Genomic DNA, 124,645 nt, shown 5'->3' on the forward strand with positions numbered 1-124,645 from the left:
CTTAGAAAAGCTTCGTCCTTCCTCCACAAAAGACGCGGAAAACGCTCAAATATCGTACCTATTATGGGAATATCTTTTGTTAGGCCAACCAACATATTCTGGCTTTGCTTGCAAGCTTGTGAGTTCCGCAGAGCTCTTCATCAAGTCAGGAGGTAAACGACACAGACAGTGCTTGAACTACATCTGCAGACGAAAGGCCCTGCCATAATAGTTTTCCTTCCACAGTGAGTCCACAATACTTATGACTGAATTGGCCCTTCCCTAACCCCTTTCTTCCATCGGTTTGATTAAAATTAAAATAAATGGTGGGGATCCTACTACTGACACCAGTCACTGCTGGGTGGAGAATTGTTTTAGAGCCTACAGAAACCTCTGGGATTCTGCACCGAGCCATGGTCAAGAGAAAAGGGTTGTGCGTGCAAGGCTAGATTGTTAAAGGTCTCTGCATCCATAGAACTTACAGTTTAAATGTTAGGACATAACAAAGGGGCGAGGAGAGGGCATGGGACCCTGGGGGTCATGTCCCCAAAATTTGTTTATAAACTGTTAGCAGTGCATAATATTTAGACTTCCAGATTAATAGAAGCACAGAACTGTAGAGTTAGAAGGGACCCAAAGGTTTGTGTAGTCCAGCCCACGGCAATAATAATAATAATAATAATAATAATAATAATAATTTATTTATACCCCTCCCATCTGGCTGGGCTTCCCCAGCCACTCTGGGCAGCTTCCAACAAAATATTAAAATACCGTAATACATCAAACATTAAAAGCTTCTCTAAACAGGGCTGCCTTCAGATGTCTTCTAAAAGTCTAGTAGTTGTTCTTCTCTTTGACATCTGGTGGGAGGGCGTTCCTCAGGGCGGGGGCCACTACCGAGAAGGCCCTCTGCCTGGTTCCCTGTAACTTGGCTTCTTGCAGGGAGGGAACTGCTAGAAGGCCCTCGGCGCTGGACCTCAGTGTCCAGGCAGAAAGATAGGGGTGGAGACGCTCCTTCAGGTATACTGGATCGAGGCCGTTTAGGGCTTTAAAGGTCAGCACCAACACTTTGAATTGTGCTCAGAAACGTACTGGGAGCCAATGCAGATCTTTCAAGAAGGTTTAGCTTCTATGCCAAAACCTCTACCTGCAAAAAATGTAAGGATTACAATTTCAATTCAGTACAAGAAAGTACTTGTTGAAGGAGCCCATAGTTAAACTAAGGCCATTTAGGGCTTTCAAGGTCAGCACCAACACTTTGCACTTTGCACAACAATGCACTGACACGCTGTGTTTTTAAAGTCCTGCACCACAAGTGTGCACAGCAACACAATCCATCAGCTGCTAAAGCGCTTAGCTTGAAATAAAAGTAGAGAGTTCAGAGCATCAAAGATCACAGGCATGATCTACTAAGCCCCTCTGAAATCACCGGAAGGGTGGGGGTATATATAATAGAGTTGGGAGGGACCCTCCAAAGGTCCTCTACTCCAACCCCCTGGAATGTAGAAATCTCAGCTTTTAAAGCATCCATGACGGATGGCCACCCATCTGCCTTTAAAAGCAATGCACACCTACCCATAAAGCAGGTGTGGCGATTTAGGATGAACAATTGTGGCTTGAATAAATTTACATGGCTGGTCTGAGGCTTAGGCAGGATTCAAATCACAATTGTTTATTTGGTGCTTGCAGCCGGAGTCATGGAATTGCAGTGGGTTGCATCCATCTCTTAAAACGAGGAAAGATGTCACAAGGTATGGGGACCAATGAGCACGGACGCTTAAGCAAGCAAGGCAGTTGTCATTTTATGCTGTGTCGCACCTGCTCATGTTGCTAGCCCTCAATTTACTCACCTAGATCATAGGCACCATGATCTCAAGAAAGCTGGAATGAAGAATCAGCATACCTGTTGCATCCATCCACCCACCCAGCTATCTATCTTTTATTTTATTTATTTCATAAAGTTATTTCATATTTCATTATTTCATACACCACTTGATTGTAAACACACCCACCCACTCCTCAGAGCAGTTTACAAAAATATAAAGCAATAGAATTGAGGAAACAAAAACCACAGTTATCCTTTGAAACATACAGAAGTTAAAATACTAAAACAGATTAAAATTTCCTCAACTTTCTAAGCATCTGGTTAAGCTTGTTAAGCATCTGGTTAAACAGGAATGTTTTTTAGCAGGCACCTGTACGCAGGAGGGAGGAAATCAGATAAATGTTGCGCAGGGGGTGGATATTTCCCCCCCCCAGGATCAAATTAGCAGAATTCAGTAGGGAAAGATTCCCCTCCCAACCTAAATAACCAGCCCTCTTCATAAAAGTTAGAGAGGGGTTGTTCCTGTTGCGTTTGAAACCTGATGCGATTATTTCTTAAAGCACCTAGGTCGACATCATCCCTTAAAAATAAATAAATCTCATTATTGTTTTGGTATAATTTGTTTCAGTCTTTTATTGTATTAAGCTGCCCCGAGAATATTTATCCTAAAGGGGGCATTGCTTTAATAAAATAAAGGATCTCAGGACAGCTCATTGGTCGAATTCACATGTGATGCAGCCCTGAAGATACTTCTCTCTCTGTGTGTGTAATGATAGAATCACAGAATCCTAGAATTGGAAGGGGTCCTAGGGGTCATCTAGTCCAACCCCCTGCTTTGCAGGATCCTCAACTAGATCATTCATGGCAGATGTTCCTCCAACCTCTGCTTAAAAACCTCCAAGGAAGGAGAGTCCAACCCCCAGCCCCCAAGAATGCTGCTAATATACACGGGGGGGGGGGGGTTAGTAATGAAATAGCTAAGAAATCTAAAAACTGGTGGACTGTATACGATGTCAAGGTCCATTGAAATCAATCAACACAACTAACTTAGACCCAGTCATTTCAGTGGGCTGAAACTGAGTTTCCTCCTTGCCTGGCGTTGGTGGTCTCCTCTCTCGGCAGAGGTGAGGCATCAGCAAAACATTCTGTAAGCGATCAAAATTGCATGTCCTAAACAAGTTGTGTTTAGGGAAGCTTTTAATGTTTGGTGCATTACTGTATTTTAATGTTTTGTTGGAAGCTGCCCAGAGTGGCTGGGGAAGCCCAGCCAGATGGGCGGGGTATAAATAAATTATTATTATTATTATTATTATTATTATTATTATTATTATTAATTTCCCAATTCCCAAAGCAGTCAGAGGGGACACTGTGAGGATGTCCAATCTGACCCCGATGCAGACTTGGACAACCCACATACCAACCCCTTACAGTTGGAAGCCATGCACCCCCACACTATGGGGTGCCCCATAGCAGAGCGGAAGGGCTCGTGGAGGGAATCTATCGCCCTCGACTATCACAGAGGGTAGATCTCCTGTATACAGGAGTACTCAGCCTCCAAGTAGCCATTGCTAAGGACAAAGCAACAGAGGGGAAGACTGAAACTTTTGTGGCCTGGACTTGCTGCCATTTCAGAAGCACCTGACCGAATCAGATGGACCTTTAGTCTGGTCCAGCAAAGGCGTTCTCAAATCTAGGCCATGACATAGCTCCCCTTGGTTTTAATATACCGTTTTAATATAAGACGCACCTAGTTTTTAATATAAGACGCACCTAGTTTTTGGAGGAGGAAAACATGAAAAAAAAAATTTTGAATCTCAGAAGCCAGAACAGCAAGAGGGATCGCTGCGCAGCGAAAGCAGTGATCCCTCTTGCTGTTCTGGCTTCTGGGATAGCTGCACAGCCTGCATTCGCTCCATAAGATGCACAGACATTTCCCCTTTCTTTTTAGGAGGGAAAAAGTGAGTCTTATAGAGCAAAAAAGACGGTATTTTTTTTAGTTGCAGACGCCATGCCATTGATCCTGGAAAAACAAATGAGCCGTACAAAAATTGCAAGACGTTTTGAGCGATGTTAAGACATTGTTTGTGCAAACCCGTTTTGAATGAAGAGTGATTCCTGCAGTGGGCACACCCCCTAACCCCACAGCTGTCAACTTTTCCCTTTTCTTGCGAGGAATCCTATTCGGAATAAGGGAATTTCCCTCAAAAAAAAAGGGAAACGTTGAAAGCTATGCCTAACCCACATATTTCAGCCCTGAGATTAAGAAAAAGCCTCTTGAGCAGAAGCTTCTGATCCTACCCATCTAGAGTTCTGTGTCATCAGAAAGCTTGCACACTGCTCCCTCCCATGGAAAGGTAGAGGTTTTTAAAATGGAGTTGTTTTTTTTTTATTATTATTATTATTATTATTATTATTATTATTATTAGAAAGCTGGTCTCAAATTTTAGCTGTTTGAGCAGAGGACATCTTCTGCTTTAAGCAGGAGGTTCCCACTGGACTAGATTATGGCTCTAGTGGATCTGTTCCCAGAATCGTAGCATTGAAAGGGACCCCGAGGGTCATCTAGTCCAACCCGCTTCAGTGTAGGAATCTTAGCTCGAGCATCCCTGACCGATGGCCATCCAACCTCTGTATAAAGACCTCCATGGAAGGAGAGTCCAGCACCTCTCACGGGAATCTTTTCCGCTGGCAAACAGCTCTTACTGCCCGAAAGTTCTTCCTAATGTTTAGTCGGACTCTCTTGTAATTTGAATCCATTGGTTCAGGATTCGGCCTGTTGGGATCGGCTCTTGAAAGTGTTGCTGCTCCTCTGGCGTGTGTGTCTTCTAAATCACCCTGAGGATGTTTTTGGAGGGCAGAGGCTTTGAGATATATATATATATATATATATATATATATATATATATATATGAGGGTATGTACATTTAAAAGCCGCCAAGATGAGCCACAGCTTTGCATGTTTATAAGAGTGCACTGGGCACATCTTCCTGTTTGGTAATTCGCCCAACCCAGGCTTCCAAAATGTGGGGATGTGGTCTTGTTCACCGCTACTTTATGGCTTATTATATATTTTTTTAAAAGCCTGGGTTTTGAATCTCCTTTTTTATATTTAAAAAAAAAAAAATCACAATTGCAGAATGAACAGAAGATTAACTCCCTAAGCTTACCTGCTTTGTGGAGAAGGTAGCAGAGATGTTTCAAAAATAGTACCATTTTTAAAAAGGTTTCCCCCCCCCCCACTGCCCACACCCAGCCTAGGGGTCTGACCTCCTAGCACTGGAGAAAGGCTGCAGGTTTGATTGCTGCTGAGGAAACAGCAGGGTTTTGTTTGTTTTTTTGTAAACAGATGCAGGCCCGCCTATGATTCGGCTTAGTCTAGTGACTCGCCTAGGAGGAGCAGAATCCTGCCCTCGGAGAATAGCCCCGTGTGTCATTGCAGAACTGTTTATTTCTTTAAACGGCACCTTAATATGTGCTAACCCGCAATTAAATCTGCATAAAGAAACAGGAAGGTGGAAAAATATCAAGTAACCCCTAGGATGCTTTGAATATTGCACCGACTGTATCGATATTATCAGTCCATTTTTAAATATAGGATGCACAGATTAATAGAGCTACTGTTCTGTTTGATGACAGATTTGGATGGAGAGCAAGTTGCATATATGCGTACATTCATTCATTTTTTAAAAATGGAAATCACATGTGTACCCAGTTTTAAAATGTGGCTATTAACAAAATGCGCTCGGGAACCATGCTTATAAAAGTCATCTGTAAATTTGGGATTAGCTGTAGCCTTTAACTGACGTGAGATGTTATCCACAGCCAGGATTTCCCAGATCTTAGGCGGAGGATTTTAATCCCCGGTGCCCCACATTTTGTTACAGTTTGAGCCCTCTATTAAAAAAAGAGAGTCAATCAACCCTTTCTAATTAGTAATATTCCTTCCTTGTGCATTAAAACCACCAAGACCATCATGGAATTTAAGACCAATAAAGACTCTGCCTCCCACTTAGTCCTACACAGAGTAGACCCACCAGAATTAATTGATGTAAATCAGTCGTGCACATGAATTTCAACGAGTCGACTCTGGGGACCACTGGCTTTTGGTCATAACCTGCTGTAAGTTTCTTAATACAAGCAAACCTCACTCCCGAATTTCTCTCTATCTTCGGATCTATCTTCACTAAGTATGAATATCAACATATGAGCTTGTCTGGACACATTAATCTGCATTTTCTTTCTTCAATTCTGATGTATTTCTATTCTGTTATCCTATTAGAAATCACACTGATATATTTATATAGATATATTTATATGGATATAGATATATTACACATCTAACAAAAAAAACCCTACCCCTATAATATCTATTATCTATAAGCTATCTACAGTATATACGTTATCGGGTGGGCTGTATGAATACAGTCAATAAATTCTATAATTGATCCCATAATACCCAGCCTCTTAAAACGCACACACACACACACACACACACACACACACACTTCTGCATTTTGTGTTCCTGTCATTCGACTACAGAAAGTCACTTGGTTTGGACATGCTTCCATTCAGCTGCTCACTCTTTCCTCATGACCAATATCCGCATAAACAGAGAGGAAGAAGGCCTGCGTTTTGTTTGTTTCATGGGTGGAAAAGGACTATGGAAAGATTTTGCCACAGGGAGGAAAAAAATTGAATAAATTCTACTGTGCGCTTGTGAAAGGGGAGATCAAGAGCACTCAGCCAATGCTGATTTATAATAACAGTGATCTGAATTCCTACGTAGCTTAGCATAGCCGAGAAAGTGAAGCTCTATATAATATCCAGAGGAGGGATATATTTAAGGAAAACCTCGTTTTTATTTTGTTTACTGATTGTTCCCAATGACGCCCTAAATGCAACATAAAGGAGATGTTAAAGAGAGGTATTCTCTTTGCTCTCACAGAAATTAGCAAGCAGTCGATTCAGGACAGACAGACAGACAGGGAAATAGATCTGTCAACAAATCCACACCTGCTTTGTAGAGTTCGTTGCTGCAATATGAAACGATGATTCATATTGGGTTATGTATGGGTTAAATATGAGGATGAACACAAATGCACGGAGGTGGAACATCCAGGCTCAGGGGCAGTCTACCTCCAACGACGAGATCCCAGAAGCAAGCAGACAATGGGGTGGTGGTTTGTTTCCTGGTGGCCTTACCAATAATTATCCGGCTGTCCACCATTGGCAACAGGAAACTGGGCCTTTGCATTGATCTGGGCAGGCCTCTTTCTGGGTTTCTGAGTTCTGGTTTTAGATGGTGAACCCCAGGTGCTGGTTTTAAAAGCCACCAGGCCAGGGGAGGGAGCCGAGTCCCTGGAGATGGGCCCTTCCCAAAGTTCACCTCGTCGAAATGGCCAGGCGCCAAACTCAGACCAAGATAAGCATCTGATATCTCTCTCCGCACATCATGCAAATCTGTCGGGATGCAATGTTTTTCCTTTTAAATGGCAGAGGATCTTGACCCTAAGCCGCCCGCAAAACGGCAGTGTCAACAGTGGCACTGATGAGCACCAGCGAACATCTCTTTCCTCCCCTTTCCCTTTCCACAGCAGCCTCAGTTTTCAACCTCTCTCTTTTCTCTTTTTCTTTCTCTCTCTCTTTTCCTTTCTGGGTCCAGGGCTGACTGGGTTAAATCAGGTTGGCTCCTGATTGCGATCTGTCAGTTTTTTAGGCTGGTGACGTGGGGAGAGCAGGGAAGCAGAGGGTTTGGGTTGTGGAATCGATACCAGTGGCTTTGGGCTGAAAAGCAGCAAGCAGGGCAGAGCTCTCTGGAGGAAGGCAGAGAGAGAGAGAGAGAGAGAGAGAACGAGACAAAGGAAGAGGTTAGTTGAAGCTGGACCGATTCTAAAACAAACTGAAAATTAAATGGACACCGGCCTTTAAAAAAAGCAACAAGCAAAAAAACAGATTTCCACGCATCTGATGAGGGATTTTCCTGGACATCCTCAGCAATTCCTGCAGCCAGTCAGTTTGACAGATCTGAAGAGAGTGGGACTTTAAAAAAAAAGAAAAGGGGGGGGGACTAAGAGGAGTGTGAAATGCAGATGGGTTTTTAATTTCTGACCAAAAGAGGGAGTTTGAATCTCTTTGCGTTCAGGAAGTGCCTTTCCCCCCTCTTTTATTTTTATTTTATTTTTTAAGCACCAGCAAAAGGTGGAGAGGGAGAGGGAGGGGGGAGGCAAGCAGCTCGGGGGGGGGGAGGAAATGCCTTTGAAGAAGCAGAATTGGTCAAGATGCTTTTTCTTTCTTTGAAAAACGCTCAGGTTTGAAAATAATTTCTCTTTTTCTTCTTCTCTTTCACTCTTGCTCTGCTTCCCCCCACAACCTTCTTACAGCCCTGCGTGCTTCCAAAATGCTCAGAAAATACAACGCTTGACACTAGGTAAGGCACATAAATTATGACCCCTGTTATTAATTAATTGTTATTATTAATTATAAAAATTAGGAGGGGAGGGCCGTTCGGACTTTTGCAGAGGGATGGAGAAGATGGGTGTGTGATTTCTTTGCTACAATTCGTAATCTGCCTCTTGATCTCCAAATCTACCTTGAACTGGACGGGGCAGAGCGGGCAGTGTCCCTTGCTTTGTGTGCAGGAAGTGGGGAATGCCAAGACCACTTTACCTGTGGGGCAAGGAGCTTCTGGGGTCCTCTGCATTTGGAAGCCGTGAGCATCTCTGGACAGTCTCTCCCCCACCCACACCAATTTCTGATGAGGATCTACCTGTTTTGAGAGTGCAAAAAGGGGGGAACAAATGAGCTTTGAAGTTTGACCAGTGCATCCTTAATTTGGCATCCTTGATGAATGCATTTTCTTCTTTAAAAATCGGCTGCATTCTCCCATGCCTGTGTGCCCCTCAGCTACTTCCCAGCACATAGCGAAACTGCAGAATTCGTGCCCACAAATTCTGTAGTGGTGGCGGCCACTGGCTTGCATGGCTTTCCAAGAGGACCAAGCAAACTCGTAGAGGAGGCAGCTATCCATGGCTACCACTCGCCCCAATGGCTGTGTCCTCCCCTGTTGGAGGAAGGATGCCTCTGAATGCCAGTGTTGGGGGTCGCAGGTGGGGAGAGATGTGTGGCCCTCAGGTCCTTCCAGGTGGGCTCCCCATTGAAGAACCTGGTTGACCAAGGAGAGGATGGGATGAGGGACTAAGTGGGCTTCCTTCGACTTGACCCAGGAAGGCTCCCACAGGGTAGACTGGCCTGGGATGAATCAGACCAGCAGTTCACCCATCTCAGGATTGCCTCTCAGTGCCCGTTGCTGGTAGTGTTGCTGCTGTCCTTGGGTCTTGCTTGTGGGCATCTGCCCAGCCCCAGCGAGACCGCGATGCTGGAGCAGATGAACCAGCCACAGGACTCTACCAATATCCCAAAGGAACCCCCAGATCTAAAAGCAGTCTATCCACATTCCTAGGTCCTATGGGGCATTTGCCCACTGATAGGCTGGGCGAGATGGGCTTTGCTTTGGCCCCGATCCAGCAGGCAGGCTCTTCCAGGTTTCTTATGGAACCTCCAGGTCCAGAGGCAGTCTAGCTACATCATGCATAGGCATAATCGGTCCACCAGATGTTTTGGGACTACAATTCCCATCATCCCTGACCACTAGGGATCATGGGAGTTGCAGTCTCAAAACATCTGGTAGGTTGAGGTTGCCTATGCCTGAGCTAGATTCTTTGGGGCTTTTGGCTACTGAACTAACCGGGAGCTGGACCTTGCAACTTCATTCAACAGGGCTTTCCTTATGCTTGTATGGAACCTCCAAGTCCAGAGCCAGTCTATCTAGATTCCTCAAAGGCCCACCTACTCTAGAGCTGAGCTAGGTGAGCCTTTGAGCCTGATCCAGGAGCCAGGCTCTTTTGTATGTTTTGATGCTCTTCTGTCCTACTGAAGGTTCTCAAGGACGGTAAGAAACACCACCTTGGTCTTCTCCAACCAACCGACCAACAACAACCACCACCTTCCAGAGCCCACGGCTCCCATCCTCCCAGAGCCCCGGTGAGCTGGAGATTTCAGACCCGGTTTGCCCAACGGATGGGAAGATGATGGCCTAGGGCCAGGGGTCTTGCACCATGAACGTCCAGCTGAGCTTGGAGAACGGTGGGGACATGTCCATCCAGGAGCAAGAGCTGATGCACAGCGACAGCCGGGCCCTGCACTCGGCCCTGCAGAGGCCGTCGCTGGTGGCCTCCGTCCTGGAGGGCAGCGAGTACCACCGGGCGGAGCACGCCCTGGCCACCACCTTGCACCCGGGGCTGGGCTTTGGCGGGGAGTCGCCCTCCGCCGGGGCGGGGAACAGCTACACCACCCTGACGCCCTTGCAGCCCCTGCACGAGAAGTTCCACCACCACCACCACCACCACCAGTGCCTCCCCATGGGGAACGTCATCGGCAGCTTCACCCTCATGCGGGAGGACCGGGGCCTGGGCGCCGGGGGGAACTTCTACAGCCCCTACCCCAAGGACATCGGCATGGGGCAGAGCCTGTCCTCCCTGCCCAGCCCGCAGCTGGGCCCCATGCACAACTATGCAGGCCACTCCTCCGCCCCCCTGGGCAACGAGAAGATGGTATTGGGCAACGGCTTCGAGGCGCACTCGGCCGCCATGTTTGGCAGGATGGAGCAGCACTTCTCCCGGGAGATGTCCCCCTCGCAGAACTCCACCATGGCCTCTCCCAACGCCATGGGCCAAACCCCCTACGGACACCCCCGGGCGGAGATGAACGCCCGGCCCAACCCGCCCATCGCCACCCAGACCACCGTCCTCTCCAGCCAGCTGGAGGAGATCAACACCAAGGAGGTGGCTCAGAGGATCATCGCGGAGCTCAAGCGCTACAGCATCCCCCAAGCCATCTTCGCCGAGAGGGTCCTCTGCCGGTCGCAGGGCACCCTCTCGGACCTCCTGAGGAACCCCAAGCCCTGGAGCAAGCTCAAGTCCGGGAGGGAGACCTTCAAGAGGATGTGGAGGTGGCTGCAGGAGCCCGAGTTCCAGAGGATGGCAGCTTTAAGGTTAGAAGGTAAGATAATTTTTGACCCCCACCCTCCCCCAGATGCAAGCAAGGGAAGCAAGCAAGGCTGGAACAATACAAGGAAGTGAGGAGGGGCTGTTGCCGCCCCCCCTCAAGGTCCTCGACAGACATGGCAACCCTATCTATCAAGGCTTCACAACCTCTTCAGGGCCACTGCCCCCCATAGCTGGCAACATTTCCCTCTTTTTAAGGGAAATTCCCTTATTCTGAATAGGATTCCTCACAAGAAAAGGGAAAAGTTGACATCTATGCTGCCCCCTCGGTTCCACAAACTCATCCCCTGTGTCTGCTACCCCAATAAAAGCGTTGTACAGAACAGCAGTTTGCATGACCCACAAAGGAAGATGGTAGCCCAATAAAATTCATTGACTCACCGAATTGTAGGGGAGCATAGGAGCCCATTCCTAGGGGGCCAAAATCCCTTCCGGCTGCCCCCCAATAAAATATTTGTGGTTTTTTTAAAATGATATTTTATTAAATTTTTAACAAGAAAAAAAGCTACAAAACGATAAACAAAAAACACAAGAAAAATACAAAAACCAAAATTTAACATAGAAAGAAATATAAAAATCCCTCTTTTTAATTTCTCACCGTTCATTTACTTATTTTCCTGACTTCCTCACACCTCCCTTTTTTGTATTCCATTTAAAAATTGGTTCAGCAAATTCATACCCTCTTAATTTACCCTTAATTATATATCCTCACATATTATAGCTTCAATTTTTCATCTAATATCAATCCATTCTTGCATATTCTTATTTTACCTTATTACTAGAACCACTTCATTTCATTTCAACGTCATTAACATTCAAAAATTTTACAGTGTTTCTGTAGATAGATTTTAAATTTCTTCCAGTCTTCTTCCACCAACTCTTCTCCCTGGTCTTGGATTCTGCCAGTCATTTCCGCCCCCCCCCCCAATAAAATATTTGAGGGGGCCAGCCCCCTCCCCAAGCTGACACACATTGCCATTCAAATGGTGTGTCGTTCATAATCTTGTGGTCGGTTATGTGGGTTGGGCCTTACCTAGGCCCCCCATTTTTTTAATTCAATTTGGCACCCCTGAGGGACCCCCTGGGGTCATCTAGTCCAACCCCCTGCAATGCAGGAATCTCAGCGAAAGCATCCATGACGGACAGCCATCCAGCCTCTGCTGAAAAACCTCCAAGGAAGGAGCGTCCAGCATCTCCCGAGGGAGTTCAAAAGAGGAACAATTAATTGCACATTTATTCGAAACCCAACCAAAACTATTTGGTTTAATTAAGTGAGCAGAAGGAATGAACTGGATCCAGCGCTATCGGCTTTCCAGAGCCTGTTGGGCGTTGGCGTCTCCTGGAGCCGCTGCTGCCCCCTTGCGCCTTAGCTCCCCACTAGGGAATCCCACCCCCCCATCCCTCCGGTGGCACTACCTACTTGGGAACCGCTGCTAACAGAGCCAGACCACCCATTAGGTGGAGTGAAGCCGCGTCCATTTCCGCTGGCAGCAGAAACCACCCTCTTGCTGAGTTTCACCCCATCAGTGGTGAAGACATGGCCGTAGCCTTGCTCAGTGCTCTTCCCTGGCTGAATTTGGCGACGGGGTTGCGTTCCAGCGTGCGGTGGAAGCCGTGGGGTGGGGGGGCAGTCGGGGGGCAGGCAGGAGACGGCACATTCCCATCTTGCTTCAGATGGCGAAATGCGATGGGCTGCCCCCAACTGCTCTAGGCAGGCCCTTGCATGGGAGTCGAGCATCGCTGGGCTCTCTAGGCCTGGCTGCTGAGACAACAGACCTGCCAAGGGTCTCCTCGAAGGAGGAACACCTTGGGCTTGGGGACGAAAGGAAGGACTTCTTCCTCACACAGAACACAATTAAACTGTGGAACTCACCGCCACAGGAGGCAGCTATGGCCACCCACTTTTGAATGAGGATTAGACAAATTCAGGAAGGAGGATGGGCTGTCAGTGGCTACCAGCCACAACAGCTGTGTGCTCCCTCCAGCGACGGAGGCAGATTTTGGGGAGTGTGACTGGTCCGCCCTCACCGGGTGCTGATCCAAGAGGGCACCGCGACAATGACTTTGAATGGAAGTTGAGAGGCAGGATCGGGCACCGAATTTTGGTGTTGCACAGGGCACCGCTGGAATTTGAAAGCCCCTCTGGAGAAGACCTGTTGCTGCGAATTGCAAGCACTCAGGTTGTGCTTTTGGGCTTCCAGTTGGAACATCAGGGTGCTGGACTAGATGGGAACCCTTGGGCCTCATCCAGCAGCATAGGCTCTCCTGATTTTTTTGATTTTTTTCCAGAGATCTTTATTGAAACTTAACGTATATACATAATAACCAAAATTCCCAATGATTCCCTCATATAAAATATAATATCTAAATTACAACAGCTGCATAATTATACACTTAATTATAAAACCCACCTCCCACCCTCTACTTCCCTCCACAGCAATTTGACTTCTTTATATTTCTTTCTACCTTTCCCCCTTGCATTCTACAATAAATTATTTTTGTTAAATTCTGATTTTTCCTTCTTTCTTTCTTTGTTTTGTTATTGCTTACATTTTTTATTCTAAGCCTATTAACATATCATTTTTAGAACAATATTTTGACATATAATCTTCAAAATACTTCCACTCCATTCTTAACTTTATAAGATTTATATCTTATAATTGAAGTTGATTTTGCCAATTCTATATATTCACTTAATTTACAAATCCACTCTTCCTTTGTTGGCATGTCCTGAGATAGGGAAATGGAAATCACAGCCAGGCTCTCCTGATGTCCTTATGGAACCTCCAGCTCCAAAGGCAGTCTAGCTAGATTTGTATGTTATCAGGGGCGTTGGCCATTGAGGGAAGAGGATGCTGGACTAAAGGGGCCCTCATTGGCCAGATCCAGCAGGTCTCTCCTGATGTCCTTACACTGAGAGACAGGACTGGGCTTGGAAGGAGGGCGGCATCCCAGCCTGGGTTACTGGGGGCATTCCGAAATCCTGCACCCAGCCTTCCAGGCCACAGGCTGGGATGGGTTGCCAGGGTGAAAAGATGGAGTCAAAGTCTTTTGGCGCCAGCCTGAATGTGCAAGCCACCAGGTTCGTCAGGCCCCTGGGATATCCCCAAGCTCCAGACCAGGTGTGGGGAACATCTGGCCTTCCAGATGTTGTTGAACTACAACGCCCATCTGCCCCAGCAAGCATGGCCAATGGCCAAGGAGGACATTGGGACCCTGAGCCCCACTGAGTGCCATTCCCCAGCCGCAGGCAAGGATCCGCACACGGCCATGGGCAAACCCAAGGGAAGTCCACGACGGTGGCGAGGAGATCGAACCCAGCGCTCCCTCCTCAGCCGGTTCTTTAGAGGCTGACCACAACACCAGGCTTCATTGGGGCCTGCAAAATGCCTCCGTGTGGGTGTTTGGGTGCTGGGCTGCAGCTCAGTGCCATCCCCCCCCCAGGCCTTGCAAACTGTCATTCACTCGCATGATCACAGAGAGGCGGGTGCAGATGGCTGAGTGTGGAAGTAAACCCTCACAGTTATTTTATATATATATTTAAAAAACGAAGAGAGGGGCGTGAGGGAGGAAAGAGCCAAAAGGTCACCATTATGGCGACTTCTTGAAAACTGTTAAGTCCTGAATATCGGAGTGCTGAATGAATAATCACCCTCTCAGATCCATTATTGTTGGGTAATATGAATCTCGGCTATTGATTAGGCTTTTTGCAATAGAGTCGGATCCAATATCTGTAAGAGTGGTTTGCTGGAGTTGGGGGGTTGGGGTAAGATTGCCCAATAAATAGGGAAATCTGTCCACAGATTCTTTGTGGTTATATTCCTGGTTTCCTTGTATTGTTCCGAGCCTCCCTCCAATATTTCCCCATGGCCTCTACTGGATGCTACTGCAAGCGTCGAATTGCCCCCTCCGAAAAATTTCCTTGCCACTAAACACACGTTGCTCTGTTCTTCTTCCGTGCCTCTAGCTCTCATGATTCAAGGGCAAACTGAGATGGATAATCTATTTAGAATAATAGCCACCCCCCAGCGTATCTAAAATATGGGAGCTGTTGGGTTTAGTAGGATGCTGTTTTTATATATACATATATGTAACAAAGAAAGAAAATTGGAGAAAGCTGTTAAAAGGAGATTTCATTTTACAATTCAGTTGCAGGGCTTGGGTAGTGATCCTAACCCTACTTACCTGGGAGTAATCCCCATTGAAATAAGTAGGGCTCACTTCTAAGAAGACAAGGTTAAGGTTTTGCCATATGGCTGTGATCCTGCTCAGACATCTTGGCTGGGAATAAGCCCTGTGTAGCAGAAGCAGCAGTGGTGGTGGTGGGAGCTTACCTTTGAGTAGACTTGCCCAGGATTGAAAGCAAAGCATTAAAAACTACACAGGATGTGTGGGGTGGTGTAATTTCTTCTGAGTAAACAGTTGGATGCACAAGGTGTTAAATTGTAGGGGTGGAAGGGGGTTCCCCTACGGTCATCTAGCTGAACCCCTTGCAATGCTGATTGTGTTGATTGTGGAATCCCCCGCAAGCTGCACTTTCCCAATTTAAAATTTGAAAGTTAATGTTGACATTAACGTCCCCAGATACACAAGCATATGCATTTGCACACCCATTACTTTTGCACTGCAAAATTCAGAAAAGTGCGAATTTTGAAGGACGGCTGTGTTTCAATTCGCACCTGGGTTTGGAAAATATGAATTAGGTAGGACTGCCTACAGTGCAGACGGAATCAGATATCTCTCCCCGTCCCTGTTCTTTATAGAGGAAAGCTAAAGTGTGTGGGGCTTTTTAGTTGAGACAAAAAACCGGTGATGAAGCGCAGGCAGGATAGAAATTTTAAAACTGTATGTAGTGTAGAAAAGGCAGAAGGCAGGGCAGAGAATTCTAGAGCTCTGGGTTAACCCATGAAACAGACGGTTGGAAGGTTTCGGGACAGACAAAAAGATAGCATCCTTCTTCATGCAACTAACAGTGAGCTTGAGGGATTTGGCGCCAGAAAACAGGATGATGGGCAGAAGTTTCGCTGGCCTTGTTGTTGTTGTTTAGTCGTTTAGTCGCGTCCGACTCTTCATGACCCCATGGACCAGAGCACGCCAGGCACTCCTGTCTTCCACTGCCTCCCGCAGTTTGGTCAAACTCATGCTGGTAGCTTCGAGAACACTGTCCAGCCATCTCGCCCTCCTCTGTCGTCCCCTTCTCCTTGTGCCCTCCATCTTTCCCAACATCAGGGTCTTTTCCAGGGAGTCTTCTCTTCTCATGAGGTGGCCAAAGTCTTGGAGCCTCAGCTTCACAATCTGTCCTTCCAGGGAGCACTCAGGGCGGATTTCCTTCAGAATGGATACGTTTGATCTTCTTGCAGTCCATGGGACTCTCAAGAGTCTCCTCTAGCACCATAATTCAAAAGCATCAATTCTTCGGCGATCAGCCTTCTTTATGGTCCAGCTCTCACTTCCATACGCTGGGTTTAATTGGGATTAAAAAATAATCATGACTGCAGGTCTGTCCACAACTCAGTTGAACGGCCATGTGCAGGCGCAGTCTACCCTCAAATAACCTCTATCCCCCCCCCATGGAGGAGGGGCTGTTGCCTTCATGGCCAACTTGTAAGCTTACTGCAAGCATCTGATTGGCCTGTGCTGGGAAGAAAGATGATGGACTTGATGGGGCTTCTGTGTCATTCAGGAGGGTTCTTGCTAGGTTCTTGAGACAGGCTTGGGTCCTCCTTTGTGGTTCAAAAAGCAAGGCAAAAGCATTTTTACGAGTACAGGCTACTCCCCATTTATGTGGGGGTTACATTCCCAGGCACCGCACATTTGAGTGAAATTGCGTATATTGGGAGCACCATTGAAAAAACTGCAGAAGCTCTCTGGAAACTCTTGAGAAACCCTTTTAAAAACCCAGCAGACTCCCTCCAAACCTCCTTTCCAGACTCCTTTCCAGACTCCCTCCAAACCTCCTTTCCAGACTCCTTACCAGACTCCCTCCAAACCTTCTTTCTCCAACTCTCCATAGGCCTCAAAGGTGCTCCTGGGATTGCACTTGCAAAGGCTCTTGGGATTGCTAGGCACAGTTTTCACACAATTTTTGCATGGGGGGGGGGCATGGGCGTTTCTGCCTCTTTAAGTGCCACTTCCAGGTTTGCAGCGATGCGCATGAACCCAGTTGCACGTGACTCAAATGCGCATGAATTGGGAGTTTCCTGTACCTGTAGAAATGTAGCAGGCAAGGGTGCCCCTTGGGACTGGTAGGGCAGAAAGCAGGGAGCCAGGCAGTAGGGGGCGCCAGAGCCAATGGCCAGGTGGAATCAGCTCACCCTAGTTCTTGCCACCCTCCTCTTAGCTGCTGAGTTCTCCAAGGGGCAACACAGAGACAAAGCTGAGCAGGAAGATAGCCAGGTGGGGGCTGACTGAGGTTGGTGGGGCAGCGCCCCACTTGCTCAAATGGACCCCCCCCCCTCTAATGGTAGCAGGGGTTAATGAATGCCAAAGAGGCATTTGCTGACCTGTAACAACGCAGACCACCAATGAAGGGGGACTTGAACCTGATATTTCACAGTTGCCTTCTGGCTTGCTTCCTTATAGCACTGCCTGCCAACTCCTGCCTCCCGCCACACCCCTCGCTGTTTTATCCTCACACGATGACCCTGTGAGGTAAGTTAGGCCAAGAGATAGTGGCTGCCCCCAAGGTCACATGTAGCAAAAGGCGAGTGGGGATTTGAACTCGGGTCCCCAAAGTCCTGGCGCAACACGCAGGCACTCGCGTGTTACCACCAAAAGACACACAGCAGAGCTGTTGCCCCTTTCACATTCCTTGTAATAGAATCCTATGGTGGGAAGGGACCCCCAAAGCTCATCTAGTCCAGCCCCCCGCAATGCCAAAACACAGCTAAAGAATCCCTGGCGGATGGCCAACAGACCTCTGCTCAAAAACCTCCAGCGAAGGAGAGACCACCATCTTCCAAGGGAGTCGGTTCCGCAGCCAAACAGCTCTTACCATCAGAGAGTTTAGTCAAAATCTCATTTCTTGTAATTTAAATACAGTGGACACTCGGGTTGCAAACGTGATCCGTGCGGGATGCACGTTCTCAACCCGCGTCTGCACGTCTGCACACTCACGGGTTGCGATCCGGCGCTTCTGCGCATGCGCAAAGCGCAATTTAGCAGTTCTGCGCAAGCACGACCACTGAAACCCAAAAATAACCCGTTCCAGTACTTCTGGGTTTCAGCGGTCTGCAACCCGAAAAAACGCAACCTGGAGGTGTTGTAACTGAGGTATGACTCTACACCATTTCAGGTCCTCACCTCCTGAGCAGGAGAAAGCAAGCTTTTTCCATCGTCCATGCGACAGCTCTTTAGATATCTGGAGATGGCTATCAAATCACCTCTCAGTCTCCCCTTTTCCAGGCTGAACAAACCCAGCTCCTTCAACCGTTCCTCATCAGGCTTGGTTTCCAGGCCTGTAATCCTCTTGGTCTCTCTCTCTGCACACATTCCAGGCCGTCCTTTTTTAAAAAATTGTGGTGCTCAGAACGGGACACAGTATTCCAGGTGGGGTTTGACCTTGGGTATTCAGGGCTCTTTTCCTGCAAATCCAGAACCAGAGTTGGGTCTGCCCAGCGCGCCAGATGAGCTCATGTCTGAGGAGAGGGAGGAGAGGGAGGAGAGACATCCCCCCCCCCCCCGTGGAAAGGATAGACCAAAGGAATCAATGTCTCTATACTTAGATATGCTGAGACACTGTTATTCTAATAATATTTCCCGCGTGGTGGCATGCCCTGTCAAAAGATGACCATAAACCTAGGCTTCACTCTGCTGACCATCACAAATGATATATAATGGCCAAGCATTGCCTTGATGGGAAATTAAAAAGGCGTCCTTTCCTTTCCTTTCCTTTCCTTTCCAAGATCACTTAGCTCGCCTTTAACCGATCCTGAATGTTGGCAGATCGAGGACAGATAAGAGGAAAGGCCTCTTCGCACATCACATAGTTGATCTGTGGATCTCTCCCCCACAAGAGGCAGCAATGGTCCCCAATTTGGATGACTTTAAAAGACGACTAGACAAATTCACGGAGGAGAGTAGGGCTAGTGGCGGCTGTTGTTGTTGTTGCTGTTTAGTCGTGTCCGCCTCTTCGTGACCCCCTGGACCAGAGCACGCCAGGCACTCCTGTCTTCCACTGCCTCCCACATCTTGGTCAAACTCATCCTGGTAGCTTCGAGAACACTGTCCCACCATCTCGTCCTCTGTCGTCCCCTTCTCCTTATGCCCTCCATCTTTCCCAACATCAGGGTCTTTTCCAGGGAGTCTTCTCTTCTCATGAGGTGGCCAAAGTCTTAGAGCCTCAGCTTCAGGATCTGTCCTTCCAGTGAGCACTCAGGGCTGAATTCCTTCAGAACAGATCAGTTGGATCTTCTTGCAGTCCATGGGACTCTCAAGAGTCTCCTCCAGCACCAGAATTCAAAAGCATCCATTCTTCGGCGATCAGCCTTATTTACGGTCCAGCTCTCGCTTCCATACATCACGACTGGGAAAACCAGAGCTTGAACTATACGGACTACTATGGCGGCTACTGGTCACCATGGCTGTGCTCTGTTCCCGCGGTCAGAGGCAGCGGTGCTTCTGAACTGTTGGAAATTGGGGGAGGGTAGAATGTCTCGCTTACCCGCAAAATTCAGAGAAGTGCAAATGTCAAAGGGTAGTTGTGTTGGTGAATTGTTTCGTAAGGTGTGGGTTTGGTAGGTTTTCAGCCAGCATGGTGTAGTGGTTAAGAGTGGTGGACCTGTAATCTAGTGAACCGGGTTCGCGTCTCCGCTCCTCCACATGCAGCTGCTGGGTGACCTTGGGCCAGTCACACTTCTCTGAAGTCTCTCAGCCCCACTCACCTCACAGAGTGTTTGTTGTGGGGGAGGAAGGGAAAGGAGAATGTTAGCCGCTTTGAGACTCCTTTGGGTAGTGATAAAGCGGGATATCAAATCCAAACTCTTCTTCTTCTTCTTCTTCTTCTTCTTCTTCTTCTTCTTCTTCTTCTTCTTCATCCCCCTGCCAAGACAGGAAACTCTCCATGAAGGAGAGACCCACACAGTCCATGTCAAACAGCTTGTAGCTTCAATAAGTTCTTCTCATGTTTGTTTAAATCATTCTTCCAGGAAGCGGACCCCTCGGCGTCCCAAATTCTACCCTTCTTAATGCCGAGCTGAAATCGTTCTCTGCTGGGTCTCACCTTCTGAAACAGCAGTGGGCGGTTTTGTTCCATCCTCTCCTTACTTATTTATAAGACTATTTATAAACCACCAACTCTTTAAAAAAGGCAAGCATGGCAGTGTACAATCAAACCATTACAGAAACATCGTAAAATGAAGAAAATCATAAATACGAAGAAAATCACTGAATGATAAAAAATAAAAATCTCTAGAAACCCCATTAGGATGAGAGATGTTGATGGGCTCTGTGCTGAGTGTGAGATTAGAATCTGCATCTTCCCAATTCTAGTCTGATACTCTGACCACTGCACTGCACTGCCGTAAAGATAAGCTAGAAATTTGGGGCAGTTCTTGTGTGAAATTTCAGGAGCCAGAGCAAAGAGAGTCTGCGGCAAGTGCCAGGCTGAGAGCTTTACAAAAATTGTTCTTATTAGAGAGGTTTTTAAATAGTCTTTAGCGGCTTCCTGTTTATTATGGCATAAGCTTTTCTGAGGTGCATGAAGTATGTGTATAGTACACACACACATATACACACACACAAATACATACCATAAAATAAAATAAAATCAGTTTAATCTGTGGAAAGCTTACATATTCCCAGTGACCAGATATTCCAGCAGACACTGGTGACAGAACAGAATTTTCCTGCTTATATATCTGTGGTTGTTGATTTTTAAACGAATATCCTGCGTTAACTTGCCAAAACCACAACCCTGGGCAGCTAAAAATGCAAAAGAAATAAATAATAGTTTAAAGCAAAAATTCAAAACAACTAAATGCATCAGGGGAAAAACAAACGCGATGAACTCCAAAAGATTTGCCCAACAGCACCAAGAAGACCACCAGCTACTCTCAAATAAACCCCAGTTTTAAGTCAGAGAAGATTGGCTTTGATGGTGTTCATAAACAGATAGAATTAAACTCGCTGACAGGTTATAGTTTTGCCAACACTGTCTTTCGCTGTCATTTCTGCACTGCAGAAGGCTGGATTAGATGATCCTTGGCAGTGGCAGACCTTGGGTCTCAAACTGAACTGCAAAATTCAGCCCCCGCCTCTCACACTCCATTCTATATCACAGTTGTGGCGCCCCCTGCAGTGCCCCTGAGGCTCTGCACCCAGTGCGACCGAACAGGTTGTGCTCCCCTAAATCCGCTTCTGTCCTTGGGGTCCCCTCTACGATTCTACGATTCTATAAATCAAAAACATTTTCAGTGGGTGACAAAATGGTCAGCACCGCAGGTGCCTGTCTGATTTAAGTGGGAAGGGTATATTCCCAATTACTGGTGCCATTTTGTTAAAAGCTCACATAGTCCATGCAACAGCCTTTCAAATATTTGGCTATCATGTAACTTTGCTCGGCTAGACATATTGAATTCCCTCCAACACGGATGCTGAAAATACCGTAATCAGACAAGGTTCCTATATTATCCTGTTAGAGATAGCAATGTTATTCCCGGGCACAGACTGTGGTTTCTGGTTCAACCAAGGTGTGAACAGTGTTTGGCTCACACCACATGCCCTTAACCACCAGCCTCTTGTAAACTCCAACTGCTCGTTGGAAAGCGTGTTAGAAAATTGAATGGCTGATGTTTATCCATAGCTTAATCCTGAATTGCGAAGGCTGGATAGTTCTTTAAAAAAGCCAGGTTTCTAATGGCCACGCGGTACCATAGTCCTGGAGACTGCCATATGTTATTTAGACAGGAGATGGCTTTTCAGAGTGCAGGTCCTTACCACTGGTGCCCAATCACGTCACAGACTCCAACTTTGCATAGATTTGGTGGGGGGGTGGGGAGATGGAAAAGAAGAAAAAAATAACCCTCCTCATTGTGGATCACTGCTTAAAGTCTCTCTCTCGTCTTCCCAGCACAGATTAGGAATTAACTTTGCACAGTTGATGTACAATGCCTAATGTGGGCAGATTTCAAAGCTAGAAGAGTGTTTGTGCTTTTGATATTGTTATTGTTGTTGTTGAGACGTTTAGTCATGTCCGCCTCTTTGTGACCCCCTGGACCAGAGCATGCCAGGCCCTCCTGTCTTCCATTGCCTCCCGCAGTTTGGTCAAACTCATGCTGGTAGCTTCGAGAACACTGTCCCACCATCTCGTCCTCTGTCGTCCCCTTCTCCTTGCGCCCTCCATCTTTCCCAACATCAGGGTCTTTTCCAGGGAGTCTTCTCATGAGGTGGCCAAAGTCTTGGAGCCTCAGCTTCACGATCTGTCCTTCCAGTGAGCACTCAGGGCTGATTTCCTTCAGAATGGAGAGGTTGGATCTTCTTGCAGTCCATGGGACTCTCAAGAGTCTCCTCCAGCGCCAGAATTCAAAAGCATCCATTCTTCGGTGATCAGCCTTCTTTATGGTCCAGCTCTCACTTCCATACATCACTACTGGGAAAACCATAGCTTTAACAATACAGATCTTTGTCGGCAAGGTGATGTCTCTGCTTTTGATATTACACACACAGAGAGGCCCAAAAATCTGTTAAAACTGACAGCACAAAAACATACCTTTCCTGTGCTGGGTGTGCAGGGACAAGGCCTCACAATTTCTGTGTGTCACCCTAGTGCTCATTCGCATCCATCCCCCTAACCAAGAAAACCAGCTTCAAAGTACCCAGAGGTGAGGCTGAAACCTGATTGACAAGTCTCGTTCATTAAAAAAATCCTCAGACTCTTAAGAGGCAAAATGGGACAGCAAATGTCCGTGGTAAATCAGAACACACAGTCGAGCTTTAATTCCTCACCAACACCCAATTTATCCAGCATATTTTTGGCATTTCTGTTCTTGGGGTGCTTAATTTATCTTTGTGACAACCCTGCAAGGTTAAAGCTGAGGCAGAGCGCCTACTAGAAAGGACCCCTGGACTATGGAACTCACTGCCACAGGACGGCCACTGATGTAAATGGCTTTAAAAAAAGGATTAGACAAATTTATAAAGTCAGAGGCAGCAATGCTCCTGAAGACCAGTTTCTGGAAGCCACAAGAGAGTAGACAGCTGCTCTTGGGCTCCGATCCTGCTTGTACCTGGTCGGCCGCTGTGAGAACAGGATGGCCCACTGGTCTGATCCAGCAAGCAGGGCTCTTCTTCTGCTCATATGAGAGTGACTGGCTCAAGGTCACCCAAGGCCAAATGAAAATTTGAACTCTGGTCTCCCCAGACCCAAGCTGACCCTCTAACCGCTGCAACCATGCTTCCAGCCAGCCTGTCTCTTTCCAAACACTGGGTGCATTTAGACTTTTGAAAGACAACCAACACAGCAGCTTTTCATTCCTACTCAATGCTGGCACATCTCCTTTCAGCAACCAGATTTTTAAACACCAGGCCGCCGTTTCCCGCCCCCTCTCTCGACGGCATCCTTCGGTGACCCTCCCTGGCACCCTGGGTGTCTCCACCACGCTCCGTTTCCCCCTGCGCGAGTGCCATTTCCCTGGCAGAGCAAGGGGCCTCGTCACCTGCGCCGGCAGAGAGCGACCGCTGGCTTGTTAGGAGCTAATGAAGCTGTCACGGGGTGATGGATCCATCAGAAGGACGGTCACGCGCTGGGATGTCCAAGGGGGCCCAGGCAAGCCAGCGGACGCGTTGTGTCTCTTTCCCGAAGCAGCAGGAAGTTCCAAGGCAGCGTTTGGAAGTGGGCTTTCCTGGGAGGGAGGGAGGGAGGGAGGGAGGGAGGGAGGGAGGGAGGGAGGGAGAGAGGGAGGGAGGGAGGAACAGCAGTGAAGCTGCGTGAGGAACGAGCCCATCCCGGTGCCTCCCGTTGATTTGGGGAAGAGATCATTTGCCCCTCCTTTAAAAACCAGCACTGCCTCTATGCTACGCAAGGTGCGACTTACAAGCGAGTCCCACCACTAGGTCTTACTGTCAGGCAGGGATGGTGGGGAGGGAGAAATTGGCTTGCACTTCCCGAAAACAACGCACGAACCAAAACACATCGATGCTTTGAAATTTGCACTTCTCTGAATTTTGCAAGGCAGTCCTCCTGCCCCAAAATAGAGTCGTGTGTGTGCTGTAAGATGCCATATATTCGGGGAACATAGAGAATTATTTGCTTGCGAAAAGGAAGGGGAAAATGGGAGAAATTTGCACTAAAGCACTCGACAAATTTTTAGCAGGGGTTTTTTTTTCATTTGTTTGTTGCAAACTGATGTGGAAATGCAGGAAACTGAAATGAGTTAAGTAAGAAAAATTAAAAATTACCGATTTGTCCGTTCCCACCTCAGGCCAGGGCTGTTTTCTAGGACTGGCTGGATGATAATGCCAGTGGTATAAAGAGGTAAAAGAACACTCTTTTTAATTTTACAAATGGGAGTTTGTAATGGGAGGACAAGTGTCAAAGGAAGCAATGAGAACATTTGTGTAGAAAAGTGATTTTAAGCATGCACACACACATACTGCAAGCAAAACACACAATTATAACTATTTTTATTTTACGAATGGTCAACGAATTTACTTAAATTTTAGTCCATTGTCCTTTTAACCCTGAGACTGACTCAGTTTTAAAAGAAAGTTTAAATCCTGTGCATTTCCCCCCAAACCTCAGGATTGGTGACTGACTTATTTCTATTTTATTTTTAATCACAGCTCTCCCCATGGCTCTCTAAAAGCTTAACACTTCGTTTGTTAAAAGCAGAGAGTTTGAGTGAAGGAGGCATCTTAAAAGTACAATTTGCTTTTTTTTTAATAAAAAAAGAAGCAGCCACCCATTGCTTTTTTAGAAGAGAAAGGCTCCCTTTAACGATTTTTAAGACATCCCCCTTTGTAGCGACACCACCGGCCTCAAAATCATTGCCCCAAAATTAAAAGCAGGTGTGCTCTTAACACTTGGCCTGCCTTTTCACAAAAACCAGCCAAGAGCGGTTCTGGGCAGGCTTCCTTAGAATTAAACTCCAATAAACCCAGTTGGGGCTTACTCCTGAGTAAACAGGCAGAAGCACAGCTCTCTTTAAGCTTTAATCAATCCCTTTAACCGCGCCAAGTTCTCAGGATTTCGTCAATAGATTATTAGAGGGGGCAGCGGGGATGTATTTTAAATGGAGCGGCAGTCAGTGTTGGATCGGGCCCCATCCTAATGAGCAATGGGGGGGGTAGGACCGTTTGGATTCTGCACATTCGGTTCAGTTGGGCCAGGCCTGCTGTGACATGATGGAGCGCTTGAACATATTAGCGCAAGCAAGCGTGAATGTCAAGATTCGGGGACGTTTTCCTGATGGGTCGGCCATGTTGTCGAGAGCCCAACTGCACGGCGATTGGCTATTAATATCATGGTGGCCGCAGAAGCATTTCCCATTGTCCAGGGTCTTTGTGTGTGTGCAAAAAGCTCAGTTAAAAAGTCTGGGCAATCTCCTGTTCCCCCTCCACGCAGAATCGAGCAGCTGTTTGGGGTGGGGCGGTAGGGGAAGGCAAACCGTTCTATTCTGCCCCCCCCCGCCCTCGACCTACTGAGGGACTTCATATAAGGGGAAGTCATTGATTTTATTTTCTGCGGCAGACACAGTCACAAGCTAGCAAGCAGTGTGCTCCCCCAGAATCCCCTCTGTTCCGTTCCCCAGGGTGTTTTGTTCTGCAAAGCAAAACATTGATTTTCCCCCCTGTTTTGAATGGCCCAAAATTGCCCCTTTTTGGTTTTAACCCTGTGCCCAAAATGTGCATGTTTGTGTTTGGAGGAAGGGGGGAGAAGAGAGAGAGAGATTAAATTTCTGGATTTTCCCACCTCCAGTTTGACCCAATTGTTGTTGGGATGCACAAACAGATCAGTGCCTCTCCTGAAGTTGTTGGACTCTAATTTCCACCCAGGGCAAATGAGACTTGGAGTTAATGGATACAGGAGAAATTTGGTTCAGATTTTAAAGCAAATCTCCCTAAATCACACTGACATGTGTATTGAAACATAGCGATCCTTTGATGGTCACAGTTCTCTGAATTTTGTGATGTGGTTCTGCAACCAAATAATGTGTAGGAGAACGCATACGTTGTGGAGGAAAGAGTGTTAAAAAACGCATATATATTTGTGAAAAGAGCATGCAGAAAAATGCATCAGCCTGGGGGGAAATCGCTTGCAAAAGCATCCGTATTTGGCAAAAATGGCATACAAAAACAGGCTCATTAGGAGAAATGAAAACACTGCTGAATTTTCGTAAGGACCTTTTTAAAGAAATCTGCAAAAAGTTGCAGAAATGGGACAAAGGACAATTGAATAGAAAGTGAACTTAACAGACTCGGGATTCGCTGCTTGTAGTCCAACAAAAGGGGAGGGGGCACAGAGTTTTCCATCTCTGTTGTAAATCTCTCTCAAGAATATTTTATAACCCCTCCCCCCCCCAAAGAAAGTGCATGGTTCTGACATTTAGAGGACTGGACACACTGTTCCATCTGCTTGGAGAAAGTTTAAGTAAGTGATACAAACCACATTCAATAGAGAAATCATAAAAATAAAAATAAAAATAGGAAGAATAATCTGAGCTGGATGGGCAGGTGGCTGATCACTTGGCAGCCGCAAAGGGGACTGTTGGCTATTTTTAAATTTCTAACAGAATCAGCATGATGGGCATGGGGAGAGAAATTCAACTCTGTTCTCATTTAAAGCCAATTCTATCAAAGCTGTACTTTTGCAAACAATGCACAAACCAGAACATAGCCATCTGTCAAAATTTAAGGTAAAGGACCCCTGACTATTAGGTTCAGTCGTGGCCGACTCTGAGGTTGCGGCGCTCATCTCGTTTTACTGGCCGAGGGAGCCGGCGTACAGCTTCCGGGTCATGTGGCCAGCAGGACTAAGCTGCTTCTGGCGAACCAGAGCAGCACATGGAAACGCCTTTTACCTTCCCGCCGGAGCAGTACCTATTTATCTACTTGCACTTTGACGTGCTTTCAAACTGCTAGGTTGGCAGGAGCAGGGACCAAGCAATGGGAGCTCACCCCGTCGCGGGGATCCGAACTGCCGACCTTCTGATCAGCAAGTCCTAGGCTCTGCGGTTTAACCCACAGCGCCACCTGCATCCAGAACATAGCCATCTGTCAAAATTCACAAGTACCCAAATTCTCCAGCAGTGCTCTCCAAACAAAAATGCATCTATTAGGGCAAAGTGGGCATACAGATGAGGGTATTAGTGAAAAGAACATGTATATATTCATTATATTGGGGGAAGATGGAAAAATGTGTGCATTAGTCAAAACTTCACACGAAGACGTGTTCGTTAGAAGGAATTCGCACACAAATGCTGGTGAATTCTCAGGAGGATGAAAAATAAAGAAATCCGCAAATTGCTGCAAAATGTGGAGAAACTGAATTTAACATTGGGGGAAAATGAGAAAGTGGGAGAACCGAAACGGACAATCTTCATGGGGCCTCACACAAATTGCTGCATGAGCAGATGGGGTCCAAGTGTGTGGCTGCCTTGCTGCAAGATTCAGGCCCCATCCTCACGATCCGTTTAGAGCAGAATCACGCCACTTTTGCAGTCATGGCTTCCCTCCCTCAAAAAAAAGTGGGAACTGTAGTTTAAGGGTGCCAAGGGTTGTGAAACCACCCTGTCCTCCTCACAGAGCTATGGTTCCCAAAGTGGTTTAAAGATCAACCCCTCTTCCCAGGGAACTCTGGGAACTGTAGCTCTGTGTGAGGGGGGATGGGTCTCCTAACAGGTCTCCACATCATGAGCAAACTACAGTTCCCAGGATTCTTTGGGGGAGGAGCTGTGACTGTTTTAAGTGGGATGACGCTGCTTTAAGTTTAAAGTGCAGATGGCGCCTTGTTCATGAAGGATGCAGCTTTTAGATGGAGTCTCTCCAACCAGACACAGGCATCACCTCCAAAAAAGCAGAGCCCAAATAATCAGAGACCCGAGTCTCCAGCATGCCTGGCCTGTCAGTTTCTGGACAACCCTGCTTGTCCGTTTCCCACACCAATATCAGGCCCAAGCCCTGCTCCAGATTCACCTGGCAGCGCAAGCTTACGTGGAATTGCCATTGAGAGGTTCCTCTGGTCCTGCTTCCCCCTAACCCAGCGGTTCTCGACCTGTGGGTGCCCAGATGTTGTTGGACTACAACTCCCATCACCCCTAGCTAGCAAGGCCAGAGCTCAGGGAGGATGGGAGTTGTGGTCCAACAACATCTGGGGACCCACAGGTTGAGAACCGCTGCGGCCTAACCTGTGCGCTTGCTTCTGCGACCCTGGATATTTTCTGCCTAGCCCATCCATCGGCAGACGGTTCAAAAAAGGCAAACATTTCACTCACTATTACTCAGGGGAGATGTTTTTCTCCCTCTCTCGTAACTCTGGGAACCAGGGGGACAGCCAACGAAGCTGAACAGGACAGAGGAAAGAAATAACTTGTTCGTGCAACATGTAGTTGAACTGGGGAAATCACTTAAAAGAGAACTGGGCACGTTTACGGATGAGTAATGTGGATTATAGCTAGCCATGATGGCTCTGCTCTGACTCCATAGTTGCTTCTGAATGCCAGTAGCTGAAAACCACAGGAAGGGAGAATAGCTCTTGTGTTTGGGCCCTGTTTGTGGGGTTCCCCTTTGGGGCATCTGTCTGGCCACCGCGAAAACAGGATGCTGGACTCGACAGGCCACGGGCTTGATCTATTATGTTTTGTATAAACGTTTTCCTCCCTCAGTGGCTTTGCTAGGTAAAGGTAAAGGGACCCCTGACCGTTAGGTCCAGTTGTGGCCAACTCTGGGGTTGTGGCGCTCATCTCGCTTTATTGGCCGAGGGAGCCGGCGTACAGCTTCCGGGTCATGTGCCCAGCATGACTAAGCTGCTTCTGGCGAACCAGAGCAGCGCATGGAAACGCCGTTTACCTTCCCGCTGGAGCGGTACCTATTTATCTACTTGCACTTTGAGGTGCTTTCGAACTGCTAGGTGGGCAGGAGCAGGGACCGAGCAACGGGAGCTCACCCCGTCGTGGGGATTCGAACCGCCGACCTTCTGATCGGCAAGTCCTAGGTTCTGTGGTTTAACCCACAGCGCCGCCCACGTCCCCAGTGGCTTTGCTAGCTCTCCCCTAAAATAATAGGCAGTCGCCCCCACTCCGTGTTTCCCAAAGAGCGAGGGGATGGGGTCCCCGTCTCGTTTTTTCCTCGGTGCAGGCGTGCCGCCGTTCCCTCCCAGCAAGGGTTAATGCAGCTGGCGTAGCTTGGATCTGATCAATATTTTCTATCAGCGTGCAGGCAGTGGAGAGGCAGGGGGTGGAGGTGGGGAGCTGAGCTGAGCCCACTCAGGGAAGATGTGGAGAGGGAAGGAGGAAGACGGGAGAGTGAAGGGGGCTTGTCACGTTTCAGGGCCGCAAGGCAGATACGCCATACAGATTAGGGCTTCTTCAAAAAATGAAATAAAATGAAAAGCCTCGTCGCTTCGTGCCAAAAGACATTTTATTATTATTATTATTATTATTATTATTATTATTATTATTAAATTTCATTTCTTCCCTTCTCTCTCTGGTACCTCTGATCTGGGACTGTCCCATCTCTGCTGTTTTGTTTTCTTTTATAATTGATCTGATTTGAAATATTTGCATGCTGACTGTAAGGAGTAGGAGAGGGTCTTGTGGGACGGCATACGATTCGGATATAATACGGAGGTGTGAACTTGTGACTGGGTTGTCGCCAGTGCTATTCAGAAGAGATCCACTGAAATTCGTCCCCGTTAACTTAGTTTCGTAAATATCGGTGGGTCTGCTGTAAGCAGAACTTAATTTGATATCTGTTATCCACGTTTTATAATCCCCCTTTTCCTAATTTCGTCCATCTACCTCTGCCCTGGGACCTGCCACAGCTGCAATCTGATTTGCATTTGTCCCATTTAAAATCTTTTTTGGACACTTTTATAAGGAGGTGGGTGAGGCAGCGAGGGAGATCCCAATTGCGTTGTACACTTAACATATAATAAAATGTTTAGAAAGCAGGAAAAAGTAAACCACAAACATCCCCCCCCCAAAAAAAACCCAGCGCAAGACCACAACAAAGGCCATCAGGCAGACAAGCAAAGCTGTTAATGAATTAAGACTGTTTTTTAAAAAAAGTTAATTGTTTGGTGTTTTTTGCTCCCATTGCTAGTGAGTTTTCTTTTCTTTTTATTTGGTTCATTATTTGGAGCACAATTTAAAAATTAAAAATAAAAGACCCAAAGCAGCTGTAAAAAAAAATGAGAGGGAAAATGTAACATGGTATAAAAATAATAATAGACATAATTAAGGACGACAGCAAAGGAAGATAAGGAGGTGCTATATACCAGGTCAGATCCTTGGTCCATCTAGTTCAGTATTGTCAACACTGGCAGGCAGCACAAAGTGGCTGCTAGACTGAGCAACGGCCCTCCCTTGAAAAGCAAAGCAAGTTTCTAGTCCTCAAGTGCTGCCTCAAACAGGAACATACAAAGCTTGCTGCTTTATGCTGCGTTAGACCCCTGGTCCACCTAGCTCAGTACTGTTGATATAAACGATATCTTTATTGTCATTGTCCCATGCAGAACAATGAAATTGAAAAACTACATAAAACATTCAAAAACCCCTAAAAACTCTGAAACCCCATTTTAAAATACACTATACTATAGAGAGGCCCCTTATGCTGCGTTTAGAACCAGAATTGCATTTGTGTAGAAACTGTTTCTCAGGCGGCTAGTCCTAGTCTTTATAACCCTGTACCTTCTTCCAGAAGACAGAAGCTGAAAGAGATCATTTCTGGGGTGCGCACTATCCTGCGCTATTTCTGCCTCTTTCTTATGGCACCTGACAGCATAGATTTGATCTAAGGTGGGAAGAGTGCGCCCAATTATTCTCTCCGCAGTCTTTACCACCCTGGACAGCATTGTAGATGGGCTCTCTGGGGTTTCAGGCTGCTCCTGACACCAAGGAACAGGTTTTCATCAATGTTTGGATACAACTGGACGCCATTTTGAATCAAGATGGCAGACAGAAACTATCCAAGCTGCCCCGATTCTTACCACCGACTGCAAAACTGCCCTGGTTTGGTTGGTTTCTCGGGATTCCCAAGCAATGCCAGGCACTTTCCCTTAGTAAAGACATACAGGATACAACTGGATATAGAAAAACAGATTAACGGTGTGCTAGACGTTGTACAAAAATCTAACTTCCGGCCTTTGGGCGAGCTACCAAGTGAAATGGTTTTCCTTTCCTTGAGCGGCCCTTTTAGATGTAAACATTGACACTGGGATAAAGTTGGGACAGAAATCTGTGCTATCAGACACACACATTTCCTGCCCACACAAAAGCCCTCCTGCCGAAGCCATCGCCCTCAAGCCATCCTGAAAAGTTCTCCTGCAGATTGTTAATTAAAATAAAAGACTCATTTAGAAATAAGAAAACCTGCAAGGTTTTAATACAGGGCCGTAAAATCTCAGCCCATTAAATGTTAATGGAGACCCTTTGCCAGGTTGCTTAATAATGTCTTAGCTTTGCAAAATTACATCTTGTTTTAATATTATGATGGACCTAGGTGGCTGCTAGCACTGCCGTCTCATTCCCTTCCCTTCCCTATCCTCTTTTGCTTTTCGTGTGTGCATCACCTCCATTTTCTGTCCATTTCTGGCAGCTGTCAAAAGACGCCATGGGGGGAATGCAGGCGAGGGATTGCCAACTGATCAGGAGAATAAGGGTCTGGACGCTCTTGTGCTTTTCACAGAATTTGGCAGGCCTAAACTTTTCACGGCAGCAAGATAGGTTGGCAGTGCTCTTTTGACAAGGGGCCAGGAGGCAGCTTGCCCCCCCCAGCAATATATATATATATATATTTACATAGTTGTATTGCTGGAGAACATAGTCTGCCACAATCTGGAAGTTGTTGGTGTATGGGCTTTATGGATGTTAACAGACCCACTAACTCTCCAAGGGTCCGGTAAATAATTGGCAACCATATTTGCACAAAGCTACAGGTTAAAGGAGGGTCTCATCCCATGGAATCAAGCGCAACAAGGAACAGTGTTTTCTTACAAGAAGAACGCTATACATCCACCACTGTTCTTCAACATTGGGACCCCACCCCCGATGTCATTGGACTACAACTCCCATAATCCATGGCCAGCGTGATGGGTTTTGTAGTCCAACAACGTCTGGGGAACCAGACACTGCCAGACACTTTATACCACCAATGGTGGTAATGGGGGTGAGGGGAGATGCTTAGCCTTCACCATTAAGGGGCGCCACTGCTTTTTGCCCCTCAATGTCCTCAAATTCCTCCTTTCCCTCTCCAAGCTTCCCAAGTTGGCCCCCTTCCTACCTCAAGGTAGGAATGGTGGAGAAATTCAATTCAGGTCGCAGCGAAAAGCAGATCTGCCTCATTCTCGCTTGGCAAAACGTGTGCTGGGCCCAGGGGTAACCCGAGTAACACTGTCCAGGTCTGGTCCCGAATCCAAGGGTTTTGCCAGGAGTCAGTCCGACAGGGCCAAGGCAGGAAACCAGGCAAGGACAGGCACAGGATCTCAGGCAGGTTCTGGCAAACAGCAACGTTGCTCCCGCAACCTGGGGCGGGGTCCGACAGCCTTTCATCTCTGTCGGGGTAGTGGCCGGTCCTGATCCCTCGGTGACTCACCTCCCTGTCTCGCCCGAAGGCGAGCACTCCTCCTGCGAGTACTCAGGTCTCTTCTTCTCTCAGACCTCAGTCTCTGCAGCTCGGGAGACGTCGATGGGTTACTAGACCCAGAGGCCGCCTCAGCCTCTCCTGACCCAACCAGTAGTGGAGCAGCTGTAAGTGATGGCCCACCTGGAGGCAACGAGGTCATCCCCGCATCCGGAGCCAGGGCAGGCTCAGGCCCCTGATTCGGCCCAGCTGGTGCTTGTTGCAGGGGAACCTGTGCAGACTGGGGCTCTTCAGGATTAGGCCCCAGACATGGTTCAGCTGCCGCCTGAGGCAAAGGATCCGGTGCGGACTAAGACTCCTCTGGCTCCGAGTCCAAGCCCGTGTCCCAGGCCATCACACAATGATACCAAAAATCCAAACACAGCCATCCTCCCAAATTATCTCTGAATGATATCGTGCCCTCCTCCAGCTGAGTGATAGGTTCAGGAATGCACATGCTAGGGTATGTGTGCCCCCCCAAAAAAAGATATTAGGGAAAATGACATCCACAAATGCATTGTGTTGGACAAAATTGCTTGTGCAGGTATGTCAATAATAATAATAATAATAATAATTTATTTATACCCTGCCCTCCCCAGCCAAGACCGGGCTCAGGGCGGCTAACACCAGGTATAAAAACAATGGATTAAAATACAACTTAAAAACAAGATTAAAACACAACATTACAATGCAGCCTCATTTCAGTAGAAACTCAAATCAAAAACTTTTGGGGGATGAAAACAAACATCAGGCAAAATTGCATACAAATATGTGTCTAGCAAGAGAAGTTCACACTGATGGAATGAATTTCCATGTGGACTTAACTTTTATTCTCCTTTGCAAACTCATATGGAAATGTGGAGATCTGCACTTGAATTGAGAGACTGAAATTGAAAAATTTGCGCCTCCTACCAGTGGGGTACGGGTGACGCTGTGGGTTAAACCACAGAGCCTAGGACTTGCCGATCAGAAGGTCAGCAGTTTGAATCCCCGCGACGGGGTGAGCTCCTGTTGCTTAGTCCCTGCTCCTGCCAACCTAGCAGTTCGAAAGCATGTCAAAGTACAAGTAGATAAATAGGTACCACTCCAGCGGGAAGGTAAACGGCGTTTCCGTGCGCTGCTCTGGTTCGCCAGAAGCGGCTTAGTCATGCTGGCCACATGACCCGGAAGCTGTACGCCGGCTCCCTCGGCCAATAAAGCGAGATGAGTGCCACAACCCCAGAGTCAGACACGACTGGACCTAATGGTCAGGGGTCCCTTTACCTTTTACCAGTGCCTTCAAAGGAGGCTTCAGTGATGGCTTTAAAAGAGGGTGGGACCAGTTCATGGAGGAAGGAAGAGCTTTTAGCCAAGATGGCTCTGCCCTGTCTCCACAGTCGGAGGCAGAAATGGTTCTGAATACCAGAACCGCAGGAGAAGAGAGAGCTCTTGCGCTTGGATTCTGTTACTGGTTTCCCTTTGGGGCATCTGGGTGACCAGCGTGAGACGAGGATGCTGAACTAAACAGCATCCCGCCCCCTTGGGCCTGATCCAGCATCCAGGCTTTTCTGACATTCTTATGGAACCTCCAGGTCCAGAGGGAGTCTACCCAGATTTCTAGGTTCTTTCCCCCCCCCAATTTTTTTTATATAAATATTTATTAGAGTTTCCAATTAATACAAACTTACATACCACAAAAAAGAAACAAAAATACACAAAAAAAGAAATACAGAGAAATCAAGAACACACAATTTTAAACAAAATAAACACATATAATTCCAATCACTTGTTTCTGTTACCTTATGTATCGAACCTCCTCTCACCTCCCCTTTTGTATTCCAAATCAAATCATAATTCAGCAAATTCTTATTGTAACTTAATATGAATTGTTTTAATTTAATACTCAGCCTTTGCATTGCAGCTGGTAACCCCTTAATTTCAGTCCAACATCATTCTAACATTCATTAACTTTGCAATATTTCTGTAAATAGTCTTTAAATTTCCTCCAGTCCTCTTCCACCGACTCTTTTCCCTGGTCTCGGATTCTGCCGGTCATTTCTGCCAGTCCCATGTAATCAATCATCTTCATCTGCCATTCTTCCCGGGTGGGTAGATCTTGTGTCTTCCAATATTTTGCGATGAGAATTCTTGCTGCAGTTGTTGCATACATAAAGAAAGTTCTATCCTTCTTTGGCACCAATTGGCCAACCATGCCCAGGAGAAAGGCCTCTGGTTTTTTCAAGAAGGTATATTTAAATACCTTTTTCATCTCATTATAAATCATTTCCCAGAAAGCCTTAATCTTTGGGCATGTCCACCAAAGGTGAAAGAATGTACCTTCAGTCTCCTTACATTTCCAACATTTGTTATCGGGCAAATGATATATTTTTGCAAGCTTGACTGGGGTCATGTACCACCTGTAAATCATTTTCATAATATTCTCTTTTAAGGCATTGCATGCCGTAAACTTTAAACCGGTGGTCCATAACTGTTCCCAGTCAGTCCCCGCCCCCCCCCCCCCAATTTTTTATTCATTTTATAACACAACTAAACAACACAAACAGAAAATACAAACAATACAAACAAATTATTGTCTTATCCTTATTTTTTCTAAACATTGTTAGGTGGGCTTCCCCAAGTCCCCCCTATCTGATTTTCATTTTACCTCGTCTTTAGCAGTTTACATATATCATAATTTTTAACCATTTTTTTTAATCACGCTTACTTTTACCATAAAAATCTTCACATTTTATCACTTACAAATAATACTGTTTTAAAATACACTAACCCTAGAGCCTATATGCACTTCCAAAGCTATTCTAAGATTTAAATATTAACATATTTTATCAGATATTCTTTAAACTTCTTCCAATCGTCTTCCACCATCTCTTCTCTCTGGTCTCAGAGTCTTCCAGTCAGTTCGGCAAGTTCCATATAGTCCATCATCTTCATCTGCCATTCTTTGATGGTTGGTAAATCTTGTTTCTTCCAATTCTTCGCTAGTAATATTCTCACAGCTGTTGTGCCATACAGAAAAAAAGGAACATCCTTTTGGGGGATTTCACCTCTAGATTTCTAGGTTCTTTGGGGCATTTATGGTCACTGTGAGAACAAGATTTTGGACTGGATGGAGAGCTCTCCTAATGTTGTTGTTGTTGTTTAGTCGTTTAGTTGTGTCCGCCTCTTCGTGACCCCCTGGACCAGAGCATGCCAGGCCCTCCTGTCTTCCACTCCCTCCCGCAGTCTGGTCAAACTCATGCTGGTAGCTTCGAGAACACTGTCCCACCATCTCGTCCTCTGTCATCTCCTTCTCCTTGTGCCCTCCATCTTTCCCAACATCAGGGTCTTTTCCAGGGAGTCTTCTCTTCTCATGAGGTGGCCAAAGTCTTGGAGCCTCAGCTTCAGGATCTGTCCTTCCAGGGAGCACTCAGGGCTGATTTCCTTCAGAATGGATAAGTTTGATCTTCTTGCAGTCCAGGGGACTCTCCAGAGTCTCCTCCAGCACCAGAATTCAAAAGCATCCATTCTTCGGCGACCAGCCTTCTTTATGGTCCAGCTCTCACTTCCATACATCGCTACTGGGAAAACCATGGCTTTAACTATTCGGACCTTTGTTGGCAAGGTGATGTCTCTGCTTTTTAAGATGCTGTCTAGGTTTGTCATCGCCTTTCTCCGAAGGAGCAGGCGTCTTTTAATTTCGTGGCTGCTGTCACCATCTGCAGTGATCATGGAGCCCAAGAAAGTAAAATCTCTCACTGCCTCTATTTCTTCCCCTTCTATTTGCCAGGAGGTGATGGGCCCAGTGGCCATAATCTTTGTTTTTTTGATGTTGAGCTTCAGACCATATTTTGCGCTCTCCTCTTTCACCCTCAATAAAAGGTTCTTTAATTAGCTCTTCTAATATTAGTTCTCCTAATATTCTTCAGCAATTGCATGGTTGTCCATTAAGGGTGCCCCGTCAAAACGTCGCCTGCCAGGTGGACATGTGGGAAAATGAAACAGTTTTGGGAACAGATTTATAACAAATTGAAAAATATATTTAAATACACTTTCCCAAAAAAGCCGGAAGCTTTCTTGCTAGGCTTGATGGGAGAGGAAATAGAAAAAGCAGATCAAAGGTTATTTATTAGCCCCCAAATGGAAAGTACCAGAATTACCAACAATAGAGGAGTGGCCGACGAAGATGGTTGATTATGCGGAACTAGCAAAACTGACCTGTAGAATCTGAAATCAGGAGGAAGCAAAATTCCAAAAAGATTGGAGTAAATTTATGGAGTACATAAATAAGAACTGTAGAAATTTGAAGACTCTGGCAGGACTGAAATAAATCTTACGATGTAGATAGGATTGGATACAATAAGAAACTGTGGAAAAGTGACAGACCTAAGGAAACCTGTTGAAGGGAGGGAAGTCAGTCAACGCTCAGCAGAGTGTGGGGAAAGAATGTGGGTAAATGATTGTTGAATTTTACTGTATTTTGTTTGTTTGTATTACCGTATTTTTCGCTCCATAAGACGCACTTTTTTCTTCCTAAAAAGTGAGGGGAAATGTCTGTGCGTCTTATGGAGCAAATGCGTGGTCCCTGGAGCAGATCATGCTTTAAAAAAAAAAAAAAAAACAGAGAGGGAAGTGGGTGTGGAAACAAAGCCGCTAATCAGCAAGCGATCGGGGAGGGAGATAAGGGATGCTAGCAATAAAGGAGGCTGCCTGCGAGGGGGGAGGTAAAGACAGCAAACTTGCAAAGGGGGAAAACAGGAAGACTAAAGCAATAAGGAGAGAAATTAGAAGAAGAGGAGGAGCAAAAAACTGCTCCCGCTAAGGAAAAGACACTAAGGCAAACAAGAGGGAAGGGAGTATTGAAAGGAAGCAGCTGATTGGTGGGATCGGGAGAGAGATAAGGGACTGGGAGGGGGAGGTAAAAACCCATGGATCCTCAGGATTTTTGCATTGGGTCACCCCAAATTCACCATCAGATCACATAGCATGTCCATGGCTACAGCCTGCACCCAAAAAAATCATACATCCACTGTTTCATTCAGAATATTTTTTCTTGTTTTCCTCCTCTAAAAACTAAGTGCGTCTTATGGTCAGGTGCGTCTTATGGAGCGAAAAATACGGTAAATGAAACACCAATAAAAAGCATTTAAAAAACAAAACCTCAGGCAGCAAAAACCAAAAACAAAATGTCGCCTGCCATATTGGCAGAGATTTGCCATCTGCGAAGATCACCTCGCTTTGCACTCAGAATAAACCACCCCAATTGCATAAATGCTTGCACCCTTTGGGGGTGAGGGGCGGGGGAGAAGAGGAGGTTTCCCCACCTTGCTCGACTGTTCCGGAAGCTTCCGGCACAAAAGAAACCCAGGAAGTCCTACATTACCGGGAGGCACACTCAGGACAGAAACCAAGCAGGGTTTTCTTAGAGGGGGGAAGCTATACGGAAGGGAGCCGAGGGTTTTTTTTGAGCGAGGGATGGAGACGGAAGACTTCAGTCACCAGAACTATTGATTTGGCATTAAATTCCCTCCTTTCTTCCCTCCTCCTCCTCCTCCAATCCATGCAATTAAACAGAGGCATTAAAAACAAGAGAGCTACGTTCTTTTGAGGTCACCATCCCCTTTAAAAGGAAAACTTTAAAAGCGTTGGCCCCTTTGGAAAGGCTGGTTTAAAGAGGGATGCCATAACACAGAACCAAATCCGTCTAGCTCAGTTTTTAAGGGAACAGCCTGAAAAGGCATCTGTAGGCAGGATTTGGGTACGCTTCTGTTTGAAACTCCTGAGAGCCTCAGCCAGGCCATGTAAACAATACGTGGCTAAATGGCTCAAAGGTCTGACTCAGTATAAGACAGCTTCCGATATCACAGTTTCTCAGCATTTTCCTCAGAACCATGAGGACTAGAGACTTGGTTTATTTTTAAGGGGACGACTGTAGCTCAGGAACAGAGACCTGCTTTGCATGCAGAAGAGATTAATCCCTGAAAAGGCATGTCCAGGAAGGGGGTTTGGGGAGGCTCCCTGTCTACAACACTGCCGATCAGTGCAGACAGATCAGGGAGGTCCAACTTTTCATACCAATGGCATAATCCAATAGTTTAATCTGCCAGTCCACTCTGGTGGGGACATTGTTGTCTTTCCAACTCTGGGCAAGCAATATCCTTGCAGCTGGGCAAGCAATATCCTTGCAGCATACATATACAGTCTTTTCTGTTCCTTCGGTATCTCTGCACCTACAATTCCTAACAAAAAGGCTTATTTTAAACATTTATTTTCAATTCATTATATATTTCCCAGAATTCCTTTATTCCTTTACAATTCCACCACATGTGGTAAAGTTAGAGGTAAAGGGACCCCTGACCGTTAGGTCCAGTTGTGGATGACTCTGGGGTTGCGGCACTCATCTCGCTTTACTGGCCGAGGAAGCCGGCGTACAGCTTCCGAGTCATGTGGCCAGCATGACTAAGCCGCTTCTGGCGAACCAGAGCAGCGCACAGAAACGGCGTTTACCTTTCCACTGGAGTGGTACCTATTTATCTACTTGCACTTGATGTGCTTTTGAACTGCTAGATTGGCAGGAGCAGGGACCGAGCAACAGGAGCTCATTATATATTTCCCAGAATTCCTTTATTCCTTTACAATTCCACCACATGGGGTAAAGGTAAAGGGACCCCTGACCATTAGGTCCAGTCGTGGCCGACTCTGGAGTTGCAGCGCTCATCTTGCTTTACTGGCCGAGGGAGCCGGCGTACAGCTTCCGGGTCATGTGGCCAGCATGACTAAGCCGCTTCTGGCGAACCAGAGCAGTGCACAGAAACGGCGTTTACCTTCCCACCAGAGTGGTACCTATTTATCTACTTGCACTTGATGTGCTTTTGAACTGCTAGATTGGCAGGAGCAGGGACCGAGCAACGGGAGCTCATTATATATTCCCCAGAATTCCTTTATTTCTTTACAATTCCACCACAAGTGGTAAAAGGTGCCACCCAAATCTTTTAAGTGCTTAGGGCCTCTGAAGGTCTTGATCCAGCCCTGCGCGAGGCTCTGGCAGGCTCCCCGAGCCCCTCCACCTCCTTCCCAAAACTGGGAAAGCACTAACCGGGCTTTGGGGAGGAGTTGGGAGGACTCTAGGGCCCTGCCAGAGCCATCACACCATCTTCCCAAAGCCCAGCACCTCACTTACCTGGTTTGGGGGAAGGGCTGCAAGGGTGGGGGAGGCCAAAAAAGGCCCCAGGGGCCACATTGAGTGAGAGGACCCAATGATCTGGCCCTACGGTGCGTCACGAACGCCTTCTCATTTTCTCTTTGCTTCTCCGTTTTGCTGCCCCCCACCAGCCTGCAAAAGGAAAGAGCAAGATCAAGGCAAAGCCGACCGAAACCACGTCCCTAAGCGCCACCGCCTGGTCTTCACGGACATCCAGCGCCGCACGCTCCACGCCATCTTCCACGAGAACCAGCGCCCTTCCAAAGACCTTCAGATCACCATCGCCCAGCAGCTGGGACTGGAGCTCTCCACCGTCAGCAACTTCTTCATGAATGCCCGGAGGCGCAGCCTTGACAAGTGGATGGAGGAGGGCCGCTCCCCGTCCTCGGGGGGCCACGCCACCAACCCCTCCTCGGCCGTCACCTGCACCAAAGCGTAACGGGCCTCCCTTTTGCACCTTCCGGCCCCCCGCGTCCCCCGACCCTCCGTTACACCAAAGATGGCAGGATGGCCTTTGGCCAGGAGACAAAATGGCGGAAGGGCGCTTGGCCAATGCGCTAAGTGGGAAGGGGAAAACCAGGATGGGGGCGGTGCGGGGGGGGGTGTAATACGACTTTACGGTTTCATTCCTCTCTGGATCTGACCTCGCGGCAGAAACTAGCCGGATCCTAAACGAGAGCAAACGTTTTTTGCGACCTAAAAGGAGGGTTATGTCAAAAACCGGACGGCGGAGAGCAAGGAAGTTGTTTCCCAGGCAAAGGACGGCGTCTACGGTCAAGGCTATTCCAAAGACTTTCTGCGTATGTTTCCCCGCTGAGACCTTGTTCTGTGTTGTTCCTATTGAGGAGGCAGTGCCATCTGGTGGAGAGAGGGGAAAAAGAAGTGTGTTTGGCGGTGGAGGCATGGGGGAGAAACTAGGTTATTTTCCATTTTTCCTCTTTCAGTGGGAAAGCGGCAAGGCTTAAAAAGATGGGAGCATCCATGGTTGCCACCACCGTGGGAAAGCAAACCAGGAAACCCGTCTAATATGTTGCACATCTGGAAGAGTAGTAGAAATACAACGTACCAAATCCCAGGCTAACCAAGAGGGGTTGAATTGAAAGCCTCCCTCTCAATACAAGGGGAGAAAACCAATGTTTTTGGTCGAGGGCCACATTGCCTCTGGGGTGATCTCTCGGGGGCCTCATGCTTGCGGTGAGCGGGGCTGCTGCCAGGAGTGGGTGGAACCAGCACCCAAAATGGGCAGGGCACTTCACGGCACAGAAAATGAGGTGCCTTCCTCCCAGTTTTGTCAGGCTGGTGATAAAGGCCATCCACTGACCAGGGAAAGCCTTAGGGTTGCCATATATAATAATAATAAATAATAATAATTTATTATTTATACCCCACCCATCTGGCTGGGTTTCCCCAGCCACTCTGGGCGGCTTCCAACAAAACACTAAAATACCTATTAAACATTAAAAGCTTCCCCAAACAGGGCTGCCTTCAGATGTCTTCTAAAAGTCTGGTAGTTGTTGTTCTCTTTGGCATCTGGTGGGAGGGTGTTCCACAGGGCGGGTGCCACTACCGAGAAGGCCCTCTGCCTGGTTCCCTGTAACTTGGCTTCTCGCAGCGAGGGAAATGACAGAAGGCCCTCGGCGCTGGACCTCAGTGTCCAGAATTTCCTGGACATAGCCAGAAACAATGTCCGGATGGAAATCGCTGTAATGTCCTTTGTTTTGAGATTTTTGCAAATCTCAAAACACAAAAAACCCTCAACAACTTTTGTGTCCGGGTTTCCACTTTTTGAAATACGGCAGCCCTACCCTGCCCACACCTGTGCCTTTGAAGAGCAGCTCAATCTGCCAGCAAAATACGTCAAGGTGTGGAAATTAGCATAGCTGCTACTAATGTGGGCAAACTGGGGCAGGAGGGGGTGATAAAAATGGAGAGCCCTACCAATGATCCACTTTGATACAGGCCCAGCTGAAGCTTTTCAGATTCAAAGTGAAATATACTCGGAGTCGAGTGTGGATTTCATGCTCTTTATTCAGCTCATAGTGGTGAGGAGGAATGAAAGTTCCCCCCAAAGTACCTGCTTTATATACATTATTTACACAATGGGCCCCACGTGACTGGCTAATTCCAGAATTCTCCTGTAGGCCAATCAGGTTGTGGATTCACTTCCATCTGGAGCTGGATTGGGTGGCTCCTGCAGACCAATCAGACTGCTGCAGTCTGGATCCTGTTGTTCTAGGACCAATCGGACTGCTGCATTTTGAATCCTATTCAACTCAGTACATAACACAAAGCATGTTCAAAGTGCTCGTTCCCAGATGGTGTGTTGAGAGAGAACAGCCTTGGAGACGTCTGAGGGCCGCCTGTAGCATCCCTGGGCATCTCTGGCTTTTGCCTCATTGGACCAGCAGGGGGCAAGCAAATACCGGCAGTTTGTAACTTACACAGAAAGGGTGTCCCCCCTTCTTCAGGTGATTTCGAAAGTAAACTCATGGACCGGCAAGCTGAGGACTGCCAGCGATTCTTCAGCTGTGATTCCTGCATGGCAACTTCCTGCATTCTGGCGTATAAGGCAACTTTTTAACCCTGGGAAATCCTCTAAAAAGTCGGGGGCCGTCTTATATGCCGGGTATGGGTTCGCTGGGCAGCAACAGTGGGTGGTGGGCTGCTGCCCAGCGAAGCTGCCGTGTATAAGACTGGGCATGTAAGTTGACCCCCCCAAATTGGCAGCTGCCAATTTGGTGGGGTCATCTTATACACCCAAGGGACGCGGGTGGCGCTGTGGGTTAAACCACAGAGCCTAGGACTTGCCGATTAGAAGGTTGGCGGTTCGAATCCCCGCGACGGGGTGAGCTCCCGTTGCTCGGTCCCTGCTCCTGCCCACCTAGCAGTTCGAAAGCACATCAAAGTGCAAGTAGATAAGTAGGTACCACTCCGGCGGGAAGGTAAACAGCATTTCCGTGCACTGCTCTGGTTCGCCAGAAGCGGCTTAGTCATGCTGGCCACATGACCCGGAAGCTGTCTGCGGACTAACGCCGGCTCCTCGACCATAGAGCGAGATGAGCGCTGCAACCCCAGAGTCGGTCACGACTGGACCTAATGGTCAGGGGTCTCTTTACCTTTACCTTATACACCCAGTTGCCTAATACACCAGAATCTACGGTAGTTGAAATGGATTATTTGTGTTTGTAGCACCAGACCCACCTCCCGCCGCAAACCAGAATGTCTGGTTCTTCTCTGTTTTGACTTAGGCCTTGTTTACAACCTTGGGGGGCTTCCGTCGCTGGTCAGGTGGCCAAACCTCCAGGGCTGACCTGAAGTTTCCAGGTGTGCCTGCCCCACTGCAGGCGAAGGAACTTTTGTTCCATTATTTTACGCACAACAAGAGCTGTTCTCTCTCACAACACGCCTCGGCACATTCTGAGAGCGATTTCCCCAAGTTCTTCCAGAAGCTGACACCCAAGTCCCACCTGCCTTTATCTGTAAGGCAGGGTGAGAAACCTCAGGCCCTCCAGGCCTCTCTATGTGGCCCTCAGACGCCTCTCCAGGCCACCCCTGCTCTCTAGAGAGGGCTGGAAAGGGTGTGCAGAAATCAGCCAGTTGTACAAAGCCATTTACATCCACTTTTGCTTCTGGTCACTATTGGCAAGCGGCCCCCGGAAGGTCAGCAAGAGTAGAATGCGGCCCCTCAGGTGGAAAAACACCTCCCATCCGTCTTAAAGATTCCTCAAATAATGTAGGGGGTGCATTTTCAACCCTTCTCTTGGGCCACACCAAATGAAACTTATTTTAGCTTTGGAAGCCCTCCTAGGTGAAATTGCCATAACCGGCTTTTGCTTTTCTCTGATTGGCTGCTGACATGACAACATATTCCCGGGTGGGTGGGTGCAAGGATAGCTCCTCCCCTTCCTGCCAGAACATCGCGCCACTGGTCACTGCCTCCTCCTCCCTGTTTCCCTATTGGGTGTTCCCACTGTCTGAAATTTGACAAAATTTGCTGGCGGGGGGCGGGGGGAACGAAAAGAAACTTCTACCTCACTTTGTCTCTTGCACCGAAAACGATACCAAAGATGATTTTTGTTTGTTTGTTTCGTTTTGCAAAGGAAGTCTTTTGTGCGTCCGCGTGGGTGAGCATGTGTTTTGAGGATGCGTGGGTAAAGGTGGGCGCGTGTGTCGTGACATAGATATATTTCTATCTATTTTTTGCATGGCTTCTCAAAAAAGAAAAAAAAAAGGGAAAAAAACGTTACTCTGTTTCGTGTCAGAAACTCTCAGCTTGCGCCGGGCAGAGAGGGAGACGGCTTTTCCTGCTGTGAGGGAACGACCACATCCCCGAATTTGCCACGACACAACCCAAACCCCCTTTCCCCGCTACCACGATCCATGCAGGTGCTGTCGAGAAGAAATAAATGCACTTTAGTATTTATGCCACAGGGTTAGGAGCTGGAAGGGCCTTCTGAACAGATGCTGAGCCACAAAGTTTTTATTTAAAAAAAAAAAGCAAGCCGCAGCGAGGTTTTGTCCACCCGTCCCTGTTCCAAAATTTAGCAGCTCTGTGGCTTAGGAAGAAATAGGAAGAAACAGAGCGCAGCCCAGGTCATCCCGTCGAAAGATGTTTATGCAATCTGCACACTTTCCACTTCGTGTCAGTTTGGGGGTTTTATTGCGTGTGAGAAAACGTACTGGTTTTCCCGGTCCTATCATGGGGCAGAGGCCTCAGTTGGCAATTGCAGGGGGTAGGGTGGAGGGGGAAGCAGCAGCAAGGCAACGGGGGACAGAGTTGCATGTGTCCTCAGGTGTGATGGAGGAGGCCTGAGTCCAGGTGGCCCTCCTGACCCATCAGCTCAGGCACCAAAAAGGAAAAGTATTGGGCTGGTCTTGCCTCCAGCTCCCAAGCCGGCTGCTCTGACAAAATCTACCAATTCAAGCAAGGCCACAGTCACACCACATGTTGAAAGCTCTATGGCGGCACTTGAAGCAGCCGCTGCTGCGCCCAGAGGATCCTGGGAGCTGTAGTTTTAAGCATACTGAGAGTTGCTAGGGAAACCCCCCCCCTTTCACCTCAGAGAGCTACAATTCCCTGAGTTCCCTGTGAAGAGGGATTGATCATTCAACCACCCTGAGAATTGCAGCTCCGGGATTTCTCCTAACAGCTCTCCCGCACTCTTAAACTACAGTTCCCAAGATTCTTTGGGGGAAGCCATGACACTTTAAAACAGTATCGAGGGTGCTTTAAATGCATGCGAATGTAGCCTTTGCTAACAAAGCACTCCAGTGGATACACAAACACCGTATTGGTTTTAGGTTGTGGGTGAGCCAGTGGAATTTGGCGTGCAGACCTGCATTGACAGGTGACTGCAATAAAAACTACCTTTACGATGCGGCAGATCAGGGAGCGGATACAGACAGGAGGAGATTTTCTTTGACGTCTCACCGATGATGCAAAGCTGCCCCCCTCCCCTCCTACCGCACACCAGAATTACCTTCAAAACACAAAGCACACTGGGTGGCAAGGTGTATTCTGGACACAGTGCAATACCTGTGGCGTTTTGGAAAACTTACAACTGCGCTTTGTGCACGACACCTGGAGTGCTCGAGACAGGTGTGACGCTGGCCTAGTCAGAGAAACCAAACATTGCCACATCAAGGCAAGAGGTTGGGCGGCCATCCAGCAGGGAATCTTTAGCTGTGATTCCTGCACTTCAGGGGGTTGGGCTAGATGACCGTCAGGAGCCCTTCCCAACTCCACAATTCCGATTCCCGCAATTCTTAAGAGACACAGCTCTGAGAGTCAGACTTTGAAATGGCAAAAGGACACTTTCTCGAAACCAGTTTTTTTCTCCATCGTTTGACTGCTCCACTAGTTAATTCTCCTCTGCATCATAGCCTGACCCTGGTTCTGAGCTCTGGGACCTCAGAAGGTGCCTTCTGGCTTTGATAATCTCTTTCGATGTTTAAAAGCTCCCTGCTTCCAAAACAGCTGCAAACCAGGAGACCTTAATTATATATATTTTAAAAATCCAGACCCTGCACAATAATGTCTTCATTTTAAAGAAGAAGAAAAGAGCCCCGACTTGGCAAAAAAAGAGAGAAAATGAAGTTTTGTTTAAAAAATGGCAACCCTGCAAATCGTTTTGCCATCTTTTCCAAATTTCACAATTGCTCCTGTGCCTTTAATAACAGGCAGACAAAGCACCAGAGCAGCTTTTCCAGACAAGGAGAAATTTCACCTGCCTTTCAGAAAGGTACAGAGAAGTTAGAAGTTTGTCTGAAGGAAGGAAAAAGATGGCAACCTAACAAACGCCGATACATTTCCCACAAGCCCTTTCTTCTTCTCCCCTCCCCGCTCCCTGGCCGGTGTAAGCTGAGTGACGTGGTCATGTTTTTAATCAAAGCAGTGCATTACTATATATTAATAAATTGAATGTTTCTTCTTTGTTTGTTGACCGAGCTAACTTAAAAAGAGAGAAAACCAAAGTCGCTTTTTTGGCCTGTAAACGAGAAAATGAAAAGGAAAAAAAAGGAAGCAGCTGTACATTTTATACCAAAGGTTTTTCTTTTCTTTTCCTTCTTCTTGGATACCTCATCCTGTACCTGTTTGTGGTGAAATGTTAATTCACAAAAAGTAAACGTCCTGAATTCAAATACAATGCAGTGCTTTACATTTAATGGGCAGAGGGTGTGTGTGTGTGTGTGTGTGTGTGTGTGTGTGTGTGTGTGTGTGTTTGTTTCCTCAACAGAAGCACCTGCATTTAAAAAAATGCTTCCTTATAAAATCTCAAAAAGGAAAATTCCTTTAGAAAGGCAGTCAAACTGCTAGGTGGAATTTCCAACAGCAAATCTCCACCAACAAACTCACCTAATTTGCAATCCCCTAGCCTGAGCGGAGATGAAGTCCTACTGTATCTGAGGGTGCCACAAGTTCTCGAGTCCCACTGAAAGACTCAAAGCACAGCCATTTATTATATATAGTTATGGCCTGTCGTTCACCATGCTGCCCCATGATACACTACAATTGCATCGTGTCTCACCTTCCATCGTTTCAAAGGAGAAGAAAGGTGAAAACCTCAGCCCAACATCAAAAAGTACAAGAAGCGATGGGGCCAGAGGGAAGGGCATTCCACAATCTGGGGAGCCACCACCGTTAAGACCCTCTCACGCCCTGCCACCCCACAAACGTCACAAAGCAGTGGAGGCCCTGCTGGCGACTCAACACCTGGGCAGGTGTCAGAGGAAGCATCTGTAACTGAACTCAGAAGCATAAAGGAAACCTGTGCTGCTCCTCAAGAACTGGTATAATACATACCCAGCAAGCAATGTCATTGCACAGAGCAAGGGTAGCCAATGAGGTGCCTCCAGGTGATGCTAAACTACAACTCCCATCATCCCAGGGTACTGGCCATGCTAGCTGGGGCTGATGGGAATTGGAGTCCAAACCATCCAGGTGTCATCTCACTGGCTAATCTTGGCATGGAGTGTCCACTACACCTATCACAATATACCCAACCAAAATAGCAGCCTAGGCTTGGAACATTAATGGGTTATTTTGGCAACCCAACTAAAGCTTGGAGCAGCCTTCTTTACGTGATGGTCGGCCCTCTCTCTACACCAGCAGGGTGTGGGTAAGCACAGCTCCATAGCAGAGCACATGCTTGGATTGCAGAAGGCTCCTAGGCATGGCCTAATAAAAAGGATCTCTGTTAGCTAGACCAGGAAATAGCTCCTCTGCTCAAGAGCCACATCCCAGGCCATGGAAGAGAGAACAATGGTTGGATCGGATTCTCTCTTCAGGCAGCTACTTTTGGTTCATCCTAAGGAGAGCCTGCAGGATGAGGCCCGTGGCCCACCTAGGCCAGCATCCTGTTCTCACAGCAGCCAGCCAGACTCTCCTTCTGCAGTTTCCACCAACTGGGATTCACAAGCAAAATTGCTCCCTCCAGCGGTGGAGGAAACTTTCCCCAACTTTGGGGGAAAGGTCACAGCACATTGGGTGCAGGACACACACTGCAGATGAAAGGATCTTGGGAAGGGTGTGCCCAAGACCCTAGAGACCTGTGGCAATTCAGAAAGGACTCTGGGAAAGACAGACCAACAGCTTCACTCTGCCTGGAGCAGCTTCGAACACTTAATTCCAACAAGTGGTTCAAGGCTCCTAAACCCACACTTCTGAATACAGAGCTCTCCCCAAAGATCCTGCATTGCAGGGGGTTGGAGTAAAGGATCCTTGGGATCCCTTCCAAATCTATGATTCTCTGATTCCATAAAAGCACTGCAGGATTAGAACAAAGGTCCGTTTAGTCCAATACAATTCTTACAGTACTTAGCCAACATGAGATGCAATATCAGCAACGCTGCACGTATCATGCTGTGTTGCCAAATCAGAGTACAGTGGTACCTCAGGTTACACACGCTTCAGGTTACAGACTCCGCTAACCCAGAAATAGTGCTTCATGTTAAGAACTTTGCTTCAGGATGAGAACAGAAATCTTGCTCCAGCGGCGCGGCGGCAGCAGGAGGCCCCATTAACTAAAGTGGTGCTTCAGGTTAAGAACAGTTTCAAGTTAAGAACGGACCTCCGGAACGAATTAAGTACTTAACCCGAGGTACCACTGTATGGAGTTCAGTTGGCTGGAATGTCTGGTTTCATTTTAAAAACAAAACCAAGCTTCTAGATCTTATGACCATAAAAACACGACCTATAGCGTATGGGCAACAGCTAAAAGTCTCAGAAGCCAGGAAGATGACGGAAGAAGATTTTAAGAGTACAGTGGTGCCCCGCAAGACGAACGCCTCGCAAGACGGAAAACCCGCTAGACGAAAGCGTTTTCTGTTTTGCAGGCGCTTCGCAAAACGAATTTCCCTATGGGCTTGCTTCGCAAGACGAAAATGTCTTGGTAGTTCCTGCGGGGTTTTTCCCCCTTTCCCCCCCTTTTCCTAAGCCCTAAGCCGCTTATCAGCTGATCCGCTAAAAGCCGCTAAACCGCTAATAGCGCTAATCCACTAAGCTGTCAATGGGCTTGCTTCGCAAGACGAAAAAACCGCTATACGAAGAGCCTCACGGAACGGATTAATTTCGTCTTGCGAGGCACCACTGTATAGGTCCTGGTTTGCCAGCATGGTGCCTCTCTAGGTGTTTTGAACTACAGCTCCCACCATGCAAAGACAGCCGAGTCAGGGATTGCGGGAGATCCAAATATCTGAAGGGTGCCTGTCTTGGGGAAGGCTGCTGGTTAAGGGAAGGGGATCCATTATGTAACAATCAAAAGCAGAATAAAATTATATAAAGAAATCATGCAAATCTGCCCTGTTCGCATAATCTGCGCAGGTCCCAAGAATTTAGCGGTTGGCTGTGGGTGCATAAATTCAGGGCTGGATCCAGAATAAGATGAGCAGCACTGAAATGTTTGTGAAAAGTAATGATTTTAACGCAACCAAGAGGCAGCAGTGCTTCTGAATGCCAACTGCTGGCAACCGCAGGAGGAAAGAGTGCTCTTGTGCTTGGATCCTGCTACTGGGTTTCCCATTGAGGCACCTGGCCAGCCACTGTGAAAACAGGATGCCGGAACAGATGAGCCATTGGCCTGATCCAGCAGAGCTCTTCTGATGTTTTTATGACTTTAAATTAAAATTTCATTGATTTCAATCAATGCAACTAAGTCTTGATCCAACACTTGGCTTTTCATTAGCCCAGAACACACAGAACACCACCAGTTTATGGGCACTCTCTGCCTACTTTATAAACAAATTGCCACTGGGAAGGAAGTGGAACCCTGAGAATCAAAAGCGTGGGGAAAAAATAACACACATGAGATTGCATAGAGATTTGTGCTGTAATGGTTTTTTTTCAGCAGAACACAAGGAATAAACAGCACAAGGGGAAAACTGGGTCGAAAAAACGAGACAGGGCAAAACAGAGGTTGGGATTGTAAGATTTAACACACAGAGAAAAAAAACGGAACAAAACAAAACAAAAATCCCAAATGCACATTGTAATTTGTTCCTCCCTAAAACAGTGGGGGGGGAGGGGGAGAAAAGAGTTTGAAATAAACGAAAGAGGCGGCTCACTCCACTTCTAGCAGACACAGACCTTCATTTTAAACTGGGGGGGGGGACAACGGAACAGGGGGGTGTTTCCAGGGGGAAGGAGAAAACGGTGCACAAACTTCTTTGCTCGTTCTTGCAACCTAACAAGTCTCCGAATCCGAGGAAGAGGAGATGGTGGTGAAGATATAGGCGTTCCTGTAACAGAATGTCGCCTGCCATGCCCAACATCTGTGGTGGCGGCTACGGGCGCGGCAAGTCACCAATGCCCACCGCTAAGGAGCATGGGAAGATTCCACAGAACGGAAAAGGTTCAGTCCTAAACAGGAAACGAGGGCCAAACCCACTCAGAACAGCCTCGCCCGACTCGGGAAGATTTTAGGACTTGTTGAAGGCTGCCAACACAGCCCAGATCATCTCTGAGCCCCCCGCCTTGGCCGCTTCCGCCTCAGGGTCTCTGTCCATGAGGTCCTTGGACCGGTTCATGGCCACGTCGTATTTCTCGTCGACCAGGCTGGTGAAGACGTTCTCCAGCACGTCAGAGGCGTGGGCCAGGACCAGCAGGGCTAAGGTCCGCCTGTCCATGCGGTGGGGGTCATTGACCCACCGGTCCAGGACGCTCTCTTGCAGCTTCTTCACCAAGCGCTGCTTCTCCGTGGTGTTGGTGACCGGGTGGGTGGTCATGTCGAAGAGGAGGAAGTTCTGCTTCTCGGTCGTCAGGATCCCCTTCTCCACTAGGTTCTTGGCAATACGCTCCCGGACGTTGCGGAGCTGGTACTGCAGCTTGAAGGGGTTCCAGGTCTCACCTGCGGGAGGCGAGGAAGAATGTCAGCAACAAGGTCAGGACCTTGAGGGCCCATCTAGCTCGGTGCGGTCTACTCTGGCTGGCAGTGGCCTGCTAGGTTGCGAGTGGAAGTGTCTCCCAGCTGCACCAAGAGAAGCCAGAGACTGAGCTGGGCCCTTCTGTGTGCAAAGCAGATGCTCATTTACTGTGCTACATATGTTACCTTAAAAATAAACAAAGATTCTAGTCCTCACTGTTTTAGCTCACTCTAGCTACAGATTGTTGTTTTTTAAAGCAAACAAATTCATTTATTTAATTTGACTCAGTCTGACCCTTATGTTTTCCTCCCCTTATGGTCTTGATCTATCGGCTACTTTTAAAATGAGGCTGCATTTTAACCTGCATTTTAAATTGTTTTGCCCCCCCCCCATTATGTTTTTACTGTGATTTTATTGGTGTTAGCCGCCCTGAGCCCGGCTCTGGCTGGGGAGGGTGGGGTATAAATTTTTTTTATTATTATTTACTATTATTATAGGTATGGGAATGTCTTTCAACCTATGATTTGCTCAGGTTCATATTACAATAATCTACAAAAGATGACCTATAATACAAACTTGGTTGAGAGGTGGTTGTACTTTAGCTACAGAATTTTGCACTAACACCTTATGCCCATCCAATTTTGGCAGCGGGGGTGGTGGTAGTGGAACGTGTTGTCTGGGGGCTGACTGTGGCCCGTGAGGCTTCTGTATTCCAGCCCTTGGGACTATCCCCAGACCAAACCCGTCACTGCCCTCGCTTCACATCCTCCTCAAGTGCTTTTGCTTGGGATGTGACCTTGAACTGTGACAGGGTCTCTTGTTCACCTGGAGGAAGAGACTGGAATGTAGCCTACAGTACCATCCACTTTTGCATTTCACTATTTGCACCTGAACCCTGGAAGGCAGCCTACAGGGAAGGTGGCTCTCAGCCTGCAGAAAACAGGTTCCCCACCTCCACGTTACTGGAGCGAGGGGGAAGGCGATGGGTTGTGAAGCTGGCTTGTTTCAAAAGGTAATACAGTGGTACCTCTGGTTAAGTACCGTATTTTTTGCACCATAGGACGCACTGGACAATAGGACGCACCTTGTTTTAGAGGGGGGAGAACAAGAAAAAAAAATCTCCCCCTCTCTGCCCAGCGCCCCTTCAGTGAAGCGGCAGGAGGCGCTGCGCAGAGAGGGGGAGAATTTTCCCCCTCTTGTTTTCCCGCTCTAAAACAAGGTGCCGTTTAAGGTGCGTTCAGGCAGCTACCTTGGAAGCCTGGAGAGCGAGAGGGGTCGGTGTGCACCGACCCCTCTCGCTCTCCAGGCTTCAGGTTCCTTTCGACCTGCTCTTTGGGGCTGGCGGGGGGAAGCCCACCACCAGCCCCAAAGAGCAGGTCAGGGAGCAGCGGAAAGGCGCAGCGGAGAGGCTCCTGCCATAGCCGCGTGTCACTTCTCCAGCCAGGAGAGGGTCGCGGGGCTATGGCGTCTTCGCTCCATAGGACGCACACACATTTCCCCTTCATTTTTGAAGTTGGAAAAAGTGCGTCCTAGAGAGCGAAAAATACGGTACTTAATTCGTTCCGGAGGTCCGTTCTTAACCTGAAGCACCACTTTAGCTAATGGGGCCTCCCGCTGCCACCGCACCGCCGGAGCACAATTTCTGTTCTCATTCTGAAGCAAAGTTCTTAATCCGAGGTATTATTTCTGGGTTAGCGGAGTCTGTAAACTGAAGCGTATGTAACCTGAAGCGTATGTAACCCGAGGTACCACTGTACTTAGGGGATTAACCACAGTTTAGGGTTTGAACACAGGTCACTATGCTTTTTTCTTCAGAGCACTGTAGCAGCCCACAGGCATAATTTCAGTGTTCCTAATATTTTGCTTAATGTTTTACTGGATTCCTATTTATCCAGGTATCATGTACTGACTTTTTTCGTTTGTGATTTTACTGATATATACAATGTCAAGCGCTTAGAGATTCTGTTATAAGAGGCATGTAAGTTCTTAAAATGAGAAGGAATCTGTAGACGCCCCAAAGGCTTAGCAGCCCTGCAGTGCTCAGAAACACCCCCGCCCTCACCTGTCAGCAACTCAATCCACGTCTGCACTGTCTCGGCAGGTTCGGTGGCTTTGAGGTGCCGCAGCGTCTCGTCTAGGAGGACGTCTCCCGTCGGGGCATCTGACTTTAGGAGGACCTAGAAGGCAGAAAAAAAGCGAGAGACAAAGACTTCTGCCAGGCGCCCAAAGGTGCATTGAAACAGGCCCTAACAAACAGCCTTCGGGAGGCCAGGGAACAGAAAAACCCTCTCACCTTCCGGTCCAGCAGTCGTTTTTTCCTCATAGTCTGTGGCTCCAGCTGTATCCTTCCCCTCATTGCCAGCTCAATGAGGATGCCGCCCCGGAGGCCGGAGGAGATGCAGTCGTTCCAGAAGGACGTGTAGCCCTGAGGAGGAGATTAGGAATGGACATCAGCAAAGACCCAAGAAGATACATGCAAAAAACTGCAAGGTCGAGCCATAAAGAGCTTGTGGTTTGGTGTAAGTCACAGACTTTAGAGGTGACCAAAGGCAGGATTATTAGTCAAGGCTGTCATTAACTAATTTGAGCGGAGATTTTTTTTGGGAAGGGTGGCGCTGGTGATGCTTGTTTTATGCTGCTGTTTCGTCTCTTTCACGGAACAGATGGGATAAAAGTTTTGGGCTGTATCCAAAGTTAAACAACTCAGAGCAGACCCACCAAAAGGCATCAGATATAGCTAACTTAGGTCTATTTCAAAGAGTATTCCAAGAGTATAAGAAGAATGTGTTGGATCTGGCCAAGGGCTCATCTAGTCCAGCCTCCTGTTCTCACAGTGGCCAACCAGATACTCCAAGGGGAAACCAGCAAGCAGGACCCAAGCGCAAGAGCACTGTCTCACCTCTTACGGCTTCCAGCAACTGGTTTTCAGAAGCATCACTGCCTCCAGCACTGGAGGGAGAGTACAGTCACTGTGGACAGTAGTCACTGATAGCCTTGTTCTCCTCCAGGAATCTATCTAATCCAGCGGTTCTCAACCTGTGGGTTCCCAGATGTTGTTGGACTACAACTCATAGAATCATAGAATCATAGAGTTGGAAGAGACCACAAGGGCCATCGAGTCCAACCCCCTGCCAAGCAGGAAACACCATCAGAGTACTCCTGACATATGGTCGTCAAGCCTCTGCTTAAAGACCTCCAAAGAAGGAGACTCCACCACACTCCTGGGCAGCAAATTCCACTGTCAAACAGCTCTTACTGTCAGGAAGTTCTTCCTAATGTTTAGGTGGAATCTTCTTTCTTGTAGTTTGGAACCATTGCTCTGTGTCCGCTTCTCTGGAGCAGCAGAAAACAACCTTTCTCCTTCTTCTATGTGACATCCTTTTGTATATTTGAACATGGTTATCATATCACCCCTTAACCTCCTCTTCTCCAGGCTAAACATGCCCAGCTCCCTTAGCCGTTCCTCATAAGGCATCGTTTCCAGGCCTTTGACCATTTTGGTTGCCCTCCTCTGGACACGTTCCGGTTTGTCAGTGTCCTTCTTGAAGTGTGGTGCCCAGAACTGGACACAGTACTCCAGGTGGCCTTGCTAGCTAGGGGTGATGGGAGTTGTAGTTCAACAACATCTGGGGAGACACACAGGTTGAGAAACGCTGAATTCTAATCCTTTTTTTAAAGCCATCTAAGTTGGTGGTTGTTACAGCTTCCTGTATAAGCGAGTTCCATGGTTTAACTGTGTGAAGAAGTCCTTCCGTTAATCTGTCCTGAATCCTCCAACATACAGCTTCATTGGATGTCCTTATTGTAACAAGAGGGGGGGGATTCCATGTATAATTTTATACACTTCTATCAAGCCACCTCTTTCTAAGCTAAAAAGTCTTTTGATCACCCAGGTGTGGGCTGGGGGAAGGGAGGACTTACACACACACACACACACACACACACACACACACACACACACTCACTCACACACACTGCTCCAATCCAAACTTCTACCAGTTAGGGATTAACTTTTGATGAAGCTGTTCCAAGTTGAAGAACAACTCAAGTCTTCCTTTACAGAAAAAGGAGAGGAGGTGCTGAGCCAAAAGGAGCTGCAGCATGCCAGATGGAAGGCAGCGCTTCCTGCGCAAACACCCAGCCCATTATTTCAACAGCTACACCGCTTGTTTCAGCCTAGGCAAAAAGCAAAAAAAAAAAAAGTGTGGCATTTTAAAAGCCTATTCACTCCAATATGGTTAAGCTTACGCAAGACACCCTGCCTTCACAACCATTTAACAGCTAGAATCAGGCCTTTATTTACCTTTAAAAAAACAACCCTCCACTTCCTCATAGCAGAACATGCTGGATAAGAGTGTAATTGGAAAGACCAAAGAAAGTCTCTTTTCCACCCATGACCTTTGTGGACGTTTCACAAGGATACAGACAGCAGCCTGAAGTTCAGGAGTTTTATTTCTTATGCAAACAAATTCTGTGACATCAGTGGCTGTGGGTTCGGCTGGATTTTAACAGTTCAAGGTATCACAAAGAAACCTCTTGGAGTGTCTTCTCAAAGAGGGAGGCTGTGTATGTTCAATGTCAGTGCAGAATTTTTGACTGTGACAGGCTCAGCTTCCATTCTGGGGTCAGAGCAAGTTTCTAGTCCTCATTGCCAAGGAGTCACGATGGATGTGGTTTTTTTAATGGAACTTGGTGCCTCAATTGTAAAGCTAAAATTCAGATTTCTAGTAACAAAACTAGGCAAATGCCACCCATACATGTCTCTGTACAAATTCAGCTGTCCCCTCAAGACCTATTTATTTTTGCAGCTGTTTGGGGGCATAGTAAAAGTGGCATTATGGATATAATTGTCTCACCAATGTATTTTAGATTATGACTTAATTTTTTTTTCAATTTTGCATTTTTAGATGCTGCTGGCTGTCCTGGACTCTTTATAAGGGTGTGCTATAAGGAATAATGATGGGCTGCATCCATCTATTCAGAAAAGACCCAGTGAAATCAATGAAGCAAGCTAGTCATGTCCATTAATTTCAACGGTTCTACTCTGTGGTTGTGCAACACCACAAAAAACTCAATATCATGTTACTAAAGACCTGAAAGGTATGCCTCAATTAAAGATTTATTGTGGAAATCAAAAACCTAAAAAAAAAAAAGGCTTTGGAATTTGAGATATTAATTCTGACACTGGCATTCTAAATTTCAAGAATGATAGTTCAAATTACAGCTTTACAATCTGCATTCTTGCACCAGACCGGTTCAGAATAGGCCTGAAAAGCACAGAAATGAAATTGCACTCTACCCAAATCTATTTTACTTCGGCCATAAAACCTGTTAATTTTATTGGCGTGTACCTACAAGTATGCATGCTAAGGACCACAGACTCCGACAGCAAATAGAGTGGGGACCAAGGATAATTCCAAAGTCTTTTTTTTTTTTTTTTTAAAGGCCCCCAGCCACACCGGTACTGGTGCTTCAACTCTTAGATGTAAAGTCAGTAAGTTAAACTCCCGGAATGATGCCTCGCCCCAGCAAAGGAAATGAAGTTGAAGAACCAGTCTGAGTCAAACCACTGGACGGGAAAAACAAACACGGATCAAGAGTTCCGGCAAGACCAGGGCTTTAAATCAAATGCAGAAGTGCCACTTTCAAATCGCTCCAGATCTTCTGGGGGTGCCTGAGCCGCACTTCTCTCTCCAGCTGCAGCTCCAAAGTGAATCACATTTCGGCTGTGTAGCCCCCATATGGCTCTGCCCCCCAAAAAAGAATTGGGGGAATAGTAGTTTACCCCTGACTGAGCTACAATTCCCATCATCATTAACAAACCACATTTTCCAGGTTTTTGGGGGGGAAGTCAGGCACTTTAAATGAATGCGTGTCTGCAGCCCAGTCAAAATGGATCAATTATTGCTTAACACGGGGATAGCCAACAAGGGACCCTCTAGGTGATGCTGGACTACAACTCCCATCATCCCCGGTTGATGCAGCCAAAGGGGGATGTGACTTAGCAACAACATTGGCAAACCCTGGCACAACACATTTCAGTTGTCCCACAGCTCATGCAGGTGCAATGAATAAGCACATCTTGCCTTAATCCTCAGGCTAAGTCACTATCTTGGTGCCCAGTCTACCTCAAAGGGTTGTTGAAAGTATAGGAAAGGGGGTAAACACTGCTCTGTGGCCCTAGAAGATAAAATTTCTACTATGATGTCAGCCACACTCAGGGTCTACCCAGCGTAAAGCTTAGTTTATGTATTTGTTTCAGATATTTATATACAACTTAACATTAAGAATCTCTAAGCAGTGTAGATAATAAAAAAGAAAATAAGAACAATTAAAATTCATCCTAAACGCTACAAAACTTCAAGATGCCTGCTGGAATAAGGAAGTTTTTGTTCGTACCTAAAGTTCAGCAAGGAGGGTGCCTGTAAAATCTAAGGAGGCAGCTTTGGAGATCACCCAAAGCCCTTTTGGCTGCAGCCACAAAACTATCTGTGTTCCTCCTTGAACCTGTTTGAGAGGACAATAAAGACGTTTGCACTCCCTCAAGCATTTGGGATTTAGCCGGGAACCTTCATTTCAGTTGCTTTGCTTCCTGGTGGCGTGGCAGTAACAGGGGTGGTTAGGAAGCCTATCTGCCACAAATTTCTCCTTATGCACCCTTGCTAAGCCATAGTTTAAGCTCAGTGCTTTGTGAGAAATCAGACCATTAACACTTAAAACCATGGTTTGTTTTACTAACCACGGTGAAATGTTGCCCATGGTTTGTTTCACTAACCATGGGGAAATGTTGTGTCAATATACCTACACTGAGAATTAAGGACTGGCCACAAACCAGCTGGTGAAATGGGTCTGGAGCAAACTTGCAAACCAGGTTAGGAATTAATTTGTACTAAACAAGCCACGGTTGTGTCAGCTCCCCTGGCTCCATGTCTGGATTAACCAAGATTAAAAGACATCCAACTGTGGCTAATGCTAACTACGCTTAAGTGTGATGGGTGCCCTGGGCTACTGTTCCTGCACCATTGCAAAAAAGGTAGTGGGGGGTTGATGCTGTTAAATATGCTGTTGTAAGACAACCTGGGCCAGCTCCTAGGAACAGAGGAAGCTGCCTTATTCTGAGTCAGACTGTTGGTCCATCCAGCTAAATATTTCTACGCAAACAGCCCTCCAGGATTTCTGGCAGGAGTCCCTCCCAGCCCTACCTGGAAATGCCGCCTGGGACCTTCTGCTTGAAGGCAGATCCTCTATCACTAAACTATGGCCCTTCCCCACAGCAGAAGTCAACCACCTACGATATAAATGCAGCATGAGCGTGCAAATCAGTTCCTACAATTCATGCCCTGGGGGGGAAAGAGTCACAAGACAGGTGCAGCTGGAGTCTTGACGCCACAACTTCATTTAAAAGGGTTCCCTAAAGGACAAGGAGTCACTTACAGTATGAATCAGGATATTATTGTAATCTAGGCGAGGGATGTCTGGATGGACTAGCAAGCAAATGCAGCTCTCCCTGACAGAGCTTATTCCCTCCCCCTTCTCCTTGCAGTGCTTATATTGTACCCTATGTCTGCACGCCAAGACAGGGACTCCAAAGACAGGGGTGCATCTTTTAAAAAGTCAGAACGATGTGACCATCCTTCTAAGCAGGACAAAGGAGGGGAAGTCAAATCGTGTGCAGCCAAGGCACGAACCAGCAAGGTCTACATGGTGTCACAAGCAGCTGTGACAGCCACCAACCTGGATGGCTTTAAAAGAGGGTTAAAGAGATTCCTGGAGGAGAAGGCCATCAGCAGGCTACTGGACACACTGGCTTTGCTCTGAGCCAGAGTTGGAGGCAGCAGGCTTCTGAACACCAGCTGCTGGGAAATAATAATAATTTATTATTTCTATCCCACCCATCTGGCTGGGTTTCCCCAGCCACTCTGGGCAGCTTCCAACAAAAGATTAAGAATACATTAAAACATCAGGCATTAAAAACTTCCCTAAACAGGGCTGCTTTCAGATGTCTTCTAAATGTCATATAGTTGTTCATTTTTTTGACATCTGATGGGAGGGCGTTCCACAGGGAAACACAAGTGGAAAGAGTTGCTGTTGCACTCAGGTCCTCCTTGCTGGCCTCTCTATAGAACAGGATGCTGGACTAGATGGGGCATTGACCGGATCCAGTAGGTCTCTTTCAGTGTGCTTATGGAACCTCCAGGTCCAAGGGCAGTCTATCTAGATTCCTAGGTTCTTTGCGGTATTGGCCGCTGTGAGATCAGGATGCTGGACTAGATGGGCCCCCTCTGGCCTCCATCCAGCTGCAGGGCTCTTCTTAGATTCTGGCAGGCTCTAAAAACCTAACATTTACTGGTTTCTCGCCAAACCGGCTTCTATTTATTGTGGACTCAGTCAAGACAAAGGTTCTCTCTCGCTCACTACAAATGTCTCAGTACAATATAACAGAAGGTTGGCAACTGCATGACAAGAGCTCCAATGGTCCAGCAGTTCTGAAGAGTAGTCCTGGGCAGCAGCGATCCTGTGATATGACTCGCAACTTACACCCTCTTTTGAGGTGGGAGGTGTATGTCGCTAGACCTGATCAGTGGCAAAAGCTTCGACAAGTATCTGTAGAAAGCTGTGCAAAGGAGCAATTCCAAACCGGTTTACCTCAGTAATTACTAACCAAGGACTGCCCAGGTGCAGGGCTGACACACCTTTGGACAGAGGATTTTCCGCAAAAAAGGAAGAGAACTGAAACCAATGTATAAATGGTAAAGATACCAGTTGGATCAGTCCGGAACTGGTTTTAAAATGCACTCCTCCTACTCCATCATGGACACTGCCCTCTAATAAATTTCTGCTAAAAGAAAGAAAGTAAGTAAAGAGTCCTGGCAAAGTCAGTTACAATCCTTGCGAAAAATCACAGAGTCATAGAATGGTAGAGCTGGAAGCGATCCTAAGGGTCATCTATTCCAATTCCTTGTAATTCACGAATCACAGCTATGTTGTCAGAACTAGAATCTGTCCACAAGCTTGATTCAATTAGTTTACGGACACTGCTGAAACCAAGCTTCTCTGACTTGCAACGGGTATTAATTGAGCATAGCTGGTTGTCTCCTTGGTGCTGTTTGGCAACCTTCTGGAGTTTTATTAGTTACTGTTTTGAATTTCTGCTTTACAATATTATTTATTTCATTTGTATTTTGACAGCTGCCCAGGGTTGTTGTTTTGGCATGATAACACAGGATATTTATTTTAAAATCAACAACCACAAATACATAAATATGAAGAGATTCTGTTCTATCACCAATAACCACTGGAATCGATGGCCACTGTGCTTACCCTGTAGATATGTAAACTTTTCAGATTGAACGGATCACAATTTATGGTCTTTTCACACACACTGCGCATATATTTTGCTAACTTCATGCACCTCACAAAATCTTATGCCATAATAAATGGGGAGCCATTAAAAACTATCAAGAAACTCTCTTTTTCTGGTGGGATATAATGGGGGGACGGGACTAAAGGATATCCAACATTCTGGGCCAGAACAAGGGGAGAGAATCTGGCAAAATGTTTGCCAGTGTGCATACAGACACTTATTATGCCCAGCTTTTTCTGTTCACAATAAGAGACAGGCTCAAATCAACTGAATCCCAACACCGGTAAACACTGGCAATCTGGCTCTCGCCACACACCTCGTCTTCACTCTGGTTCCTCAAATTTCATACAAGAACAGCCCACACGTCTCTGGCTTATCTTAACCACTACGGCAGTGCAGTGTAGTGGTCAGAGTATCAGGCTAGAACTGGGAAGATGCAGATTCTAACACCACACTCAGCACAGGGTCCATCAGCATCTCTCATCCTAACCTGCCTCATAGGGTGCAGTGTGGGTAAAAACAGGAGGGAGCTAACCTAAGGAAAATTCGGATATAAATGTAATAAATAAAAAACTGCCTTATACCAAGTCAGGCCGCTGGTCTGCTTAGCCAGGATTGGACCTGGATCCTTCTGTGAGCGAAGCAGATCCTCTACCACTGCCCTAAACAGGAAGGTTCTGGTCCTCATGGTTCTGAAGAAAGGGCTAATTTTAAAAAGGAGCTGCCTTAATCCAGGGTCAGGCTCTTGGTTTGCCTACCTCAGCATTGTCTATACTGACTGGCAGCAGTTCTCCAAGGTTTCGGAAAGGAGGTCTCTCCCAGCCCTACCTGAAGATGCCAAGGATGGAAGCAGGGACCTTTCGCATGCAAGCAGAAGCTGTACCACTAAACTGCAACCCTTCTCCCATAAATAATCTCATGCAGAAGAGAAAGCGGTGCATACTGAAGACACAACTCTCCACCCTGACCTTTGACAGGCAAGCTGTCTTGCTTAATTTCTACCGTCCTGTTTTGAATAGCGTGGTTTTATTTGTCTTTATAATTGCATACTATATTGCTGTAAACCACGCTGGGACCTTACGGTGAATGGGTGGGTAAGAAATCTCACAAATAAGATAAATAGTAATAAAAACCTTCTCAGGACATACATGCTGGGTTGCTTTCCCCAGGGAATCTCAGATTTCTTCTCCTCTAGATCCCCAGCTGACTGTGCAGTTAAGGAGTCACTGAGCTTACCTTCTGCCAGTCAATAGCAGTTAGGCGTGCTTGACTAGGACCTGGGAGATCAGGGTTCAAATTCTGACTGAGCCAGAAGGCTCACTGGGCAACCCTAGGCTGCTGACTGTCTTGCGACCTGGCCTTCCTTGCAGGGTGGTTGTGAGGGTAAAACGGGGTGCATCTGGCATCTTCACGATGCAGCTTTCGACAAATGCTGAAGATGCAGCTCTTTGACCCCTGAGATGTGCCTGCCCTGTTCCTGTTCCTGCAACTGCAACCTGCTCTGTTTTTAATTCTGAATTTTAAATTGCTGTACCCCTCCTTGGGAGCTGCTGCTGAAGGGCGGTTAATCAATGCAGCAACAAGGCTTTTGTACCTCTTTATCCTTCAAGCCGAGGAGCAGCACCTCCTCCATGAGGGTGAGGCGGATGTCTTTGGAGTCTCCGGAGTCTTCCTCGCCCAAATTCTTGTCTGGTATGGAGTCCTCCTCACCCTCCAGCCGCTTGTCAACGTTTCGCCCGACATCTGCGCGCCGCCCCCGGTGAATTAACGTCGTCATGGTCTCTCTGTCGTGCCTAGGAACAGAGAGAGAAGAGGGGGGAAAGATATATATGTATCTCCTGCAAATAGTTCTTTGTGATGCTCCTGGTTTCTAGGGGAAGGGCCACAGTTCAGGGTCACAGAAACTGCTCTGCCAACAGAAAACCCCAGGTTCAGTCTCCAACATCTCCAGGTAGGGCTGGAAATCACTCTCTCTCTGAAACCCCACGCTGCCAGTCAGTGTAGACAATAATGAGCTGGATGGATTGAATGTCTGACTCGGGATAAGAAAGATTCCTATGTATTTAGGTATTCAGAACAAGGAGGGCTGGGATCTCACTGCATGGTTAGGAGAAGGGCTGCAGCTCAAAGCCAGAAGATCTGGCTTGTGCGGAAGGTCCCAGGTTCAACCAGTGGAAAAGTACAGCTTGGAGAGTCGTGGCCAGTCTAAAATGAGACTGGAGAGTCGTGGCCAGTCTAAAATGAGCTAAATTTAAAATTCAATATTGAAAGCTACTGAAAGCAAATAACAGACACAGGAATAGCGTTCATACTAAACCACCGTCTTGCAAAACATCCTCAGGCAAACCCCTCGTTTTTCAGCATTCCTAACTGTCTGCAGCAAAGATAACATAAGGATATGCAATTATTAAGACAGGCAATATAAAATAAAAATAATCTAAAGCAGCAATTTTACAAACGCCGAAGCTGCCCTCCTAACCGAGCCAGTGTGGTATATGGTTAGAGTCTTGGACTAGGGCTTGGAAGAGACCAGGGTTCAAATCTCCACTCGGCCATGAAGCTGCGTGTGACCTTGGGGGACAGGTACTGTTTCTCAGCCTAACCTGCCTCAAAGGGTTGTTGTGGGGATTCATGGGGGTGGGGGGAGGAGCCTTGAGCTCCTTGGAGGAATAAGGTGGGACATAAATGCAATTAATAAATAAAATAAATGAACAACCATGCCTATTCAGAACATCTACTGAAGTGAAGGGGGCTTATTCTCAGGTAAGTTGGGTTAGTGTTGCAAACTTTCTGAGAGAAGTATATACTGACGTCTACTGTTGAGTAAACATAGATAGCATAAGGTTGCACACATGCCTGTTTTTTCTTTCCATTTCACCATAAAACCACTGCTTCTGCTTGGCACAAACTAGACACGAGGTGGGTAGGTAACACCACATCCTGTGCCTCTAAAGAACTGTAGCTTTTCCTGACCCACAAATTAAACTGAGTGGTGCATGTGTAACTTCACACTTTTAACACGTCACTTATTGCAACAATTTGCATACCACTTAATCACAAAATCAAAATCCGATCAAAAGCCCTGCTGGAATAAAAATGCTAAAAAAATATATTCAGTTTTACTGCATTGAGGTATCACCTTTGCCTTCAAGATGCTCAAGCTGGCCTACACAGCTCTCCCCGCACTTTGGTGGCGAATTTGCCCAGGAAGCTTCACAACTGTGTGTTGGGGTCCTCTCCTAGGCCCTAGCCTAGGACTCAAACCTCTACTGTTTCAAACTGCAGCTAAACAGGTACAGATTATATTTAGCTGTCTGGTTATATTTCGGTATGCATTTATGAGAACCAATACAATCACTTAACTAAATAAAAATTTAAAAGGAACAGAGGCGTGGGGCCGAAGAAGCAAGGAAGGGATTGGAACCGTAAGCAGCCACCTCTCTCTCGAACACGTTGCAAACAGGTCATTTTAAGAAGAGACGCAGCTATAAGATTACATTTTATACCCTCTTTAAAATAGGGTGTTAAGATTAAACTCAAAGCGGCTTGTAGCCTAAACAACGAAGCAAACACAGCAGCATAATCAAGATTTATCAAGTGCACCACCACAATCAGGATTACGGTTCCCCCTCTTAATTCCTAGATGTGGGGCAGAAAGCCACTGCCTTCGCCCACCTCTCAAAATGTACACATTAAAACGAAGGGGGGGGGGTTGTTCCTTTATGCACCCAAGGGTGCCAAGGCTTTCATCGCGTCTAGAAAGTCCTTTCCCAGACTCACCTGTAATAATGCCCTGTTCTCCCCTCCTCCTCCTCCTCCACCTATTGCTCAAGTTGCTCGCTTGCTTCTTAATGGGAAAACTGGGGAATCCTAAGCTGAGCAAACTTTACTTCCTGGTTCATCGGCAAAAAGGAAGGGGGAGGAGGAGAAAGGGAAAGGAGGAGTAAAAATATACACCCCCAGCACATCAGCTTCCTGGTTTCCCTGGGAAACCTACCCTGGTGTGTATGCAAAGGGCAAATGAAAAGACCTGCTGCAAAGGAATTCCCCAATAGGCTCCTTGGGAAGGCGGGTTTTACGCCTCCCTTTGTTTCAACAGACAAACTTGGAAAAAAAGAGGGGGGCACGATTAATTAAGTAAAAAAAGGATGGGAGGAGCTAGTGGGATTGACAGCAGAGAGAACCAATGGAGAGGAGGAAAGCGCGGCTGGCTTTCCAAGGCCCAGGAACCAATGGTCTTTTTGCACACACATGCACAACATTGGTGTGCACCACGGGAAAGAAGGAGGTGTGTCCAAGCAAAGGTGTTAAGGCGCCTGCGCGGATGTTTGCATGCCGGGTTAGGGATTGCAAGATTTTTGGGGGGTGGGATGGGGTTTTGCATCTACGTCCTGCGCCAGATTACTCGGGAGTAAATCCCTCTCCCCGAATGCAAAGCAGGGCTTCTCCCTCCTTCCCTCTTTTTCCCTCTTCATCAAGTTTGCATAGGATGGAAGGTTTTGCAGGCTGCGCCCAGTGCATGTTGCATCCACTTTTCCTCTACCCTCCCCGCCCCTGTTTTCCTTTTGTATAATAATAATTAAAAAAATTATTTATACCCCGCCTTCCCCAGCCAAGACCAGGCTCAGGGCGGCTAACAACCAATAATAAAAACAAGTTGATTAAAATACAATTTAAAAAGATTAAAATACAACATTAAAACATTAATATGCAGCTTCTTTACAGGAGGAGAAAGGAAAAAGAAAGAGGGGGAGGGAATCAAGTTGATTCCAAGCCAAAGGCCAGGCGGAACAACTCTGTCTTACAGGCCCTGCGGAAAGAAATCAGATCCTGCAGGGCCCTGGTCTCATGAGAGAGAGCGTTCCACCAGGCTGGGGCCAGTGCTGAAAAGGCCCTGGCTAATCTGGCTTCCTTAGGGCCTGGGACCTCTAAAAAGGTAAAGCAGACCCCTGACCATTAGGTCCAGTTGTGGCCGACTCTGGGGTTGTGGCGCTCATCTCGCTTTACTGGCCGAGGGAGCCGGCGTACAGCTTCCGGGTCATGTGGCCAGCAGGACTAAGCCGCTTCTGGCGAACCAGAGGAGCGCACGGAAATGCCATTTACCTTCCCGCTGTAGCAGGACCTATTTATCTACTTGCACTTTGACGTGCTTTCGAACTGCTAGGTTGGCAGGAGCAGGGACCGAGCAACGGGAGCTCACCCCGTCGTGGGGATTCGAACCGCCGACCTTCTGATCGGCAAGTCCTAGGCTCTGTGGTTTAACCCACAGCGCCACCCGTGTCCCTCTCTGGGACCTCTCGGGTGTTGCTATTTATGGACCTCCATGGGGCATATCGGGAGAGGCAGTCCCGTAGGTACGAGGGTCCTAGGCTGTGTATCGTGTCAGACCATTGGCCCGTCCAGCTCCATATGGTCTACACTGACTGGCAGTGGATTTCCAGGGTTTAAGGAAGTGTTTTTCTCCTAGTCCTATGCAGAGAAGTGATTGGACCCAGGACCAGTGTCCCACTGAATTTTGGTCCTTCCCTTTAAAAATAACGTAAATTTTCACTTCTGATGAAGGGCTGGTTTCGGGGTTTCAAATTTGGAGACATTCCCAGCCCACCAGGGGATGCCGGCGAATCAGCTACCGCTTATGCTTCCCTTATAAACCTTCCCTGTTTATATTCAGACATAAGTTTTGAAAACAAAACCCCTGAAGGCTTTAAGGAGGGAGATGGTGGACTTTCGGACTCGACAGATCTCCTTTTGCTTCCACCTGAACCTCAAGATCCAGCAGCTAAAGCCATGTGTCAGGGATTCTTTCAGCCAGGATTTCTGCATTGTACAGGGTTGGACTGGATGGCCTTTGGGGTGCCCTTCTGACTTCTGGGATGCAAAATGGGAGAATGGATCTCGCAATCCCAGTTTAACTGCTTCTCTGCTTTATTTAAAGCCACCTAACTGGGGCAAGCGTGGGTGTCTCTTCCTTCTTGCCTTATTTCTTCCATTGATAATAAAATTTATATCCTGCCTCTCGCCACCACTCAGGGTTCCGTGTGGGGCGGAACAATTTAAAGCACCCGTTTTAAAAAAGCTTTTGTTGAACCATTTGGGGGTCAGCCAGCAACTCTTCCAGATCGACCCGCGGGCGGCCATGAGATCTCGCAGTGGATCCTGATCCACTTTCTGCCGCAGGGATACATTTCCCCAGGAGAATATGCTTGTTCTGGGCTGACAACTGTGTCCCTAGGAAAGCATCTTTTCCAGTGCCCACTTTAAAGACTGCAAACAAGAACAACGCAATTATATGTTGAATTAAGATTTCCTGATATTTTTGCCTCCTCATTTGCTATTCTCCTGCCCGTTCACCCGTCTTGGAGAACCCGCTGGCTCTCTGCTGCTTCAGGGAACCCCCTTTCCCCCCAGAACAGCCCCTGCAATGCAGTAATAAAATGGGAGGTCAAGCTCAACCAGTGGATTTCTTAGCTGGAGCGGAGAATTGAACTCGGGTCTCCTTTTCTTTTTTAAATGGATTTTTCTATTTTTATATTGCCTGTCCGGCCCAAAGTAGTTAAGAATGGAAAGTGTAAAAACATATTGAAGCATAAAACAGTAGCCATCTGTCAGGGACACCATCTAACAAGGCATAGGTGAAACAGTGGCAGTTAAAACGACAAATTAGCAAGCCTTGTACTTTGTTTTTTCTTGCACACACATGTCGTATTTTTCTGTGTATAACCAAAAAATTAGGTTTAAAATTGGGGCTCGTCTTATACACGGGTAGTACTGAGGGGTGTTTTCTTAATTTGGAGTCCCCCAAAATAGGGGGCGTCTTATACATGGGGGCATCTTATACACGGAAAAATACGTGCGTGTGTGTGTATATATATATATATATGCTTTCATATATATATATGTATATATATGTATATATGTATATGTATGTGTGTAAATATACACACACACAAACATATATATATATATATATATATATATATATATATATATGTGTGTGTGTGTGTGTGTATATGTATATGTATGTGTGTGTATATACACACACACACAAACAGGCCATAATTTGCTCTTCCTTTTCCCTCTCCTCCATTAGAGCCTTTTGAATTTTAAAGCCTTCTGATGAGGCTCTTTCCTTTATACTGACATGAGCTTCTTTGAGAGGCAATATTCCCATTTTATTATTTTTACGCAGTACTGTATAGAAGTTGTTTGTTATAAATGTGAATCACTTTGAGGTCACCCGCAACAGAAAACACTCAATAAGTGGATACAGAAATGTGGCCGAATTTTTCTCCTCAGGAACTTCTGCTGGGCCTGAGAGGCTAAGTTGTCATGTCTGAGGAGGAGCGGCCATGACAGTCCCTCTGAAACTGCTTTTTATATGCCAACAGGGCAGCCTTCCTTCTTTTTTGACTAGGGCCTGGGAGGCCTGGATTCAAATCCCCACCTGGCCATAAAGATAACTAGCTGACAGGGTTGTTGTGGAGCATAACAAGGGGAGAGAGAGACAAAATGTATGCCATTTTGAGTTTCTTGGAGGAAAGGCAGGATATAAATATATATTTATAAATATATCATATATAAATATAATAAATAAGATATTGTGTGGTGTCTAATGATCCAGAGACCCCCCCCTTTATGCTTTGTTCCTCAAAACGGTTTATGAACAGTTGAGATTTTGACAAGGACTAGAAGCCCCAGGCACTTTTTATACAATTTGATGTTCCTTTATCACTAATACTGCAGAACCATCATTTTCAAGACAACCATTGTCCCAAGCCTGGCAAATCTGGAACTAGACTTGGCAGCCAAATAGCACAAAACCGTATTTCTTTCTTTATGCGAAGACCATTATTTTCCTTTCCTTTCACGATCTGGACTTTGTTACTTAATCCATACGTGACTGCAATTCTTCTACATGCCTATTCTATGGTGTTGGTTTGGTTTACATCTGTTATTAGAAATATTCTCTCCGATTGATGTACGTCATAAAATGAAATTAATTTTTTTTTACAAAAGAAGAAGATATCTATTCCTGAGAGGAATGGCCCCTAGTCTCAGGAGCTGCTTGCTCGGGTCAAGAGACAGGGAGCCATTGTCCCTTCTCCATTTTGTTTCTGTGCTTCGGACGCCAGCGCCTCAGCGCAGCCCTTTTGGCTTTGACTGTTTTATGGCTTATTAATTTATATACCGCTTAAAACCAAAATAGGCTTCTTGCCACATTACAGCTTGATAAAAGAGAAAGAGGGGAACTGGCCACCTTCCTTTAGCCTGCCTGGGCTGTCACTGTGAGGAGAGGGAACGGCCGGTAACCCTGCTAAGGTTTATTTTTTAAAAGGCGGGAAAATAAGAAAGGCTTCCAGGGTCTTAATTGACAACCCCTTCCTTCACTGTCTTCTTGGTCGCTGCTGGAAGCCATCTTTACCAAGGCCGTTGGCACATTTGAGATGCATGTTTTTTCAGGACCCACCCTATTCCTGTGACCTTAATTTGGCTGAACCGTTTTTAATTTCATAATTTTTATTTGTCGCAACCTGCCCTGGGACTTGCTGGGGAAGGGCGGGTAACAATTATAATAATTTTGTGGCCGCTGAGGAGATGACAAAGATGGCACTGGCCCTCCAAATTGACCACAACTGTGCCGTACATATAAAGCCCTATTATACTAAATAATAATAATAATTTTTTATATCCTGCCCATCTGGCTGGGTGAAATATACTCAGAGTCGCAAAGTGATTTCATGCTCTTTATTCAGCTCATAGTGGTGAGGAGGAATGAATGAAAGTCCCCTCAAAGTATCTGCTTTATATACATTATTTACACAATGGGCTGCACATGACAACAGAAGATTAAAAATACATTAAAACATCAGTCATAAAAAACTTCCCTAAACAGGGCTGTCTTCAGATGCTTTCTAAATGTCAGATAGTTGTTTATTTCTTTGATATTTGATGGGTGTTCCACAGTGTGGGCGCCACTATCTATAGAAGTTGTGGCTTTCACCAGCCATATAATCCTGGGAATTGTAGTTTATTAAGGGTGCTGAGAGTTGATAGGAGAAAATCCACCCCAATTCCCCTCACAGAACTACAATTTACAGAGTGGTTTAACAACCAGTCCCTCTTCCTAGGGAACTCTGGAAATGGTAGCTCTGTCAGGGGACAAGGGAGACTGAGGAAAGGCTGAAGGAACATTCATCCCAGAGAAGACGCAGAGTCCAGGGATAAATTGGCAATAGGATGCTTCAGGTTACCAGACAGGATGTCACAAAGATGAGGACCAAATCTCGTTTTCCGCTGCTGCAGAAAATGACATATAATGGGCTGAAGTTATAGGAAGGACTGACTGCAGTTGAACACTGGGAGAATTGTATGAACAGGAAGAACAGTTTGAAAGTGGGGCCCGAGGGCCGCATTCTCGCCTGAGCAACCTTCTGGGGGCCACATGTTTGCGGATGGAGCCAGAGGCAAAACTGGGCAGAGTAATGAATGCTGATTTTTTAAACCTTTGTACCAGAGGCTAGTTTCTGCAGACAGGTTTCCAGGCAAGCAAAGGGCATTATCAAGAGGACAGGTGCACATTCAGGTTGAGGAAAAGCTTGCAAGCTTGTGCATGAGGTGTGGGAAAAGTGTGTGGCATAGCTGTCAGCTTACAGATTTGAAAATAAGGGACCAGCAACCTCGAAAATAAGGGACCAGCAACCTCGAAAATAAGGGATTAGCAGCCAAAATAAGGGATTTTGCTTACGTAGTTTATACAGAAATCTGCCACTGATGGAGCCATGCTGCTTTGGCTGCCACTAGCAGGGGGTTGGACTAGATGATCCTAAGGGTCTACAACTCCAGCTAAAGAAGAGTGGCAGACAAAACTGATGAATGACGTCCAGATGGCAAAGCTTCCAGGCAGAATGAGAAACCAGGAAGAGGACCTCTTTAATAAAGAAGGGGGAAAGTTTATAATTTAGTTGAAAAGCTATTGTAAAGAGTTACATACATTGGTAGGATTGACAGAAAACTTGTAAAAATTTGAACTATGGATGGACAAATGATTTATAAAAAATGAGTTATGAAAGGGATGCAGAGGGGGAAATCACAACATTAAGATGCTGCACAGGTTGGAGGAGATGCTAAGCAGCACGTCGGGGCTGCCGTCGTCCTGCTGCGAGGAGTTCCATCGGCCCTTCCCCGCCCAAGAGAGAGAGGGAGGGAGAGACCCTTGCCCACACCGCCCGCAAGCCTGGCATGAGGTGCTTGCGGCAGCGCCACGGCCGCTGAAGCGCTGCCCTTCTGCATCCTTCCCCATCCCCTCTTCCTACTCCCTCAGGCCGCCTGCGACTTCCCCTGGCAGCGTGGCGGAAGTCTTGCAAGAGAGGGGCTGCCTGCCTGCCCGCCCACCGCCACCCGTCTCCTCACAATGCACCCGAGGGGGAAAAGGGAGAGACGGAGACGCAGCAGCCTGTGCACGCACTCTCTCTCGCAGCGGAGACCCCGAGCCGCTGCTTCCATCCCGAGCCGGGCGAACATGAAACCCAGGAAATTTAAGAGACATCATCAATAAGGGACAGCAGTGGGACACGGCGCTGGGATAAGGGAGTTTCCTGCCAAATAAGGGACAGTTGACAGCTATGGTGTGTGGCCTGGGGTGAGTCCCGAGGGCCGGATAGAGATCCCTTAAGGGCCACCATCACTGGCCTAAAGAAACAATGTGTGGGATAACCAGCCTCCTGTAACCAACATACTTAAGTCGAATTAACGTATGCAGGGGGAAGACCATGAAATAAGCTGTCCTGGCACGCTTGGCTCACCTTGGTTGCAATAAAGATATCGTATATCGTAAATTAAAGTGTTCTCAATATAGTTAATCTTATTTAATATACACACTTAATTGATTTAATATATTTCTTTATTAAGCCAAATATAATACACAGATTTATGCACTTTCACTCTCAATGAAGACTTTGAGTCCCTGTCAAGATAAAAAGGCAATACTACTAATTTTACCTGAGCTCAGCATGTAAAGAGGTCTGAGTTGGTTGCTGCAAGCTCAGACCGCATGGCTCTTACAAACTATTATTATATTCCTATGTCCATAATTTAGGAACTTTCATCACTATAACGAAGCCAAGTTTTACACAGCCTATGCAATTTTTTCTGAATGCTGTGTGGAAAAGCACATGAATCTGTCCTTTGGAGAGCTTGCAAGTAAACTGTTTTTAACTTACCTCGCGTGTGGTGTTTTTCTTTTTCTTTTTGCTGGGGAAAGATGGGACTATTTTGGAACTCACTCACAAGGCCATATTTTTAAAAGTCTAACAGTCTATATTTCCACGCTTTACTTTGCAGCATATTTTGTGACTTTAAATCTCTGCTGGGGTTCTCTCACCAAAGAGCACTTGACCCCAACTTGGATCTTGGCATCCAGGAATTCTCCATTTATACTGTTATAGATTCTGGTAGAATTAGCAAAAGTTAGAATTAATGATGGTTTGATTAAACTCTGCCAAACATGGAAATTCCTGTACTTGGCCTATGCTGGGGAGCCAGACAAGCCTGGCAAGGCAGGCTATGTGCAGCCATTAATAAACATAGAACAGTCAGTACCCTAACAACAGGTAAGACATTCAGCAGCAGACAAGGAAGGGGAAGGTTGCCAGGAAAAAAAAGTGTCTTTTAAAACGAGGTCTTGAGCAGCAGCTTTTGGAAAGGATGGGCCAGAACTCCATGCAGCAATTGGCTGGAGGAGGCTGCACCGAGAGACTGGGGGGGGGGGGGCATGACTGACTGCTGCATTGGACCCAAGAATGCTGAAGCTTTGAGGTGCAATGAGAGACACTACAGTGGTGCCTCGCAAGACGAAATTAATCCGTTCCGCGAGTCTCTTCATCTAGCGGTTTTTTCGTCTTGCGAAGCAAGCCCATTGACAGCTTAGCGGATTAGCGCTATTAGCGTCTTAGCGGCTTTTAGCGGCTTATCTGATCAGCTGATAAGCGGCTTAGCGGCTTAGAAAAAGGGAGGGGGAAAGGGAAAAAAACCGCAGGAACTCGCAAGACATTTTCGTCTTGCGAAGCAAGCCCATAGGGAAATTCGTTTTGCGAAGCGCCTCCAAAACGGAAAACCCTTTCGTCTAGCGGGTTTTCCGTCTTGCGAGGCGTTCGTCTTGCGGGGCACCACTGTATTGGGATATGATATTCTGCAGCGCATCATAGACTCCAGGTGTAAAGATGTGTAAAATAAACCGTATTTCTTACAAGACACTAGCCTCGGCTGTGCCTCGATTTTCCCAACGGAAATGCAACAATGGCTGAGTGCCTGGAACACCCTGAAATTTTGCTACAACTTGTAGAGATTGGGCTTTCCCTTGCTGGAGGGAACAGATCCTGGACAGCTATCTGGATTTTGTGCGCTGAGCAGGAGAGACTAGATGCCTAGAAGTCTCCCTCCAGCTTTGATTCATTGGCTAAAGAATTGCAATCTATCTATTTCAGTTTATTTTTCCCAATCCTAAATTTAGTTATCCATATTTCTCCTTCAGCTTGTGTGTATGTGTGTGGTTTTTTGTTTTTTTAAAGAAGCCCCTTAAGATATGCCAACATTTTAGTTTGCATTTCTCCCAACTGTTTTGTATGCATTTTTCCAAAATGCACATCTTTGGAAGCAATTTTTTCCAACTGCAGATTTTTCTAGGTTATTTTCACTAATATACACATTTTTGTGCACAGATGCAGAACTGCATTGCAAAATTAGGAGGAGTGGGAATTTCAAAAGGTAAGTGAGCCAAAACGCAGCTATTATTTTAGAAAGTGTTAGGTATGCTCGCAGTAAAATGTGAACCAAACTGAGTTTCTACCCCATTCCTACTTCACCATGGCATTCAAAATGGCAGACCGTACAAGGCCAGAAGTCTTTTCCCTGCTTATCAGGTTAAGCCAGGCCTGGAAGCTGAAGGAATGCCCCTCCCCCCCCACTTATTTAAGCAAATGCATATCCTGCATTTCCATCCACGTTGGCTAACAATATAAAATCCAAGAAACAATATCAAAACCCAATAAAAACCAACCAACCAGGACTCCTGGTGCTATTTTTGAGGATGCTGTCTGTTAGCCATGGTGCCCCCACCCAAATAACCAATGAATCATTTTGTATGAGGTTTGTGGCATCCAGAGAATAAATTATTGGAAGATGACTGTGGCACTAGATGCCACCGCTTACTACAATCATCTTTGGATGCCATATAATTTTGCTTCCTGTGGAGTAAGGTTCCAAAGAGTTATTGCGAAAATATCAGTTATTTCTTTACAGTATTCTGAAAATGAACGTGGCAATCACAGAAAGATTGGGAAGACCCAGTGATGAGGCAGGAATCAACATTTAAAACAAACATTCTGAAAAGAGGCAGCTTGTTCAAGTTGTAAATATTTTATTGTGGCTATAAAATTGGAAGGTCTAAAACAAAGCACATGCACTGCAGACCTCTATAAACATTTAATCAGAAATCAATATGTTCTCGAGTCATACTTCCATTATGTTTCAAGAATTATATAGCATAAAATTTTTAAACATTTTCTCTACATTTTTTTATAACACTTCTAGTAACAGAAAACAAAGTAACAAATGCTTTAAAAGTTAATTGCTAGCTCCAGAGAAAGTAAGATGTGCCTAAGAACTGTTGGAATCCATGGGGCTTAAAGTCAATTTTGTGAGATCTCATTCCACAGTACTTAGATGTGATTAACTTTTTCTGTGGATGAGGCTACTGGTTACAACATCCTTCCCCAAGCTGGTGTCCCGTCCCCCCCATTTTTTGGACTACAACTCCTATCAGCCCTGGGACTGATGGGAGTTGCAGTCCCAAAATCTAGGAGGTTGAGTTACAAACCTTTAGCTTTTTCCTTCTTTTAATTCACATGGCAGTAATAATATTGCCTGAAAGTTTTCCATTTGGAATCCATTTATCATAGTTTGTTCTTAAGGACATTTCCCTCTGGCCCAATTTAAACTGCTGTTGGGTCTCATTTCGCCTGTGCATGCAACATTAAGCACACTTGAGATTCATTGCCTGGGCACACTGTACAGGTAACAGCTCAGAGCCCCAAATTTAATGTGAGCCTGACTACATGAAATGCCACATGGGTATATTTTCTTGCACGCCCAATATTACATTTAAATCAGGCCTCAGATAAAGCAGCAGCTCTCTATCCACGTTGACAAGTGAAATTTTACAAGACTAGATTTTACGTTTACCTGAATTAAAAGCCTGCACTCTTAACTGCAAATAAAAGCACTGTAAAATGTTGGATGGTTTTAACAGGTTAAACTATACCCCCTCTAAAACATCAAAATACTTGGTATAATGAGAAAAACATTCTAGGGAGGGGGGAAACGGGAAATAATAAACATTTGGAAGCCAATATCTAAATCCGCTCTTTTGGTTCACTAATTTTTCTCCGTTTGGGAACTGAGTCTTCACCAGAAAAGAATTCAAGATGGTAAACCTTTTTTAAAAAGACAATGAAGTATTATTTAGTCAAACTCAGAGTAGAACCATTAAAATCAACATACTGACTTACTCTAATGCACCTAAATATTGTCAGGTAGAGCCCAATGATGCTGAGTTACAGAGAACAAAGAACTTTGTGTCCTCTCTGCTGCTTTTCAGTGAAGGGTTTGCTACAATTGCCCTATAAACCATGCATCTGTGATATGTCATTGATCAAATGGGAATTTCAATTCTATGTGATCAAATAGGAACTATGCACTTTAACTGAGCATAATTGTAAATCAGCCTCCCCCCCCCCCCGCCCCAAAGCCTGACACCAGCACCAGGCTGTCATGTTGACCCTGGTATCAGATTCCTCATCTGCAGGGGATGAGAACAAGGACTCTGAAGCAGAAGGGGAAAGGGCATGCAGGGCCAGCCCCAGAAGCACTCTCAGATGAACCTGCTGGACCAGTGCGCTCCTGCCCCAGCCTGAGGATGTGGCACTGCCATTCGGTCTCAGAGGACTCCCCTGCAAAAGACTCAGAAAGGCCTGTAGCTCCCCTGCTTATCACAGTAGGAGACCAGTGCTGAAGGCCGGGTCCTTTAAGTAGAGCAGCATCTTGCAGCACAGATGGCTATAACAATTAGACTGTCCCTGCCACTGCTATTGCTGCTGCTACTACTGCTATACAGTGGTACCTCGGGTTACATACGCTTCAGGTTACAGACTCCACTAACCCAGAAATAGTACCTCGGGTTAAGAACTTTGCTTCAGGATGAGATCAGAAATCGCACGGCGGCGGCACAGCAGCAGAGGGAGGCCCCATTAGCTAAAGTGGTGCTTCAGGTTAAGAACAGTTTCAGGTTAAGAACGGACCTCCGGAATGAATTAAGTACGTAACCAGAGGTACCACTGTATAAGGTCTCAGTTTCAGCTTGTACCTTGCTGGAGAAACCTCAGAGCTCCATCTTCCCCAGAGCACAGGCTTAACCCTGCCTTGCATCCATCCAGCCTGACATTTCCCCCACCTCTTCTAGATTTTGCAGTGCTGTTCTCCAGCCAAGTATTGTGTACAAAGCTGTGTACACCGTGTCAAAGTGCACATATTATGCACAGGTATTCCCCAGTATACACAAAAATAGATACACTGGGACAAAGTGCATAAAAGTGCACAAATTAGTGAAAAGAACATACAAAAGAGCATTATGTTAGGAAAAATTGCTTTGCAAAAATGTGTATATTCTGCAAATGTATATAAAAAGGTAAAGGACCCCTGACAGTTAAGTCCAGTCAGGGACGACTTTGGGGTTGCGGCACTCATCTCGCTTTACTGGCCGAGGGAGCCGACGTCTGTCCGCAGACAGTTTTTCCAGGTCATGTGGCCAGCATGACTAAGCCACTTCTGGCGAAACCAGAGCAGCACACGGAAATGCTGTTTACCTTCCCACCAGAGTGGTACCTATTTATCTACTTGCACTTTGATGTGCTTTTGAACTGCTAGGTTGGCAGGAGTTGGGATCGAGCAACGGGAGCTCACCCCGTCACGGGGATTCGAACCGCCGACCTTCCGATCAGCAAGCCCTAGTCTCTGTGGTTTAGACCACAGCGCCACCCAAATGTGTATATTAGAAGAAATTGGCACTGAAATGCAGATAAATTTTCATGAGGACTTTAAAAAAGAATTTCACAATTAACGCTCACTCTTCCAAGCAGTGGGCGGGGTTTGCGACTCGGCATGGGCTTCCCGTGCCAGGGTGACACCCCCTTTGGTTGCTGGCTGTTGCTCCACCCCCTCCCTGGCTACCCAATCGGCTGCCGGCTGGGGGGTAGAGCAAAGACCCGGTAGTGCAGGCTCCAGCCGACCATCTCTCCATTCAGTCTTTGGAGATGTAGAAATGTGGAGAAATCAACTGAAGGCTGGAAAAAAATGAGGGGAATTGAGGGAAACCAAAACTGTCAGACTTGCCCATCCCTAACAGCAGGTAATACTCACCATTGTCCTAGATCTCAGGGTAAACAGGTTATGAAAAAGCAGGCCATAGAACTCACACCTGCCAGGAATACCTTAGCTCCAACCAAACTTTAACTAGCAGAGCCAAAAACAGCAAATCCAGAAAAAGCAAAAACTTGTGTGTAGGAAAAGGATGTCACCATACTGGTTCCTGGAGCTGTCTTGCAACATAAGCGGTTGTTGAGGGTCCTCATTGCACAAGTTGTAATGAAGAGACATATATTTTAAACTGTCTCTCAGCAATTGTTTTGGCATCCCTGGGTTATTTGCCTCTTTCTCACTTTGGGAACTGCTGTTTCTGCTCTGGTCAGCCTCCCTGCCTGTGAAAGGGAAGCTCTGAAGATGCAGACTGGGTGACAGCCAGCACCTTCTGAGGCTCCAGCTGGGAGGGAGAATCCAGAAGAAAGAAACACATCCCACCTCCACAAACCACATTTTGTTCTGTGCAGCCTCATTTGTTCACTATAATGGCTGCAATTGAAGGCATCATTTTGTCCACTTAAGGCCACAGTCCTAGGCACCGTTTGAACCCAATGAAGCACAGTGGGACTTCACCAAGTAAACATGCCTAGGGCAAGGTTGCACAGCAGGTCTCACTGAAATCAACAGGACTGACATGAGTGAAAACACAGTGGACGACAGCCCTATAAAATCACCTAATTTTCCAATATTGTAATTGCCCCTAAACAAAAAACTGGCAAACCAAGGCTTCTGGTTTTGCATAGAAATGTTGGATTGATAAAGACTGGAGATGGGGGCACCCACAGCTAGAACTCTTGTTACTTTCCTCATAATGCATGGAAAGAACTTACTGGCTTGCCCGATTCTGAGTTTCTTCTCTTCTGGGTTTCTCTGGGACACTTTGCTGCTAACTGAATTCTGTTGCTGCCTCCCTTGTCACCCTTGACAGAGACAGAAGAACCGTTAGCTCCAGGAGAGAGGTCTGCAGATGGCTATTAAGAAGCGTGCTGTGCATCCGTAGGCTGCTACTCTTCCTCAACGTGTGTTAAAAAATTAATGAAGGACTCTTTAAGAGTGGCGACAGTAAGGGCAAGTCTTAGCTTGGTCATGACAACATTATGATTTACTTTGACCGCTGTACATCTGAAGGGCATTTCCTAAGATGCTGATTCTGGTGGAATCTTCCCCCACAATGTCTATAAGGTGAAAATGTCAGTAAAGCAACTGGCAGATGCCTACGAAGGTATGTTTCTGTACTGAACAGAGCGAAACTAGGAGAGGAGTGAGGGTAGAAAGAAACTTAGTCTGATGGACAGAGCGTGGGGATGGTCCCTCACAGTGTCTGTAAAAGAGATGAGCTGAAATCTTTACAAAACTTTTTCAGCTCAAACGCAGGACCTTCTGGGTTGTATGGTTTCATGCAACTTTCTTCCTAGGTTTCAGAGTCCAAGGCCTCCTTAGAAGCACAAACTATCAAAAACTTGTAGTAATCTAGTCCTGCAGCATGTACAAAACTCAGCTTCTTACATTTTTAACATTTCCTTCCTCGAAATCTTGCTATGGACAACAATAGCTTTCTCTATCTTTTTCTGTCTTTCACAAAGGCTAAGCTCTGGTATTTTATTGTTGAAAATAAACTAATGAATATGCTGCCCTACTGGTGCTACTACTATTTATAATAAATGTTTAGGTTACCTCCAGACTGTTATTATTTTGTGGGACGGATTCAATGGCATATCAGGAATTTAGCTTTATGCAATTTAAGTTGATTTAAAGCACTCTGGAGCAACAAATCCACTTTAAAAAGACAGCAGACCCTTTGTGGTAAGGAACATGATGGGGAAATGCACGAAAAAAGTGTGGGATGAATGATCATTTGATGGGAAGAGGTATATAACCTCCCTGCAAACAAATCAGGATAAAAAGGGCATCTGAAGGAGCCTTAGTTAGTGCCCAAACAAGCTGGACATGAACACGGCAATGGCATGGCATTGGCACTGGAGCCTAAATCAAATATTTTCCAAGAGCTCAATATGAAGCTGTGAGAAGAAATCTGGGCTGTGATGCTGAGCACCTGGGTTCAGCTGTGCAGCTTATCATGTGGCCTTACGAAAATCACAAGCTTGCTGGGAGGATAACTAAGGCACTGCATTTGGAGTACTATTGCGGGGGAAATGCTATGGAAATAAATGAATACATTATTAAAAATAATAAAATTAATAATCATCCTGACTCCAACTTGCGCAACAGTAACAAAATTGAGGTAACCTGAAAAATGAGCTAAGCCTTAAAGAACAGGGTTTGTATTGTAAAAATCTAAGTTATGCATCCCTTAAATTTTTTATCTCATTCAGATCATGCAACAGAATAGTCAGATCATGCAACAGAATAATTATTTTTAAAATGACACTAACTGTGTTGCCTTTAAACTTCCTTCCACTTCGGGTCTTTCCCTCAGCTACTTCAAGTTCTGATGTCTTATTAATTAGATGTTCCACCTAAAAACAGTTAAACAAACAAAGAGAACAGCTTTTTAAAAGAGAATAGCTTTGGTTTGGGCTCTTGGAATGAGGACAAACATACTTACACAGTTTTGTATGTGATTTTGTCAATTATACACCCATACAAACAATATCTACATAGATTTTGCAGGAACTCTTCCGCTAATTGTCAGATTGTGTTGCACTTGTTAAATCTAGTAAACATTTATCCAGCCACAAAAAAGTAAGTCTAAAAAACTAAATGAGAACAAAACATTGGTACAGAATAAAAAGGCAGCTTTATACCTGAGAACTATTGATGGAGAAAGTTTGGCTATCTTCTATCCTCATGTCTTCATCTTCTTCACACACTAAATTAAGTTCTGGGAATGGCATTGGAAGAAAATTGTAAAAATTCTCAGAACACTGAATAAACAAAGAGTTTATATTTCTGTACATAAGTAGAATGTTCTTAAAAGAGGATTGACAGATATATTGACAAGGCTCTAGTCTTCTCTGAGTGAGAGGCAGCCTCCTCCAGAAGGTGCAGGCAGTTGCTAAGGAGACAAAAACTGCTGGAGATATTAACTGTGAGGAATGTGGTCCTTCCTCCCCTGCTGTCACTGCAAGTTCAGGATGTGAAAATAGTCTAAACATGTGGGAAGGTTCATTCTTGGAGGAAAGGACATCACTAAGTGGTAGAGCACACATATTGCATGCAGAAGGTCCCAGGTTCAATCTTTGGCATCTCCAGGTAAGCATGGGAACAATTTCTGCCTGAAATCCTGCGGAGCCACTGCCCATTAGTGTAGACAGTACTAAGCTAGATGAACCAATGAATGTGACTTAGTCTAAGGCAGCTTCCTATGTTTCTATAAAGCAATGGTTGTAGCTCAGTGGTAGAGCATCTGATGTCCAGGTTCAATCTCTGGCATCTCCAAGAAGAGCTGGGAATGACCTCTTGCCTGAAACCCTGAAAAGTCATTGGCAGTCGGTGTAGGCAATACTGAGCTAGATGGACCAATGGTCTGTCTTGGTATTTAACAGCTTCCTGTGTTCCTATCTTCTAACCCAAGCCCTGAGCAGGGTGTCAGGCACAGTTTCATAAAATTAAAGAGGTGTGCAGAAAAGGTGTTGCCATGGAGAACACATCACTGTGTGCCAATATGAAAGCAAAACACTCCTAGATAACATATGCTCTGTGTACCTTTAGTATGAGGAACCCTGTGTGTGTTTTTCTGCTCCCTCATTCTGTTTTCTGCAATAAAATCTTCCTGTGTAAAGAACACAAACAAGAACATCTTCAACAAAGCTGAAATGTACCTGTAAAAGCATTTTGTTAAGGATAGGCAATGCAAATACTGTCAAAATTTCAAATAATAATAACTCCATACATCATTACAAAACTATAAAAATAAATTTCAAACCCTTACATCCATTTTATCAGGATGCTGTGGCTTTGTGGAAGTCAGTGCCTTCCCTTGCCTTAATAAGTCTGCATCGACGCACTCCATTCGATCTTTTTCCGTCGTCACTTTAACTTTCATCGTATGAAAAGGGGTTGGAACCTCACCAACACTTAGGTACATAGGCTCCCCCTCGAATGCCACTGCTTCACAATGACCCTCTTTGAATCCTGGAGGGTGGTAATCAGGAGGCGTAACTAAAAAGGAAAGTTGGTGATATTCCATAATGGGAAACATTTGTTTCATCAGCAATTATTCTGAAATATTGATGTTGAACAGAATTAAAATTTGAAATGGTACCTTCATCATAATAGAACAGCTTCATCGTCAGACAGACATCACCAGGCAGAGGGCCCAGGTTCTGCATCAGGACATAAATCTTTCGTAGCATCAGGATACTAGCTTTCTTAGTGCTTGCGCACGTGTTGTTGGAATTACTTCCATTGTTTTTACTAGAAAAAAACAAAACCATCCCTTATTTGAAAGCAAGGGCAGCTGGTGCCTCTACTAGCAATACTGGAAATGGAAACAGAAGTCTTCTTACATCCCTAGCCCTTAGACACAAAGAGTGGCTTTACTCTCCTTCTTCCCATCCTCCACTCTCCTGATCTCTCTAAGCAACATGCCCCAGCCCACCATGGTTTAAAGCAGTCAGGACCCACTATTGACTCTGAGCCTGATCTAAACTAGATAACAATGGTAGCATTACACTCCCCACATACAAACACATGGTAAAGTATTTAAGAAATTTTAAAATGCATGTTTGGGTTAAAGGTAGGTCATGGGCTGAAAACGCTGAAGACAATTGTTTAAAATACCGTATCTATATTCTAGAAGTCAAATCCATTAGGTACAGGAGAAATTGGGAACCGATAAAATTGCATTTTGCTATTTGATAATATTTCCTGAGCCTTTCTAATAAATGTGACTAGAAACCAATTGAGGGCTGATTGTTATTGAGCATTTGCTCTGCAGCAATTAAATGCCTTCTCTTTGGTGAACACAGGGACATATTAACATCCAGTTTTTAGAATCAAAGAATACATGTTGGCTTTTCTCAGCTTGCTAAAACAGCCTGGCAGAGAAATGTCTTGTATAACTGCCTGATGAAAACAGTGGGGTAGGAGAGGAGAGAATACCTTGTGAAATCCATAGATGGTCCTTGATCGCTGTATTTGAACTTAAATTGGTAGCACTCTGTAACAGTCTAAACACAAAACATAGTAGTTACGTATCAAGTGCCTAAAATTGGAAACAGCAAGTAGAAGGCAGCACCAAGTCTAACAAATCCTCCGCCTTTGAATGTCCTCCAGTAAGCTGAGAGTGGAGGACATGGGCTCTCTTTCCCGTTTTATTGTCACAACAACCCAGTGAGGAAGAACAAGAGTGACAGGTCCTGAAGTGAGTTTCATGGTTGAGTGAGGTGTTGAATCCAGGTCTCCACAATCTGAATCTAAGCACTTCGGCTCACAGTAGTAATGTATACTGATAGTGAATACTTTTAAACTCATTGTATCTAAAGTGAACAAGCAATATGGATACTTAACTGCACTACTGAACGCAATGGGTTGCATCTGGTGTTGGTCCTAGACCCACTGAAATTAATCAATATGACTAACTTATGTATATCAATTTCAACCTAGCTGGATACCACTCATTGGACTGAAATTTCTTTCAGAGCCTTAGATGACAGAAAGGCTGGGTTTGACTTTTTTAATTAGACTTCATCCAGAGTGGGTGTTAATGATAGCTTCCAGGCCACCCAAAGTGTCAATTCACAAGCCAAACCAGCAATTTGTTTCAAGGCTTCCCTGCACCATTCACTTTCATGGAAGAAAGATCCACTTTCTTTAAACATCATCAGTATAAAAAAATGGAATGTCCTTCATCATGGAGTTTGATTTGATGCTGGCCTAAGTACTGCAATCCAGTTTTAATCCCTTTTTCATTACCAGCGTTCCTTTGTGATCATTTGGATATTCTTTTTTTAAAAAAATGCACAGTTTTCTAATGGAATTAGGGTCAGCAGAAGCAAATAATAAGAGAAAAGATTGCCGTAAAGTTTGGGCTGCAACATTTAATATGTAGAATTCATCTTCTTTAATATTATTCTAATTACAGTGGTACCTCAGGTTACATACGCTTCAGGTTACAGACTCCGCTAACCCAGAAATAGTGCTTCAGGTTAAGAACTTTGCTTCAGGATAAGAACAGAAATCATGCTCCGGCGGTGCGGCAGCAGCGGGAGGCCCCATTAGCTAAAGTGGTGCTTCAGGTTAAGAACAGTTTCAGGTTAAGAATAGACCTCCAGAACGAATTAAGTACTTAACCCGAGGTACCACTGTATCACATCAAACAGAGGAAGAGTGACACCTAGTGGCTGGATTTTTTTATCCTTTTCTGTGGCAAGGGATATGCCTGGGGAAGAGAACTTGTGGTTCTCCAGATGCTGTTGGACTCCCAGCTCCCATCAGCCTCAGCCAGCCTGGAAAATCATCTGTGATGATGGGAGTTGTAGTCCAGCAACACCTGGACTGCCACAGGTTCCCACCTCAGCAATATACACTTGATACACTCTTCCCTTGTTCCCAAAGAAAGGAAGAGTCAAACTCGACAAGAAGTGATTGGCTCTCCTGAAGTTTCCTCCCCACCCTACCCCTTTAGCCAAGGGGATGAATTAGATGAGGACCGCAGCCGCTGGTTTTCCCCCAATGTATTCCCAGTCTGAATCCACCACTTTTATAAAGCTGGTTTCAGATTAGTGTTTGGAAAAGGAGGTGGTGTTGGAATGTAGAGATGGTGAGAAAATAGTCCAATTACAGTAAATTTCAGAAACCATTCCCTTCAAATGGCTGTTTAATGATTTCTATTAGAGGTGTCCTTTGATCTTTCATAGTGGTCACTGTCAGATGCACTGAATGATCTTACAATCCACGTTTGTCGACATGTGTCTCTTTCAGCAAGTCTCTTCACAAAAAGTATGTATTGATCCAGGACAAAACATCTGTAATATAAAATGTGCATTTATGAATGCAATATAATAAACTTACCTGAGGATCTTCCTGATTGGTGTAGACCTGTATTTAAAAGATAAACAACATAATCAGGACAATAGCAAATACAATACAGCATATGAACTATTAATTAATTTTGAAATGTGGACATGTATATATATTAAACTTACCGCTAAGACGATTAATCTGAGCTATTTACCCAAAACAATAAAGAAAATAAATTAGAAATTAAAAGCATTAGAGTGTGTTTACTATAATGAAAATTGCTAAGATGAATCTGTGAATGCAGTTACTCATTAAAGATAAAACCATATTTAACTTACATATTTTTTCTGCAGTGCATCATAGCATCCCAGCATCCTGTAAAAATCATAAAATGCTACTGCTTCACACAAATATATGCATTTTGGGTTTTTTAATCCCATTCATCTGTATCTATTGTGCAATTTTTCAGTCCTGCTTTTCTTCATTAAATGCTTACCATTATTTTATGGGCCTGCCAAAGACAGCAATTGGATTCCTATTTACACTGAGTGAAATCCTCAACTACACACACACAAACACAAAACTTTCATCTCTAGCCAGCACCCTGAAGCCAAAATCTGCTTTGGCCACACCACTGTCCCTTAAATCTCTGAAATGCCTTCCTCTCCACTCCCGAATCCTGCACAAGCCCCTTTATCATTCCACTCTTCTCCCCAGAAAAATCCCCACCTACAGTATAACCATTTATCCTCCAGCTCTATCACTCTGAAATGTCTGAAGTTCTTCTGCTCTCTCAAATGACATTTTTGTTCTTCTCTTAGTCCTTCTGAAGCCTGAAACTGTTTCCCATCGTGCCACCTCTCTTACTTCCTTTAAATTCTAGCCTTTCCATTCCCTCATCTGTACTATACATTTAAAGCAGTATCATACCATTTTAAACAGTCATTGATTCTTTCAAAGAGTCCAGTGAAATGTTCACATCGCAGAGCTACAATTTCCAGAGTGGTTTAAATATCAATCCCTCTTTCCAGGCCAGGGAACTCTAAGAATCTCTGTGAGGGGTATGGCAGGACGGGGAGTCTCCTAACAATTCTCAGCACCCTTAATTACTGTAACTACAGTTCTAAGGATATTTTGGGTGAAGCTATGACTGTCTAAAGTGGTAAGATACTGCTTTAAATATATAGTGCAGTGTTAGAAACTGAGATAAGAAAGCTAGGAGCTATATGGCACCTTAAATCTAGGTTCAGGGTGCAACAACGGAAAGTCTAGGCATGCTTTTTTAAAATAACAAGAATACAAAGCTGGAAATGAACTGCAGCTAAAATATTATGTTCATTTTTCACATGGTCTAGTCCTTCTAGATGAATAAACAAGATGAATTTTAACAGGGAGAGATGTAAAGTATTGCACTTGGGCAAAAAAAATGAGAGGCACAAATACAAGATGGGTGACACCTGGCTTGAGAGCAGTGCATGTGAAAAGGATCTAGGAGTTTTGGTTGACCACAAAGTTGACATGAGCCAACAGTGTGACGCGGCAGCTAAAAAAGCCAATGCAATTCTGGGCTGCATCAATAGGAGTATAGCATCTAGATCAAGGGAAGTAATAGTGCGACTGTATTCTGCTCTGGTCAGACCTCACCTGGAGTACTGTGTCCAGTTCTGGGCACCACAGTTCAAGAAGGACACTGACAAACTGGAACGTGTCCAGAGGAGGGCAACCAAAATGGTCAAAGGCCTGGAAACGATGCCTTATGAAGAACGGCTAAGGGAGCTGGGCATGTTTAGCCTGGAGAAGAGGAGGTTAAGGGGTGATATGATAGCCATGTTCAAATATATAAAAGGATGTCACATAGAGGAGGGAGAAAGGTTGTTTTCTGCTGCTCCAGAGAGGCGGACACGGAGCAATGGTTCCAAACTACAAGAAAAAAGATTCCACCTAAACATTAGGAAGAACTTCCTGACAGTAAGAGCTGTTTGACAGTGGAATTTGCTGCCAAGGAGTGTGGTGGAGTCTCCTTCTTTGGAGGTCTTTAAGCAGAGGCTTGACAACCATATGTCAGGAGTGCTCTGATGGTGTTTCCTGCTTGGCAGGGGGTTGGACTCGATGGCCCTTGGGGTCTCTTCCAACTCTATGATTCTATGATTCTCCTGCCCACACCCCTAATATTCTTAAGAGGGTCTCATCTCCAGTCTTCAGAGAGTGGCTGGAAGTGGGGAGGAAAAGGTCCTCCTTTCCTTCCACTCTGCCATTTTAATATGAAATCTTAGGCACAGCACTGCGCCCAGAGCTCAGAAACGGCTCACGCTAATGAAATTCCCTGTCGCAAAATGTGCCTAGAACAACGGGAGTTTTGAACACTGGTATAGTGCAGATAGGGGCAGCACATAGTACCAAACCTAAGTACATATATGTCACCTCTTGTTCCCTTGTTCAAACCTGACTCCATTTCCCTTCATCTGTTTTCTCATGTTGAATTACAGACTGTAAGCTCCCTGCGCTAAGGACCTATTCTCTAATTATTTGCAAAGTGGAAACCACAAAAAACCTACCATTTCACCAGCTGACTGGAGCCAGGGCAGTTTTTATCCTCCCGCAGTATTTTCACACAGAGGTCTTAAAATACAATCAAAATACATTTGATAAATCTTAATTGCAACATGGATGACGCTATTATTGACAACTTTTTCTGTTCTTTACACAAGCACAGAATGGAAAGGGAGAATCACTCAACAGCAGTTTGCAACAATAACCTTGCACTTTCAAATCATTATTTCATTACATGTTTTTGCATATTTTAAGGATGGTCCTATATTGATTGCATGGTTTTATTGTTTTTTGAGATTACACCCTGCTTTGGGATGTTCTGCTGGAAAGCAGGTCACAAATGTTTATAAGTAAATACATAATAATAGCTTAAAGCTCAGGTACTTTTTCTGGGGTATCACTATGTAGTAACTTCTGAAGATCACAGTCCGGTGTGTTTATCAGCTACACGAGAAAGTTTGCTCTTTTTGGAAAAGCCGTTACCATCAATATATCTTGTTCCATATGCACTTTCTGGAAATATCCCTCTTAGGTAGGTAATGCAGGATACAGCTATTGCCAGAAGTCTTTTCACTAATACTAGAGATTGCTGCTCAGTTGATATTTTGTTGGGAAATATTATTGCACTCTAAAAGGTAAAGAAGAAAGAATTAAGAAGAGCATGGATTCAGAATAGCTCTACACATTATTATGTCAATAAATATGCAAATGCCTAACTCACTTCAACCTTCTGTGCATCATACTGAGTTGATCTAAACACAATGGTTACCGTAAACATATAATTACTGTAAAAAACAACAACAACTTATTAAAGGGTAAGAGAAATTAAATTTTTGAAATGGAACTATACCAGAGAGGTTCTTTGCTTCTGAGCAGTTGCCATATTTCCTGTCCTTTCTCAGACACCTGTTGATAAAAAAATGTTGTGTTAGTATATACAGTGTTTTGGTGAGAAATTCCAGTTTCTAAATTTAACATATGACTGATCATGTAAAAAGATTTGTTGCTCCTGGGAGTATTCTCTTTTTATAAAATGCCCCACTTGGTTTAAAATGAACTCATTATTTATTTAATATGTATTTATATATTATTAAAACGCTTTATGTTGCCTCTAATATCACAGATGAAGAGTTTTAATAGTTTTAGACTATATTTTATTGGTTGTATTTTTTTCCCAGCCAGGATCATACCTCTTCTGCCCTGCCCTGCCCGCTCCTTGAGGGTAGTAACCAGAGTTTGTTGAAATTAATGACCATGACTAGCTTCAATGTATTCATTTCCGTCTACTCTGAGTAGAACTGAGTTAGGATACAACCCAGAGTGCTCTTGGCCTGGCTGAAATGTGTTTTTGACCTGTGACGACCGTGCATGCCTCTTGCTTGCCTGGGTGAACGATAAAATCACCGAGGCTTTTCATTTAACAATTCAGCAGTATATAAATTTTATGGAATAAATAAATAGAGAATCAGAGTGGGAAAGAACCTCGAGGGTCATCCAGTCCAAGCCACAGCAATGCAGAAATCTCAACTAAAGCCTCCATGACAGGCGGCCACCCAACTTCTGCTTAAAAACCTCCAAGGAATTGGCAGAATCCGAGACCAGGGAAAAGAGTCGGCGGAAGAAGACTGGAAGAAATTCAAAGACTACCTTCAGAAACATTGTAAAATTAATGAATATTAGAATGATGTTGGACAGAAATTAAGTGGTTCCCAGTTGTAATGTATAGGTTGAGAAATAAGATATAATAAGTTATAATGTCATAATAAGGATTTGTTGAATTAATAATTTGAATTGGAATACAAAAAGGGGAGGTGTGAGGAGGTCTGGGAAATAAGTTAAAAGAAAATAAGCCATTGAAATTTTATCTGTTTTTTAATTGTTTTTAGTTTTGTATTTTTGTACTTGTGTTCTTTTTTGTTATTTTTTTGTTTTTGTGTTATTTTTGAAATACGAATAAATATTATATATTAAAAATAAAATAAATAAAAACCTCCAAGGAAGGAGAAATGTGTGGGTCTGCGCAGGAACACTCTGGTCTTTTGTGTGTGTGCAGAAACTGCCCGTCTGCTCAAAGGCAAGAGTCAGATCCGCTGCATGTTTGCCTCTGGCCCCACCACCCGCTATTGGCAGGGGCAAAGCTAGGCTTTATTTCACCTGGGTCAAAGACCCAGTTTGGCACACACAACCCACACATTGACATCACAGCTGTCAACTCTTCCCTTTTCTTGCGAGGAATCCTATTTGGAAGAAGGGAATGTCCCTTAAAAAAGGGGAAACGTTGACACCTATGATTTATGCCACAAGGTGCCAGAGGAAGGCACTGGACATAGTGAAAGATCCATCGCATCCTGGTCACTGTCTCTTTGAGCTCCTGCCGTCGGGACGGAGATACAGGACGATGAAGACAAGAACGAGCCGTCTCAAGAACAGCTTCTTCTCCAGAGCGATCTCGGCCCTGAATGGGAAACCTGGACTTTGAAAGTCATCTAATCTTCCTCGCTGTATTATACTGTATTGTTTTAATTAGTGTTTTTATAGTTGTTCTGATTTTGAGTGGAGTGCCCTACCTGGGTAGATGGAGCAGCCAAGTAATTTCGTTGTCCCCGAGAGGGGGCAATGACAATAAAGATATTACTATTATTATTATTATTATTATTATTATTATTATTATTATTATTATTTACGTACACATGCATGCACACAGGCTGGGGGCCTCATTGGTGCCCTTCTGGAAGCTGCACCTAGGACAAAAAAAAAAAACACCCAGCTAGAACCATAGCTATTTTCATAGCTATTTTCAGATTTGAAAATAAGGGATCAGCAGCCTCACCTGTCCAGGGGACAGTCTATGGCAGAGTTTCCCAACCTTGGGTCTCCAGCTGTTTTTTGGACTACAACTCCCATCATCCTTAGCTAGCAAGACCTTTAGTCAGGGATGATGGGAAATGTAGTCCGAAAACCAAGGTTGGGAAACACTGGTCTATGGGATATCTAACAATCTGGGATAGCAGCGGGAAGCAGCGCTGGAATAAGGGAATTTCCAGCAAAAAAGGGAAGGTTGACAGCTATGGCTAGAACCCCCCCATCCCCACCCCCTGTAGCTTCCTGGAAAAAGGAACATGGCTCCTCTTTCCCATCTGGGCATTCATATTACCTCTTACATCAGGAATGTGGAAGCTTTGCTCCCTGCCATGTGCATAGCCAGGATTTATGTTGGGTGGGGAGAGAACAAAGCTATCTATGCTGGAATTGTTCAGTTAGTTAAGGTTTTTAAAATTTATTTACTTGATTTAGTGTGGGGAGCAGCTGCCCAGATGTTGATGAACTACAACTCCCATCATCCCTAGCAAGCATGGTCAAAGACGAGGGGTGATGGGAGTTGTAGTCCAGCAAAATATCGAGCGAGCCAAAGTTTCCCCAGTTTTCCCGATTGAAATTGTCCCCTCACACACACACCCCAGCTATTTACTCCATTGAGGGAGGAAAAACAACACTGAAGCTCGGGAGGGACGAGGGGAGCAAATTAGATCTGTAAGAAAAGTATAGGGTGAGGGAAGGCTCGCCTCCCCCCGCATATTATCCACCAGCCTCTGGGCATTAAGAGCCCAGCTGCAAATGTCAGCTGGGAAGTTGGCAGCAGCAGCCCTGAGGTTTACGATGGAGTGTAATATATAAAATGGGGGAAAGTTCAGGTGCAGAAGCACTCGTGAGAGACCACGTCTAGCTTGAGGCGATTCCAAACAGCCAAGCCATGTAGCGCACGATGGGGCTTTTTTGCCCTGGGGGGGGGCGATTTAGGACGTCCGTGCTTGTAAACAGACGACCTCTCATTACATTAAATAAAATTCATTCTGGGATATTAATTTATTTAAAACAGACGCCCTTACATCATATGTACAGACTGTCGTATTTTGTTTTATTTTTAACTATTTCATGGCGATTCCCACACGCTTTTCAAAATCCCTTTTCCTCTCAGCAAAAAGCGGGGATTTTTTAGGTTCCTCGCGCGCGCGCCCTTCCCGCTTTCCCGCCTTTTTTCGCTCCTCCGACGTCGACGGTTTAACGGACAGTCGCCCTTCCCGCTCCGCCGCCTGAACTTTCCCGCCTTTTTCACACCTCAGGCGACCCAACTCAGTCGCTCAGGGCAAAACCTATTCAGACTGAAGGGTGCACACTGTAAACAGCAATAATTCTTTCCTTCCTTAGCTGACATTTTATTTACCCTCTCCAGAGTTACTTAATAAAGCCACACTTTTATTTTTCCACCAAGATGGTCCCCATCTTGTGGTAACTTTTAACGCTATCAGAAGCAAATCGCCACCAATCACTATTGTAATCTGGTGGTTTTTACCTTATCATAGTTCTTAACTATTCTTGGAAGTTTTAAATTTTACTGAAACTTTCATTGTCTTATTCTTCTAAACTGCTCTGAGATTCATTCGTTTTTTACACTCAAGTGACATAAATCTCATAAAATAAAATAAAAATAATTGTTATTGGGTTGCATTCAATACTAGTTCTTTTCAGAGCAGGCGCATTGAAGTTAATAGACCTAACTTGCTTCCATCGATTTCAATGGCTCTACTCTGAGTAGAACTTGAGCTGGCTACAACCCCTTATTGTTTTAAAATAGTTCCTTAACAGAAGTGGGGTGTAAGTAAAAAATGGCATTGTTCTTTGAAACCATGTCTCACTTAAAAGAAATATCACCTTTTTCTCCCCACCCCCAGCTCTATGCCTTTCTATAATTGTCTGGCAGGCAGAAATTCTCCGGGTGAAGCTTTCCCCAACCAGTTAACATCTTCATGACAGGAAAAGCAGAGCCTTTTTAAAATTTCATGCCAGGCATGGTTTTAAAAGCACACAGAATATTTTTTCGGTGGAGAGGCGCTGCAGCCCCCTCTTAGACAAGGGAAAATACACTTTTAAGGACATATATATGTACACTTCATGCCCACATACTCAGAGGGACTGCCCTCAACCTCCTTCATGGCTAATATGTTTGCAAACTGGTCAGAAAAAAATATGTATAGCAGCATCTTCTCCACCTTTAACAGAAATCAGAATGTGACATTTTTCATGGCATGGAATTCAAATTATTTTTGCCCTAGCTACAGATCAGATTGCTGCTCAAGACAACCCTACCCTAGGTCTGATATAGATATAGACAGCAATTATTTTATAAAGTCAAGAGTAGTTGAATAGGAGATGGGCTGTGCTGGTTGAGTACCCTATAAGGCCTTCCTTGTATCTGTGTCTCCAAGTTGGCCAGTTTCCCACTGGTGAATGGAAAAAACACTCTGCGCATCCTCAGAGAACATTTCCTCAATTACCTGCTTACCTCCTCTGCTAAACTGACATTGAAAACAGGGCAAAGTCAAGTACGGCTCTTTCATGCCACACCTTCCACAAAGAAAGTCTTTTCACGCATATTTTTGAAGGAACAAGGTTAATGTCTAAACCAGGGGAGTAAAAAAGGGTGTTAGGGTATTTTTGTGTGTAGAGAGATATATGGTAGATGTGAGGAGGGAAATTTATCCAATAACTGTTCCTCAGAGATACTGAATGAAGAGGAGAGTGCTCAGTTTTCTTTACTGTGAGGCATTAGAGCTCAAAGTTGTTTAAAAGTTAGTTTAACCTGGAATTCCATGTGTCCAGAGTGGTTGTGATTATTCAGTGGTGTTCAAATGTACTTTATTATTCCTTAACACTGTGCAATAGCCAAATCTGGGAATTCAAAGTATGTCCTGGCAAATGTGTTGTATGTTCAGAATGAAGCGAAGGCATTAGCTGGCAATAGCTATATATACACGTCCTTGGAAAACATAGCTTGACCTTTGCAATGCACACACATTCCTTACAAAAATCCAAGCAGTAACAGCCCATGATATTTTGCAGCCTGATGTGGAATGACCAATGGCACCTTCCATACCAAGTCAAGGTGCATGATCCCAAAGGCCGACCAATATATTCTGGCACCTGGAGCAGAAAATCCCACAAGAATAATAGAATTGTAGGGTTGGAAGGGACCACAAGGGTCATCTAGTCCAATACCCTACAATGCAGGATAATAAACAACAATTTGTTGTCCTTTCTTAACACTTTGAGTCACTTTACCCAATGGTAGAGCCGTCCCTGATTCCAGGTTCTTTCATGAACTTTTGCTAGGGGTGTGGCCCTTCAAGTCTCTCTATCTGGCCCTCAGAACTTTCCCCAGGCCACATACACTCAATAGCCCTGTTTTTGCACCTTGGGTGTTTTTGCTTCTGGAAATGTGTCTTTGAACAGCAATAATGCCTCTTCCTTACCTGGATGGAGGATAGAGAGGTGTTAAGTGTAGACACTATTAAGTCTATTCTGCAAAAGTAATATTTACATGTGCTGTCCCACCCACTTTTGCCTGCTGGTCGATTTAATCCGGCCCCTGTGGTACACTTCAATCCCCAAAAAAGCTCAACAACTTGGGGTAAACTTCATCAAATCTGGCACTCTTTGAAAAATTTTGGACTCCCCGGAAAATAGAGAGATTTCTGAAGGACAAAGGAGTGCAGAAAATCTCAATGGAGGACAGACAACGATTAAATACTCCCATTGAAAGTGATGAAATAGAAGATGTAATTAAAGACTTAAAGAGGGGAAAAGCTCCGGGTCCCGATGGATTTACTGTAGGTTATTATAAAGAGATGAAACCCATTTTGGTGGGACCTCTAAAAGAAACTATAGACAATATTCTAAGGAAAGGAGAACTCCCTGAGACCTGGAAAGAGGCATTTATTACATTCATCCCCAAGCAAGATGCAGATCTAACCCAGGTCAAAAATTATAGACCAATCTCACTGTTGAACATAGATTACAAAATATTCGCAGGGATCCTGGCAAAAAGGTTGAAAAGGTTGTTATCAGAAATTATTCATAGGGACCAAGCAGGATTCCTGCCAGGTCGGCAGATGAGAGACAACACAAGAATTATAATTGACATGTTAGAATACCTATCTGCCAGAATTGACAAACAGGTTATAATGATGTTTGTAGATGCCGAGAAGGCATTTGATAATGTTATTTGGGACTTTATGCTGAAAAATATGGAATATATGGAGGTGGGAAATGACTTCTTTAATGGAGTGAAAGCCATATATACAGATCAGAAAGCGAAGCTGATTATCAATAATATAGTAACAGAAGAGATAAAGATACAAAGAGGAACAAGACAGGGTTGTCCACTCTCCCCGCTTTTGTTTATATTGACCTTGGAAGTTCTATTAAATTCTATAAGACAGAACCAAAGAATAAAAGGAGTGCAAATTGGAAAGAACGAATATAAGATCAAAGCCTTCGCAGATGATGTAGTAATAATGACAGAAGAACCAACAATTGCGACAGGAGAAATATTAAAAGAACTAGATCAGTTTGGAGAGGTAGCAGGGTTCAAAATAAATAAGTATAAAACAAAAATAATAAGTAAAAATTTGGATCAGAAATCAACAGAAACAATTCAACAGCAAACGCAAATAGAGGTGGTTAATAAAGTGAAATATCTAGGCATCTGGATAACACCTAAGAATATAGATTTATTTAAAAACAATTATGAACCGGCGTGGAGGGGAATAAAAAGAGATCTGGAAATTTGGAGAAGGCTGAAATTGTCATTCTGGGGAAGGATCAACACGATCAAGATGAATGTGCTTCCAAGATTGATGTTTTTGTTCCAATCCATCCCTATAATTAAAGGTAGCCGAATCTTCAAAGAATGGCAGCGAGTGCTCTCGAGATATATCTGGCAGGGAAAGAAACCTAGGATACAGTTCAAATTACTAACAGATATAAAGGAAAGAGGGGGTTTCGCTTTGCCGGATAAAAAGTTATACTATGAGGCGGTTTGCTTATGTTGGGTCAAAGATTGGGTAAAGTTAGAGAACAGAGAACTACTTGACCTGGAGGGCCATGACAACAATTTCGGTTGGCATGCCTATTTATGGCGGGATAAATGGAAAATATATAAGGGTTTTAGGAACCATATCTTTAGAGGGCCATTAATTGAAACATGGGAAAAATATAAAAATCTGCTGGAACCGAAAACACCACATTGGCTTTCGCCTTTGGAAGTCATGTGTGTGAAGACTACCAATATGAGAAGCAACTGGGCAACATATAATCAGTTAATAATCAAAGAGGAGGGGAATTGGAAGATACGTCCATACGACCAGGTCAAAGAATATGTTTATGATTGGCTACACCATCTCCAGGTGAATCAAATGTTCAGAAAGGACTTTAAGGAAAGAGGCTATGGAGAGAAGGAATCTAAGTTTCAAACAGAGATTATAAATAAAGAAGAGAAAATTATATCGAAAATGTATAGGATATTGCTAGATTGGAATCTAGGAGATGAGGAAGTGAAGTGTGTGATGATTCGCTGGGCAAAGGATGTAGGACATAATATACTATTTGAAGATTGGGAGAAACTCTGGAAGGAAGGACTTAGTTTCACGGCATGTATAACGATAAAAGAAAACGTAATGAAGATGTTTTACAGGTGGTATTTAACACCTATGAAACTATCGAAAATGTATAAGGTGAATAACAAGTGTTGGAAGTGTAAGGTTAGTGCGGGCTCCTTCTACCATATGTGGTGGGAGTGTGGAAGAGTGAAACAGTTCTGGGAAAAGATTTACACGGAATTAAAGAAGATCCTAAAATATACGTTTTCAAAGAAAGCAGAAATCTTTTTATTAGGTATTTTAGGTCATGAGATAAGAAAAGAAGACTGTAAATTAGTATATTATGCAGTTGCAGCGGCAAGAGTAATGCTGGCCCAGATGTGGAAAAAGCAGGAAACTCCAACGGTGGAGGAGTGGAGATCAAAGCTGTTAGATTATATGGAATTGGATAGACTCACAGGTAAAGTAAGATATACAAAAAACCAAAAGTTCACCAAGGATTGGGGAAAATATGTAGATTATCTGGAATTCATTAACCAAGGGAAAATAACGCTAAAGGGATACAGAGACGTACTGTGAAAAAATAAGAGTTATTGTCGAAAGATAATAGGAGATTAAATAATTTAGGAGGAAAATATAAACTAAGAAATGTATATGAAGAGATATAATGACAATATAGACTAAGAAATGTGTAACTTAAAGTATTACTTCGAACGATTTTGGGAGTAGCTAAAGGAAGTCTAGAAAGCAAAGACCAAGATATGTGGTGGATGTAAATATTTAGTTTATGTATATATATATATATTTCTTTTTTATCTATTTTATTCTTACTTTGTCTCTTATATTGTATTGTACTTTTATTTTTTTTCTGTCTGTATGTGTGTATATATACATTTTCCTTTTCTTTTTTTTATGAAGCAAAGCAATAAAAAACAATATGGCGAAAAATTTTGGACTCCCCTGGAATCTTTCCTGCCTTTTTTCTCCACTCACTCACCGTAAATTCCAACCAGGTTGAAAGGTTGTTTGCATGCCACCAAAATCATCATCATCATCACCATCACCACCCTTTCCTGCTGAGTTGGCATTTTATTCACCCACTCCAGAATTATGTAATAAATCCACATTTCTGCCTTTTCCACCAAGATGGTTCCAACTAAAGTGGCCTTAACCCATATCAAAAACAAGTAATCATCAAGTATTAGTATTATTGCATTGTCTCCAGAAGTAGTCCATAACCCTTTTTCTGGGCCTCAGAACTTTCCTCAGGCCACATTCATGCATTGGCCCTGTTTTTGCACTTCGGGTGTTTTTGCCTGGCTGCAAATGTGTCTTTGAACAGAAAAAATGCCTCTTGATTATTTGGATGGAGGATGGAGAAATGTAAGTGTAGAAACTGTAGCCTACTGTGCAAAGGGTAACATTTGCATGTGTTGCCCTGTCCACTTTTGTCTCTTGCCAGTGCTCACTACTGGTATACGGCCTTTAATGGTTATGCAGAAGGAAATGTGACCCTCGGGCTGACAAAAGGATTCCCCATCCATCATTGTAAAGTGGCTTGCTTGCCATTTCTGGAGCCACAGAAGGTTTTTGTTTGTTTCTGTGTTTACCTGACACAGCTTTTATTCCAACATACCTTGAGGTTGTAACAGTGATACTATCCGGCAATTACATAAAGCTTGGGCTGTTCAGAGCAGGACTACAGACATTACATTATTAACTGATTAAGCCCCACAGCGCCCAAGGGATGCTCAGCAAATACCAAGATAAACCAGGATAAATCATCATTTTGGCTGCTTGTCTCAGATCTACCAGGTGGAGCTGACAGGAAGACCTTGCCTTTGGAGACCAATCACTCTTCTTAAAACAGAGCAGTTTGATTTTTTAAAAACTCTAAAGATTAGTTGCCTAATGGCTGTTCTTTCAGTGACGAACAATCCATTGTGAGCTGGAAATCCTCTCTAGATTAGTGGATAGGAGCACTGGCTGGCGATGCCACAGCGATTCCCATGATTCCTTGCAATTTTAATGAATCCTTCATCGCCAAAACTTAGACCCCAGCTGTTGAAATAACAGAGAATGAGACATTAGGAAAATAATTAACACTTTCATTGTGAACAAGGGGCTTTTCAAGGGTCTTACGATTCTCAGTAAGGAACTAAAAATAATTATGTAGCATTAATATCTCATGTTACGGATGCTTCCAGTAACATGGGCCAAACTTGGGCCCCAATATGTTGCTGGACTAAAACTCCCATTAGCTAAACACTGAGTCCTGACAACAACTGAACACCCAAGGTTGAAGAACAATGCTTAGACCAGGCTTCCTCAAACTCAGCCCTCCAGATGTTTTTGGCCTACAACTCCCATGATCCCTAGCTAGCAGGACCCGTGGTCAGGGATGATGGGAATTGTAATAATAATTATTATTTATTATTTGTAAGAGGGATGCGGGTGGCGCTGTGGGTAAAACCTCAGTGCCTAGGACTTGCCGATCGTATGGTCGGCGGTTCGAATCCCCGCGACGGGGTGAGCTCCCATCGTTCGGTCCTAGCTCCTGCCCACCTAGCAGCTCGAAAGCACCCCTAAGTGCAAGTAGATAAATAGGTACCGCTTTATAGCGGGAAGGTAAACAGCGTTTCTGTGTGCTGTGCTGGTGCTGGCTCGCCAGAGCAGCTTCGCCACGCTGGCCACGTGACCCGGAAGTGTCTGCGGACAGCGCTGGCTCCCGGCCTCTTAAGTGAGATGAGCACGCAACCCTAGAGTCGGACACGACTGGCCCCTACGGGCAGGGGTACCTTTACCTTTACCTTTATTATTTGTACCCCGCCCATCTGGCTGGGTTTCCCCAGCCACTCTGGGCAGCCTCCAACAAAGTTTAAAAATACATTAAAATGTCACACACTAAAAACTTCCCTCAAGTTTGTCTTCTAAATGTCAGGTAGTTGTTTATCCCTTTGACATCTGACAGGAGGGCGTTTCACAGGGCGGGCGCCACTACCGAGAAGGCCCTCTGCCTGGTTCCCTGTAGCTTTGCTTCTCGCAGTGAGGGAACCGCCAGAAGGCTGTTGGCGTTGGACCTCAGTGTCTGGGCAGAACGATGGGGGTGGAGACGCTCCTTCAGGTATACTGGGCCTTTGAGGCCGTTTAGGGCTTTCAAAGTCAGCACCAACACTTTGAATTGTGCTCAGAAATGTCTTGGGAGCCAATGTAGGTCTTTCAAGACTGGTGTTATGTGGTCTCGGTGGCTGCCCCCAGTCACCAGTCTAGCTGCCGCATTCTGGATTAGTTGTAGCTGAGTTTGAGGAAGCCTTTTTTAGACTAAAGTGTCTCAAAATGGATGGGCAGTGGACTCACTGATATACAATGCTGGCTTAGCAGCTGGTTCCCTAAAGGGTATCCTTACCTATTCTTCACAAGCCAATATTCTTTGCCTTCTTCTGTTCCATATCCAATTACGACGACTCCATGATTTATATGCTGAGAACACTTTGGATCATCATATACACCTACATAAAAAGGATAAAGAATCACTTTCAGGTGTGTATGAGCATATGGTACATTTTTGAAACTGAAGCAAATGAAAGTTGCTATTGAAAAATAGCCCTCCTAGTTTAGGGTCAACAAAATGTGCTATATTCCACCAAGAGGATACAGGAAGCTGCCTTCAGGGCTGCCAAATGAGAAGGAAGAGATGGCACCCATTGATCCCAGGTACAGAATCGGATCAGGTTGGTAGCTGAATCTTACCTCAGCAGTGGTTATCTGTTAACATCTTCCACTATAGTGTCAGGCTAGCCTTGTGGGCACAGAGCAGGCTAAGTCAGAAAACCTAGGGGAAATAGTGGGGGTTGCTGTTGCCCTTGGCACCTGCATCACTCTGCCAAATAGCAGGGCCAGCCTTTGCTGCCTCATAACAATTCAGACCATTGGTCCATCCAGCTTAGTATTATCTAGACTGACTGGCAGCAGCTTTCCAGGGCTTTAGGCAGGGGTCTGTCCCAGTCCTACTTGCAGACACCAGAGATTGCACCTGGAACCTTTTGCGTACAAAGCAGGTGCTGTACTGTTGCGCTACAGCCCTTCTGCAAACAACGTTGGGGGAAGCAGATATCAAAGATGCAAAGGTAAAATCATAATGTGATATTAATTGGAGGGGGGAGGAAGTAATAATACTAGAGTAGTAACCTAACTCAATATCACGTTTGGCATTGATGTTTTGGTAAGGGAGAGTTTTGAGAAAATGTTAGTAATGTCCTGGGAAGTTATGTAGCCTATTGGTATTCAGTTGGTGGGGTTCAGGACCAACTAAATGTAGGTCACATCAGCACTGGAGAGAAAAGGAGATTGGTACACAAAAGCAAGAGAGAGGGAAGAATAGTTCTAGACAGGCCAACAGTAAACGTGAGAATAACACAAGGCATAATTTATTTGTTCTTAGTGGGTCCTGCATTGCTGTTTGGGGTTAAAAATGGGTCAAGGTTGTGGAAAGCTTGAAAAGTATCTATGGAGAGAACAGCAAGGAATTGCCAAGGATCACACCCAATTGAATAATTTCTTGAAGGAAAGGTAAAATTGCGGCTTTCAGAAGACCGTTCATCTGTGTGCATGCATGCAGACACACACAACCAGCCCTGTCTGAACAACTTGCCTGCACAAAATGGTTGACCTCACTGGGATAGCAAAAAAGTCTGCTTCTTTGCATGCCAAAGAGGGTTGAATCCAACTAAGTCATACTCAGAGTAGACCCATTGAAATTAGTGGACTTAAGCTAGTTTTGATGGGCATGAAAGAAAGCACTGAATTTGGTGCCCACCCATGTTCATCTTATGCAGTGCTGTTTTGGTTCCACTGCAGTTCGGCTTCCAAAAAAAGTGACTTTACTTGTAAATGTGAAGGCCATTCATTTCCATGCAAACAAAATATAATAAAAATGGGGGGGGGGTGGAGAAGAGAGAGTCATCGATTACTGTATATATTGTTCACAGACTAAAAACAACAACAGCTAATACTGTTTGTATTTACTGGATGGATTTCCACTCCAGACATGAAACAAATAAGTAGTGAACAGCTGGCTATTTGTGCTCCTATTCCATCAGAATTCTCTGTGTCCCTCGATTTCCAATGAGTCTATCCAGAGTATATTTGCAGGGAAGCACGGTAGAACTCACCTCGCTTAAATAGGAAGAATGACATTAGACTTGCATCTATACCAACCGATACAGGGCCAACATTGGCTACGGCATCCATCAGGGCAGCTTCATCTCCATATGGGAGAGTAACATATTTAGAGCAGGTAGCAGCTCGTGCAGAGGGGTCGTAGTGACACGTTCCATTCTGAAAGAAAAAGAAGATAAAGTTGCTTCTTTGGCCTCCATGGGTTTCTCTAACAGTATAAGATCTTAAGAAGAATTCTGAAGCTGGATCAGATCAAAGGGGCCCACCTTGTGGGTAGCAGGTTTTTAAAAGGTGTGCAGTAGTGACTACTGCTGACACCAGGGCTGGATCTACGCTGACCTGTTTAATGTTGTTATAACGATATTAATCTATATCTTAGTTAAATAAGTCAAATAATTTTAGCTGATTTGGCAACTAAGGCACTGGTTTTAATTTACACAAATATTCAGGTGAAGGCAACCATCTTCCTGAAGAAGAAAAAAGAACAACTTTGTTTCAGATGATGCACGCATACAATAAGCAAATACCATCTTAGAAGAGGTACGTCTTTGTATGTAAGTACAATAAACGTAATTTATTTGCGACAGTCTCTAATGCATTGCTAGCAATCATGACAGGATATATTCTGAAATAAATCTGCAGATGCACTCTGTAGTGTTTTATGTTTACATTCAATCTAAATTAAATGAGACAAACCTTGGCTTCATATGGGTAGGAAGCTTCCGAATCAATGCCTTTGTTGTCTATGATATACTGGAAGGCAGCCTCCATGTAGCCTCCATTGCACCCATGGTTTCCATACTTACTGGAGCAGTCAACGAGGTTTTGTGCACTGAGAGACACCAGTTTCCCTGTTTTGAGTTTTAGCTGGCCTTCCAGGGCCCCAACAGCACTAAAGGCCCAGCATGCACCACATGCACCCTAAAATGGAGAGAATCAGTTTCAAAGGAAGAAATTGCTAAGTTCCAGATGACCCGTTCATTGAGCTTTCGTTCTCATTTGCTTGTGGCGAGATTAGACAACATTGTAGCAGGCATTTCCCCACACTTTCCAGTGCACTTGCCAATCACTTTCCTTATCGCAAAAAGTCTGATTTTTCTGGAAGCTTGTTGTTGTGCAAGTCCTCGCAATCAGCTTTAACTGCACAATTTGAATTTGCTGAGGTGTGGTTGAATCCCACCCAAAGACAGTGATGATCTGGAAATGCCGAAAGATGCTCTCTTACCTGGTTCTTAACATTTGTGACACACCCTTTCTGCCTCCAGTCTACAGTGTTGGGGAGGACTCCCAGACTTCGCACATAATATGTTGAATTGTGCATGCGTGAGTCAGGAACTTTCAACCCAGTCAACATAGCAGTCACCTCCTCGCTGGTCTACATGAAGGAACATATTCCAGAGATGTTGCTGTGTTAGGTGATAGCTTCATGAAGCAAATGCAACCTTGTGGAAACTTAAAGACTACCAATTTTATTATGGCATAGAAACTTTCATGGATTTCAATAAGATGCAAAAAGGAACATAGATGCACTTAATAAAAAGTAAGAATCACTCACATTCTTTTTGTAAAGGGTTCATTCCCTCAGGTGGGTAAGGACTAGGGATAGAAGGACCTGTCAGTTTTGGTTCTCTTAGTTTCTCATTTTTCCAATATTAAATTCAGTTATCCACATTTTGCAAGCAATTTGTGATTTATTTATTTTTTAAATCCTCATAAAAATTCGTGAGTATTTTAGATCAAATTCCTCCTAATAAACACATTTTTATATGCTTTGTTTACTACAGTACATATTTTTGCAAACAATTTCTCTGGTGTTATTTTCATTCACATCTTCCTTTCTCAGTACATTTTACCCCTGATATATGCATTTTTGTAAACATTGTTTCGTTGGAGAACTATATGACAACATTCGCATAAGTGCAGATTTTGGAGGATAGCTGTTTTAGTTAGCATATTATTTCGGAAGGTGTGAATTTCATAGATTCACCCTTAAATGCATACTGAATTGCATTTCTCCTCCATCCTTAGTAATATGCAGAATTTTGCTGTCATACTATATTTCACAGTTGGACGGGATTTTGAAGTTCATTAAATCCAACCCACCACTACTCGGTGCTAGCTCTGTAACACAGCTAAAGCACCCTCCTTCAGTAAGATGAAAATGTTAATACTGAAATCTACGTATGAATTGGACTCCCCTCCCCTATTTCACATTTAAAAAGTAATGTTTAGGAGAAACCCTAGAAATGAAATGAAAATTTTCCACCTCTCTCAAAATTTTATTGCTGTAGTTTTCCTCAATCCCAGCAGGAAGTTGATTCAACCAGTTCCAGTTATTTGGTTTCAAGCAGTGGCATATTCTAATATGACAGAATTACCAACATACCCATCAATCATGTTAAACATTCGTTTACTAACCATATCTCCCAGATGATTCATGCCAAGTTCATAGGAATGTAACCCCAGCGAATGTTCGAGGTTATGCAACATGATAAACTGCAGATTCCTTTCCCAAGTCATACGTCGACCACCTTCCTCTTTCTTAAAAAAAAAGAAAAATGCAGAAGCTCACATTGTTTATGAAGGGGAAATTATCTATTATTATTACCATTGCTATTTTATAAATTTATATGCAACTTTTTCATATAGATGTGCTGGAAGTGGCTCACATGACAGAAAAACAAAAATGCTGATTGATACATCATTCCAATAAGAACCAAATGCTACATCATTTCAAAGCATAACACGGCAATCACACAAATCACTCAGTTTGAGTTTGATTATGTGAAGATAATAACATTTTAAGGTTGTCATAAGGCAAACTATCAATAATTAAAACATACCAAAATGTATTTATTATTTAAACTAACATAAGACTGTTTTCACCCTTCAATTTAAAGTTTGGGTCAATACTGCCATATCTATACGAACAACCCAAACTTATCCCAATGCCTGCAACTAAGGTCACATCTACACTTAGTGCTGAATCAACAAACGTCAATCCACAGAAAGCCCAAATTACCATTTGCTCTGATTCAGCATTAAAGATGGGGTTTTCCTGGGGAAAACAGTGGCAGGTGAGGGAAAACGCTCAGACACAGACTAGGTAATAGGAAAGTGTGGACCTGTGCCTAAAAAAGCACAGGGCAAAAGGTAAGTATGGATGAGTCCTAAGTATCCCACTACATCAGAGTTGCTGATTACTATCTGTACAAACAGAATCGGTCCTTTGGGTCTGTTGGTTTCTGCCCACAGCCAGCCCATGGTGGAGGATGTTGCAGAAGTTTATGCTTATTATTGTGATATGTGCTGTTTATTGACCTCTGCTTCAGTTTTCTAACTGATCAAAGAACTGTTATATTTACTTAGTGTCTGCTTGTATTCTCTAGGACAGGAATGGGGAACTCAAGTGCCTGCCCCCTCCCCCGATATTAGCAGCTGGAGCTGGTGAGAACTGGGGTCTAGCAACATCACAAGGGCCCCAAGTCTGCCTCCCCTACTCCATTATCAGACCGGGCTGCCTTTGCATTAGGACTATCTTGGCTCTCACTCCAGCTGCCTTGACTACTTGGCCTTGCTGCAGACCTGGCCTGATACCCCTGGAATTATTATTCTGTCTCAAGGCTTTCAAAGCCTTCTGTGTGGGCTCAGTCATTTGACCCAGACTTGGTTATGCTAAGCACATTTTCCTGTCTATGGAGACGGACAAGATGGTTCCCTCACTACACCCCATGTACAGAGGCCACCTGGACTTGCATAGTCTTTATCACACTGACAGCAGCAGGCTCTCTTAGGTGGGTTGTGTGGCACACACAGCTGTGTCCTCCCACCACCTTGCAGCAGCTTCTCACCGTCACCACCTCTTTGTCTGCTACCGGAAGTTACCCACCTGTAGGGCCACAACTGCTGAAGCATCTTCCTCAGACTCAGTCCTCAAAAGGCTCTGGATAGCAGTTCTAAATTAGCCCTTGATGGCAACCATCTCTGTGTTGTATCCAGTGCTAGTCCTACTCAGACTCATTAATGGACATGACAAACTTAGGTTCATTGCTTTCAGTGGGTCTGCCCTGAGTAGAACTAGCATTGGAGACAACCCTCTGACACCTCTTGATTTCCTGCTACTTGCTTGCTCCTAGAACTGGTGGGGCTTACAACTACAGTGGTACCTCAGAAGTCGAACAGAATCCATTCTGGAAGTCTGTTAGACTTACAAAATGTTTGGGAACCAAGGCGCGGCTTCCGATTGGCTGCAGGAAGCTCCTGCAGCCAATCAGAAGCTGCAACGGACGTTCAGGTTCCAAAGAATGTTCACAAACGGGAACAATCACTTCCGGGTTTGCAACATTCGGGAGCCAAAACGTTCTACTGGCAAGGCGTTCGGCTTCCAAGGTGGACTGGAATTTCTGCACCCAAGCTCCAATGCCGACAGCTTGTGCCCATACCTCATTTTTGTATGTTTTGCCATACTTTTTCTTCCAAAGCTCCCAGTGCCTGTTGAGTGTGGGGTCCTTCTCCCAGTATGCAGATGACGAAGCAGCAGCAGCAAATGCCAGGAAAACACAGGCCCACAGTTCCATCCTGCTGAGGCAGACACAGAAAGCTGGTAAGTACGGGGTTGCTGGTGTCATGGCGATAAGACAGGTGCCTTCCAGGGTGAGGTGAATCCTGGGTAAGCACCTGGAACCCCTGGAATCTCTCACCACTTGGAGATTGAGATGCCATTCTTCTGTTCTTAATCTGGTATTTCAGCACCTGGGAGAAACATAGCCTGCAGTCTTCACTGTAAGCTCCGTCTATATCCAGCCCTCGTGGCTATGTGTATATTTTAGGACCCACCCTATTCCTCAAATATTCATATGCTATAAATTGTTGTTTTTTGAATTACTGTGAGCAACCCTAGGACCTTAGGGCAAAGGGCAGGTACTAAATAAAATTAACAACAACCTCTAGCCTCCTTTTCCAACTTTCCTTTTGTTACCTACCTCACCTGAATAGTCTTCCCTTTCCATAACATTTTGCCCAATAAAGAGTTCTGCAGTGCCTAAAAGCTGGCCACAGTTTATGGGTTGTTGTTGTTTTTTTATTTGTTTTTTGGTTGATCCTAATAAAAGTTACCCCTATTTTACTTATTTAAAAGCATTTCTAAACCACTGTGTGTGTGTGTGTGTGTGTGTGTGTATAAAGAGAGAGAGAGAGAGAATCTCAGCCTTTTGGAGGGTGCCCTCCTCTCTTAATGGACCTACACCCTTTTGTAAAAGAAAAAATAAAGTTACTTCCTCAATTGCTCCGAAAGAGATCAGTAAAGGGGAGAAAAAAATCTCTTTCTCCAATCTCTCCTTATAAATACCTACCTGAATGTCTTTCAGCAGGCTGAGGCTGGGTGTTCTCTCTTGACCTCTTCTTTAGGGTGTAAGAAACCTTCCTGTTCCAGGAGCCCCTTTCTTATGTTGTTTCTCTGGCTGAACCTTTCAACAACACTGCTCCTGCTTCACCCGCATGCTGTTGATAAAAAGGCTACTTTCGATTTCTTATGCTCAATGTCACATGAGCCTCCCCACCCCAATAAAGGAAGTGCCTTGCTTTCATTACAATGGTGAGCAATCTGAGCATGCAAGATGACTGTGAATTGATTTGTTACATCTTCAGGCTTGCTAGGAGATTATGAAACAAGGAAAGTTTAGCTTGGTTCCCCACTTCACAGGATGCCCTGCATCTATTTTCTGCATCTGCATCTCTCTCTACACAGATTGTGCTCACACAACCAGTACCTGGGCTGCTTTCCCCCGCTGGATGTGTGTCTATATTATTAAGATTTATATATATATATATATACCTGCATATATATATATATATATATATTGGTTTTGGTGTCCTCGGGTGTCTTCCCGTGTAAAAGTTGGGGTGTCTAGGCGACGTTTCGACGAGGTCTCACTCGTCATCTTCAGGCTGGTGCTTTCGGCTTCTTGTTACTGGAACAGAGCAGGATCTCAGTGTTTGAGTTCCTATAAATACTGTAGAGGGGGTGTGGTGTATAGCCTCCAATGTTCTGGGCAGAGAGGAAGTTCCCAGGCTAGTGTGCCTTTTCTTCTTTTGTTCCTTAATTACTTGAGAGATATCTTGAGTGATTTCTTGAGTGATATCCTGAGTACCACTTAGGTGGGTCATTAGGTGTGGATTAGTTGTTAAAGTCTTTGTGTCTTGACCTCTTGAACTTTGTGAAGAGTTTTCCTGAGAAGATGGCTGTACTGTACTTAGTTGTGCTCTGGCTTGGCTTCGTGTATAGGGGCGAGCTGTGGTTTTGTGGCTTGTGTCAGCCAGATCTGTGTAGGGATTGCAGGGGGGTGCAGCATCCGGAGGTGCCACCATGGATTGGCTACTGGATGGTGTCTGTAATTCATCTGTGGAGAGGGTCTGGGTTTGGGTCTGGTGTGGTTGATTGGTGTTGGCGTTCTGTGTGCCTCTGGATCTGGTGTCAGTTTTTGTGGGGAGGGCTAATTTCCAGATGTCTGGCAAGCGGGATGTGTCGTCACGCTTGTTCATGTTGTGAGGGTGTTTCTCTATCTCGATGGCTTCCATGATTATTCTCTTGTGGTGATGTTCCGTGTTAAAGAGCAATTTGGAATCTGCAAAATTAATTTCGTGTCCTGTTTCTTTCATGTGTTGGAAAAGAGAGGAAGTTTTTTCTTCTTTTTTGACGGCATTCTTGTGTTCTGCGATACGTGCATTTATTCGTCTGTTTGTTTGTCCAATGTACGTGGCTGGGCAGACTTTGCAGGGTATTTCATAGATCCCTTGGTTTTCCAACTGGATTTTATCCTTGGGGTTTCTGAGGATATTGGCTATTTTTTGGTTGGTGCAAAAGGCTGTTTTGATATTGTGTTTATGGACACAATAAACATAAACACAATATCAAAAAATTTGTGCATCCTAAGATGACTGGCAGAATCCGAGACCTGGGAGAAGAGAGGATTGAGGAAGACTGGAAGAAATTTAAGATGTATTTACAAAAACATTGTAATTTGGTTGAATGTTAAGAAGGATGCTAGATTATAAAAAATTGGCCACCACTAAATTAGATTTTGAATTTGATGATAAGTGAGATTAAAGAAAACATAAATTTTATGGAGAATTGCTAGATTATACTTAAATGAGAGAATATAAGATCGTAAACAAGTTGATAAATTTGCTTGGAAAAACCTTTTAATGATGTAAATGGGAGCGGGAGATGTGAGGGAGTCCAAAGAAGTGATGAAACTACGTTGTGATAGAAGTAAGATTGTTTATTATTGGTGCATTTGTATTTAAAATCTCTAATAAATATTTTTTTTTTTTTAAAAAGAATGTTCGGTCCTTCTTTAGCACCTTCTGGCCGACAATACCCAGAAGGAAGGCTTCTGGTTTCTTAGTGAAGGTATACTTAAATACCTTTTTCAGCTCATTATATATCATTTCCCAGAAGGCCTTCACCTTAGGGCATGTCCACCAGAGGTGAAAGAATGTTCCTTCATTTTCCTTACATTTCCAACATTTATTATCAGACGAATGGTATATTTTGGCAAGTTTAACTGGGGTCATGTACCATCTATATATCATTTTCATTACATTTTCCTTCAGAGCATTACATGCGGTGAAGTTCAGCCCAGTGGTCCACAACCTTTCCCAATCCTCAAACATAATGTTATGCCCAATGTCCTGCGCCCACTTTATCATAGCCGATTTAACCATTTCGTCTTGTGTATTCCATTTTAACAGCAAGTTATACATTCTAGATAATACCTTAGTCTTTGGTTCTAACAATTCTGTTTCTAACTTCGATTTCTCCACCTGGAACCCTAACTTTTTGTCATTTTTAAAAACTTCTGTAATCTGAGCATAATGTAACCAGTCTCGCACTTTGTCCTTCATTTTCTTATATTATTAAGATTTAAACTAGTTGCGAAACACATTGAAGGATAGATGATCTGGATCAAGCCAGATTAGAAATGGATGAATCTGTCAATTTCAGTTCCTCTCGGTGTCTCTCCTTTTTTCCTGTACTGAATTTAGTTTACAATTATTTGTGCATCAATTGCAATGGGGTTTTTTTTTAAGTCCTCACTAATATCTGTCAGCATTTTTCTTAATACATACATTTTTAAAATGCAATTTTCCATAATACAATGCATTGTTGGTCATTTCCTACTAATATTTGAATTTGTAGGCAGATACTTTCCCCTAATGCACACAGTTTTGATTGGAGAACTGCACTGCAAAATTTGGAGATGGGCAGATTCTGAAAGACAGGTGCATCTCAGTTTGTGTACCAAGTTTGGGAAGTGTGACCTGGGGAGCTCACTGAAAAATGTGACCCAATCCAAATTCTTCCCCCATCCCTAATCCAAGTAAAACAAGTAAAGTTACTAGTACTGTACAAGTAACCAGTAACAGATCTGTCCTCCCTGAGTCAATCTATTAGGAGCAGAGGAAGCTGCCTTATACTGAATAAGACCCTTGGCACATCTAGCTCAGTGCTGTAAACACTGACTGGCAGCAGCTCCCCAGGGTTTCAGATGAGGTGTTTTCCCAGCCCTTTCTGGAGGCATCAAGGATCGAACCCAAAACCTTTGCTTGCAAACCACGCGCTCTTCCACTGAGCCATGATTCTTCCTTGGCCTTCCTTCTTCTAGTTTGATATTGGTGATGTACACAGATGGCACAAATTTAGGATGCAGACGTCTCTCAGAAGTTGTGAGTTGTGATGGCTATGTGACACTGGTAAGCTTTCTGGAGGCATCTGACCAGCCATTGTGAGAAGCAGGATTCTGAGTAACATATACCCACTTTGGCCTGATCCAGCCAGGCTTCCCAAGCCTATAATCACAGAATGGTAGAATCGGAAGGTACCCCTAATGGTCATCTTCTCCAATCTCCTGCAGTGCAGGAATCACAGCTAAAGAAACCAATCAGGAGGTCAGGCAAGGAGTCAATCGACTTTGCTGGAATGTGGAGAAGCCTTTATAAAAGATCTCTAAAGGACCCCTGACCTTAGGTCCAGTCGTGGCCGACTCTGGGGTTGCGGCGCTCATCTCGCTTTATTGGCCGAGGGAGCCGGCGTACAGCTTCCGGGTCATGTGGCCAGCAGGAATAAGCCGCTTCTGGCGAACCAGAGCAGCACACGGAAACACCGTATACCTTCCCGCCGGAGTGGTACCTATTGATCTACTTGCACTTTGACATGCTTTTGAACTGCTAGGTTGGCAGGAGCAGGGACCGAGCAACGGGAGCTCACCCCGTCGCGGGGATTCGAACCGCCAACCTTCTGATCAGCAAGTCCTAGGCTCTGCGGTTTAACCCACAGCGCCACCCGCGTCCCATAAAAGATCTCTAGCCCCTCTCAAAAACCTGAAGCAGGAAGGAGTCCCTAGAATTTGGTGGGCCATGGGAATATAAACTGGTTTAACTTTAGTGTGGCATGGAGGGAGCTGGGTCATGTCGAACCCAGAGACTGTAAGAATTTGGCTTTGCTGTAGAAGAAGCAGCTGGGCTGAGGGAACAAGTGGTTTTTGACACTTGCCACAGCGAAAGGTCCTCTTTCGCCCACACGTATGCACTGGGGCCTGACTCTTGAGTTGAAAGCGGCCCAAGTCACTGCACTCAACAAAATTCAGCTGGTGACCTTCCTGTAATCACCAGAAAGGAGAACCAAAACTTGACCCAGCTGCTGCCAGTTTTCTCTTCCTGAGCTCACTGATGCTTTCTGCACCCTTACAGAAGGTTCAAAGTCCTTGTTTTAACTTGCAAAGGCCTGAACAATTCAGGTCTAGGAAACCTCAGGGACCACCTGAACCCTTATATATCCCAGTTCAATCGCCGAGTTCATCTGCAGGAATGTTGTTGGTCATCCCCCAAGTGGGCAAGGCTCATTTGACAACAAGAAGAAACCAGGGTGTCTTCTGTGCCAACTTTTAAACACCTGCTGAAAACTTTTCTATTCTGCCAGGCCTATGCAGGAAATTAAGAATATGCCATTGCACAATGGTTAATTGATGCCTGTTTTTAACTCTCTTTTTAAAAAAACAAAACAAAAAATTATTTTATGGTTTCATGTTTCATTGCTGTGAACCTCTTTTATTTCTTTTTAAATGGCATAGTGGTATAGAATTTTTTAAAAAAATAAATAAATGGTAAACATTTCAAAAAGCCAGGCCAAGTTGGACCAAGTCTAGAAGTTTTGCTCCCTGCAGCGAAGGACAGGATGGCATGCTTGTTTCCCACTCATGTTCAGGCCTGGTACTTGAATCTCACTTAGGAGCGCAGCCCTAAGGATTTGAATATGGAAGCTTCTGCATGAAAAGCTGATGTTCTATCACGGAGCTACAGCCCTTCCTTTAAAAACAACAACCTCATGGTTTTGAAGAAACGGCCAGTTTGAATAGGAACTGAGAAAGTTGCCTTATGCTGAGTCAGGTGGTTTGTCCCACAAGCTCAGCATTGTCTTCAGTGACTGGCAATAGCTTTCTGGGGTTTCAGGTGGGACATTTCCCTGGCCCCACCTAGAGATGCCAGGGATTGGACCTTCTGCGTGCAAAGCAGAAGCTCTGCTACTGAGCTAATTGCTAGTAAATCCAGAACAAAAGAAAACTCTTTGACACAAGGCATTGTTAGTTTTGGGAAATTCCCCCACCCCACCATGGTTGGTGGCCACTGTTTCACATGGCTTTTTCAAAAATCCAAAAGGTTGAGCAAATTCATGGAAATCCATGGCCAATTGCCAAGACTGAAATCAAGCCTCCAAGTGCAGGTGCACTATACCCCTGAATACCAGGCAGATGGCAGGTGACAGCTGGTCCCTTTGTGCCCTGCTTTGGGGGCTTCCCAGGGGCACCTGGCTGACCTGAATTGGAAATGGGATGCTAGATGGACTGGACCCCAATTCCTCTTTGTCATTATGATCCCAACTTGTAGCTGTAGCAGCGATCCAGTGGCAGCAACTGAGTCAACCTGAGACCACTCCCCCACTCGCTCCCTGAGAGACTGCTGCCCCCTTCAAGATGTCATTGAAGCACCACCTCTTCACCTCCAGGCCTCACACTCCTCTAGCCCTGCTGGCCCAAGCAGATAATGCACACAAAAAGCATTCATGGAGTATAAAAAGGACTTCATTGAGACTTTCTTTTAGCAAGTTGCCTGCTCCTAGAGCTTTCTCTGAGTCCCTTAAAATTCTGTCCTTGACCACCTTTGTTCACTTGATTGCTGGACCTTGCTGGGCTGCTTCATACCCAAAATATGACCTAGCACGCCTGCTGGATCTTGCATCCTCCTGACTGTGGGCTCCACCTCACCAGGACTGGTCATTCATGGAGGCTGTGGCTTGGCTCACTTGCTTGAGCGATCTACTCTGTGTGTTCCTTCCTGCTTTCTCTGCTTGAGGATGTTCTGATGCCCTGGTTTGCACACACCAGGCATGTGGAACCTCAGGCTCCGATGCAGTGAGCAAATGCGGCCCTTCAGCCCTCTCTATCTGGCCCTCAAGACCAAGTCACACACCCCTCATCAGCCCCTGCTTTGCATCCCCCCCTTGTAGGTTGTTGCCCTGCTGGGATGTGTCCTTACACTCTGAAAACACTTCTCACTTGCCTGGATAAGAGAGGAATACCCAAGTGTAGAGACCCTGGCTCTTTCGCGTTGGGAAAATTTTCATTCTGGGATCCAAGAATCAGCTCAATAAAAAGATCTGCATTAATCTATGCTGGATTTTGTATTGGCATTGAAGTTGAGGCAGAGAGAGAATGTGTTCCTAATATTAGCAAGTTTCCCATTTTTCTTGCAGAGGAAGAACCAAGAGACATTTTGTGTTTAAAAAAAATGAAAATGAAAGAAAGCTTTTTAATATTCTGTCACAGACAACTGCCTATATCATTGCAGCAAAACAGCTTTCACGGAAGTCCCTTGTTAGTGCTCCTTAATGTCAGCTCAGGAAGCCAGCCATTTGCTGACACGAGGGCCACTTCTGGTGTGGCAGTGCATGCATGGACTGGTCACATCTTTGGGAAGCTGGCCAGGTTGGCAATCCCGCAGGCGTTGTCCATATTCCGGGCCATCAGGATGTAGCCCTTGTTGCCCCAATCTTCCCCCCAGCTATAGGGAGGAGAGGGAGAGAAAAAGAAAGAAAGAAAGAAAGAGAGAGAGAGTAAGAACATGGATGAACATTCTCTGTCAGCCAACACATTAGAAAATTCAGCTAACCAGGCAGGTGAGATGTCACTTCTGTTTTGTTTCATCTGCTCTGGGTATCTATTCATTTCCTGCTTCTACTTAAAGCGGTGGTGACTGCTTTCAAAAGCCAAAATCGCCTGGGACCAGTAACGTCAGGAGTGTAGAGATGCAATTTTCATGTGCAGGAGTTGCCCATGAGTACCAAAGAAGCCGGGTGCTGGATCAGGCCTATCAGGGGCCCATCTAGTCCAGCAAGCTGTGTTCACAGTGACCGAAGGCCCCCAAAAAGCTTGGAATCTAGACTGCCTGCCTCTGGACCTGGCAAGCTGGAACATGTCCAGAGGAGGGCTGATCTTCTGGAAACCAAGTCTTATGAGGAACGGCTGAGGGAGTTGGTTATGTTTAGCCTGGTTGAGAGGAGACGGGATAACCATCTTCAAATTTCTAAAGGGCTTCCACATCAGGAATAACTTTCTGACAGTAAGAACTGTTTGACAGCGGAACAGACTCCCACGAAAGGTGGCGGTGGACTCTCCTTCCTTGGAGGTTTTTAAAAAGAGGTTGGGAGACCATCTGTCATGATGTATGAACTAGCTGTGATTCCTGCACTGCAAAGGGGTTGGACTAAATGAACCTTGGGGTACCTTCCAACTCCAATTTTTTTATTCTATGATATCAAAAAAGCTGGATCAAGCCACTGGGAGCCCATCTAGTCCAGCCACCTCACAGTGGCCACCCAGATTCCTTTTGGAAAGCCACAAGCATCTGCCTCTGACTGTCGAAGAAACATAGGAATCTGCCATATACTGAGGCTCTGTACACGCTGTATCTTTAAAGCACATTTGAAGCACATTCTTTCACCCAAAGAATTCTGGGTACTGTAGTTTACCCCTCTCAGAGTTACAATTCCCAGCAAGTCCTTAACAAACCACAAGTCTAAATATAGAAAGGGCAAGGGGATATTCAGGCCACTGGCTGATAGATGGTGGATGTTTGTCCTCCTTCCAGCCTCGCAGTTAAAGTCTCTTAGCCACCTATTAGAGCTCCCCAAACCCACCATTCTTGGACATACTTTTAGAAAACTTCAGATATGTACCTGTTTTTAACAATCCAGTGCTTGGTGCCTTTCTGAGTCCCATAGCCCACGGCCAGGACAGCATGGTTCATGTTGCTGGCATCGCATTGCTCGTCGTAATACACACCTAAGGAAACCAGAAGGGGCAGGGTGTGACTCAGTTTAGCCTATCGCAAACTCTGTCTGTGGTTCTCAAAACGGGATGGACAAATTAGTCGGTTTTAGTGCCTCCTTTTTCCAGTCTTAAATTCAGCTACTGCAGATCTTTCCTGCATAGTGTGTATGTGTTTTAAAATTAAAAAGTTCACCTTACAGAAAAATGCCAAAATTGTACCGTGCATTTCTCCAGTGTGGTGTGGTGGTTGAACTGTTGGACTAGGACCTGGAAGAGACCAGGGTTCAAATCCTTTCACTTGGCCACATGGTGGTCCCTGGGTGTGACTTTGGGCTGGTCACTGCCTCTCAGCCTAACCTACCACACAGGGTTGTTGTTAAGCTTTGAGTGTCATACTAGGACAAGGAAGTCTAGGGTTAAGCATCCCCCTCAGCCACAAGGTTGTTGTGGGGGTAAAATGAGGAGAGGGAGAACTATGTAGATGCTGCCTTGAGCTCCTTATAAATGCAGTTAATTGTTTTTTAAAAAGTGTGTAATATTTTGCCTTATACAGTTTGGCATGCCATTTCCCCAAATATTGTGCCTTTCTCTATGTAACTGCCATGAATCTATGGACGTTTATGCTGACTTTCCCCCAATCTATGCATTATTGTTTCCCATTTTGCTGCAGTAGTCCATCCTCTCTTACCTCGGCTGTAGAAGTGGAAGGAGGCCAGGCTGGCATCGATGGCCACAGCGATGGGGCCTATCCGGGCAACAGCTCTTTTCAGGGCCTTCTCGTTCCCCTCAGGGATCTCCCTGTAACCACGGCACTTGGCAGCTTTACCAGTTGGGTTATACATACAGTTTTCATCCTGCAAGGTGGATGAACAGGAGCGGGTGAATACAGAGCATGGAGGATTGTGCAGAGGAGCAGTAGAGTTTTGGTTTGGAGCTCAGGCTTCCCATTACCTGGCCGATATATGGGTAGGAATCGTCCGAATCAATGCCTCGGTTCTCCTTCACGTATTCAAAGGCATGGGTCATGTAGCCGCCCCCGCAGCCATCATTGTCGGTGACGCAGTCCACCAGGTTCTGTGGGCTGAGGTTAAGCAGCTTGCCAGTCTTCCTCTTGAGCTGCCCCTCCAAGGCGCCCACGGAGCTGAAAGCCCAGCAGGAGCCACACTGGCCCTGCCAAGAAAGAAGGGGGAATAAACTCAAAACGAGAAGCGGTTGTGATCAAAACAGCCTTTCCCCAAAACGGCGTGCTATTTGGCCTTGCTTGTGCTCCAGGGTGAATAAGTCTTCTGCATCTCTGCATTGGGTATACAGTATGATTGGATTAGTCCATGGCTCCCAAAACCAGAATTAGCATCTATTATCATTACCACGGCTCTCAAAACACAATTCTTCTTAATTATCATTAGTATTGCTCCCCAAACAGAATTACTCTTTATTGTCATTACCATGGCTCCCAAAACACAATTCTTCTTTATTATCTTTATCATTTGGGAGTCATTATCAAGACTCCCCAAACAGAATAAAAGCTATTATTATTTATGCTTATTATTTGTGTCTTTCCTCCCGAAAGAGCCCGGCGTGGTTCTGAAGGAGCATAAAGACACAACCACCCACACACAATAGCTAAAAAATTTTCCTCTGTGAATATGTCTAATCCTCCTTTAAAGCCATGCAAGTTGGTGGCTATCACTACCTCTTGTGGGAGCAAATTTGACTATGCTGTGCAGTGTGTGTGCGTGTGCGCGTGCGTGCGCGCGCGTGTGTGTGTGTGTGTGTGTGTGTGTGTGAAGAAGACCCTCCTTTTGTCTAAAGTGGGATCCTTGGGCCAAAGGGAAGGAGCAGACAGCAGCACAAGCCACGCAGGGATGACTTAAGGCCCACCCAGCAAGAAGCTGTAAACAGAAAAAAGAGATGAGGATTTTTACCTGATTCTTGACTGGAGTAACATAGCCTTTCTTTCTGTAGTCCATTTCGTCAGGAACCCTCTTTTCCCAGTCTGGGATGTAGAGGGTGTCGTTGGTTTGTTTGCGTGAGGAAGGGACTTTGAGCCCCGTCATCTTCTGAACAACTTCTTCACTGGTCTGGAGAAGGAAAAACAGCGAGCGAGCGAAAGGTGGATGGATGCATTTGTACTCTGTGAGTTGCATTCTTCATTTTTTCCAACTATTTATATTCTGCTTAACTCTGTAGTCTTTAAGTGGTACGCAATAGGATTACCCCCAAATGCTGTTGTTGCCCAGACAGGCTGATAGCGCAACAAAGGGTGTGGATACAAAATAACCCGAAACAAACACTAGAATATTACTGGCATGAAACGTTTCAGCAAGAAGTTACAGGGATAAGCACTGATTGGAAATGAAGCGGTGTGACCACCTGAAACGCCTGCAGGTGCAAATAGTATTGAAATTAGGATCACGTGTCACAGCCTGGATATTCATCATAAACATGAATCGTCATACGTGTGCTGTAAAAATAACTTCTAGATGTGTCCCAGGTTACTAGGCTTTTCTGAAACGAGGCCAGGGAGACATTTATAAGGAGGTAGTGGAGGGTAACAGAAGTGAAGCCGGATTAGCAGCGGAGGCAAGTGGATGTAAAAATAAGTCAGCCTTTTGCATGAGGTTGGTCAGCTAAAATATTGGCAGTTACCACCATCCCCCCACCCAAGTTAAAGGTTACCAATCTTCACTTTTGGATTATTTCGCTGCACAGATGTCCCCAGCAAATTTCCACCACTTGCACTACCTACCATATCTCCCAGGTGGTTCATAGCCAATTCAAAGGTGTGCCTTCCCAGAGAAAATTCCAAGTTATGGGTGTTGATGTATTTAAGGTTCTTCTCCCATATAAGCCTCCGGGAGACCTCATCCATCTGTAGGTTACAAAAAGACGAAAGGTTAGTTCAAGATCTTAATGTACAGGACAAGCCCTGGTGGCCCTTGTTCCAGAAGCCAGGTTTCACCTGGACCCCTCCTGACCACCTGCTGTTCTGCAGGGAGCAGAAACGGTTTCTATTGTGTGCAAAGGGCACAATTTCAGGTATTCCCTCTGCGTGAACAAATTGTTGCTAGCAGAGAGGTAGATCTTTGTTCCTCGCAATGCTGCACAAAAAGCGGCCCATCTTGCAACCACTAGAGTTGTTCCGCAAAGATTTGAGGAGGATTTCCAGAACCAGCTAGGGCCAATGCCCCTTCCTGCCTTGCTGCCCAGTCCCCCTACCTTGCCATTATATTCCTTCCTGTGGGTTTTCTTCCAGAGTTCCCACTGAGAGTCCAGCATTCCATCAGGAGAGCCATCAGTAGCCTTGGCTATTGGCAACAGGGCAGCTAGTATGAAGGTGGTCCACAACATCCTGGAATGGGAGAAAGGAGGGCAAGGATGAGGAAGGGAGGAAAGCATCAGGTCACATACACACCGTCCCTTTAAAGCACATGGCTTCCCCCAAATAATCCTGCCGACTGGAGCGTAGCCCTCACAGTGCTGCAATCCCCAGCACCTGGAACAAACATCTGTTCCCAGGATCCTTTGCAGGAAGCCACACGCTTTTAATGGATGCTGGATCTGAACTGGGAGTAAGGATGCACAGGATCAAACCCAGCCAGCCAGCCAGCCAGCCAGCCAGGAAGTTTAGAGTGGGACCTCTGGCCAGTCCTCATCTGCCAATCTTACTGACCTCACTGGGTCATTGTAAGGTATAACACGAGGAGGGGTGTTGACTGGGTAAAACCATGTATGCTTGTCCTGAGCTCTTTGGAGGAAAGGCCAGCTCTTTAGATTGGTAAAGTTTGCAGAGTTCAAAAAGAAGTGAACTGGTCTTGGTAAGTTTGGGGTCCCCCCTCATTCTGCCGGGTGGGGCCCTGGACTGCTTCCTCCCAAAACCTACCTGGATGGCACTTCTGCTGAAAACAAGTTATTTTTCTGTCTTCTACAGCCCCTTCCCCTCTCTCTCTCCCCAAAACCCGTCCTTTGAAAGGACTAGGAAGATAAAAGAGTCACGTGCAGCGCCACAGCTGGTTCCCATTAATACTCTAAACAGCGCCATACGTCATCGCTTTCAGCAAAACCAAGATCTGGTTACCTTTGTTCAGCTCCATAGGGAGTAAAAAAAATAAATCGAAAAACTGGGGCAAGCTAAATCTCAGTGGAACCCTGTAGGTTCAGGGCTTCAGACAGGAGCCTTTCACAGCCCTTCCTAGAGATAGGACTGGGCCTCTAAAGGGGATATTTATTCCTCCCACCCCCCAAAATAAAGTAAGATTCTATTCCTCATGGTTCTGAAGAAAGGGCTGATTTAAAGAGGAACATAGGAAGCAGCTGCCTTATCCTGAGTTGGGCCACTAGTTCCTTGGCTGGCAACAGATCTCCAGGTTGCCAGAGAGGAGTCTCTCAGCAAAATGTGCGGAGGACCAAAGGTCCCCCCATTACATGCCTGATTTAGATGACTGACAAACCACCGCAAGGCTGTAGCAGTGATGGCCAACATGTTGCCCTCCAGATGATGCAGGTCTAGATTACCATCGCTGACCATCGGCCACATTGGTTAGGGTTGATGGGAGGTTTGAGCCTTAAGGAAGGTTTGAGCCTTGATAAGGGATGAAGGGATCATAGATCATAGAGTTTTCCCCACCCACTTCCCACCCTAGAAGGTTCGTCTAGTTCAGAGTTTCCCAACCTTGGGCCTCCAGCTGTTTTTGGACTACAACTCCCATCATCCTTAGCTAGCAAGACCAGTGGTCAGGGATGATGGGAATTGTAGTCTGAAAACAGCTGAAAGCCCAAGGTTGGGAAGCACTCTAGTTGATGGAGGAGACATCTTTGATTTGGCCCATGTTCAATGCAAACCCACATCATTTGTGCTTCTCTCAAAACAACACGTAAACTGAAACACAGCCATCCTTCAAAACTGACCGCTCTCCAGATTTTGCAATGCATTTCTCTGATGCTGGATAGCTCAGTCGGTTAGAGCATGGTGTGGATAATGCCCAGTTTGCAGGTTCAGTCTCTGTAAGGGACAGCTGCATATTCCTGCACTGCAGCAGGCTGGACTAGATAATCCTCACAGTCCTTTATGATTCTAAGATATGCAACCCCAAAATCTCCCAAACAAGTATAAGAATTCATATGAATAAAAATGCAGTTTAGTGAAAGCTGCAATCAAATGTATTACGTTAAATTCCCTGCAAACTATGTGTATATTAGGCAAAAAAATGCATGCAAAAATATGTTTATCAGTTGAAATACATGCTAAAATGCATTTTAAAAATAATAATAATCATGAAATGATGCACAAGACTGAAAAAGGCAGAAACCAAAATTGGTAGACCAGTCACCCCCTCCCTTCTACAGCTGTCCTTACCTGAGTTAAAACTTAGCCACCAAAGTTCTCTTGCAAGGGCAGGTCTGCAGGGCAGAAGTTGCTGTTTAAAATACCCCAAAATTGCAACTGAGTGGACGAATGCCCGCAGGCTGCTTGGCTTTATGCTGAGCTGGTTTTGAGGAAGTCTAGCCAGACGGTGGAAAATCTGGGCTGTTTGTCTCAGGCAAAGTTTACTCAGGTTTGCAGACCGACCCGTGGTAAGAGAACGAGGGGAGCTGGGAGTCGGGAGGCCTAGTTGCGGGAAGAGGATCAACTTCCTCACATGATCCTTTGGCAAAGATCACATCACTTTTCCAGCTGGCTCAGGCGGAACTTCAGCTCTGACGGGAAGTGGGTGGGAAAAACAGTTTCCAATCCAGTGCTACTCCTGCTCAGAGCAGAGGGATATGGATCTACTCCGAGTAGAGCTTAGTTAGCTGTAACCTAATAAAGAATAAGTAACAAATTTGCTAGGTACTTTCAAAACGTTAAACTAGCTTCGCTAATAACACAAACCCCATTTTGCAAAAGGAACAGTAAAAGTCCTTCTTCATGCAGCATATAGTTAAACTGTGAAACTTAGGAGGCAATGATGGTTGCCAACCTAGATTGCTTTTAAAGAAGATTAGACAAATTATTATTATTATTATATATTTATTATTGCTTTTTAATTAATTTGTATACCTCCCTTCATCTGAAGATTTCAGGGCAGTTCAGAACAACAAAATACAAAATAAGAATACAAAATACATAATAAAACAAAAACAGACCGAGAACGCCCCCTCCCAGAAACACATTTTAAAAGCTATAGAATGTTTAATCAGCCAAATGCCTGGTTGAAGTGAAATGATTCTGCATGGTGCCTAAAGATATGTAATGAAGGTGCCAGTTGAGCCTCCCTGCGGAGAGCATTTCACAAAAGGGGAACCCCTGTAGAAAAGGCCTGTTCTCATGTTTCCACCTTCCAGATCTCTCATGGAGGAGGGCCTCCGATGATGATCACAGGGTCTGGGTAGGTTCATATGGGGAGAGGTGGTCCACTTAGAGTTATCGCGGTCCCAAGCCGTTTCAGACTTTATCGGTCAACACCAGCATTTTGAGTTGGGCCTGGAAACTAATTGGCTACCAGTGTAGTCAGGCTAGGATCGTTGTAATATGCTCAAACCATCTTGCTACGGTGAACAACCTGGCCACTGAATTCTGTACCAGCCGACGTTTCTGAACCATCTTCTGAGGCAGCCCCACGTATAACACGTTTAGTAGGTTACTGGAGTAGATAGGGGCGCAACTGGGCCATCAACCCAAGCTGATGGAAGGAACTCGGTGTCACCGAGGCCACCTGAGTCTCAGGTGACAGCAATGGATCCGGAAGAACCCCCAAGCTGCATCCCTACTCCTTCAGAGGGAGTGTGTCACCCACCAAAAGTGCCTCTGTCTAATAATAATAATAATAATAATAATAATAATAATAATAATAATAAATTATTTATATCCCGTCCTCCCCAGCCGAAGCCGGGCTCAGGGCGGCTAACAACAATAAAATAGTACAATAAAATTGAACCCCAGTTTGTTGGCTCTCATCCAGTTCAGCACTGAGGCAAGACATTGGTTCAGCACATCCACAGCTTCGCCTGCAGATGTAAATGACAAGCAGAGCTGGGTGTCATCAGCATTTTGCTGACAATGTGCTCCAAAACTCTGGATAAGCCCATTCAGTGGTTTCATGTAGGTGTTAAACAGCATAGAAGATAAAATTAGTGGAGGAGAAGACTTCTGATGGCTGCTAGTCATGATGGCTCTGCTCTGCTTCCATAGTTGGAGGCAGCAATACTTCTGAATACCACTTGCTGGAAACCACAGCAGGGGAGAGTCCTCTTGTGCTTGGGTCCTGCTTTGCAGGTTTCCAACAGGCTCCTGGTTGGCCGCTGTGAGTACAGGATGCTGGACTAAATGGGCCATTGGCCTGATCCAGCAGGCTAGTCTTATGTTCTTATGTTCTTATGTTCTTAATAAGATATAGCAAGGCATCAAAGCAATACCATTTCCCAGAATTGTGTTCATTTTTCATGGAATTGGGAAAAAAACTGTTTTGAGAACATACCATTTGGAAAAAAAAACTATACTCAGGCAGCTGGGGAGGGGTAGGTGGGAAGGGGGAAGAGGTAAAGCATTTGTCTGGGCTTCTTTTGACCCAATGCAAATCTTTGATATGCTGTCTCTCAGAGCCAGTGTGGTGCCTTGGTTAGAGTGTTAGGCTGGGGGGACCTGAGAAATCCAGGGTTCAACTCCCCACTCAGCCACAAAGCTCTTACTGGGTGACCGTGGGCCAGTCTCACAGTCTAGCCTACTTCGCAGAGTTGTTGTGAGGATGAAATGGGGAGAGGGAGAAAGAGCCACAGACCCAGCCTCCAGCTCCTTGGAGGAAAGACGGGATATAAACATAAGAATAAAGAAATGAAATAAGGCTTGCTTGCCCCAGAGTATCATGGCCTCGTGCGACACAACCCACACACCTTTATTTGAGTTTCTGCCATTTAGCATAGCGACATTGTGAGGATCTATCTTGCATTTTTCTTCTCGAATATTTCTGCAAGCTGCCTTCGATTGTTCAGTGTGTTCAGAGCTGCAGAGATAAAAGAGTAGAATCTCAATCAAGGCTGTTTCTCCTGCTGGCTTTGAAAAGGAGATTTGGGGATTGATTTGGAGCTGGTTTTGTTATTTCCCAGCCCCATCCCTTCCAAATTCTGGGTTGGGCAGGCACAGGGCACCAAAACCTACAGCAGCAGAAATGCGATGAGCAGTTGACCTTGAGCTCACTTTGATTTGCTAAAAATTGTCATAAGTCAATGCTTGTGCATGTGTGTATATGTATGAATAACAGGGAATTTCCAACTGGAGATTCGTAAGGCCCCACATGACACAGAGAAGGCAAGAGTCACATCTAGCTTCCCAAGCAAATGAAGTGGAAGCCAGGCTAATGAGAATTTGATTTCAGAATTCAGACTGCTTTTCTTGATCACAATGGCTGCTTGGGGTTTATGTTGTGTTGGCGCCATGGATGCTTTGGGAGAGGGCAGCACACAATACACAGAAATTAGAAAACAAATGAATGAATGAATGAATGAATGAATACCCCATAGGGGTGGGATCCTTGGGCTTGGGGGCCGCATGCGGTCTCAGGGCTCTCCTGAGGCCACACCTCTCACCCCAGGCCACACCCCACCCTCAATCTCCTGGAGACCCTGCATTGGAGGAGGCTCTAGATGACCCTTGGGAGGCCCTTCCAACTCTACAATTCCATGAGTATATGATCCTATGAGTGCTTTCCCTTGACTGGAAGGCATCCTTGAATGGTTAGACTGTTTCTTGCATACCTGGATGGAAGATGGAGAGAGGGGTGGTGGTGTAGAAATCTCTGAGTTTTGCATTTTTTAAATATAGCCATGCATGGTAAGAGTAATATCCATGACTCCATCTACTTATGTTCCCAGCCCTGCCCACCACTGCATCTGGTCCTGCCCTCCACTGCATGTGGCCCCCGAAAGGTTCCCTATGAGGGGATCTGGCCTCTGTGGGCTGAAAAGAATGTCTCCTGCCCCTGAAATCAAGCTTATGTATGCAAAACTGAATTAAATCTTTTTTAAAAAAGTTTAGGTAGGAAGGAAGGAAAACCAGGAGGTGGGGTATTTTAAATGAAAAGATATGACTTGAGTCACCAGCTTCACGTCAGGAATGTGCTCTTTTTGCAGAAAACCACAATTCTGGCAGCACAGCAAACCAGAGAGGTTTTGATTTGCAAAGGAGAGCCTAACTGCAAACAGCTTACATCCAGCCTTTGCCAATGCGCTGCCCTCCAGATGTTTGAGGACCAGTGGCGTAGCGTGGGGGTGCAGGGGGGCCAGCCGCACCGGCCGCAACATCTGGGGGTTAGGGTGCGCAAATCCACGGGTTAGGGGGGCGCAAATCCACAGGTTAGGGGGCACAAATTACTTGCCTTGCCCCGGGTGCTGACAACCCACGCTACGCCACTGTTGAGGACTACAACTCCCATAACCCCTGGCCAACATGGCTGTAGAGCACAGCTGGGAGCACCAGGTTGGTTGGCCCAAATCTCTTTGGGGGACGCATTTCAGAAGCAGGACTCGATTCAGAAGCAGAAAATAACACCTGCGTGCATTTACAATGAAACCATGTGGAAAGTTAAGATGTCAGTCGCCCACACCTGCAGATGCAGGTGCAAAAGAGGCTCCCTTTCCCATGATGCATGACTCTTGCTAACATCTGGCAGCTGCCCATGGGTTGCTTGTTTTTGCAGATCTTGCCAGAGGCAGCAGTTGATTTTCAGAGCAGACAGAATTACACAAGGCATAATTATTAATTAACAGACGGGATTCGACGTGCCAAGGTCCAGCAATGGTTGCTGCCTTAGATTAAGGCTTCCTAGCTGGCAGTGACCATATAAAGCCACTTCCAGACAACATCTTTATCAAACATTTATCCTGATGTGTCTGCAGGGATGTCAGATGTGTTGGGATACTGCCAGGGAGACAGAGTCCATCATGACCCCACGTCGATTCCGGACGATCCATCGGCCTCCCGTAGACACGCAGTATCATTCAATTAGCGACACGAGCTCCAGAAATAGCTTGTCACATTCCAGAGCTGATGCACGCTCTATCAGCAGAATTCGCACAGCGAAAGATGCACGCAGGAGAGCATTATTTACAACTTTATTCAGCGTTGGTCAGAACAAAGAAAACATGACTGCCTGCGTTGATGTCTCAGGTACACAGAGAGAAAACGAAAGCAATAGACAAAATATATACTTCCTGTGAACAGGAAATACGCAGACTCTGTGACTCACAAAGCCTGCTCCCTTTTAAGGTGGAACGGAAATATCCTAACAAGATGATGTTAACTATTTCAGGAGCCTTCGTTCTAATTTGTTTGTGAGGAGGTTAGATGACCGCTATAAATAAGTCAGAAATTAAATCGTTATAACAAAAGGGGGGGGGGGAACCTATGTAAATACTGCATAGAAAATTTGTTTGCTCTCTGGAATCATCTGGTGTTGCATGTTCATAACACATTCAAAGTGTTGTTTTTTTGACTGTGGCTGAGTCCCTAGTATGTTCTGCCATTTCTTTCCTCTATCACAAGAAGTTTGATCTTCCAGGGAAGCAGATTTTGTGATGCAAGACCTCCCAAACTGCTATGGCCTCTTTGAGGCTGCTGCTGTTGGCATAAGAAGAATACTGTAGCCATCTAGTCCGGCCTCCTGTTCTCACCATGGGCATCCAGGTGCCCCATTGGGGATCCCAGAAGCAGAACCTGAGCACCAGCGCTGATGGGAGCTGGAGTCTAACCACCTTCTCTTGACCCCATCGACATAAGAAGCATGACAGAAGAGAGAGCCTTTTCTGCGGCTGCTTCCATATTGTGGAATTCCCTCCCAAGAGAGGCCAGGCTGAGGCTGGCTCCCTCCTCGCTCACTCTTTCCGCCAGCAGGCTGAGCGAAATCTTCCTGTTCAAACAGACCTTTGGAAACAAGGGACTCAGCTACATTGGCAAAGAAGAAACGCTTTATATTCATTGCTTATGCATTCTAACACTGCGACGCCAGATGGCGCTGTGGAGTTCCATTTTTGCCAACCCGATTTCTCATACAAAGTTTGCCACGCATTTAATTGAAACGCTTCTTTGATGTGTCTAGATTGAGCATGAGGTGCAGGCGATGCTGATCACTGGGCTGCTGTCAGGTCAGGCTGTGCTTTAATACCTAGTTTTAAACGTGTTCTGATTCATTATAATCACTGCTTTTAACTAGCTTGTTTTTATTGCTTTGTATTTTTGTCCTCAAATGTTGTAAGCTGCCTTGGATCCCAATTTGGGAATAATAATAATAATAATAATACAGTAATAATAATATTACTTATACCCCACCCCTCTGACTGCTTTCACCCAGCTACTCTGGGTGGCTTCCAGCATGAAAGCTTCCCGATACAGGGCTGCCTTCAGATGTCTCTGGAAAGTCTGCAGTTGTCTATCCCCTTGACATGTGAAGGGAGGGCGTTCCACTGGGGAGGGTGCCACCACCGAGAAGGCCCTCTGCCTGGTTCCTTGTAACTTTGCTTCTCACAGTGAGGGAACTGCCAGATGGCCCTTGGAGCTGGACCTCAGTGTCTGGGCTGGACGATGGGGGTGAAGACGCTCCTTCAGGTATACTGGGCCGAGACTGTTTAGGGGTTTAAAGGTCAGCACCAACATTTTGAATTGTGCTCAGAAATGAACTGGGAGCCAATATAC

At 45.2% G+C, this 124,645-nt stretch overlaps 5 protein-coding genes and 1 long non-coding RNA gene across 16 annotated transcripts; 2 read left to right on the forward strand and 4 right to left on the reverse strand.

The window, feature by feature from the left end:
- The first annotated feature begins 8,163 nt into the window (after window positions 1–8,163).
- On the forward strand, window positions 8,164–40,435 carry LOC309329920 (hepatocyte nuclear factor 6-like). Its single transcript, XM_081841151.1, has 3 exons — window positions 8,164–8,231; window positions 9,740–10,861; window positions 39,949–40,435. The coding sequence occupies exons 2-3, from the start codon at window positions 9,919–9,921 to the stop codon at window positions 40,254–40,256; spliced, it is 1,251 nt and encodes a 416-aa protein (XP_081697277.1). The 5' UTR covers window positions 8,164–8,231; window positions 9,740–9,918; the 3' UTR covers window positions 40,257–40,435.
- A 9,190-nt stretch (window positions 40,436–49,625) lies between these two features.
- Window positions 49,626–69,316, reverse strand: GOLPH3L (golgi phosphoprotein 3 like). 9 transcript variants are annotated; one of them, XM_081841337.1, is made up of 6 exons: window positions 63,822–64,419; window positions 62,354–62,415; window positions 61,636–61,834; window positions 52,971–53,102; window positions 52,740–52,854; window positions 49,626–50,661 (listed from the first exon to the last, which is right to left on the reverse strand). In XM_081841337.1, exons 3-6 carry the CDS (start codon window positions 61,816–61,818, stop codon window positions 50,234–50,236), a joined length of 858 nt encoding a protein of 285 aa, XP_081697463.1. In that variant the 5' UTR covers window positions 61,819–61,834; window positions 62,354–62,415; window positions 63,822–64,419; the 3' UTR covers window positions 49,626–50,233. The 9 variants fall into 9 exon arrangements, with proteins under 9 accessions (XP_081697463.1, XP_081697466.1, XP_081697460.1 ...); XM_081841340.1 differs by lacking the exons at window positions 62,354–62,415; window positions 63,822–64,419 and adding an exon at window positions 69,293–69,316; XM_081841334.1 differs by lacking the exons at window positions 62,354–62,415; window positions 63,822–64,419 and adding an exon at window positions 68,464–68,495.
- Window positions 69,317–73,435: 4,119 nt separating this feature from the next.
- Window positions 73,436–86,897, reverse strand: HORMAD1 (HORMA domain containing 1). The gene is made up of 14 exons (XM_081841522.1): window positions 86,836–86,897; window positions 86,469–86,613; window positions 85,991–86,054; window positions 83,774–83,810; window positions 83,621–83,641; window positions 83,487–83,513; window positions 81,576–81,643; window positions 80,737–80,888; window positions 80,404–80,633; window positions 80,178–80,244; window positions 79,277–79,353; window positions 78,905–78,988; window positions 77,342–77,431; window positions 73,436–74,530 (listed from the first exon to the last, which is right to left on the reverse strand). The coding sequence occupies exons 1-14, from the start codon at window positions 86,866–86,868 to the stop codon at window positions 74,450–74,452; spliced, it is 1,176 nt and encodes a 391-aa protein (XP_081697648.1). The 5' UTR covers window positions 86,869–86,897; the 3' UTR covers window positions 73,436–74,449.
- A 9,110-nt stretch (window positions 86,898–96,007) lies between these two features.
- CTSS (cathepsin S) lies at window positions 96,008–105,093 on the reverse strand. 2 transcript variants are annotated; one of them, XM_081841320.1, is made up of 8 exons: window positions 104,950–105,093; window positions 104,041–104,176; window positions 102,017–102,139; window positions 100,824–100,973; window positions 100,295–100,519; window positions 99,592–99,757; window positions 97,827–97,929; window positions 96,008–96,481 (listed from the first exon to the last, which is right to left on the reverse strand). In XM_081841320.1, the coding sequence occupies exons 2-8, from the start codon at window positions 104,173–104,175 to the stop codon at window positions 96,382–96,384; spliced, it is 1,002 nt and encodes a 333-aa protein (XP_081697446.1). In that variant the 5' UTR covers window position 104,176; window positions 104,950–105,093; the 3' UTR covers window positions 96,008–96,381. The 2 variants fall into 2 exon arrangements, with proteins under 2 accessions (XP_081697446.1, XP_081697445.1); XM_081841319.1 differs by having other exon boundaries at window positions 104,041–104,179; window positions 104,950–105,092.
- On the forward strand, window positions 96,488–113,761 carry LOC309330117. Its single transcript, XR_014151281.1, has 6 exons — window positions 96,488–96,718; window positions 97,721–97,960; window positions 100,048–100,152; window positions 104,080–104,201; window positions 105,005–105,191; window positions 113,654–113,761. It is a non-coding gene; the product is annotated as an uncharacterized lncRNA (long non-coding RNA).
- On the reverse strand, window positions 111,426–118,525 carry CTSK (cathepsin K). Of its 2 annotated transcripts, none has more exons than XM_081841307.1 (8): window positions 118,340–118,525; window positions 116,203–116,335; window positions 115,733–115,855; window positions 114,909–115,064; window positions 113,935–114,153; window positions 113,672–113,837; window positions 112,890–112,995; window positions 111,426–111,715 (listed from the first exon to the last, which is right to left on the reverse strand). In XM_081841307.1, exons 2-8 carry the CDS (start codon window positions 116,332–116,334, stop codon window positions 111,616–111,618), a joined length of 1,002 nt encoding a protein of 333 aa, XP_081697433.1. In that variant the 5' UTR covers window position 116,335; window positions 118,340–118,525; the 3' UTR covers window positions 111,426–111,615. The 2 variants fall into 2 exon arrangements, with proteins under 2 accessions (XP_081697433.1, XP_081697434.1); XM_081841308.1 differs by lacking the exon at window positions 118,340–118,525 and adding an exon at window positions 116,867–117,116.
- Window positions 118,526–124,645: the final 6,120 nt, after the last annotated feature.

Source organism: Podarcis erhardii, assembly GCF_964252035.2.
Source record: "Podarcis erhardii genome assembly, chromosome: 15".
NCBI classification, from domain to species: Eukaryota; Metazoa; Chordata; class Lepidosauria; order Squamata; family Lacertidae; genus Podarcis; species Podarcis erhardii.

What these genes read in the sequence shown, in the direction of transcription:
- LOC309329920 (XM_081841151.1), top strand. Translation starts at nt 9,919, where the DNA reads ATGAACGTCCAGCTGAGCTTGGAGAACGGTGGGGACATGTCCATCCAG. An exon ending in GGCAGCTTTAAGGTTAGAAG is followed by an intron (nt 10,862 to 39,948) that starts GTAAGATAATTT and finishes GCCCCCCACCAG; the next exon opens with CCTGCAAAAGGAAAGAGCAA.
- GOLPH3L (XM_081841333.1), bottom strand. Translation starts at nt 68,261, where the DNA reads ATGTGGCAAGAAGCCTATTTTGGTTTTAAGCG. An exon ending in TCGGCTTGAAGGATAAAGAG is followed by an intron (nt 53,103 to 61,635) that starts GTACAAAAGCCT and finishes TCTCCTCCTCAG; the next exon opens with GGCTACACGTCCTTCTGGAA. An exon ending in GTGGATTGAGTTGCTGACAG is followed by an intron (nt 50,662 to 52,739) that starts GTGAGGGCGGGG and finishes CGCCTCCCGCAG; the next exon opens with GTGAGACCTGGAACCCCTTC.
- HORMAD1 (XM_081841522.1), bottom strand. Translation starts at nt 86,868, where the DNA reads ATGGCAACTGCTCAGAAGCAAAGAACCTCTCTG. An exon ending in TCAGATTAATCGTCTTAGCG is followed by an intron (nt 83,514 to 83,620) that starts GTAAGTTTAATA and finishes TTTTAAATACAG; the next exon opens with GTCTACACCAATCAGGAAGA. An exon ending in ACTCAGAATCGGGCAAGCCA is followed by an intron (nt 74,531 to 77,341) that starts GTAAGTTCTTTC and finishes TTTTTAAAAAAG; the next exon opens with GTTTACCATCTTGAATTCTT.
- CTSS (XM_081841320.1), bottom strand. Translation starts at nt 104,175, where the DNA reads ATGGAACTGTGGGCCTGTGTTTTCCTGGCATTTGCTGCTGCTGCTTCG. An exon ending in CCTACCCATATGAAGCCAAG is followed by an intron (nt 99,758 to 100,294) that starts GTTTGTCTCATT and finishes TTTTTCTTTCAG; the next exon opens with AATGGAACGTGTCACTACGA. An exon ending in ATTCTTCCTATTTAAGCGAG is followed by an intron (nt 97,930 to 99,591) that starts GTGAGTTCTACC and finishes CTTTTTATGTAG; the next exon opens with GTGTATATGATGATCCAAAG.
- CTSK (XM_081841307.1), bottom strand. Translation starts at nt 116,334, where the DNA reads ATGTTGTGGACCACCTTCATACTAGCTGCCCTGTTGCCAATAGCCAAG. An exon ending in TGAACCACCTGGGAGATATG is followed by an intron (nt 115,065 to 115,732) that starts GTAGGTAGTGCA and finishes TTCCTTCTCCAG; the next exon opens with ACCAGTGAAGAAGTTGTTCA. An exon ending in TTACTCCAGTCAAGAATCAG is followed by an intron (nt 114,154 to 114,908) that starts GTAAAAATCCTC and finishes CTTTCTTGGCAG; the next exon opens with GGCCAGTGTGGCTCCTGCTG.